This window comes from Coregonus clupeaformis, chromosome 21 (genome assembly GCF_020615455.1).
Source record: "Coregonus clupeaformis isolate EN_2021a chromosome 21, ASM2061545v1, whole genome shotgun sequence".
In the NCBI taxonomy this organism is placed as follows: Eukaryota; Metazoa; Chordata; class Actinopteri; order Salmoniformes; family Salmonidae; genus Coregonus; species Coregonus clupeaformis.
The window spans coordinates 28,625,739-28,769,917 of record NC_059212.1 but is presented as its reverse complement, the minus strand read 5'-3'; the positions used below and the strand labels follow the sequence as shown (position 1 = coordinate 28,769,917).

The 144,179-nt window shown below is 43.0% G+C and overlaps 6 protein-coding genes across 13 annotated transcripts; 3 read left to right on the top strand and 3 right to left on the bottom strand.

Moving 5' to 3' along the window:
• Positions 1 to 8,322: 8,322 nt before the first annotated feature.
• On the top strand, positions 8,323 to 24,507 carry adhfe1 (alcohol dehydrogenase iron containing 1). Its single transcript, XM_041841995.2, has 14 exons — positions 8,323 to 8,446; positions 8,677 to 8,714; positions 17,722 to 17,765; positions 18,136 to 18,189; positions 18,443 to 18,597; positions 18,896 to 19,092; positions 19,473 to 19,550; positions 19,701 to 19,806; positions 20,124 to 20,276; positions 20,428 to 20,526; positions 20,667 to 20,745; positions 22,838 to 22,934; positions 23,158 to 23,315; positions 23,541 to 24,507. The coding sequence occupies exons 1-14, from the start codon at positions 8,394 to 8,396 to the stop codon at positions 23,622 to 23,624; spliced, it is 1,395 nt and encodes a 464-aa protein (XP_041697929.1). The 5' UTR covers positions 8,323 to 8,393; the 3' UTR covers positions 23,625 to 24,507.
• A 429-nt stretch (positions 24,508 to 24,936) lies between these two features.
• si:dkey-97a13.12 (jouberin) lies at positions 24,937 to 27,685 on the top strand. The gene is made up of 4 exons (XM_041841997.1): positions 24,937 to 25,535; positions 26,591 to 26,758; positions 27,077 to 27,168; positions 27,412 to 27,685. The coding sequence occupies exons 1-4, from the start codon at positions 25,455 to 25,457 to the stop codon at positions 27,629 to 27,631; spliced, it is 561 nt and encodes a 186-aa protein (XP_041697931.1). The 5' UTR covers positions 24,937 to 25,454; the 3' UTR covers positions 27,632 to 27,685.
• Positions 27,686 to 31,037: 3,352 nt separating this feature from the next.
• LOC121535186 (myb-related protein A) lies at positions 31,038 to 51,253 on the bottom strand. 3 transcript variants are annotated; one of them, XM_041841993.2, is made up of 15 exons: positions 51,173 to 51,253; positions 47,977 to 48,064; positions 47,808 to 47,889; positions 47,643 to 47,714; positions 47,440 to 47,532; positions 45,936 to 46,156; positions 45,406 to 45,589; positions 45,196 to 45,270; positions 42,965 to 43,186; positions 38,784 to 39,128; positions 34,408 to 34,547; positions 34,197 to 34,311; positions 33,898 to 34,017; positions 33,490 to 33,597; positions 31,038 to 33,322 (listed from the first exon to the last, which is right to left on the bottom strand). In XM_041841993.2, exons 2-15 carry the CDS (start codon positions 48,012 to 48,014, stop codon positions 33,038 to 33,040), a joined length of 2,100 nt encoding a protein of 699 aa, XP_041697927.2. In that variant the 5' UTR covers positions 48,015 to 48,064; positions 51,173 to 51,253; the 3' UTR covers positions 31,038 to 33,037. The 3 variants fall into 3 exon arrangements, with proteins under 3 accessions (XP_041697927.2, XP_041697926.2, XP_041697928.2); XM_041841992.2 differs by lacking the exon at positions 51,173 to 51,253 and adding an exon at positions 50,766 to 51,139; XM_041841994.2 differs by lacking the exon at positions 51,173 to 51,253 and adding an exon at positions 50,766 to 51,139 and having other exon boundaries at positions 39,039 to 39,128.
• A 3,893-nt stretch (positions 51,254 to 55,146) lies between these two features.
• On the bottom strand, positions 55,147 to 60,766 carry vcpip1 (valosin containing protein (p97)/p47 complex interacting protein 1). Its single transcript, XM_041841991.1, has 3 exons — positions 57,954 to 60,766; positions 56,768 to 56,854; positions 55,147 to 56,621 (listed from the first exon to the last, which is right to left on the bottom strand). The coding sequence occupies exons 1-3, from the start codon at positions 60,601 to 60,603 to the stop codon at positions 55,798 to 55,800; spliced, it is 3,561 nt and encodes a 1,186-aa protein (XP_041697925.1). The 5' UTR covers positions 60,604 to 60,766; the 3' UTR covers positions 55,147 to 55,797.
• A 6,132-nt stretch (positions 60,767 to 66,898) lies between these two features.
• Positions 66,899 to 90,721, top strand: LOC121535183 (centrosome and spindle pole-associated protein 1). 6 transcript variants are annotated; one of them, XM_041841987.2, is made up of 27 exons: positions 66,901 to 67,301; positions 68,110 to 68,216; positions 71,746 to 71,869; positions 72,015 to 72,118; positions 73,120 to 73,469; positions 73,548 to 73,706; positions 74,160 to 74,251; positions 74,352 to 74,448; positions 74,782 to 75,111; positions 75,751 to 75,869; positions 76,145 to 76,277; positions 76,904 to 77,015; positions 79,512 to 79,659; positions 81,182 to 81,319; positions 81,573 to 81,679; positions 81,887 to 82,036; positions 82,568 to 82,711; positions 86,362 to 86,478; positions 86,610 to 86,676; positions 86,777 to 86,903; positions 87,019 to 87,164; positions 87,672 to 87,812; positions 88,386 to 88,429; positions 88,534 to 88,594; positions 88,866 to 88,969; positions 89,227 to 89,377; positions 89,573 to 90,721. In XM_041841987.2, the coding sequence occupies exons 2-27, from the start codon at positions 68,139 to 68,141 to the stop codon at positions 89,791 to 89,793; spliced, it is 3,564 nt and encodes a 1,187-aa protein (XP_041697921.1). In that variant the 5' UTR covers positions 66,901 to 67,301; positions 68,110 to 68,138; the 3' UTR covers positions 89,794 to 90,721. The 6 variants fall into 6 exon arrangements, with proteins under 6 accessions (XP_041697924.1, XP_041697921.1, XP_041697919.1 ...); XM_041841985.2 differs by having other exon boundaries at positions 66,902 to 67,301; positions 76,901 to 77,015; XM_041841986.2 differs by having other exon boundaries at positions 66,903 to 67,301; positions 76,901 to 77,015; positions 89,576 to 90,721.
• A 100-nt stretch (positions 90,722 to 90,821) lies between these two features.
• Positions 90,822 to 129,934, bottom strand: LOC121535182 (brefeldin A-inhibited guanine nucleotide-exchange protein 1-like). Its single transcript, XM_045206291.1, has 38 exons — positions 129,655 to 129,934; positions 123,358 to 123,388; positions 122,058 to 122,214; positions 121,669 to 121,815; positions 119,299 to 119,478; positions 117,045 to 117,657; positions 107,053 to 107,169; positions 106,638 to 106,837; positions 106,227 to 106,360; positions 105,657 to 105,891; positions 105,373 to 105,472; positions 104,321 to 104,460; positions 104,127 to 104,235; positions 103,333 to 103,537; positions 103,024 to 103,135; positions 102,596 to 102,801; positions 102,388 to 102,472; positions 102,113 to 102,278; positions 101,786 to 101,937; positions 100,014 to 100,301; positions 99,599 to 99,749; positions 99,167 to 99,257; positions 98,954 to 98,994; positions 98,492 to 98,661; positions 98,192 to 98,343; positions 97,722 to 97,894; positions 97,358 to 97,518; positions 96,735 to 96,865; positions 96,295 to 96,424; positions 96,004 to 96,139; positions 95,761 to 95,899; positions 95,549 to 95,615; positions 95,196 to 95,355; positions 94,260 to 94,399; positions 93,466 to 93,634; positions 92,944 to 93,082; positions 92,520 to 92,637; positions 90,822 to 92,306 (listed from the first exon to the last, which is right to left on the bottom strand). The coding sequence occupies exons 1-38, from the start codon at positions 129,773 to 129,775 to the stop codon at positions 92,133 to 92,135; spliced, it is 5,940 nt and encodes a 1,979-aa protein (XP_045062226.1). The 5' UTR covers positions 129,776 to 129,934; the 3' UTR covers positions 90,822 to 92,132.
• Between the last annotated feature and the right edge of the window lie 14,245 nt (positions 129,935 to 144,179).

Genomic DNA, 144,179 nt, shown 5'->3' with positions numbered 1-144,179 from the left:
GCTCATTGACAGACCACTTAAGACAGTGACTGTGATCCTAATGTAATGCTTTTGGAGTTCTCCCCACACTAAGTGATTACTCACAGAGTCAACTGAGGAGGGAGACATAGTGATAGGATCACTGAGAGAAGCAGTAGATTAATACAGAGGACAAAGCAATGTAGGATTGGACCCTCACGTCACATCAGCACAAGACCCTTTTACTGGACAGGGGCCCTTCAGACCAGGAACCCTGGTTGACCCCACTGGCCAGGCTTGACCAGTAGGGCCATGATATGGCCCCAATCAGCCTGCTATCTTCATCCAGGGCTATATCACGTATTCTAAACAAACCAGAAAAGTCTAAGCTGGAATTATTTTTGCTCCAGTATACGAAAGGGTAATAAAGTCCAGATCCACATACTTTCTCTTGACCACAGAAAGTGGCAAGCCTTTTTCTAAGATAATTCAACAAAGGACCAAGATGTCATCTAAAAAACCTTTCCCAACAGCACAGCAAACATGAAGGACTCATAAAACGTTGGGGTTAGTGTAAAGTATGTTGTGTGATATTATTTAGTTTTTCCTATCTTTTTAGAAGGTATAATATGCTTATTTCAAGTAACCATGCAATGTGTAACCTAACCAAGGCCTGTTTGGTGTCTACGGACTGCAAACTTCATTTCATTCACTATTGGACTGTTTCTGTGAGTGCATGGTACATGAAGAAAATGCTATGGACACTTAAATCCATTATTTCTCCAATTGGCATGAACATGCCAACCCTAGGAGAGGTCAGGGGAGGCTTGGATGACTCTCTCCCCCTTTTCGCGCTTGAACCAATCATCAGGGTCAGATGGTTTGGCGGGACAATTTGAACACTCAAATGGAGGGAATAAAAGAACTGAGGAATGTTTCACAACTCAGTTCCAATGAATGTTTTGGCTGTCATACGTGACTGTCGTGACGACTTCTGGATGAACCACCCAAGGACTTACTCTTGCAAAAAAAAATCTTCCATTGAAGCCGAGTTAAGGATTCCAGATCACCACCTCACATCCGACTGATCCCGTCTAGATCTCAGTCTAGGCGAATGCCTATTTTGGACCCTGTTCTGCCTTGCACAGCCCAGGACTACCCGGCATCTGAGTCTCCAACCTCCCAGGACTCTGTTCTCCGAGCTTGCGTGAAGCCGACTCACTATCAGATAGTATGGCCGCACTATTTATCTGACCGAAGACCCCCGTTCCATCTATTGAGCGTAACTATTCAGCTAATTGACTTTTCTCTCTCTTGCATTGGCATGATATGTAATGTGTAGCTCTTTAGGTTGACATTAAATATCTGCATAACTTTTACATTAGAACTTAGAAGTTGCTCCCTCCATTCACAATTCATAGACCATACACTTCCCGGACGACGCTGTATCACAACCGGCCGTGATTGGGAGTCCCATAGGGCAGCACACAATTGGCCCAGCGTCGTACGGGTTTGGCCGGTGTAGGCCGTCATTGTAAATAAGAATTTGTTCTTAACTGACTTGCCTAGTTAAATAAAAATAAAATAAAAAGTAAATATTCTTGATTGTGTAAATGTTTCTCTATCCAAATTGAGAATATCATCCTCTAATAATTTTCTGGTAAATATTGTATTGAATTCATAATTATCTCCTGTATCGATCATACGCCATTATCCTCATTCATCCTGTAACCAATATTATTATTAAACTTTTGTATTTGACCTATTGTTGTGTGCTTCTCTGATACAAGCTCTAGAAAACAGTATGAATTCATGAGTCTGATATTAGGTTAATCAGATATATATTCAGATAAATCAATTATTGCTATTGTTCTCATTTTAGTCTTATTGTGTTATTGTTAAGTTAACTCATGTCAGGTCTTCTTAAAATACAATTTTGTCCAGTAATGGACTGGTGCCCTGATTTATAACATATATTAATTTATAGTAATAACTTAACCAATATCCCCCACAGCAATGCCTCTTACTCTTGATTTACACAGCACACGAAGACAGCGGGCCAAAATACCGTTTTTAAAAATTGCTTTGGTACCATTTTCACAAGTATGTGGTACATTTTTATAACTCTTAGTACAAAACTCCAAACTGGTCACACTTGTAAGGCAGCCAGTCTTTCATTCAAAACCTGTCATTGTGCATTCATTTGGATTGTAAACATCTCTTACCACACAACCATTGATTCAAAATATATGTTTATTGTGAAATGTAATGAGAACATTGGTTTAATCACCAAAACACAACATAATGATATATTTTCAATTTAGACGTTTTAACTACCTGTTAATCTATAATTCCATAATATATATATATATATTTTTTAGATATAATTGCAACATAGCTGCACTGTCTGTAATCAAATGTAAATATTTAATGAAACAAATTAAATGAATGAAAATAAAACAACGTTTAGCACGTATTCATTTGCATCAAGCCTGTTGTCACGTTCGTTCATCGACGGCTCAGACCAAGGCGCAGCGTGATATGCGTACATGTTTATTTTAACTTAATAAACAACACGACAAAACAACAAACTAAACGAAACGTGAAGTCCAAGGTAGAACACAAAACATACCTTACACGGAACAAGATCCCACAACCCACTAGTGCCAATAGGCTACCTAAGTATGGTCCCCAATCAGAGACAACGAGCGACTGCTGCCTCTGATTGGGAACCACACCAGCCAACATAGATATAGACAATCTAGATCTAAACCTAGAAAATACAACATAGAACCTACCACACAGAAAATACACACCCTGACTCAACAAATACCAGTCCCCAGAGTCAGGGCGTGACAGTACCCCCCCCAAAGGTGCGGACTCCGACCGCACAACATAAACATAACAGGGTAGGGGCCGGGTGGGCATTCCGCCTCGGAGGCGGATCCGGGTCAGGGCGTGACGACCACTTACTCTCCGCCTCCCTGTTGCGCCCCTGGTCTGGTCTGGACCTCAGCGCGCTGCTTCCCCTCTCCTTCCTCCCACGAAGTACCAAGCCCTGTCTGGACCCTGGTGTGGGAGACCCCGAACCTGGAGAGGGGCTGACGTCTGGGTCTGGACTGGAGCCGCTGACCGGAGCTGGACCGGGCACCAGTGGAGCGGACTGCTCTGGCTCTGAACTGGAGCCGCTGACCGGATCTGGACTGGACCCCGGTGGAGTGGACTGCTCTGGCTCCGGAGTGGAGCAGCTGACCGGAGCTGGATCAGGCACCGGTGGAGCGGACTGTTCTGGCTCCTGAGTGGAGCCGCTGACCGGAGCTGGACTGGACCCCGGTGTAGCGGATTGCTCTGGCTCCGGAGTGGAGCAGCTGACCGGAGCTGAACTGGGCACCGGTGGAGCGGACTTCTCTGGCTCCGGAGTGGAGCAGTTAACCGCACTGAGAGTTCGACGAGGCCGTCCAGAATATATATATATATATTTTTTAGATATAATTGCAACATAGCTGCACTGTCTGTAATCAAATGTAAATATTTAATGAAACAAATTAAATGAATGAAAATAAAACAACGTTTAGCACGTATTCATTTGCATCAAGCCTGTTGTCACGTTCGTTCATCGACGGGTCAGACCAAGGCGCAGCGTGATATGCGTACATGTTTATTTTAACTTAATAAACAACACGACAAAACAACAAACTAAACGAAACGTGAAGTCCAAGGTAGAACACAAAACATACCTTACACGGAACAAGATCCTGACCCCGGTGAAGCGGATTGCTCTGGCTCCGGAGTGGAGCAGCTGACCGGAGCTGAACTGGGCACCGGTGGAGCGGACTGCTCTGGCTCCGGAGTGGAGCAGCTGACCGGAGCTGAACTGGGCACCGGTGGAGCGGACTGCTCTGGCTCCGGAGTGGAGCAGCTGACCGGTGCCGGACCAGGCACCGGTGGAACAGGCACGGGCCGTGCCGGACTGGACACACGCACCACTGGCTTGGTGCGAGGAGCAGGAACAGGCCGGGCCGGGCTGGCGACGCGCACCACTGGCTTGGTGCGAGGGACAGGAACAGGCCGGGCCGGGCTGGCAACGCGCACCACTGGCTTGGTGCGAGTGACAGGAACAGGCCGGACCGGGCTGGCGACGCGCACCACTGGCTTGGTGCGAGGGGCAGGAACAGGCCGGGCCGGGCTGGCGACGCGCACCACTGGCTTGGTGCGAGGGGCAGGAACAGGCCGGGCCGGGCTGGCGACGCGCACCACTGGCTTGGTGCGAGGGGCAGGAACAGGCCGGGCCGGGCTGGCGACGCGCACCACTGGCTTGGTGCGAGGGGCAGGAACAGGCCGGACCGGGCTGGCGAGGCGCACCACTGGCTTGGTGCGAGGGGCAGGAACAGGCCGGGCCGGGCTGGCGACGCGCACCACTGGCTTGGTGCGAGGGACAGGAACAGGCCGGTCCGGGCTGGCGACGCGCACCACTGGCTTGGTGCGAGGAACAGGAACAGGCCGGGCTGGCGACGCGCACCACTGGCTTGGTGCGAGGGACAGGAACAGGCCGGACCGGGCTGGCGACGCGCACCACTGGCTTGGTGCGAGGGACAGGAACAGGCCGGACCGGGCTGGCGACACGCACCACTTGCTTGGTGCGAGGAGCGGGACTGGGTTATTTTAATAACCCCCCCTCCTTCTGCTGCTCTCACCGTGCCTCTACACTTTACTTCTCCCTTTTAGCCTCCTGTAGCCTTGTCATCCACCCCGTGTGCCCCCCCCAAAAAAATTATTGGGGTTGCCACTATTTTACCACATACATAGTGCACTTATTACCACAAATAAGTGCACTATGTAGGGAATAGGGTGCCATTTCAGATGCACAACTGTATGGTGTTTATGCCCCTGAAGCAACCAACACATTTCATCACAATAGGTAAGAGATCTGACTATTTATATAATACAAGTATTTTATATCACTGAGACCAACAAGAATAATATCAATTTGACCACACCGAGTCACTTTGATTTTACCACAGCCGTGTTGACAGAAGTGTTTCCGCAACGTGCCCTCTCTCCATCCCCTCTCCCTCTCTCCATCCCCCTCTCATCCTCTCTCTCCATCCCCTCTCTGCATCATTCTCTCTCCATCCCTCTCTCTCCATCCCCTCTGCATCATTCTCTCTCCATCCCCTCTCCATCCTCTCTCCATCCCCTCTCCCTCTCTCACGATCCTCTCTCCATCATTCTCTCTCCATCCCCTCTCTCCATCCCTCTCTCCATCCCCTCTTCCTTCTTGCTCCTTTCTCCAGGTTACAACGGGTCAGAAACAATGTGTCAGTAAGAGTGGCAAACCTGACAGCCCATTCCCAATACTAAGACTCCACTTATGTGACATCCGTGTTTCAGCGAATGCGTCCCAAATGGCATCCTATTCCCTATTTGGTGCACTATTTTTGACCAGGGCCTGGAAGTAAACTACATAAGGAATAGGGCACCATTTGGGTCGCACGCTCAATGATTCATGAATCACAATGGCCAGCTCTCATCCAAGGTGCCACCAGTCACAAAGTGTTACAATGTCAGTGTTTGTGGCAGAATACATTTTCTGTGACAGTTTGACCTTTTGCGGAGCTATCGACTCTCTCCTTCCTCTTGTTGCTCATCCAGAGAGAGAACTCATGCTCTGGAGGAACTGTCAGGCCATGCATCCAAATGCATCTTATTATTACTTATTCATTACTATCATGTACACTTACTTGCATCAATTCAAATAAACGTAATATTTGCACTACTATTTGAAGAATCTCAAATATAAAATATATTTTGATTTGTTTAACACTTTTTTGGTTACTACATGATTCCATATGTGTTATTTCATAGATTTGATGGCTTCACTATTATTCTACAGTGTAGAAAATAGTAAAAATAAAGAAAAACCCTTGAATGAGTAGGTGTTCTAAAACTTTTGACTGGTAGTGTATGTTGATGTAAAAAGACTAAATAGGGAAATTGCATGAAGCTGTGCACTTCATGGAAACGCCATACCATATTCTCATATAATTTGTGATATTAGTATTGCAGATGCATGATGTGGCATGTCTATCCAATTAACATTGTTTCTGGTGATCAGTCTCATGTCACAAGCCCTCCACTGACCCATAATGAACCATTGTAATTAGATCCATGAGAGTGTGATGGAGAAAGCAAGATGTGTGTATCCCATAGTGATGATCTTCATGTAGTATGGATATCATGTACGTTATGTCATTTTCATTAACTGTGTTATGAAATTAAGTTAAATGCTGTAATGATGAATTAAAGGGCCTCACACACTATGACCCTTTATCTGAGAATAGGGCCAAGTATTTCAAGAGGGATGGGGAACAATTGCTCTGAAGTGAACTACAGTATATTTATTCTATGAAAATTACGTATGAAAAGATCTACTGGTATTCCACATTCAAATGTTGTTAGGTGAATACAATTATTTATTAAAAAAAACGAAACAATTCATGATAAGCTAAATTAACTATAAATGTTATGCCATTGTGATGCCAATACCTGAACCAAACACTCTCAAATCCACATCACAGAATACAATTCTAAAAATACACTTCTGAATACAACTCGGTTGGAACAATTTCAAATTGAATGTACTCATTGGCTGATCTGTCATATTGGGAATGACAGTGCTGCTGCTAGGTGCTTAAATGGGGGAGCCCTTTCCAGCTGCAGCGTGTTGGGACTGTCATTCAATAATTTACATTTTAGTCATTTAGCAGACGCTCTTATCCAGAGCAACTTACTTACAATAATATTGTGACTGTGTGTCCCAAATGGCTCCCTATTCCCTACATAGTGCACTAGTTTTGGTCAAAGGTAGTGAACTAAATAGGGAATAGGGTGCCATTTGGGACAGCCACTTGTATCACAGTCTCAGAGAAATGGTGTTGGCTGCACCACGCTGACCCTGAAAGGGCACAGACACATTTATATTTTTAGAGCAGGCTGAGGACATGGAGTTTCTTTCACAGCCTGGCTAGTCTGTCCCCTCTGATAGCCATCATCACGGCTCAACACGGATCTCCTCATGCCCTGGTTAAGAGCTAACATGTAGTGTAGCGGTGCGAGTGAACACAGTACAGGTACTAAATCACTGTGAGTCACTTGGTGGAAGAAACCCATCCAGCTGAATGAAACGATCAGTGTCGGAGGTATGGAGAATAGAGGTGCCTTTACAGGATGTAAACCTAAGTCTGCTTCAAGCAATTTATCCATATGAACTGAGTGACTTTCCACTTATCAAACATTCAGTTACAGTAGCCAACATACCTTATTCCTTATCAGTCTCTTCCTTTAGATTGTCTGGTATCAGCACTGTGTATAACCATTAATAATGGCTCTGGGCTGGCTAGTACCTTGCAGGTTGTACAGTATATGTGGAAGATTACAGTCACAGGGTTAAGGGGACCACATAATTAGAATTAGTACCATAGAAATATAATTTAATAAAACATCTTTCTATTTTAATGATGGGGACACTGGAAGTAGTCCCGTGTAGCTCAGTTGGTAGAGCATGGCGTTTGCAATGCCAGGGTTGTGGGTTCGATTCCCACGGGGGGCCAGTATGAAAATGTATGCACTCACTAAAAAACTGTAAGTCGCTTTGGATAAGAGCATCTGCTAAATGACTAAACTGTAAATACATTAATAGAAAGTAGATATGAATGAAAAGTGAGAGATTTAATGATGACCCACATCTATGGTGGGCTTCAGGTTTTTTTCTGGGCATTTTCACTCTCTAGTGACAACCACAACAGTGGCAGCCTATGCAGTAAGGCAACTTTGGGGTTGACAGTCAGTTAGGCTGCGTGTTGCTTGTTGCTTGAGGCCAACTGTCTAAAGTGCTCTTCCTCACAGCACTTGATGTAGGCTACATAATCACATGCCTGACTGTCAATCACTAGCAGTAAAGGGCAGAGATGTTATTATTGATTGGTATTCATCCAGGCATGTTATAGCTTAGGCCTATGATGTGCAGTGAATCAATCTAAATCCCCCAGGAGATAGGTTGTGATTTCAGCTGATAGTCACCCTCCTTTTCCTATGAGTTGAACTTGATATTGAACATTAATATTTTGGCTGCCCTAAATTATATTTTCAATAGTAGGACTAGGCCATCTTTGTTAACTGAAATCTACTGCCTGTTACAGTAAATGGAAATTGTGTTTTCCTCATCATGACGTGAGTGGTAGAGCCTTGGGTAACCTCATAGTTTAATAAAGTTTTTAATTTTTTTTGACAAAAATAAAGGTCTGACCCCTGTCCTATATATTTTCACATTCGGTGCAGTAAGGGGCGCTCATGTATCAGTTCAAACTCCAGACTTCGACCCCCTCGTGTTGAACTCAACCTAAAAGACGAAGGAAGAAGTACAACTATTGGACAACATGGCAGGACGCGACAGGATTGTGCATTTGCTCAGGCAACTTGAAAAAGCAGCGTAAGTTGATTCCTAATCGCAAAAATGCACAAATACAAGATTGTTAAATGCACTTGAGGTAGTGGTTACATAAGGTAGTTATCTAATTTAGCTAGGCCCCTACCTAACTTGTTATGCAGTAGCCAGATGACAGCGCAAACATCGACGTCAACCCAACCTCGTTGCACTCGCAGGTTTGCGTCAATTGATTACACTGCTTATGAAAATGCTGTTTTCCCCCCCATTTACAGGTGCAGATGCCCTGCCCATTCTCATACATTCCATCAAGGTAGTAGTTGGATCAAATAACCTATTTATTATAACACACAGCTTTATTGTTAATTTGTTAATTGTAACACCTAACACAGGTTCATGTGCAAAGGCTCTATTCTGCCTCTCATTCAAGTTTAATATGCACCTTGTGATTTAGCGCCACCCGGGACTGTTTTATTGAGCTGCATCTAGCTTGCACTTATTCTATGGTACTTTCTTATGTGGCGTAATAAACAGGTAACAGGGCCCATAATTGCGAACATTATAAAACAGTTTCTCCGTGTCAAAATACGCATCAGCCAATTAAATCGTTCATATACTTGCACGTGAAAGAACGCTACATTGTACCTGGTCCCGTCAGATAACGTAGCACACGTTAGCCCTATGCTAACCTCACCAGATGACAGTGATTATTTCCTGGAACAAAATTCCGCATAGCCAATTATAAATGTTCACATAGATGGACATGAACAAACACTTTTCCATAAGAGCGACCATAACAAAGTCAAGCACTCTCATTATCATTCTACAGATGGCAGTATTGTAGTAAGTGTTAGTTATTTTAAATACGTTTATCGCGAGTCCGGACTCGAAAACATGTTGTCGAGGATCCACACCAGAGGAAAGTTTGTCGTTCTACAGTAGGCCTAGACGCATCCTACATCACGCTGTAGGCCTATTAATAAGGTGGTAACACAGACCATTCAGTGCTTTCAGGGTGTGTTCATTGTCATAGTGACAACTGGGAATCATACTTCAATGTACACTACCGTTCAAAAGTTTGGGGTCACTTAGAAATGTCCTTGTTTTCGAAATGTATTTGTCCTCTTGCTAAGTTGTGCACCGGGGTCTCCCACTCTTCTTTCTATTCTGGTTAGAGCCAGTTTGCGCTGTTCTGTGAAGGGAGTAGTACACAGCGTTGTACGAGATCTTCAGTTTCTTGGCAACTTCTCGCATGGAATAGCCTTCATTTCTCAGCACAAGAATAGACTGACGAGTTTCAGAAGAAAGTTATTTGTTTCTGGCCATTTTGATTCTGTAATCGAACCCACAATTGCTGATGCTCCAGATACTCAACTAGTCTCAATAAGTTTTATTGCTTCTTTAATCAGCACTACAGTTTTCAGCTGTGCTAACATAATTGCAAAAGGGTTTTCTAATGATCATTTAGCCTTTTCAAATGATAAACTTGGATTAGCAAACACAACGTGCCATTGGAACACAGGACTGATGGTTGCTGATAATGGGCCTCTGTATGCCTATGTAGATATTCCATTAAAAATCAGCAGTTTCCAGCTACAATAGCCATTTACAACATTAACAATGTCTACACTGTATTTCTGATCAATTTGATGTTATTTTAATGGACAAAAACATAGCTTTTCTTTTGAAAACAAGAACATTTCTAAGTGACCCCAAACTTTTGAACGGTAGTGTACATATACTGAACAAAAATATAAACGCAACAATTTCAAAGATTTTACTAAGTTATATAAGGAAATCAGTCAATTTAAATAAATAAATTAGGCCCTAATCTATGGATTTCACATGATTGGGAATACAGATTTGAATCTGTTGGTCACAAATACCTTTAAAAAAAAAAAAGTAGGGGTGTGGATCAGAAAACTAATCAGTATCTGGTGTGACCACTATTTGCCTCATGCAGCATGACACATCTCCTTTGCATAGAGTTGATCAGGCTATTGATTGTGGCCTGTGGAATGTTGTCCCACTCCTCTTCAATGGCTGTGTGAAGTTGCTGGATATTGTCTGGAACTGGAACACGCTGTCGTACACGTCCATCCATGCTCAATGGGTGACATGTCTGGTGAGTATGCAGGCCATGGAAGAACTGGGACATGTTCAGCTTCCAGGAATTGGGTACAGATCCTTGCAACATGGGGCTATGCATTATCATGCTGAAACATGAGGTGATGGCGGCGGATGAATGGCACGACAATGGGCCTCAGGATCTTATCACGGTATCTCTGTGCATCCAAATTGCCATAGATAAAATGCAATTGTGTTCGTTGTCCGTCGCTTATGCCTGCCCATACCATAACCCCAACGCCACCATGGGGCACTCTGTTCACAACGTTGACATCAGCAAACTGCTCGCACACACGACGCCATACATGTGGTCTGCGGTTGTCAGGCCGGTTGGACCTACTGCCAAATCTCTAAAACGACGGAGGCGGCTTATGGTAGACAAATGAACATTACATTTTCTGGCAACAGCTCTGGTGCACATTCCTGCAGTCAGCATGCCAATTGCACGCTCCCTCAAAACTTGAGACATCAACATTTCTGGGATCTTTTATTTCTGCTCTTGAAACATGGGACCAACACTTTACATGTTGCATTTATATTTTCGTTCAGTGTACAATGAAAAATAATAAACTCGTATTTAAATGTAGCAATTCAACAGCAAACACCTTTTAGCCTGCGCATCTTTTACAGCAATGTTCGCAAGTAGGGCCGCAAATGTTTTATTCAATCAAGCACATTTCTCAATACATTCTGATGCATTCATGATGATCTGCTGCCATCCTTTTGTTATGCCTGCATAAGCATTGGTTTTTCACTCCGTTTTATCTATTAAAACAAGAGTTTTATGGAAAGGCTATCCTTAACTGATTCAGTTCTTTATTTGGAGTTTGGCTGTCTGTCTAATTTTGGTTTCGAAACACCTCAAGGAGGACAGTACAGTGAAAAAACAGTGACCATCGGCACGACTTTTTCGGCGGTAGACATCAGTACAGTGCAGCTGTAACATGGACATTCAACAAGGACAAGATGACGTAGCATCCCAGGTCAGTTCCAGAACAGGATCTTCAAGCCGCTGCAGCAACTAGAGCCTGCGCCAGGGCAGAGGAAGCACACGCCGTGCATCATTCGCTGGCGAGAGGCTGAGACACATTACATCTTCATAGACAGGCAGCCGCAGCACTGGTTCAGGCTGAGATCTGGGAGGCAGCAGTAGAACTAGAGGATGAGGTGTTCCACAAAAATATATATATCTATTTTTTATTTATTTATTTAGACATCCTCTAACACAAAATGACATTGCTGAACGCAAAGGTGAATACATCATTAAGCAAGCTAAGCTACATACCAGACATCCTTCCTCGCCGGGACTTGTACCAGCATACGGCGACCACCTCATCTTGATGACACCCTAGTCACATGTCAGACTTCAGGCTACGGCAACCTATTCAGTTTCACTGAAGAGCAGCACAACTTGAAGCAAACTGGGAAATATGCAGCATGCTTCAAGCCTCATTCATCACTCCCCAACAAGACAGGACCCACTGGGCACAGACATCAGTTCAACGTCTAGTTTTGATTGAAATTTAGTTGAGTTGTCAACTAATGTGAAATCAACAAAACATTTTACAATTTCATTGGATTAAGGTTAAAAGTTGGGTGAATAAAGACTAAATTCCCTTATGTTGATGACTTTTTGCAAATCCCATCAGTTTTCCACGTTGATTCAAAGTCATCACATTTTTGTTGTTGAAATGACGTGGAAACAACGTTGATTCATCCAGTTTTTGCCCAGTGGGGAGCCCCCGCTACAAAAGCCCCACACACTTAAAGAGAACAAAGCCAGTCATAGTACCCCCTACCTCAGCCCTACACCCTGCAACACTACACAGCTGTGCGGAACCAGTCCGAGGCCAACATGATAGACTTTGCTAAGTACCTAGCATGTTGTGAGCTAGTGAACACAGGACTCACACAATTCGACAACCAGTCGAAGAGGTTCAGGGCATGGCAGTCATCATTCAACAACGCTATCAAGGGCCTGGACCTCACTTCTAGTAAGGAGCTGTATCTGCTAACAAAGTGACTGGGCAAGGAGTCCTCGGAACACGCAAAGAGGGTGAGCTCAGTGCACATCAACGACCCAAGCGCAGCATTGGACAGACTAAAACAGTGTTACTCTACACCCAAAATCATCGAAAGAGGTTATACCGCTTCTCCAGAATCTCCAGCAGAGATTATCTCAAGCTAAGCGAGCTCAGAGATCTCCTGATGGAAGGTCAGTCTGCAAATGAAGATGGACACTTACCTGGCCTAATTTACAGTGGGGAAAAAAAGTATTTAGTCAGCCACCAATTGTGCAAGTTCTCCCACTTAAAAAGATGAGAGAGGCCTGTAATTTTCATCATAGGTACACGTGAACTATGACAGACAAATTGAGGAAAAAAAAATCCAGAAAATCACACTGTAGGATTTTTAATTAATTAATTTGCTAATTATGTTGGAAAATAAGTATTTGGTCACCTACAAACAAGCAGGATTTCTGGCTCTCACAGACCTGTAACTTATTCTTTAAGAGGCTCCTCTGGCCTCCACTCATTACCTGTATTAATGGCACCTGTTTGAACTTGTTATCAGTATAAAAGACACCTGTCCACTACCTCAAACAGTCACACTCCAAACTCCACTATGGCCAAGACCAAAGAGCTGTCAAAGGACACCAGAAACAAAATTGTAGACCTGCACCAGGCTGGGAAGACTGAATCTGCAATAGGTAAGCAGCTTGGTTTGAAGAAATCAACTGTGGGAGCAATTATTAGAAAATGGAAGACATACAAGACCACTGATAATCTCCCTCGATCTGGGGCTCCACGCAAGATCTCACCCCGTGGGGTCAAAATGATCACAAGAACGGTGAGCAAAAATCCCAGAACCACACGGGGGGGACCTAGTGAATGACCTGCAGAGAGCTGGGACCAAAGTAACAAAGCCTACCATCAGAAACACACTACGCCGCCAGGGACTCAAATCCTGCAGTGCCAGACGTGTCCCCCTGCTTAAGCCAGTACATGTCCAGGCCCGTCTGAAGTTTGCTAGAGTGCATTTGGATGATCCAGAAGAGGATTGGGAGAATGTCATATGGTCAGATGAAACCAAAATATAACTTTTTGGTAAAAACTCAACTCGTAGTCTTTGGAGGACAAAGAATGCTGAGTTGCATCCAAAGAACACCATACCTACTGTGAAGCATGGGGGTGGAAACATCATGCTTTGGGGCTGTTTTTCTGCAAAGGGACCAGGACGACTGATCCATGTAAAGGAAAGAATGAATGAGGCCATGTATCGTGAGATTTTGAGTGAAAACCTCCTTCCATCAGCAAGGACATTGAAGATGAAACGTGGCTGGGTCTTTCAGCATGACAATGATCCCAAACACACCGCCCAGGCAACGAAGGAGTGGCTTCGTAAGAAGCATTTCAAGGTCCTGGAATGGCCTAGCCAGTCTCCAGATCTCAACCCCATAGAAAATCTTTGGAGGGAGTTGAAAGTCTGTGTTGCCCAGCGACAGCCCCAGAACATCCCTGCTCTAGACGAGATCTGCATGGAGGAATGGGCCAAAATACCAACAACAGTGTGTGAAAACCTTGTGAAGACTTACAGAAAACGTTTGACCTGTGTCATTGCCAACAAAGGGTATATAACAAAGTATTGAGAAACTTTTGTTATTGACCAAATACTTATTTTCCACCATAATTTGCAAATAAATTCATTAAAAATCCTACAATGTGATTTTCTGGATTTTTTTTCCTCATTTTGACTGTCATAGTTGACGTGTACCTATGATGAAAATTACAGGCCTCTCTCATCTTTTTAAGTGGGAGAACTTGCACAATTGGTGGCTGACTAAATACTTTTTTCCCCCACTGTACCTGGACCACCGCTTGTGGCATCAGTTCTATTGTGGAGAAACTGCCACAGGGCCTCCAATAAAAAATCAAAGACGAACACAACAAGTGCTTTCCCTCATTCTCCTTCTTCACAAAGTTAATCTGCGATGAAGCAAGAACCAGAAAGGACCTGAGCTTCGCTCTCCCCAGCAGTAGCAGTGGCCCTGCGAGAAGTGAGAGTCCTGCCATTAGAAACATAATCACAAGAACCTCCATATCTGTACATAAAGCAGATGTGGACCTAGCTGCTGACTCCAGCAGAAACCCCCACAACAAAAGAAGACAGCCCAGGTAAAAGCTGCCCCATCCACAATCTACTTCATCCGCTCAGTACATATAGAAGACTGTACCATAGCAGTGAAATGTAATGAGTGTGGAAGCGACAGCCACAACACAGCTATGCAACCAGGTCCTTCCGCCTGGACCTCAACGGCCTCCATCCCTGCGTCTGAAAACGGCGGGAGGAGGAAAAAAACCAGACCACTGCACCAGCAGTCAGTTCCCAATGCACTGAGGTATGAGACAAGGGTCCAACAGCGCGATCATGCTCCAAAATATGTCTGGTGAGAGTATACTCCCAGGGGCAGTGTGAAATCGCGGTCAAGATGTATGCCATACTCGACGAACAGAGCAATCGGTCACTGGCAAAGTCAGACTTCTTTGTTCTCTTCAGCATCCAGGATAGCCCATTGCCCTGTGCGGTAGTCCTGGAAACAGCAGGGAGAAAAGCTGATGGCTTTCAGATCGAAGCAGTAAACGGAGGGGTAAGCCCTTCCTCCATTCATGGAGTGCAACAACATTCTCAATAACAGATCTAACATACAGTACCTACACCCAAGGTAGCCCTTCACCAAGCCCACCTCAAGCCGTTGGCAGCCCACATCCCAGAGCTGGATCCAAGTGCCAAAATCCTTCTGTCAGAGTACACAAGGTGTACAACTGATGACCGAAGTCAGCCTGCAGGCGCCCGGCCCGCCACAAGGAATCGCTAGAGCGTGATGAGCCAAGTAAAGCCCCCCCGGCCAAACCCTCCCCTAACCCGGACGACGCTGGGCCAATTGTGCGCCGCCCTATGGGACTCCCGGGTTGTGACACAGCTTGGGATCGAACCCGGGTCTGTAGTGCGCCACTCGGGAGGCCCGTGGCACTGGGCACTTACAGTGAGGGGAAAAAGGTATTTGATTTTGTACGTTTGCCCACTGACAAAGAAATGATCAGTCTATCATTTTAATGGTAGGTTTATTTGAACAGTGAGAGACAGAATAACAACCAAAAAATCCAGAAAAACGCATGTCAAAAATGTTATAAATTGATTTGCATTTTAATGAGGGAAATAAGTATTTGACCCCTCTGCAAAACATGATTTAGTACTTGGTGGCAAAACCCTTGTTGGCAATCACAGAGGTCAGACGTTTCTTGTAGTTGGCCACCAGGTTTGCACACATCTCAGGAGGGATTTTGTCCCACTCCTCTTTGCAGATCTTCTCCAAGTCATTAAGGTTTCGAGGCTGATGTTTGGCAACTTTCGAACCTTCAGCTCCCTCCACAGATTTTTTATGGGATTAAGGTCTGGAGACTGGCTAGGCCACTCCAGGACCTTAATGTGCTTCTTCTTGAGCCACTCCTTTGTTGCCTTGGCCGTGTGTTTTGGGTCATTGTCATGCTGGAATACCCATCCACGACCCATTTTCAATGCCCTGGCTGAGGGAAGGAGGTTCTCACCCAAGATTTGACGGTACATGGCCCCGTCCATCATCCCTTTGATGCGGTGAAGTTGTCCTGTCCCCTTAGCAGAAAAACACCCCCAAAGCATAATGTTTCCACCTCCATGTTTGACGGTGGGGATGGTGTTCTTGGGGTCATAGGCAGCATTCTTTCTCCTCCAAACACAGCGAGTTGAGTCGATGCCAAAGAGCTCCATTTTGGTCTCATCTGACCACAACACTTTCACCCAGTTCTCCTCTGAATCATTCAGATGTTCATTGGCAAACTTCAGACGGGCATGTATATGTGCTTTCTTGAGCAGGAGGACCTTGCAGGTGCTGCAGGATTTCAGTCCTTCACAGCGTAGTGTGTTACCAATTGTTTTGTTGGTGACTATGGTCCTGCTGCCTTGAGATCATTGACAAGATCCTCCCGTGTAGTTCTGGGCTGATTCCTCACCGTTCTCATGATCATTGCAACTCCACGAGGTGAGATCTTGCATGGAGCCCCAGGCCGAGGGAGATTAACAGTTATTTTGTGTTTCTTCCATTTGCGAATAATCGCACCAACTGTTGTCACCTTCTCACCAAGCTGCTTGGCGATGGTCTTGTAGCCCATTCCAGCCTTGTGTAGGTCTACAATCTTGTCCCTGACATCCTTGGAGAGCTCTTTGGTCTTGGCCATGGTGGAGAGTTTGGAATCTGATTGATTGCTTTTGTGGACAGGTGTCTTTTATACAGGTAACAAGCTGAGATTAAGAGCACTCCCTTTAAGAGTGTGCTCCTAATCTCAGCTCGTTACCTGTATAAAAGACACCTGGGAGCCAGAAATCTTTCTGATTGAGAGGGGGTCAAATACTTATTTCCCTCATTAAAATGCAAATCAATTTATAACATTTTTGACATGTGTTTTTCTGGATTTTTTGGTTGTTATTCTGTCTCTCACTGTTCAAATAAACCTACCATTAAAATTATAGACTGATCATTTCTTTGTCAGTGGGCAAACGTACAAAATCAGCAGGGGATCAAATACTTTTTTCCCTCACTGTATGCCTTCCACCTGAGACATGTGTCAGCGGTCTTACTCCTTTTAGCTAAAAAGGACTGAAAGTTTGGTAACCATTGAGTTTACGTTAAAAGTTCGTAGTGGCATTTTACAGATGCCAGGCGGCACCCAGTGGCCATTTTATTTAGCTGCATCTAGCTTGCACTTATTCGATGGTGTTTTCTTATGTGGTGTAATAAACAGGAAGTGTTTTATTCAATTAAACACATTCCTCAATAGTCTGTTGCACTCATGATGATCTGCTGCCATCCTTTTGTTATGCCTGCGTAAGCATTGCTCTTTACTCCGGTTTATCTATTAAAACCGGAGGTTTATGGAAAGCCTGTCCCTGACTCTGGTTCAGTTCTTGAATGGAGTTTGGCTATCTGTTTTGGTTAGAAACACCTCAAGGAGGACAGTACACTCTCACTTGAATAGAAAGGGGTGTTTTTATAAATGTGTACATGTGTACCACTAATTAGGGTCCATAGAAACATGGACCAAAACTGTGGTTCCTACCCTGTCACAACATGTTTTAAAGTTGTAATGTTTGTGCTCTAGCTTCAGGACATGACTGTGGAAGAAAAACTGATTATGCATTTGAGGTAACCATATTTTCACTCATCTGACTTTGACATGGCCCACAGAAGCTTTGCAAAATGCTTAAATAAGCCATACTAATAGGCAGACATGAGTTATTAATTAAACTAAAACCAACCATATAATCCAATTACTGTCATGAGGCTCAGCATAAAACCCCATTTTTAAAAAGCTTTAAAAGTAGTCTTTAGGCTAAAGTAAGTCGCTCTGGATAAGAGCGTCTGCTAAATGACTAAAATGTAAAATGTAAGTACTGCAGAAAAATATCTAAGATATCTATTTCTCTATTTGATTAATGAAAAGTAGTCAACAGTATTCTTCCTTAGGATGTTGGCCAACGTTAACCATATTTTTCATGTTATTATTTGGTTTCAGATGGCCAGCTCAAACATTAGATATGGAGAGGGTGTCACACGGGAAATTGGTATGGTAAATAAGTCTCTGCTATTTTTCTGTTCATGACAAGATATGAAACCACTTATGTGTACATAATTGTTCTTCCTAAATGGTAAGGGTTTGTGTTCTATTGTGTTCACAAGAAAAAAGGTCCAATAATGGAAGAGACATGAACAGGCCTAAAATGGAAATGTATATGATACTTTGAACATTAATCACATAAGATTTTGTCTAAGATATGAATAACACTATCTCTCCTATTTTGTGATTTTCTTTTAAATTGCAGGATCTTCAGAACATGGGAGCCCGTAACGTGTGTCTTATGACAGACAATAATCTGTCTCAGCTCTCTCCTGTCAAGGCCGTGTTGGAGTCCCTGGTTCAGAACGGGGTTAACTACAAAGTTTATGACAATGTTCGGGTGGAGCCAACAGACTCCAGGTAACCCTTGTGCATTCCAATTGGCACCCTAGCTATTCCCTATATAGTGCACTACTTTTGAACAGAGCAGGGTCCATAGGGCTCTGGTCACAAGTAATGCACTACCGTATATAGGGACTAGAGTGTCATTTGGGACACACCCCCTATGCTTTTTCTCAATGACTTCTAATGGAATTTTCATCATCACATTTGATATTGATTATAGTTTTTCCTTATTTGAAGTAAATGTATGGATTATCAGAAGCACTACGTTTTTAGAAGCGGAATACAAAAGTCATTTTCACTCTTTACTATACAGCTTCAAGGAGGCCATTGCTTTTGCGAAGAAAGAAACGTTTGACATTTACGTTGCTGTGGGTGGAGGCTCAGTGATTGACACCTGTAAAGCTGCCAACTTGTATGCCTGCCATCCCGAGGCTGATTTCCTAGACTTTGTCAACGCGCCTATAGGGAAGGGAAAGCCTATTACTGGAGCTCTCAAGCCCCTGATCGCAGGTACTATGAAAGAGTTGTATCTCTGTCTTTCATCACACGACAAGCCCCAGTCACGATTACACATTGAAGGTAATAGGTTTACGAACTAAATGACCCTGGTACACTGGACCATTTAGAATTTGTTGTATGTACACTGTACATAAGTGCATGTTTCTTTGACCATTACAGATTAGATAGAGGTTATTACAGATGATTTAATACTTTTTTGTGGATGGTTGTGCATACCGGATCTTGTTAGACTGTACCTCAAATCCTCTCTGGGAGGAAATTAATATGCCATACACTTTTAGAACAATTAAATGGATGAGCAGATATGCAGTTTTCCTAATATAGGCTAAACTTGTACATGTTAGTCACATGGCTCCTATTTTTCTCTTAAGTTCCCACAACAGCAGGAACTGGCAGTGAGACAACAGGTGTTGCCATCTTCGACTTCGAAAAACTGAAAGCAAAAACAGGTAAAAACACTTTGTCAGTGCACAGCTATCTCTCTCCTTAGTTGCATTGCTGGCCTCACATTCAAATGATCATTCAATGCAAACTGTATGTTTCAATGTTTCATTCAATGACTCAGTATGACTTGCTTGTCTCCTGGTTAATCTGTTCAGGCATCGCCAGCCGAGCCATTAAGCCGACTCTTGGAATAGTGGATCCTCTCCACACTCTGCATATGCCCGAGAGGGTGGCTGCCAACAGCGGTTTTGATGTGCTATGGTATGTAAATATACTGTGTGTGTATATATATATATAAATTGATCACATTCAATATAAGGCTACATTCACATCTTTTATCAACCTTATAAGCCAAAGATCTCATTCATCAACATGCTTCTCTCTACCTACATGTTGCAGAGGCCTTTGACTTATACCTTTGTAAGACCTTTTGCCCACTCGGTGCTTTCTCCACATCTTCAAATTTCCCTTTGCCCTTATAACGTCAAGGTGGTGCCAGATAGAAGTGATTGATTAAAAGAATAGGAGTTGGATTAAGCTCTTTTCTATATCTGTTCTCTTTGTGTGTCCCTATGCAGCCATGCCCTGGAGTCCTACACGGCTCTTCCCTACAACATGCGCAGCCCCTGCCCTCCCAACCCCATCAACCGGCCGGCCTACCAGGGCAGTAACCCCATTAGTGATGTCTGGTCCAGACATGCTCTGAATGTAGTGGCCAAGTACATGAAACGGTAAACGCCTTCCTGATGAGGCTTCCACTAGCTATTCCGCAGTTTTATCCCCAAACAATCACTACCGGCTATTGTGAATATTATTATCAGTGGTTTCTTATTATTAGTGCTGATAGAAGGGGTCATTAACAGTTGACTTTCTCCCTCTAAGGGCGGTGAACGATGCTGAGGATGTAAAGGCCAGGTCCAGCATGCATCTTGCCAGTGTGTTTGCCGGGATCGGGTTTGGAAATGCTGGGGTCCACTTATGGTAAAGCAAACATATGGTTCATTATGCATTTATCATGATTGAAACTGCACGCATCCCCTTCCTTATATGAATAGTTACAGTGTGTCCTGTGATTTGATGATTAATGTGACTGATAAGACCCTTTTTGTTAATTTTTTTAGCCACGGGATGTCTTATCCTATTGCTGGAAATGTGAAGACTTACATGGCTAAGGGCTACAATGTGGATCACCCTGTCGTGGTAAAGCTATTCTGGTCCTTTTCTTCATTTTAGAACCAATAAAAAGCAATCTTATTATTGAAACATTTCTGTTAAATTTGAACTTTATATAATTGAAAATTCTTTATATTTAGTTCCAAATATCTATGTTATCTATGACCACAGTTTTGACACTGATATAATGTGTTTTCATTGGTTTTCTGCTCCATGTTTGTGATATACACGGAGTATATAAACCATTAAGAACACCTCCTCTTTCCATGACAGACTGACCAGGTGAATCCAGGTGAAAGCTATGATCTCTTATTGATGTCACTTCAATCAGTGTAGATGAAGGGGTTAAAGAAGGATTTTTAAACCTTGAGACAATTGAGACATGGATTGTGTATGTGTGCCATTCAGATGGTGAATGGGCCAGACAAAATATTTAAGGGCCTTTGAATGGGGTATGGTAGTAGGTGCCAGGTGCACCGGTGTGTATCAAGAATGGTCCACCACCCAAAGGACATCCAGCCAACTTGGGAAGCATTGTGGGAAGCATTGGAGTCAACATGGGCCAGCATCCCTGTTGAACGCTTTTGACACCTTGCAGAGTCCATGCCCCGACGAATTGAGGCTGTTCTGAGGGCAAAAGGGGGGGAGGGTGCAACTCAATATTAGAAAGGTGTTCCTAATGTTTTGTATACTCCGTGTTTATATACAGGTAACTGCCAAAATAAAGGAAACACCAACATAACGGAAACACCAACATTAAATGTCTTAATAGGGCGTTAGGCCGCCTTGGCATAGATTCTACAAGTGTCTGGAACTATTGGAGGGATGCGACACCATTCTTCCATGAGAAATTCCATAATTTGGTATCTTGTTGATGGTGGTGAAAAAACGCTGTCTCGGGCGCCTCTCCAGAATCTCCCATAAATGTTCAATTGGGTTGAGATCTGATGACTGAGACACGCACAACCTTTAAACCCCCTATGCTCCTTTGAAACCCCTCTTTCAAAGTCACTGAGACCTCTTCTTCTAGCCATGGGAGCCAAAAATAATGGGCAACTGGGCATTTGTATGCATGACTCTAAGCATGATGGCATGTTAATAGTTTAATTAACTCAGGAACCAAACCTGTGTGGAAGCACCTGCTTTCAATATATACTGATCAAAACATTTTACGCAACATGTTAAGTGTTGGTCCCATGTTTCATGAGCTGAAATAAAAGATCCCAGAAATCTTCCATACGCACAAAAAGTTTATTTCTCTCAAGTTTTGTGCACAAATTTGTTTACATTCCTGTCAGTGAGCATTTCTCTTTTGCCAAGATAATCCATCCACCTGACAGGTGTGGCATATCAAGATGATTAAACAGCATGATCATTACACAGGTGCACCTTGTGCTGGGGACAATAAAAGGCTACTCTAAAATGTACAGTTTTGTCACACAACACAATGCCACAGATGTCTCAAGTTTTGAGGGAGCGTGCAATTGGCATGCTGACTGCAGGAATGTCCACTAGAGCTGTTGCCAGAGAATTACATGTTCATTTCTCTACCATAAGCCGCCTCCCAACATCGTTTTAGAGAATTTGGAAGTACGTCCAACCGGCCTCACAATCGCAGACCACGTGTAACCACGCCAGCCCAGGACCTCCACATCTGGCTTCTTAACCTGCGGGATCGTATGAGACCACCCACCCGGACATCTGATGAAACTGAGGAGTATTTCTGTCTGTAATAAAGCCCTTTTGTGGGGAGAAACCCATTCTGATTGGCTGGGCCTTACTCCCCAGTGGGTGGGCCAGTCTCCCAAGTGGGTGGGCCTATGCCCTCCCAGGCCCACCCATGGCTGCGCCCCTGCCCAGTCAAGTGAAATCCATAGATTAGGGCCTAATTAATTTATTTGATTGGACTGATTTCCTTATATGAACTGTAACTCAGTAAAATAGTTGTTGTTTATATTTTTGTTCAGTATACTTAGTATCCCTCATTTACTCAAGTGTTTCCTTTATTTTGGTAGTTACCTGTATATAACAAATATATTGTTTCAGAAATATGTATCTCCATTCACAGTTTAACTATCAAGCATTAATAGTTCCCATGTGTTGCTCTTCTGTCCTATAGCCTCATGGTCTATCCGTGGTTCTGACCTCTCCTGCTGTTTTTGCCTTCACTGCCAGTATGTGTCCAGAGCGCCACCTGGAGGCAGCAGAGATACTTGGTAACTGCAACTCATCTCAACAACACCCCCAACAGTGTTGTCACTAAATACTAACAAAAATGTCCTTTTACTTTGTCTCAAAGGGTACTCTATTCCATATACAGTGCACTGGTCAAATATAGTGCATAATAGGTGTAGTAAGAAGTGTCATGCACGCATGGCACTATTGTTTCCTTACTGATTTTGTGATGTCAAGCTCACACCCCTCCATGTCTCTCCTCAGGGGCTGACGTGATTAACACCAAGAGGGCGGACGCTGGGCTCCTCCTGGCCGACACCCTGAGACAGTTCCTCTATGACCTGAAGGTAGAGGACGGTCTGAGTGCTGTCGGCTACACCAAGGATGACATACCTGACCTAGTGAGAGGAACAATACCTCAGGTAACTACACATTAGAAATGGTTCACATTAGCTGTGCAAAACACATTCTTTCACGCCCTGATGAAGGCTATTGAGCCCAAATGTTGGTAATAAACCCACAAGCAAGGAGAGTTGAGTGTGCTAGTGTTACTTTCTTATTCATAATGCATTACATGTACTTTGTCTCTTTTTCTGAATGGAATTTCCTGTGTCTGCCCCTGATCGTGTCACTATGGTCTCTTGCAGGAAAGGGTGACAAAGCTGTCTCCTAGGGAACACACAGAGGAAGATTTGAGTCATTTGTTTGAGGCCTCCCTGAAGCTGTACTAAGACTGGCTCTCTTGTTTGTCATCACCCACTCTCCTACTGTACCTGTGTGAGATGATGAGAGCCCAAAGGATTCTGTGCTTATCTCTCACTGGTTCTCAAATGGCACCCTATTCAGCACACTACTTTTGACCAGTACCCATAGGGCTCTGGTCAAACGTTGTGCACTATATAGGGAATAGGGTGCCATTTGAGACGTAGCCTCCCACTGGTTTGCCATCCCATCCTTATTTTATTGATAGATACAATTAAATGATAAGGTTCCTTATTTGATTATACAGTATATTACCCCTATTTCAAATGTGAGTTTTGATTCGTATTTACTACAATATAGTACACAGTTGCTGTCATGTTCCCCACCCATTCATTTGAGAATAGATTGTACTGGTCTGGACTGGACTATATTGTTTTGGCAGTGTTGCGTCATTCTTAAAGTGTACTATTTTTAATCTAGTTTCCAGATTACTCAGGTTAACTGTTATGTAAAGTGTGCCCTAATGCTTAGAAAATCTCTGATCTGGCTGCTTTTAAGTGGGTTAACCCAGGAGAGCACACTAGGAGAGATGTTAAAGTCCATTGAGAGAAAGAGAGCCAAGTTAAGGTATCAATATGATACAGAATATCATTGCATCCCAAATGGCACCCTATTCACTTTTGGTCAAAACTGGTGCACTATATAGGGAATAGGGTGCCATTATTAATTATAGATACTGTATATTGACATGGCAATAGATTTACGCTCCATCCTCATTACTGTTAGGTCCTGATGTAAAGCAGGATATAACTGGATGTCAAAATAAATACATTTTAGGTTACAAGTATAGGAAGAATAATTGATATTTTCTAAACGTACATGACTCTGATCCCTTAAAATCACTAAATCATTTTAGTTTCTGTTTTCTTTGCCGCCTCTCACAGCATGTCTTGGCAATGTTTATTTTTTCACTCCTGTTCATATATGCATATATCACATTTAATTTTTCTGAATAAGAAAATAAGAATTTCAATAGATTAAGTATTGCAATTAATTAATAGTAATTTAAATACTGTAAACTTTAATTAAAACCACATTTTATTATGTGGGCTACAAATGAATGAGTATACAGAAAAAATCTGCAGTACATTATACTTGTGTTTTTACATGGCAACGATTTAAAATGTTAATGGTGGATCAATCATACTTTTTGTTGAGCTCAGTTTTGTTTTGCGTCATCGTATTCGTTTGAATAAAAATAACAGATTGCAGATGAAAATAGATTAAAAGGTGTCAGCGAGTTCGAAGAAACACTGTTGTATGCGACTTGCGTGTGTGTGTGATGGAGGGCAAGGGTATGTGTTACTGTGTTTCTGTGCAGTGGGATTAGTGACACTGGTGTTATTTAAAGCGGAGAGCTATAGTGTGGGGCTGCCAGACAGTGTCTCAGACACAGCAGGAGAGGATGCAGAAGATATACATGCAGAGTGATGGGCACTTTGAGGTGTTCACCACTGTCTTCCCCCCACAAGGTGAGTACCACCTGCAATCCTCTCTGGGGCTGTAGGTATGAAGTTTCTCAGTGTAGGAGTGCTAATTTAGGATCAGTTTTGCCTTGAATCACAATGAATAAGAATGCATGAACAGGAAGTAACTTATCCTAGAGTACTCTGAGACTCTTGATCCATTACGGACCCAGTTCTATTATGGGCTAGTCTCATGTTGTCATACTGTCTTGGTCTTTATTGAGGTTATTATTGTGCATAGAGATTAATTTATTTGCCTTTTCAGGTTATTTTCATTAACTGGTTTTCGGGAGCCTATCATAGTTTTGCTGTCATCTTGCCTAACAGCTCTTTATGACTTCATATCTAAATTTCAACCCTTTTTTATCAGCTTGTAGAGCAAGAACAAGATACAGGCCTAGGGAAGCAGTGAAGGTATGTTAATGATTTCTCATTATTGATAGAGCTACATGTATAGTAAGTCACAACCAGAACATCACAGATGTGAACGATCCAGTGTCAGGGTGATGTTCTGCAGAGGATCAAGATGTGTTGTCATTTAGACTAGAGGAATGGAGCAACAAAATGAATGCATGATAAGATGAACACAGTGAAAACTATACAGTATATAGTAGAGCTACAAGGTGTACTTATAATTTTGCAAGATTAGTCAGATGTGATTGGTTGAAAAAACAGGTAAGGGTGGGCTGTCTCAGCAGAAAGTGACATAAGGGAATGACTTGAGGGAAGCAGTGTTGCCCCGTATTGTGTGGTTTAGCCTACTCCTCCAGGCAGGCCTTGACCCCCTCTCTGTTTTCCACATCACAGCTAAGGACCATCTATATATAGCTCTCTACAGGTTATTTAAAGGAGATCAACTCCAGACAGCCTTGGACTGTTGACAGACATGAGGAACAGGAGACCGAGATAGACTCTTATCCCTCTCTTTGGCTAGTGTTCAGTAACTCATTATTATCTAACTTCTGTGCTCATAAACTGTACGGTAACTACTGTTTACATAGAGCAACAAATACACTGTCCACGGTAGTGTCCAAGTCTCTCTCCTGGCAAAAGTTACATGTCACTGATGTCAGTGTAAGAAGGACATACAGTACTTGTAATTTAAGACAAGATAATCCTCTTATCTGGTCTTCTGTGGGGACATTTTGAATGAAAGAGCAGCGGCTGGGTTTGGCCTCTGTGACCTGTTGGTTCAGCAAGATAGACAATTCATGAATTAAATATATTAATTCATTAATTAAATCTCAAGAATAGGCTATATAGCATGATTTAATATTCTGAGTGCACAGAGTTTAACTTCAGTTGTCTCAGGTAAAGGGAGAGAGCATGCTCAGTTCTTATCGTCTTGCGTAAACAAATGAAAGAGGTTCTGGAAGTTGGAACCAAACATAGATCAACTTTTCCTTGAGTTGTACATTGTCCTTTGTCTCTTATTGACTTACAGTGGTAACTTACTTCTTCTCCTTCAGGTGGTAGCAGCAGTCAACTACAGGCCTCATTGGCCAGATGAGCTTCAACTATGTCAGGGTGACGTCATCCAAGTTCTCTTCAGAGATGAGCCGTCGTGGTGGTTCGGGCGTCTACAGAACGGGGCAGAGGGGTACTTCCCAACCGCATGTGTGACCAGACTGAACCAGGTAAGGTTTTCCCCTGCCTGCTGAAAAGCAAGATAAAAAAAAATAAAAAATAGGAATGTAGAAAGTTTTTTTCTATTTTTGTATGCTAACAACTTTTCATTTTAAGGTTCCTCATCCAGATATTGCACTAAAAATAGATTTCAAGCATGTTTTCACAGTGTAGAACTTACCGTGTAGATATATAATATAGCTTCCTGGCAATGAACTCAACAGAAATAAACCCTCCCAACTAATTGTTGGACAAAAACTTGATGATGTATTCATGGATGTTGACCAGGAGGTCTAATTTTGGCAAGTGAGTTTGGTTTGTGTTTACAGAGTGATGATCATGAGCCAGTGAATGCCAATCCAAGCTCGTTACGGAGTTCATCCAAGGATGCAGCTCCTGATGCCCCCTGTGGCTGCACAAGGTAAGAACATCTGTGATCCAATCCCACCTCCTCCCCACCCAACAAAACCACAGAGGCAATTGACATCAGTTGATTGTAGTTGTCCTCAGTATAGTAATTTGTTTAACAGTTTTAAATAAAAAACTAGAATATTTTTAGTTGTTCCCACCTTATGCAGTTTTCCCCTCCCATAGGACTTCTATAAATTGGGTCAGAGAATCAACAAGAAGCCCTCTGTGTTTGTTTCCCTCTTTATGTATGCAGCAGTCGTAGTACTCCAAAGCTCCCCAGGCATGAGAAAGAGAGCCTCTTACGGGCTTTGGGACACAAGGCCTCCTCAAAGTCAGGCTCAGCCCACAGCTCCCCCAGCCTGCTGCACCGTGTGCTGTCCAAGGGCCACCGGAGGAGGAGTGACGCCCAGGGACTGGGAGATGTAAATTGCTCCGTCAATGGCTCCATCAATGTAGCATTCGAACCTGACTGATTGTTTATCTCTTAGAATTGTATCATGTACAGTACCAGTCAAAAGTTTGGACACTTACTCATTGAAGGGTTTTCCATTATTTTTTCTATATTGTAGAATAATATTGAAGACATCAAAACTATGAAATAACACATATGGAATCATGTAGTAACCAAAAAAGTGTTAAAACAAATTCTTCAAAGTAGGCACCCTTTGCCTTGATGACAGCTTTGCACACTCTTGGCATTCTCTCAACCAGCTTCACCTGGAATGCTTTACCAACAGTCTTGAAGGAGTTCCCACATATGCTGAGCACTTGTTGGCTGCTTTTCCTTCAATCTGCGGTCCAACTCATCCCAAACCATCTCAATTGGGTTGAGGTCGGGGGATTGTGGAGGCCAGGTTATCTGATGCAGCTCTCCATCACTCTCCTTCTTGGTCAAATAGCCCTTACACAGCCTGGAGGTGTGTTGGGTCATTGTCCTGTTTCATCATAGTGCTTGATGGTTTTTGCACTTGCACTTGAAGAAACTTTCAAAGTTATTGAAATTGTGCAGATTGACTGACCTTCATGTCTTAAAGTAATGATGGACTGTAGTTCCTCTTTGCTTATTTGAGCTGTTCTTGCCATAATATGGACTTGGTCTTTTACCAAATAGGGCTATCTTCTGTATACCAACCCTACCTTGTCACAACACAACTGATTGGCTCAAACGCATTAAGAAGGAAAGAAATTCCACAAATTAACTTTTAACAAGGCACACCTGTTAAGTGAAATGCATTCCAGGTGACTACCTCATGAAGCTGGTTGAGAGAATGCCAAGAGTGTGCAAAGCTGTCATCAAGGCAAAGGGTTGCTACTTTGAAGAATCTCAAATATATTTTGATTTGTTTAACACTTTTTTGGTTACTACTTGATTCCATGCAGTTGAAGTCGGAAGTTTACATAAGTTTACACATTTCTTGTTAACAAACTATAGTTTTGGCAAGTCGGTTAGGACATCTACTTTGTGCATGACACAAGTAATCTTTCCAACAATTGTTTACAGACAGATTATTTCACTTATAATTCACTGTATCACAATTCCAGTGGGTCAGAAGTTTACATACACTTAGTTGACTGTGCCTTTTAAACAGCTTGGAAAATTCCAGAAAATGATGTCATGGCTTTAGAAGCTTCTGATAGGCTAATTGACATCATTTGAGTCAATTGGAGGTGTACCTGTGGATGTATTTCAAGGCCTACCTTCAAACTCAGTGCCTCTTTGCTTGACATCATGGGAAAATCAAAAGAAGGGTTTGGCCGGCAGGGATGTGGGTTCGTTTCCCACGGGGGGCCAGTATGAAAAAAAAACATGTATGCATTCACTAACTGTAAGTCGCTCTGGATAAGAGCGTCTGCTAAATGACTAAAATGTAAAAAAATGTAAATGTAAATCAGCCAAGACCTCAGAAAAATAATTGTAGACCTCCACAAGTCTGGTTCATCCTTGGGAGCAATTTCCAAATGCCTGAAGGTACCACGTTCATCTGTACAAACAATAGTACGCAAGTATAAACACCATGGGACCACGCAGCCGTCATACCGCTCAGGAAGGAGATGCGTTCTATCTCCTAGAGATGAACGTACTTTGGTGCGAAAAGTGCAAATCAATCCCAGAACAGCAAAGGACCTTGTGAAGATGCTGGAGGAAACAGGTACAAAAGTATCTATATCCACAGTAAAACGAGTCCTATATCGACATAACCTGAAAGGCCGCTCAGCAAGGAAGAAGCCACTGCTCCAAAACCACCATAAAAAAATCTGACTACGGTTTGCAACTGCACATGGGGACAAAGATCTTACTTTTTGGAGAAATGTCCTCTGGTCTGATGAAACAAAAATAGAACTGTTTGGCCATAATGACCATCGTTATGTTTGGAGGAAAACACATTTTACATTACATTTTAGTCATTTAGCAGACGCTCTTATCCAGAGCGACTTACAGGAGCAATTAGGGTTAAGTGCTTTGCTCAAGGGCACAGACAGATTTTTCACCTAGTCGGCTCGGGGATTAGAACCAGCGACCATTCGGTTACTGGCACAACGCTCTTAACCACTAAGCTACCTGCCGCTAAACACCATCCCAACCGTGAAGCACGGGGGTGGCAGCATCATGCTGTGGGGGTGCTTTGCTGCAGGAGGGACTGGTGCACTTCACAAAATAGATGGCATCATGAGGAAAATTATGTGGATATATTGAAGCAACATCTCAAGACATCAGTCAGGAAGTTAAAGCTTGGTCGCAAATGGGTCTTCCAAATGGACAATGACCCCAAGCATACTTCCGGAATTCTGGCAAAATGGCTTAAGGACAACAAAGTCAAGGTATTGGAGTGGCCATCACAAAGCCCTGACCTCAATCCTATAGAACATTTGTGGGTAGAACTGAAAAAGCATGTACGAGCAAGGAGGCCTACAAACCTGACTCAGTTACACCAGCTCTGTCAGGAGGAATGGGCTAAAATTCACCCAACTTATTGTGGGAAGCTTGTGGAAGGCTACCCGAAACATTTGACCCAAGTTAAACAATTTAAAGGCAATGCTACCAAATACTAATTGAGTGTATGTAAACTTCTGACCCACTGGGAATGTGATGAAAGAAATAAAAGCTGAAGTAAATCATTCTCAACAATTATTCTGACATTTCACATTCTTAAAATAAAGTGGTGATCCTAACTGACCTAAAACAGGGAATTGTTACTAGGATTAAATGTCAGGAATTGTGAAAAACTGAGTTTAAATGTATTTGGCTAAGGTGTATGTAAACTTCCAACTTCAACTGTATGTGTTATTTCATAGTTGTGATGTCTTCACTATTCTTCTACAATGTAGAAAATAGTACAAATGGAAAAACCCTGGAATGAGTAGGTGTGTCCAAACTTTTGACTGGTACTGTTTGTGCAGGCCTTTATTCTGTGGTAGTTTCCATGGCTGTTAAGTTAATCAAAACACAAACTACACAGTTCACAAAACTGTAGCTATTATAGCTGTCATATTTTGGGGTAATAGTGAAAGATCTATCATAAGCATGTGACATGTTGCACTACTTGTTCTGGAGTATGTTGTTTATCCTCTATTTACCATTGAGATTAATGGAGTACAGCAAAGGTACATGTTCTGTCCGTCTTCTTTACTGTTTATATCCAACCGTGATCCCTTATTTTTAGCTGTTTTTACCCCATTGTTATTTGCACTGTTGCTTCACTTTAATTTGTACATATTGTATATATTATATTTTTATAAAATACATTGTAATGTTACATCATTGTTTGCCTTCTTCATAGTATGAATGACATTGAAGATTGAGCATCCTGCCCACCCAGTCTTCAGGCACTCAAAAGCAAAACACACTCCTCTAGTGGGAACTTACTGCAACACAAGATAATAGTTTTAGCATTTTATTATTACCAAACTGAGGTACATGTGCATGAGTTGGCAGTGACTCTATACATAGGTGACATAAACAATGTGTCATAAAAACTGAAAAACAAATTTATATTTTATAAAAGACCACAGTGCTGCATGTACCTTTTCCCCTCCAAACCTATAATTAGGAACAGGTTTAAAAATAAACTATATTACAGGTAAACAAAATGTTAAACCATATTACAATAAATCTTTACACAAAGATGCAGTACACTTGAAATGAACTTTGATTGGAATATCCTTCAGTTGCCCTAGTACTCCTACCAACTGAAACCTATTTGCCAAAAAATGTCACTCCCTATATTTAGCTGGATGTATTACCTATAGCTTGCACGGGTTGATAAAATACTTCTTAATGTAGGGTAAAACTATTAACACACTAAGATTCAGAATCAAATACTGTAGATCAACACTTGACCTTCTTAAAAATGCCTTACGGAACTTGCTAAATAGTGTTTTATGATTTCAAATTAAAATCCATGTTTAAAACTTTGCTAAGAAAGGAATCAGTTTACATACCTATCCATTTTACAATTTTAGCTACCGGTAAGTAAAATCATTCTACACTGCATCAGTGTACCTTTCATAAACATAAAACAAACTCTTTTGACACCCATAGAGCAAGTACTTTAACTTATGTACACATCAAGTATGTTTATCCCAGGCAGTATTTTTCCAATGGCTTCTGACCCTCAGAAGTGCATGACCTGCTTTGTCTCAGTAGCAGCAAAATATGCACACAGTACCATGCCACAATACCCAACTCCTCCATCACCATTACTTCTGGTTAATAATAACAGTTAACAGTACATTAACTCATAACAAAATGTGTATGCTACATCCAAAGGAATACACACATTTTGAAAACAATAAGTGCAATTTGCATCTGCATAGACATCTGAGGTGGAAGGCTATCAACGGTGTTTGTAATAATATGGGACAAAATGTGAACATGGGGCAGGATGTGTTTTTGCAATGCTTTCATCTCCAGGGAGAGATATTAGATACACAAGCTATTGTCCAATTCAAAATAATTAGAAAATGTTTACAGTCTGTGCAAAGAAGTAACAGTACATTTCAATATAAGTTTTGAAAAGTACATTCAGTATCCAACATGATTCACTGATGAAGTGTTAAAAATTCAGATCAGGTGGGGTTTTGTTTAACAGTAACACAGCATTAACACCTTCAGATGTCCAACTTAAATATGATTTTTGATGAGAAAAGCTTCAAAGGCTTCTGCACAATAAATTTAAAAGGTACCCATTCCAATTTCTCTGCACCTTCAATGCAGAAAACATTCATTAAATGCCTCCACCTTTCTCTTGCTACAGTATGCATCACATAGAGATACCACTTTTTTATAGTGCAAAATCAACAGAATTATGGTCTTTAAGACTTCAATTTATGAATTTCTCTTCATATTCACCTTTTAAATAATAAGTGCTAACGGAGCACATTCAAAATAAGGTTATTAAATACAAAATAACTTACATTAATTGCTACCAGTATGGTTAATCGGCTACATGTGGTTGTCATTTTCCTATCAACCTCTAATTGAAAACAGACAAATAAAGAAATACAAGTGGTTGTTTTGTGGGAATCTTGGACAAAAAATAAAAGTAGGTAATATGATGTTTCCTACCTATAGTAAGATTGTCTAGTATTAGCATACCTCTGTGTAAAAACTATCTTAGTGACTGTTAGCTAGTCTGACCCAGATCTGTTTGTGCTCTCTTGCCAACTCCCATCGTCAGTGTCAAGCCAGACAGCACAAACAGAAGGACCAGGCTAACTGTTAGCTACTAAAGCTGCACTACTAAAGCAGCCCAATTCTGATCTTTTGCCCAATTACTGGCAAAAGATCTGATCTGATTGGTCAAAAGACCAATTAGTGGCAAACAAAATCAGAATTGGGCTGAATGTCTAAAAACAGCCTAAGTAGTATTGAGATCCTGTCAGAGTACCAAGGTTCTGGAGGTAAAGCCAGGTGTCTGGGAGCTGAGGAACTGTCTGGCCTGCTCAGCTACGATCATCTGATCATCAGTCTTCCCAAATACCACAGCATCCCACTCACAGTTGTCGTCTCTCCTCGGGGCGATGGTGAGGGTGTGGTGGGGCAGGTAACAGCATGGCTCCTCTCTCCCTGGTACTACTACAGGGGATGGCGAGTACACCAGCTCCTCACAGCCCAGCATGGATGACCTCAGGGGCGCGCTGATCAGCAGGCTCTCCCCATGGATCTGAGACAGAGTTTTAAAGTACTGTCTCATTCTTCAATCCTCTCTTAATTGTCCTTCACTCTCACCGTGGTTTGCCACCCTCATCTACAATAGTCTGTATGAGTCTCATTTTCAGTGTTTCTGATGGTAACTTTAATAGTGATTTCTCACTGATCCTCTCCTCTCACCTGTACATTGTTGAAGTGTTCTTGGGAATAGAGTTGAGCACTGTGGCAGTCCTTACTCCAGGGTTCCACAGCCAGGGATTTCCTAACACTCCTGGACGATGGATCAACCTGGGTTACAAAACATGGAATGGATAGGACTGTAAAAAAACAAAATGTTTATTTCCATCTATGTTTAATACTAATATATTTATTGGACGGCACTTTGAAGTCAATATATCTCATGTTCTTGTCTATTTATTCTCGATTTACTCTTTAGTGCTCATTTGTTGTTTGTTGAATGTGTCTTAAGCACCGCTATAGCCCTGACATAATTGCCCTAAGGGGACAAATAAAGTTGTTTGAATGGAATTGAATTACTTCATAATTACTGTGTACAAATCTCTATGGATGAATACGAGCTTCGGATACCTCATGTTTCCAGGAGGAGCAGAAGTCAGCCTGAGTTTCTCCATGAATTAACATATCAACCTTGTTCTCCTCTCTCAGCACCTCTTCCTCCAGGTAGGCCAGGGACTGGGGCTGCTGCATCTAACAGAACCCACACACACACATAGAAACATGAGCAAGGGCACACACATACATGGACGCGCGCGCACGCAGTCACACACACATCACTCAGGAAGAGTTACATCCCCTCACACGACAAATACAATACACACAATACAGACATTACTTATAAACATGTTATTCCTGTGTTATAAATATACCATCATTTTCAGCTGGGCCTGCATCTTCTCTTGGGTGGCCGTGACAGTCTTGAAGGGTGTTGGAGTTAGTGGCATGGGAAACATGATGGCTTTACGAATCTTGGGGGTCCTGAACCTTGTAACACAGTCAGACAGTACATGCATGTGAGAAACCCTCTATGGGTGGAGGAGTGAAATATTAACACAGAACTGTTCTAGAAAACTCACTTACCCAGCATTCTCCTTCTGATACTTAGTTGTTAACTCCTTCTGGAGGGGGGTGGTGTTGGCACGTTTGTGACCGCACACTGGGGTGGACGTCAGAGCTGGGTTGTCTAGAGTCAAATCCTCAACTCCAGACACGTTGAAAAACTACAGAGAAATACAGAAGTTCAGGGTAGTGTTTGTACCATATATTTATATAATATATCACAAATGTACTCTACTGCAGGGGTCGGCAACAGGAGGCCCGCGGGCCAAAACCGGCGCGCAAGTGACTTTCTTGGACCCGCCTAGGTTTTTAGCCCAACGTTTTTAGGGGATTTTAGTTTTTGGTAAAATAAAATAAAATCTCCAGGAATTCTGCTAAAAATGAGTTTCATTTAGGAAATCTGTTCACCAATTATAGACATATGCAATTGTGTCTCAATGTACCGTATTTTCCGCACTATAAGGCGCACCGGAATATAAGCCGCAGCAGCTAAATTGAATGATGTGTACATATATAAGCCGCACTGGACTATAAGCCGCAGGTGTTTTAATGTTTAATACCTAGGAGGTCTTCTAGTGGCCGTTAGCTGTAAAAATCCATAGATTAGCCACACCGTTATATAAGCCGCAGGGTCGAAAAATGGGGAAAAAGGCGCGGCTTATAGTCTGAAAATTACGGTAATCAAGATATGAAATTATTGTCATTTTCAAATACAATCTCTTTTTGGGCTTAGTTGTGGTCAATTTGCAGAGAATAAATTATTATAATTATATGACAATCAAATCAAATTATATTTGTCACATGCACCGAATACAACAGGTGTAGACCTTACCGTGAAATGCTTACTTACAAGCCCTTAACCAACAATGCAGTTTTAAGAGAAATGAGAGTTAAGAAAATATTTACAAAATAAAAAGTAACAATAAAATAACAATAACGAGGCTATATACAGGGGGTACCGGTAACGAGTCAATGTGCGAGGGTACAGGTTAGTCAAGGTAATTGAGGTAATATACAGTGGGGAAAAAAAGTATTTAGTCAGCCACCAATTGTGCAAGTTCTCCCACTTAAAAAGATGAGATAGGCCTGTAATTTTCATCATAGGTACACGTCAACTATGACAGACAAATTGAGAAAAATAAATCCAGAAAATCACATTGTAGGATTTTTAATGAATTTATTGCAAATTATGGTGGAAAATAAGTATTTGGTCACCTACAAACAAGCAAGATTTCTGGCTCTCACAGACCTGTAACTTCTTCTTTAAGAGGCTCCTCTGTCCTCCACTCGTTACCTGTATTAATGGCACCTGTTTGAACTTGTTATCAGTATAAAAGACACCTGTCCACAACCTCAAACAGTCACACTCCAAACTCCACTATGGCCAAGACCAAAGAGCTGTCAAAGGACACCAGAAACAAAATTGTAGACCTGCACCAGGCTGGGAAGACTGAATCTGCAATAGGTAAGCAGCTTGGTTTGAAGAAATCAACTTTGGGAGCAATTATTAGGAAATGGAAGACATACAAGACCACTGATAATCTCCCTCAATCTGGGGCTCCACGCAAGATCTCACCCCGTGGGGTCAAAATGATCACAAGAACGGTGAGCAAAAATCCCAGAACCACACAGGGGGACCTAGTGAATGACCTGCAGAGAGCTGGGACCAAAGTAACAAAGCCTACCATCAGTAACACACTACGCCGCCAGGGACTCAAATCCTGCAGTGCAAGACGTGTCCCCCTGCTTAAGCCAGTACATGTCCAGGCCTGTCTGAAGTTTGCTAGAGTGCATTTGGATGATCCAGAAGAGGATTGGGAGAATGTCATATGGTCAGATGAAACCAAAATATAACTTTTTGGTAAAAACTCAACTCGTCGTGTTTGGAGGACAAAGAATGCTGAGTTGCATCCAAAGAACACCATACCTACTGTGAAGCATGGGGGTGGAAACATCATGCTTTGGGGCTGTTTTTCTGCAAAGGGACCAGGACAACTGATCCGTGTAAAGGAAAGAATGAATGGGGCCATGTATCGTGAGATTTTGAGTGAAAACCTCCTTCCATCAGCAAGGGCATTGAAGATGAAACGTGGCTGGGTCTTTCAGCATGACAATGATCCCAAACACACCGCCCGGGCAACGAAGGAGTGGCTTCGTAAGAAGCATTTCAAGGTCCTGGAGTGGCCTAGCCAGTCTCCAGATCTCAACCCCATAGAAAATCTTTGGAGGGAGTTGAAAGTCCGTGTTGCCCAGCGACAGCCCCAAAACATCACTGCTCTAGAGGAGATCTGCATGGAGGAATGGGCCAAAATACCAGCAACAGTGTGTGAAAACCTTGTGAAGATTTACAGAAAACGTTTGACCTGTGTCATTGCCAACAAAGGGTATATAACAAAGTATTGAGAAACTTTTGTTATTGACCAAATACTTATTTTCCACCATAATTTGCAAATAAATTCATAAAAAATCCTACAATGTGATTTTCTGGATATTTTTTCTCATTTTGTCTGTCATAGTTGACGTGTACCTATGATGACAATTACAGGCCTCTCTCATCTTTTTAAGTGGGAGAACTTGCACACTTGGTGGCTGACTAAATACTTTTTTTCCCCACTGTATACATGTAGGTAGGGGTGAAGTGAATGCATAGATAATAAACAGCGAGTAGCAGCAGCAATTATATATATATTTTTAATGCAAATTGTCCGGGTAGCCATTTGATTAGCTGTTCTGCAGTCTTATGGCTTGGGGGTAGAAGCTGTTAAGAAGCCTTTTGGACATAGATTTGGCGCTCCGGATGGCTGGAGTCTTTGGCAATTTTTAGGGCCTTCCTCTTGACACCGCCTGGTATAGAAGTCCTGGATGGCATGAAGCTTGGCCCCAGTGATGTACTGGGCCGTACACACTACCCTCTGTAGCGCCTTGCGGTCAGAGGCCGAGCAGTTGCCATACCAGGCGGTGATGCAACCAGTCAGGATGCTCTCGATGGTGCAGCTGTTTAACTTTTTGAGGATCTGAGGACCCATGCCAAATCTTTTCAGTCTCCTGAGGGGGAACAGGCATTGTCGTGCCCTCTTCATGACTGTCTTGGTGTGTTTGGACCATGATAGTTTGTTGGTGATGTGGACACCAAGGAACTTGAAGCTTTCAACCTGCTCCACTACAGCACCGTCGATGAGAATGGGGACGTGCTTGGCCCTCCTTTTCTTGTAGTCCATGATCATTAACATTAACATTTTAGTCATTTAGCAGACGCTCTTATCCAGAGCGACTTACAGTTAGTGAATGCATACATGTTATTATTATTATTATTTTTTTTAAATTCATACTGGCCACCCGTGGGAAACGAACCCACATCCCTGCCGGCCAAACCCTCCCCTACCTTGGACGACGCTGGACCAATTGTGTGCCGCCCATGGGTCTCCCGGTCGCGGCCGGCTGCGACAGAGCCTGGACTCGAACCAGGATCTCTAGTGGCACAGCTAGCACTGCGATGCAGTGCCTTAGACCATTGCGCAACTCGGGAGTCATCTCCTTTGTCTTGATCACATTGAGGGAGCGGTTGTTGTCCTGGCACCCCACTGCCAGGTCTCTGACCTCCTCCCTATATGCTGTCTCATCGTTGTCGTTGATCAGGCCTACCACCGTTGTGTTGACGGCAAACTTAATGATGGTGTTGGAGTCGTGCTTGGCCACGCAGTCGTGGGTGAACAGGGAGTACAGCAGGGGACTAAGCACTCACTCCTGAAGGGCCCCTGTGTTGAGGATCAGTGTGGCAGATGTGTTGTTGCCTACCCTTACCACCTGGGGGCGGCCCATCAGGAAGTCCAGGATCCAGTTGCAGAGGGAGGTGTTTAGTCCCAGGGTCCTTAGTGCGCTCAGAGCTCCTCACTAAGCTATGGTGTTGAACACTGAGCTGTAGTCAATTAACAGCATTCTCACTTAGGTGTTCATTTTGTCCAGGTGGGAAAGGGCAGTGTGGAGTGCAATAGAGATTGTGTCATCTGTGGATCTGTTGGGGCGGTATGCGAATTGGAGTGGGTCTAGGGTTTCTGGGATGATGGTGTTGATGTGAGCCATGACCAGCCTTTCAAAGCACTTCATGGCTACAGACGTGAGTTCTACGGGTCGATAGTCATGGCTCAAGGCAGGTTACCTTGGTGTTCTTGGGCACAGGGATTATGGTGGTCTGCTTGAAACATGTTGGTATTACAGACTCAGTCAGGGACAGGTTGATAACGTCAGTGAAGACACTTTCCAGTTGGTCAGCGCACACGTCCTTGTAATCCGTCTGCCCTGTGGCCTTGTGAATGTTGATCTGTTTAGATCATAGATCAGTGGTTTGCATAATTACTTGATGGTATTATATTATACATTACCTAAACAGGACATCCTACCTGGGAGGGAGAGAATGGCAGTGCTTTGACATGAGTGATGCTAGGTGAGGAGGTGCTGTTATCCAAAAAGGAGGCGCTGTGACACTGACTAGCAGGGTACTGCTCCCCACTCTCCCTCCTCTTCAGGATGGAGGTAGGTGTGCTCAGCTTGGTCACGTTGGGTGAAGAGGCAGGCATCAGTTCAGTGTATTTCTCACTCAGGTCCATTATGACTGAGTCCTCAAAATGGTAGCTAGCTCCTTCTGGCATCCCCACCTGAGAGACAGACAATGTCACTTCCTGTTTCAGGGGCGAAGTCATTTCCTTCAGGCTGAAACTGGTCACCTCGCTCCAAGCCACTGGGTCCTACAGGGTCAAATAAGAATGAATGGTTTGACATAAACGTGATTATAACACAATGACTATACTTAATTGTATTTGGATTGTTAACCAGAATTACACAACCTAACAGTTATCTGCATGTTCAATAACCTTAATCTATGAACACACTTCACAGGATGAAAAAACTGAGCCAGTGCTTCGTTTGAAAATAAACATGAGAGACAGGAGGAAAAAGAGCAGAAATAACACCACAGAATTAAATAGACAACTTGTTGTAGTATTATATTGTATCTATGTGTCATACTGAGTCAGACCCAACAGGGAGACAGGAGGAGCACTACCACATAAATAGAATGCTAATAATTTTCATTTGACAAAACAAAATGACAAAAAAAAGAAACACATTTTCCACCATAATTCCTCTTGGATCACTAAGATCAGGATCTGTATTTATCGATTTCATAATGATTGTTATGTTTATTGATCAGATATTATGCATTTTACCACAATTTCAACAACTACCAATCCAAAAATTCTCATTACAGCAAGAGTTTTCGAAGTCCAAAAAAAGTTAAACAAATATATTTCTAATATTTTTTGTACATTGCTCATCTAATTAAAAGGCCTGACACTGAAAACAAATATATTTAAAATGTAATTATTAAAATGTATTTTGTCATTTTTCCGCAACACATAACCTTTTCTTAATCTAGTTTCTTTTGTCATAGCTACTTGGCATGTTTAGGTATTTATAATGACATATTAGATAGAGAACAAAAGGCACACTATCAGATTAAGCCAAAATTACTCAAGTACACATTTTATTTTTCCTAATATTTTATAAATATTGGTGCATTACAGTAATGATAAACAGGTTTCAGAGATGAGAATGCATGTTTCGGTAATGAGTGTTTCATAGTTTGCCATTGAAAAACTGTACCGGGCACTATTAGAGATTCAGTAACCCAATACATCATCAAACTGTGTCATTTGTCAACCCCAAATGACTTGCATAAAACTAAAATCACTGATAACGCAATTGACTAAAGACCCGTTATTTTAGCATAAGTACACTGAACAAAAATATAAACGCAACATGTAAAGTGTTAGTCCCATGTTTCATGAGCTGAACTAAAATATTCCAGAAATGTTCCATACGCACAAAAAGCATATTTCTCTCAAATTTTGTGCAAAAATGTGTTTAAATCCCTGTTAGTGAGCAATTCTCCTTCGCCAAGATAATTCATCCACCTGACAGGTGTGGCATATCAAGAAGCTAATTAAACAGCACGATCATTACACATGTGCACCTTGTGCTGGAGACAATAAAAGGCCACTCTAAAATGTGCAGTTTTGTCACACAACACAATGCCACAGATTGGCCTGCAATTGGCATGCTGACTGCAGGAATGTCCACCAGAGCTGTTGCCAGAGAATTTAATTTTAATTTCTTTACCATAAGCCAACGTCGTTTTAGAGAATTTTGCAGCACTTTCAATGGCCTGACAACCGCAGACCACGTGCACCCACGCCAGCCCAGGACCTCCACACCCAGCTTTTTCACCTGCGGGATCATCTGAGACTAGCCACCTGGACAGCTGATGAAACTGTGGGTTTGCACAACCGTCTCAGGGAAGCTCATCTGCGTGCTCGTCGTCCTCACCAGGGTCTTGACCTGACTGCAGTTCGCGTCGTAACCGACTTCAATGGGCAAATGCTCACCCTTGATGGCCACTGGCACGCTGGAGAAGTGTACTCTTCACATATGAATCCCGGTTTTAACTGTACCGGGCAGATGGCAGACAGCGTGTATGGCATCTTGTGTGGCATCTTGTGGTTTGCTGATGTTAACGTTGTGAACAGAGTGCCCCATGGTGGCGGTGGGGTTATGGTATGGGCAGGTATAAGCTACGGACAACGAACACAATTGCATTTTATCGATGGCAAAATGAATGCACAGAGATACCGTGGCGAGATCCTGAAGCCCATTGTCATGCCATTAATTCGCTGCCATCACCTCATGTTTCAGCATGATAACGCACGGCCCCATGTCGCAAGGGTCTGTACACAATTCCTGGAAGCTGAAAATGTCCCAGTTCTTCCATGGCCTGCATACTCACCAGACATGTCACCTATTGAGCATGTTTGGGATGCTCTGGATCGACGTGTATGACAGCGTGTTCCAGTTCCCGCCGATATCCAGCAACTTTGCACAGCCATTAAAGAGTGGGACAACATTCCACAGGCCACAATTAACAGCCTGATCAACTCTATGCAAAGGAGATGTTTCGCACTGCATGAGGCAAATGGTGGTCACACCAGACACCACATGACTGGTTTTCTGATCCACACCCCTACCTTTTTTATTTAAGGCATCTGTTACCAACAGATGCATATCTGTATTCCCAGTCATGTGAAATCCATAGACCAGGGCCTAATGAATTTATTTCAATTGACTGATTTCCTTATATGAAGTGTAAATCTTTGAAATTATTGCATGTTGTGTTTATATTTTTGTTCAGTGTATAAGTACTGTAATTACATGCATGTATTTTCAAAAGTCAGAAGTGGACTTAAGCATAAATAAGGGACTTTCTCCAAGGTGTTTACAGGTAACATTGGTGTTTTAGGACATGGATATGTGTGGTTCTAAGGTATTTTAGATTGATTTCTAAATTGAATGGGATCCTATGAGCAAATATGATATGCCTATAAAGTATCTAAATATGTGGGATATGGCCTAAAAACTGTCTTGGGATATCAAACAACAGTATACGTAAGTGCTAAAACAGGTACACATGTCAAAATGGGGGATATCCTCCTTTAAATGGAAGATTGCTCTTTGCTGAAACACAAACTCCAGATTGTGGCTTTAAGTTAAATAAATGGGGTTTATACACCGATATTTCTTGACAAACCCTACTTAATCAAATAACTGATGTTTTACAAAAAATCTATACAATAGGTGTAAGGAGTGGTCTTAGTAAATAATTAAAGTTACCAGCACAGCACACCCATTACATACATTAGAATTAGCTTATTATCATTGCCGAAATTAAGGATTTCATTACCGAAAAGGACCTTAAAATGATACAGTAATGAAAAATGTGTGTTTCGGTATTGAGAGGCCCTTAGCTCAATCTGCAAGTAATAGGAGACAGCTATTATGAATCAGCAAACAATTGACCACATCACTAAAGCCCAATCATGCCTCCATGTTGGTAAGGTAATAGTTCTCTAAGTTATTCTCAATTTGAGCTTTTTAGTCATTTCGGTAATGAGAAGGTCAATTGTCATAAAGGGGTTGTTTGAGAATAAGATCCTCATTCTGAAGGCATATAAGTGAAGACATTAAATGAACTTGTGCTCATCTAAGGACTGCTCCTCTAGATAATGTATCATGGGTGAATAAAACTTTATTTAAAAAATGATTGGAGTTTTTACAGCAACTTGAAAAATTGCTATGGTAATGAGAAACATGTCCAGACACTGTGTTTTTACGTAATAAACATTATAGCTTAACGTAAACTTCACCTAGTATACAATTTTTCTGATTTATGGACAAACTACAGCAACATATTTGGTTTTTTATTCAAATAAATTGGAGTTTTCTAAAGTAAAATTGTATAAAATGCCCCGACAATTTAATACGGACGCATTTCAGTATTAAGAATTTGGCCTGAAAATGTATAAAATTCAGGCGAAAATGTAAAATGTATTTAAAATGAGACACTGTGCCATAAACTATGCAACATAGTCTTCAGAATGATAGTTGATTGTTGCAGATGCATCATGGTTTTTCTAACTCATTTTGCTACTTCCATGGTTAAAACTGCTTTCATGAGAATCACCCAACTGACCGAGTCAATGAGCTCCAGAGTCTCTGCGAACTCGGGGATGGTTTGTAGGGAGGAGAGGACAGCGCTTGCCTCCACGGCCAGGAACCTGCTGGGAGACATAGGAGTGTAGACAGCCGAGCCATGGCCCTCCATACTCTGGTCCCCCAAGCTGCTCAGGGTCGTGTTGGTCAGACCGTCGTCTGTCAGGCTGCTGGACCAGCTGGAGTAGTGACCTTCCGTGTTCTGTTGAGCGGGAGGGGTCAAAGAAAGGTTAGCTCTGGTCCAGTGCGTTACATGTGGATTGCTAAAGGCATCAGCATACTTCAGCTCGGCTGGTGCCAAGCCGAATTCGTCTAGTCGAACCGAACGAGTGTGCTCGCATACTCTCTTAAAAGACCTTCGCTTGAAAAAACGAGAAGAAAGCAGCAATAGTACTGTTTGTCTATTTTGAGACACCGTAGCTCAAAATAGTCCAAATTAATATAAGATAACTCAAGAAATCTGTCATTCATTTTAATGTTTTTGCCGAGATCTTAGTCGAGCAATTTTACATCTAACTAAGATAGACTTTGTCTCCGAACTTCGGCTTGCCTCTAGAAAAAATATGTGTGCCCGTACGGCCGAAAAACCCTCACCAAAGTCCAAAACTAACAAAAACTTTGTCATAATATATGCCCAAACTCTTCCAAACTGTTTCGGCTGGGAAGCAAGCGGAGACCTTAATGCTGACGGCATAGCGTAAGCAAGCCGTACAAAACACCCTGGACCAGAGCTATGGAAAGGTCAGAACCAATGATGAGTAGGACCAGGAATTTTCCTGACCACGAGATCTGGCCAGAAAAAACTCTGGGCCCTAACCATGAGGTGTACAGTACCAGTCAAAAGGCGGTCCTCATGAGAGCCAGTTTCATCATAGCGCTTGATGGTTTTTGCAACTGCACTTGAAGAAACTTTCAAAGTTCTTGAAATGTTCCGTATTGACTGACCTTCATGTCTTAAAGTAATGATGGACTGTCATTTCTCTTTGCTTATTTGAGCTGTTCTTGCCATAATATGGACTTGGTCTTCTACCAAATAGGGCTATCTTCTGTATACCCCCCTACCTTGTCACAACACAACTGATTAGTTCAAACGCATTCAGAAGGAAAGAAAGTCCACAAACTTTTAAGAAGGCACACCTGTTAATTGAAATGCATTCCAGGTGACTACCTCATGAAGCTGGTTGAGAGAATGCCAAGAGTGTGCAAAGCTGTCATCAAGGCAAAGGGTGGCTATATGAAGAATCTCAAATATAAAATATATTTTGATTTGTTTAACACTTTTTTGGTTACTATATGATTCCATATGTGTTATTTCATAGTTTTGATGTCTTCACTATTATTCTACAATGTAAAAAATAGTAAAAATAAAGAACAACCCTTGAATGAGTAGGTGTGTCCAAACTTGTAACTGGTAGTGTACATTTACCAATGTAAATGTAATGAGACTAAGGGTGGACATCAGCAGGAGCCTCACTTTCATGCCGAAACTTAAACATGAACTGTGCATTTTTTCATTCATCTATCTAAAGAGTCCTGACAGATGTTGTGAACAGCTAGCCTGAGTATCAGTGCGTTTCTGCTCTTGCCAACTCCTCATACAACTTTCATGCCAATTGTCATGTTTGGCTTGACACCGGGGGTGTGGCTAGCTAACCTGGGGTGAGTGGCTAACTAACCGGGGGTGAGTGGCTAGCTAACCATGGGTGAGTGGCTAGCTAACCGGGGGTGAGTGGCTAGCTAACCGGGGGTGAGTGGCTAGCTAACTGGGGGTGAACGGCTAGCTAACCAGGGGTGAACGGCTAGCTAACCAGGGGTGAGTGGAGTGAGATGGGGTGAGTGGAGTGAGATGGGAAGCCGGTGGGGAGGGTGGTAGGGATGGGTTCTAGAGCATACTACACTACTGACTACACATACGTGTTCCTTCTTACACATGAAGCTTCTCGTCTCCCAACTTCGCTCTCGGCTGCCATAAGGAGCAGCTCGAGTTCCTTAATTCTCTGCTCTTTGTTGGGGGAGCCATCAGTGAACGACTGCTGGGGTACACGCAGCCCAGGAGAGATTGGAAAAACAGCTGATTTACAAGTCTTATTCCACTCTTATCTTACATTTAATGCTGAATTACAGAGGAGGAACTACTATACATTGGAGGGAAGGAGTTCACTTGCAACATGGTTGAGCTAAGCTGAGTGAGTGCAGAGAGGGGATACTCACCGGGACAAAGAAAGAGGTTTCAGGAACACTGTCCATGTACTGGCCATCCAACAAGCCAAGGGAATATCCTGAAATCTACCAAAACACACATTCACAACACAAACAACAGTGTAATAAAATGAACAAACAGTTTGGGACTGATTTCAATGGTGATTTTCAGTCGATTTCTTCAGCCTAGTTTATTGTGCTGATTGGTAAATCTGTGCACACCTTTGTAGGGATAGTCATGAAATAGTGATTCTGTCTCCGCCAGGACGAGCAGGAGGACTTGGTCCTTTTCTTGATGGAAGCCTTGGTCTTGTAGACCCGAGTCGGGACGTCCTGCAGGTAGCCCTCATGCTCCACCTTCCTAAGCATGGTGGAGTTCCAGTGATTCTTTATAGAGTTGTCTGTCCTATGGGGGATTCAGACCAAATAAATGGAATTAGAACAATATTATGTTCTATATTGTCAACACTATATTTTTTGTTATTTGTTATATATCCCTGTGATTCAGACAAACAAAATATATTTGATCAATCTCATGAGATTTCTACATATAAGTCTGATGCCATTAGAAACAGAGATGGCGCCCAAAATAGCACCCTATTCCCTACATTGTGCACTACTTTTGACCAGATTCCTATGGGCTCTGGTCAAAAGGAATGCACTATCTAGAGAATAGGGTGCCATTTGGGACACACACAGAGTGTTATAGCCTGTTATAACAGTGTTATGACTTGTTATAAAAGTGTTACTACCTGCCAGGCAGCAGCTTGGCTATCTCAGCCCAGCGGTTCCCGATACGTTTGTGAGCAGCGTATATGATCCGATCCTCCTCCTGAGTCCAGCACGACTTCTTCACCTCAGGGTTAAGGTGGTTGTGCCAGCGCTCCCGGCACTGCTTGCCGATACGCCCGTGCAGATGCTTGGCAATGATGGACCAGCGCTTGGGGCCATATCTGTGGACCAACTCGATGACCTGTGCACAGATACATTGACCCACAGCAAGGTTAAGAATTTAGCATGTGATACATATACACTACATGGCCAAAAGTATGTGGACACCCCTTCAAATGAGTGGATTTGGCTATTTCATCCATACCCGTTGCTGACAGGTGTATAAAATCGAGCACACCGCCATGCAATCTCCATAGACAAACATTGGCAGTAGAATGGCCTTACTGAAGAGCTCAGTGACTTTCAATGTGGCACCGTCATAGGATGCCACCTTTCCAACAAGTCAGTTCGTAAAATTTCTGCCCTGCTAGAGCTGCCCCGGTCAACTGTAAGTGCTGTTATTGTGAAGTGGAAATGTCTAGGAGCAACAACGGCTGAGCCGCGAAGTGGTAGGCCACACAAGCTCACAGAACGGGACCGCCGAGTGCTGATGCGCGTAAAAATCATCTATCCTCGGTTGCAACACTCACTACCGAGTTCCAAACTGCCTCTGGAAGAAACTTCAGCACAATAACTGTTCGTCTGGAGCTTCATGAAATGGGTTATCATGGCCGAGCAGCCACACACAAGCCTAAGATCACCATGCGCAATGTCAAGCGTCAGCTGGAGCAGTGGAAACGCGTTCTCTGTAGTGATAAATCACGCTTCACCATCTGGCAGTTCGACGGACAAATCTGGGTTTGGCGGATGCCAGGAGAACGCTACCTGCCCCAATGCATAGCGCCAACTGTAAAGTTTGGTGGAGGAGGAATAATGGTCTGGAGCTATTTTTCATGGTTCGGGCTAGGCCCCTTAGTTCCAGTGAAGGGAAATATTAACGCTACAGCATACAATGACATTCTAATTCTGTGCTTCCAACATTGTGGCAACAGTTTGGGGAAGGCCCTTTCCTGTTTCAGCATGACAATGCCCCCGTGCACAAAGCAAGGTCCATACAGAAATGGTTTGTCGAGATCGATGTGGAAGAACTTGACTGGCCTGCACAGAGCCCTGACCTCAACCCCATCGAACACCTTTGAGATGAATTGGAACGCCAACTGCAAGCCAGGCCTAATTGCCCAACATCAGTGCCCGACCTCACTAATGCTCGTGGCTGAATGGAAGCAAGTTCCCGCAGCAATGTTCCAACATCTAGCGGAAAGCCTTCCCAGAAGAGTGGCGGCTGTTATAGCAGCAAAGGGGGGACCACCTCCATATTAATGCTCATGATAATTTGGAATGAGATGTTCGACGAGCAGGTGTCCACATACTTTTGGTCATGTAGTGAACTTGGTAGACAGAAAACTGAATAGAAACTGTCTTTACCCTCTCATCCTCCTCCTTGGTCCATGGCCCTTTCACCAGCTCTGGGTTGAGCACCTTCTGCCATCGGTGCTGACACTGAGACTCAGACCTTTTCTGTCAGAGTGGAGAAATGCAAAGAAAAGAGGAAGACATCAGTCCAATATACAGGTACGCAAGGGACAAAAACGTCAGAGTTGGGCATATTTTGTGTGGGTGACACTTACCTTGAAATTATCTGCAATCACATTCCAATCATCTGCTCCGTGTTCATCCACAAGCCTCTTCAGCCTCTCATCCTTGTGATCAAGAGGGAGAAACAGATTAAATATTATTTTCTCGGGAGTTAACTCTGCTACCACAGAAGACAACTCACTCAAGGCATGACTTACCTCTTCCCTCGACCACTTGACTTTCTGCAAAGACTTCTTGGGACATTTCACCTCAATGCAGTCATGGTCATCCCCAACATCACTGAGAAAGGAAAGACCAATAAGATTCATATACAAGAGAGGAGAGGAGAATAATGTTTCCAGGCAACAGACATCCCCTCAAACTTACCAAAGGTATCGACTTCTTCTGCTGCCACTGCTAGCCATACTGTCTCCTGTTCAAATTGTTTTCGTTATGCAGCAACCTTATTGACAAACTATGGAGAAAGCATACAAGAAGCATCAGATGTTGATTAAATGTAGTTTGCTGAAATAATAGATCAGATAAAATAGCTATGAAGGGCTTGCAGACTATTACGGATTACAAAGGTGGACCCAGCCGTGAGTTGCCCAGTGACGCAGGCCTCCCAGACTAGCTAAATGCCTTCTATGCTGGATTCGAGGGAAACAACACTGAGTCATGCATGAGAGCCCCTGCTGTTCTGGACGACTGTGTGATCTCGCTCTCCGTGGCTGATGTGAGTAAGACTTTTAAACAGGTTAACACACGCAAGACCGCTGGGCCAGACGGAATACCAGGGCGCGTTCTCAGAGCATGCATTTTCAACCTCTCCTTGTCCCAGTCTGTAATCCCAACATGTTTCAAGCTGACCACCATTGTTCCTGTTCCCAAAAAATCTAAGGTAACCTGCCTAAATGACTATCATCTGTAAATGACTCACATCTGTAATCATGTGTGCTTTTGAAAGGCTGGTCATGGCACATATCAACACCATCATCCCAGATACCAGGGACCCACTCCAATTTGCATACCGTCCCAACAGATCAACAGACGACACAATCTCAATTGCACTTCACACTGCTCTCTCCCACCGGGATAAGAGGAATACCTTTGTGAGAATGCTGTTCATTGACTACTGCTCAGTGTCAACACCGTAATCCCTTCCAAGCTCATCACCAAGCTTAAGACCCTGGGACTGAATACCTCCCTCTGCAACTGGATCCTGGACTTCCTGACGGGCCGCCCCCAGGTGTTGAGGGTAGGCAACAACACCTCCGCAACGCTGACCCTCAACACGGAGGCCCCCCTGGGGTGTGCGCTTAGCCCCTCCTGTACTACCTGTTTACCCACGCACGACTCTGTGAAATATGACCACTTAGGGGACGCACAGCCCGCGCAGAGGGTGGGAGAGCTCAGCTCAATGCATGATACTTGTACGGCTCTGGTTAACTTGAATAAAAATGGACTTACGTTTTTAAAAAACAGTTATTTTCTTTAGTATTTCTTAGACAAGAATATACAACATGGTACCAGGAGTGACAGAACACGCCTTTGACTCATCCATCATCAAGTTTTGGTCGAAAATCCTTACCGGCGCCAAGAGGCTTCACGTCAACTAGCTAACATTAACTCCTTGTCAAGGCATGAATCATGCATGCTCCAGTACTGAGGTTCTATGATGAAAAGCGCAAAACCAAAATCTCAGCAGATGCCTCTAAAGCAGGTTTAGGTGCAGTGTTGTTACAGCAGTATGGCACTAGATGGCGCCCAGTCGCATATGCCTCCAGGGCTCTGACAAGTTCTGAGTGTAACTAAACTCAGATTGAGAAAGAGGCATTGGCATTGTCATATGCATGTGAGAAATTCCATGTGTTTATCTATGGTAAAACAGTGTGGGCTGAAACAGATCATAAACCTTTGGTTACTATTGCAAAGAAGGGTCTAACATACACACCACCAAGGGAACAGAGACCATTTCTAAAACTTCAGGAATATGACTTGCAACTCGAGTACAGACCAGGGAAAGAATTGATAGTGGCAGACACATTGTCCACAGCTTTTGACAGCTCAGAACCAAACCAGATATACGAGCAGAACGAGACCATACATGTAAACCTTATCGGAATGAGTTGCCCAGTCTCATAGATGAAATGTGGACAGTTATTTCACATGCTACTGCAGAAGATGAGTGTTTGCAAAAGGGTATTCAAGCCATAATATGCAGGTGGTCTGTACAAGCTATACCATACCCTTATGGTCAATACAGGGATGAGCTATCTGTACTTGATGGCATTCTGTTTAAGGGTTCAAGAATTATGATACCAAGTGTGTTACAGAAAAACATGTTGATCAAAATACGATGGCCATCTAGGGATGGAAAAGTCAAAACGACATGCAAAAGCAGTGTTATTCTGGCCCAAGATTCATGCTGACATAGAGCAGACAGTCAGAGCCTGTGAAACATGCCAGAAATATAGATCAAAACAGAGCAAAGAGCCAATGTGGGTTGAGGTAAAAAGAGGTATTGAGACCATGGGGCAAAGTAGGAATAGATCTCTTTTCTCTTGAGGGCAAGAACTATGCTCTACTGATGGACTATTACTCTCATTACCCAGAGATGGCTTTGCTGAAGGACGCTCCTGCTAGTCAGGTGATAAACTCACATTAAGTCATTCTTTGCTAGTCATGGGGTCACAGAGGTAGTCTGTACGGACAACGCCTCACAGTTCAGCTTTCAGTGATTTTGCTAAACTGTACGGGTTCAAGCATGTCACATCCAACCCACTGTACCCACAGTCTAATGCGTTAGTTGAGAACGGTGTCAAAACAGTAAAACAACTGCTTAAGAAAGCTCTCGACTCAAAGACAGAGCCGTATCTAGCCTTGTTAAACTACAGGGCTACTCCACTAAAACATGGTCTGTCTCCTGCAGAGCTGTTGTTACATTTTAGTCATTTAGCAGACGCTCTTATCCAGAGCGACTTACAGTTAGTGAGTGTATACATTTTTCATACTGGCCCCCCGTGGGAACTCTTGTTCAACAAGAAACTCAAAACTAGGTTGCTAGTACTCCTAGAAACAGAGAAGGATGACAAGGTCATCCCTGCTTACATATGTATACCTACCTCAATCACTCCAGTACCCCTGCACATTGTAATAATGGTACTGGCACTGACCTGGATATAACTGCATTATCGTGTTTCTCTTCTTTTTTTTGTGTGTGTATTTCACGCGTGTTCTTCTTCTTATCTATATTATTAGATACCTTTATTCCTGCATTGTTGTAAAAGAGCTCGCAAGTTAAGCATTTCACTGTACTGTTTTACACCTGCTGTATCCTGTGCATGCGACAATAAAACGTTTAAACTTGAAACTAGCTAGCTAGCAAGAAGCTAATTAGCCAACTAATATGTCTGGCTAGCTAAAACTAGCTATACTTTGTTACTGTTAGCTGAGCCAGCTAGCTAAAATAACAATTTACAAAACATCCAATGTTTGTAATTCATGTGGTTGAGTTTATGACTGATGATCAAAAACTATTATATATTCTGTTTCCAGCTCATGTCTTCATCTTGCTACTCACATCCCATCTCCTTTTGATTTATTTAAATTCTCCGTGGTGACCGTCTCTTTGGGGGATTCTTGTTCAGAAATGTGTCTATCCCGCCGAATCTCGCGCCCACCCCCTTCCAGAGAGGTGCATCGCACGCGGACTCTCTCCTCATTGGTCAGAATCGCAAAGTATCTGTCAAATCAGCCCTGTGAAATATATCAAATTAATTTTCAGGCAGTCAGGTTATTTTAAAAGCCGACAACAACACCTGTATCATTAACAGAGCTTTTGTTGGACAAGTCATTCATGAAAATCTTACAATTACATTTTAACAGCTGAAAGCTGTATGCGGATGGAATGTTTTTGATATTTTAAAGTAATGCAATTCTACTGCCTGGTGGACAGATAACAGAGAACCTTGCACGTATTATTGCCTGCCATTAGTCTAATTGAAAGTCTGTCACATTCTTGTCTGTGAGCCACAAGGCAGTGACCCCTCCCTGGTGAAATAAAGATAGGCCTGCCAAGCAAGTTACAGACAATGGATGGCACATACACATTCAATGCGTGAACGAGGCTCAATGGATGATGGGATCAAGCATAGGCTACTGAACAACTTGAGTTTCTGTACAGATCAAAGTATACTACAATATAAAGTATTATAATACAAGTACAGCAGTCACAAAGAAACAAACTTTAAGATTATGGGATCAAGCATAGGCCATTGATCAAAAGTAAAAAAAAATATATATAAAGTGAATTCAAAGGCAAGTAGTTAAGGCAGTATTAGTGACCACAATACAAAATTGTGAAGCAATTACTTTATTGTTGGGTTGAAAAGTCATCACACATGCACACAGCAATGTTGTAGCTGTGGTATCTTCAATATTTTATTAGCAAACAAGAAAAAAAGTTAACAAAAATGTTTACTGAACAATTTGAGTTTCTGTACAGATCAAAGTATACTATAATATATACTATTATAATACAACTGGCTTACAATACATGTAATTAGTACAGCAGTCTCAAAAAACAAACGTCAAGTTTGTCAAATCAGTGTTGTCTGAGTTAGGCGAGTTTAATAATTCCTTTTTATTTTTCCTTGGACTGACAATATCTAAATTTGCGTTTAGCTAGTATATGCTCTATTCTAACAGTCTCTCTTTTTCTAAAAGTGCTGAGTTTTACATTTTGTTCACTCAAAAGAAAAGCCATGGAGCTGTAAAAAAATATTACCTGCAATTAATGTTTTTGTTTTTTTAGACAGGTACAAATATAACTGCTTTTTGCCATAATAAGAAACCTTGTCCAGAAGTCAGGTCAAGACTCAGTAAGACTCAATGATTTAAGGCCATAAACCGATAATGGCAGCATCCAAAGTTACCATGTCATTCTAGAACAACAAGGTGATCTGGAATACTCCAAAATCTGGGTCGGTAACAAAAGTGTAAACTCAATGTGGCCATAATATCTCTAAATTTGTGAGACCTCTGCCTTCTGAGGCGAGGGCCTATCAACACCCTAACCCACTTTTTGGTTGAAATTCCAACAAACAAACCAAGAGTTACGTTTTATATATAATGTCTGGAGAGGAATTTAATGCCACAAAACTGATCTGAATGCAACATGTTACTACACAGTTTGCCTATACGTTTACATTCAACTGCATTCGATGAACAACCAATTGGAAATATACTTCACACACCACTGTGAGATGTAGTTCTGTGTTTATGAGATACCAAATATACCTTCTCCATGACACTTCTTTCAAGGATTTCTCAAGGGAGACATCACGTTGTCATACTCAGCAACCAGGCATACATGTTCACAGCACTTTAATATATCCCATTGACCCAGTTCTTTTTTGAGTGATTAAAACTATGGATGTTGTGTTGAAATTCTAGAGCTGAATAGCAATAAAGCAACTAGACATAACATTCTTAGTAATACCAGCTGATTGTTGGTTCCAAAGAATTAGAATGAATCATTCAATTTTTATGGTTGAATGATCCCAAGTTTATCACAACTAATGGGAAGAGCACTAAAGGGAGCATATATAGGGCTCAACACACCCCTGCACAACAACACGCCTTATTTCCACCTCTTGAATTCAAGTGCAAACGTAAATGTATTATTTCGATTGAATAATAAAATGCCAGCATTGTTCACAAAACAACTAAAACTGCAGGCAGTTCGTGGAAAAAGAATTATCAGCTATTCTTGAATTGATTTATCATTCCTGATAATCTATAAACCTGAACTATGTACACACACACACACACATATACATGTATGGTAAAGGAAAATTCATAAATCAAGTCTTACTTTAGAAATATGTTTCGAAAAAATACCCTGCACTGCATTCAATCTTTCACTAAAGTCAAAAAAGTGATTGAGGAAATGGAATAAACAGTACTCACAGGTGTGTGTAGTATGTTATGCCGGTCCTTCCAATGGAATACAGCACCACATCAAGTAGTTCAGCACTTGCACAGCACACTTAACTTGGCCCACTCATTTGGGTTTCGTGAGAAATATGAAAAGTAGCATAAATAACTTCAAACATTAGCAAGTAGCATGAACCTTGAACCCAAAATAATCAACAGGAATCTTCCCCAATCAGTCCACACCGGCAAAATAGATTCACCAATTAACTTAGTTATTTTCAGAACAGTGCTTCCCTTGAAATGGCATTAATCTCAATTACATTTTTTAACAAAATCTTTAAACTCTTATACAATTTTCCCAAAACAAATCCAAACTAAAAAAGCTTTTTCACAAGGTTTTCCGACAACAAATGTTGATGCATATGTTACTTATCATAAGGGCATGTGACTCCTTCCTTCAGGAATTAAGACAGCAAACCTTCACATGGGGAGCAAAGTTCAATAAAATAAAACTAATTTGGAATATTTCACTGTTGTTTAAAGCAAATATGTTGGTATAGCAAATATGTTGGTAAAGCAGAAAATGTGATGGTACAGTAGGTTTTCATGTTTGAGGGCTAGTGCCTTTACAATGTGCACTATGCTGAAGCGGATGTTTGTGGACATTACAATGCTGGTGTGGGATGGGATCTTAACTCAAGCTCTTCTACTCCCTGTCTTAATGGCCCAGTGCAGTCAAAAACGTGATTTTCCTCTGCTTTATATACATTCCCACACTATGAGGTTGGAATAATACTGTGAAATACTGTGAATAACTCTCTACCAATAACAGATAGTTTTCCATTTCCCCCTCCCAACTCAGACAGTCCTAGCAAAAATCTTGCTTGAGAAATTGCTCTTTCCTAAGAAGCTATTTTTGTTTTTTGTTGACCATTTTAATTGAAAACAATCACAGTAGCTAGGTTTCCATCCAATTGGCGACAGATTTTCATGCAAATATTCTAAAATCTGCATAAAGAAAATATGCGCATTTTCCCACCAGTGGTGTTTCCACCAAACTGACTTGTTGCGGATAAAAATCAGTGTGTGACGACGTAGTCCACACAAAATGTACTTTTTTGCCTACGTTTTCATGTACCGAATACAAATCTAATGTTCAATGTGTTTCCATCGCATTTTCAACAGATAGTGTTTTGTCACAAACGGTTGCTTTAAATAGCAAATGTGCCTCCTCTGGTCTTGGTACGTGCGCTCTAGCCAACAGCTTACAAATACAGTGCAGGTAGGCTGTGCATGTAGCTTAGTCTACATCAGGGGTAAGCAACCCTGATCCATGTTTTTGATTTAACCAACCTGGAAGACCAGGTGTGTTGAATTTAGGCAATCACTGAACCGATCAATTAGCTCAGTTGGGCAGGCATGGTGCCTAGTTGGAACCAAATCCTGCAGTACATGCGGCACTCCAGGAACAGGGATGCCCACCCCTGGTCTACATGATGTGAATATTATGAATAAGAGCGAGAACATTTTTATTTGTCAAACGGCAGTCAAGCATCGATCATCATGTCACCAGAATAAGACCCTCAACATTTATTGGAAAGGAGGATCAAGCTCATACAATGCACTTTCACCACCCTATGAAGTGCATCATCATTTATTTAATCTGTAGCCTAATAAACTGCATAATTTCCCGAGTCGTCGTGGGAGGAGTCGAGGACCACACACCATGTCATTGTTTCCACTGCCATTTCTCGCATTAATTAATTTTACCGACATAAAAAGATCCCACTATGTCGAATGAACAAATTATCTGTGGCATTTATACAATTGTACCAAAACGTCCTATTTCCATCACAGCTATCGTAATTTTTGTATATTTTTATATACAGTATTACTTTACTCAAATAAAAACTGTGGATGGAAACATGGTTAGTACGGTACTTAATTGTTAACTAGACATGATTTGATATTGAGATAAAAACGGCTGCATTGGACCTTTAAGATTTGGAGGACATGTACAGGAATGCATTTCACACACAAGAACCAGCATTGCTCCTTGGATCTTGGTGCATGTTTCTGTATAATAGCATTAGACTGTCACCAAAGGCAGAAACGGTCAACCTCTTTGTCAATCATGCAGTAAAGACAACAAAACACAATGAATACCAAAGCTTGGATACAACCTGAAGCATTCCCACACTAATGTCAACCAGATAGAGGGGTGACTGATCATGATTGAGAAAAGTATAGGACCAGGCCCTTTTGCCATCAGGAATGATCCATTGGCTCCAGGGCATTGGTATGCTCTGCATCCTGGCTATCCATTTCCTCCAGCTCCTCTGACTCTGCATATTTTCCATCAGGCATGTTCCCTGCCTCCACTGGTGTGCCATGAGCACCAGCAGTAGATACGTCCATTGAAGAGGCCTCCTTGTCGCCTGCCCCTGGGGCAGATTGGGAAGCACTCATCTTAGCCCCACTTGTCCTCTCTGCAGGGCCCCCAGTGTCTGCCCCTGCATTGCTCTGCTCTCTCAGGTGCCTGTCCATGGAGGCTTGGATGGATGAGACCATCTCCTGTAGTTTTTTCCTCTGCTCTTCGATCATACTAGGGTCCAGGTGTCGGCTGTCTTTCATGGTGACAAAACCGGGAGCCATGCGCACCAGCTTCTTGGTCGCGTCCTCTGAGATGTCAGAGAGGTCGGGTCCCTTGGAGGCGCTGGCGCTCAGGTCCACCCCGCTGCTGTGCTGCCTGGTGATGGGCTTGTGTTCAGGGGGAGAGCCGCCTGGGGCGCTGCCCAGGGAGTGGCCCTTACCCTGGAAGGCGTTGACACTCTGGAGCTGCTCCTTCTTGCGCACCACACCTCCACTCCCGAGCCTCAGCATGCTGTGAGAGGGGCTTCCCTCGCGACTCCTGGAGGCAGCCTCAGAGTGGAGCTGCACCAGGGCCTCCTTGACGAGGTCCTCCACGTCAGGGCCCACAGGGAAATGTCCAGCTGCATCCACACACAGCTCCAGACGCTCCTCTGCTGCGTTGTAAACAAACGTCTTTCCAGTCAGGTGTGGGAGGGTGCAGTGCTTGCCATCCATCAGGCCTGCAGACGAGACAAGAGCCATTATAGGTGGTCATAAACACAGATCAGTACATATCACATGCAAAGTCTAATATACCGTAGCTGTCATTTAAGTTACACAAATTGCTAAGAGCATAAAGCCTATAACAGAAAACATGAATACATACCCATATCTTTCTTCACAATGTTGTAGAAAACTCCACCTTGGTGGAATAAGTGAGGCAGTTTTTTGGCATATGACCAGACATCTTCTCCTGAATAGGAATAAAACATACTGCAATTAGCATTTGAAACATGAAAATAAATTAATACACAAAAATTCCTCAGAGAAATGTGTGCCTTTGATCAAAATTCTAATTATGTAGTAAAAATAGTAGGGCTGGGAATTGCCGATACGATATGTACTACGATTCTATATGTATTGCGATTTGATACTGTGGTTTTACTGTGATTCGACAAGAGACAGACATGAGAAAATGAGTTTTGATCAGTCATGGAAATAAAGAGCTGAAAACAAATTGGCTCCCTATTTAAAAAGAAGATGGAGAACAAGCTATGAAGGAAAAATACTGGAGTTTAGGTGCAGATACAGCCAACTAGCGCAAAAATAATATTGCTATATTGTAAAAACTATACGATATATCGTCAAAAATAATATCCCGATATGTAACTGTATCGATTCCCCCACCATCGCTAAAAAAAAATTGGTAGGGCGAGGTGGATATCAAATCTACCCTGTTCTCTCTTCCTGAGACTGCTGCTGCACGCATTTCAATGAATACCAAATGCCATGTTGCTGATGTAGGCTATACAAAAAGCACTTGGAGTAGATTATAATTATTTCAAGTGGAAAAAAGTCATTATCCCCAAAGATTGGGCCTTGATCTATCCCTGGCAAGCCCACCCAGTCACTCAACACCTGTAGTAGGCTACTTTGTCATTCATCCTGCTTCTTGTAACTAATCCAAGAACAGCATGCCCTTATGCTGTGTAAAGCTACTGTCTGGGACGCCTATATACTAGCCTGTCACTCTCACACCTATCACATTCAGTTGCTGGCCTTATATTTACTGAAGGGATGTTCTAAGGCACGACGCTTCTAAGACTTGATAACTAATATGCCTGGAACTATAGGCCTAGTCTAAAAGGAGAATCATCAAACAAGTTCTCCCTCTACAGCCAGTCATTTTAGACTTTTTGTAATGACATCACAGCTGTGTTCTGCTTAACTCCTATGTCACTTATGTGTTGCTAGATTGTCTGTCTTTTGTAGCAGTAAATAATTATAGAATGTAAAGATAAAGATAGCCTAACTAACTATTGACTTAAACTAAAACCTTTCCCCTTTCTTACCCATTAAGGTTGCTAGGAGACAGAGGGAGGACATCTCAAGGTCAATATTGTCCTGCAGCTCTCTGCTAGTATTCATTCTGCTGGAAGTCACTGGATCATCACTCTTCACAGAGAGGAGGGAATGCAGGGATGAATAGGAACTGGAAGCGCTTGGGGCGGATGCCTTGCGGTCCTCTGGACCTCTCAGGATCTCCACAGTCACCCTGTCCCCGTGTTGGAGGGCCACAGGCTCATTCTCCTCTCCATCCTTGGGAGGGAAAAGTTCTTTGGGAGGGAACCCATGTCGGATACATTGCTGGGCTGGAGGCACGGTGAACTCATTAGCAATGCTCCTCTGGAGATCGGAGAAGGTGGTCTGAGCCTGTAGAGTGAGCATGGCCTGCCGCCCATCGCTAGTGGTTACACGGATCTTCTTCTCCTTACTGGCAGTGGGGGAGGAGGAGGATTTGGTGGGCGTGGCTGGGGCGGAGGAGGAAGAAGGTTCCTGAGCAGCACTTGGGGAGGGTGGCCTGCCCTGTCCCTTCTGCTTCAGTCGATCTGTCCTCCTCTTCTGGGTCACTAGGGCCTGCTCGCTGATGCTTTGCTGAAGGCTCCGCTCTGCCTTACTCATCGTAAGCTCCTCTTTGTGAATGGTCTTTGATTTCTGCCCAGTTAGTATGATCTTAGTCGGTGGCTGTGTGTCAACAGCCTGTTGGGTTTCCACTACGTCTGTGACCCTGTGAGCATGCGCCCCGTCAATGGAGACTGGGTTATACTCGTCTGGGTTCTTTTTGGCAGTGTGATGTAAGATGGTGTTCACCACTTTCTGCACCAGGAGCTCACTCCCAAACTCCCCAGGGAAATGCTTGGTGACCAGTTTCATGGCAACATCATACACGTTGCTGTTCAGGTCCACATTCATCTCATACTGGAACCAGTACACAGTCTCCCGCACGACTCGCCCACCCCACTCCAGAGTGATGGGGAAAGCCTCTGGCAGATTGTCGTACTCCTTTCCCTCCCAGTAGTGCTTAAAGCCACAGCCACATTTGCCCCCCTGGGAGCGGGTGTTGGTTCTGTCTCCATCCAGATACACCACAGAGCCGTTGCCATGGATGTGGCGCACTGAGGTGCCATGGCACCAGTTGCAGGTGTTCAAAGAGCTCAGCTTGTAGTCAGGAATGAGGATGTCCCTCTCAGGGTCGTAACAGCAGACTACGTTGTTCAGCGGGAAGCTGTAGTTCTTGTCAGGTCTGAGCTGCCCGTGGGTGGATTTAGCCAAGTTGTAGAGCTTACCACCTGGAGCCAGCCACTCAGGTAGAACATGAAGCTCAGAGAGTGCATTGCAGATCAGACAGCGATGTAGCCGGTTTTCCATGACTGATTTCCTGGCAGCCTCCGTCACCTCTTCGGGTTGGACACCGATCACACCGGTCCGTCTGTAAACGTACTGATGCACGTCTGCCACAAGGGAGGGGTGGATGCCATGCTTCTCCATGAAGATTTCCTCCATGGCATTGACCAGTCTCATCAGATACTTGTCTTGTAAGCTCCTGTCTCCCCCAATGACACAGCTCCCGTCTTGTTCCAGCTTTATGTACTTCTTGATGAGCTCCTGTGGCACTCCCCAGGCCTTGGGGAGTAGCCTTGGTGGCAGCTTGGGGAGGAGAGTGTTCTTTATCCCGACGAGAGGGATGTAGTGGTTACGCCCTGAGCTACTCCAGGCAATGCATATAGGCTTGTTGAACTTCCCATCTTTTCCTTTGCACTGCTCTTCCGGCACGAGCCCTGGGAGAAAAGTTGCAGAGTAATCCCCGGAGCTCCTCATTCCACTCAGTGAATCTAACAAGATTATGGGGCGGTGCAGCACATTGGCCAAGCCGAATATGTGAATGTTTCGAAGTCCCAGTGGCACACCCTCCGGTGGGATAAACAGAGGGTCACATTCGTTGATGATGTCCTCCCATTCGGCTGCATCAATAAAATCCTGAAAGAGTGCCTTGTAACGATCCAGGTTTTGTTTGAAATGTTGTTTCAAATTCTCTCTCAACGCATGCCAGAACAGTTCTCTGCCTACCAGGGCCCTGGACACAGCATGAACAAGGCAATGTCCATCTCCATCCACATGAACAGGAATTAGGCATTCTTTGTTGCTGTTCGCTTTCTTCATCTCCTCCAAAGTGTCATGAAGGTATATCAGGCTCCCGGATCTGTCCTTGCCATAGCCAACTGTAGATACATGCTCCTGTTCAATTAGAAACGCCCTGTCTCCTAGAAGTGAACAGTCGAACATTTCTCCTTGATTCATTTCCCGCAGCAGTTTCGCTTTTCCCGTCTGCTTATCCATTCCATACCTTGTGAGAATAGGAGAGAGGAGCTTGCAATGGTAGTTGGAAAGCCCCATCACTTTCACCAGCTCGGTTCCCTTCTTCGGGGCCCCAGTGACACCAAGTAAGGCATTTCTTAACAAATTGTGAAGCACAACGTCTGGATCAGTTACTTCTTCCACATTTAAAAGATTATTCTGTTCGTGGCGTTGGCCACACTCAGTGCATTCAATGCTAATCGAGCCGTAAGCAGGGAAGAATAGCCTCGCCTGGCATTTTGGGTCTGGGCAGGTACCGGACAAAATACGCTTGTCCTTTTTCTTGGAGCCTTGTAGCAACGACATTCTGGCGAATAAAACTATACTATGTATTGATCCTACAAAACCATTATGGTTTAACCACCAAATAACTGGCTAGCAATCCCGCTTTGGGTCAAGTACTTAGCTAGCTATTTGTCAGAATAACAACCGATAACAACACGGAAGCGATTGTTTTTTCTCTCCATGAACGAACGACCACCGTGTCATCAGCAACACTAACAGGTACTTCCGGGTCATGGAATTTTGGTAATTTTCCAAATAAAAGTCCCCTACATTTTTTAAATCTTTTTTTTTTCATTTAGCAGACGCTTTTATCCAGAGCGACTTACAGTTAGTGAGTGCATATATTTTTATTTTCATACTGGCCCCCCGTGGGAATCGAACCCCCACAACCCTGACGTTGCAAGCGCCATGCTCTACCAACTGAGCTACAAATCATAGTAGAACAGTTTAATTTGTTCTAAACATCAACAATGATTCATATTTGTTCATAATTAAGTGGAATTTGCATTACATTTGGGTTTTAAAACATGTCCCAAGGTCAAATAAATGTCCCCAATACAATGTGGTCCTCTGTAGCTCAGCTGGTAGAGCACGGACGGCGCTTGTAACGCCAAGGTAGTGGGTTCGATCCCCGGGACCACCCATACTCAAAAAATGTATGCACGCATGACTGTAAGTTGCTTTGGATAAAAGTGTCTGCTAAATGGCTTATTATTATTATTAATACACTGTATATGAAATACATATTGGCTTATAGAGAGAAAAGTATTCTGGGTGCAGAAGTAAAAGTGGGGTTGGGATTACTCACTAGGGTCTGTTGAATCTATATATGGTGTTATTTCATGGGGACTGAGGTCTACAGTATATGCCCAGCAACACTTTCTACTCCACCCACTCCAGTCTACACACTAGAGTCCCTAGAATACAAAATAGCCAATCGCCTCTTCAAGCCTCTTTCTTCAAGTAAACAGATGAGGCCCAGAACAGCAAGGCTTGGTAACATTTGATTGGATTTTAACAGCCCCTTCTCTGAGGCTATGAGGTCGATGAACTCATTTTGAGTCTAAATCATACTTCTACACTTTTGGACTGTCTCTTTAATTCTCTGCTGACTTTTCATTCATCTAGTAAACTCATAACTCACATCGCTTTCTCTCACCTTTTATACGGTAATTATTATATCTGGCCCTGAGGAGCATTCTTCAGAGACGAGGCCTACCCCAAAATGTTCAATAAAATGCCATATTGTATTCTGTCTCTGTTGTCATTCAGTTAAGCCTGTACTCGACTGAACTAATGATGATGAGCAGGCTGCAGACTTCACACATTTAAATCAGCCCAAGGCCAGCCTTACGTGCCAAAACATGCATCAGGTCAAGCGTTTTGGCTAGACAAATACCATTTATTTTTTGAAGCAGTATCCTAGTAAGATCATGCTGCTATAGGTAAGTATCACCCCAATTATGCCTATAGACTATCAATGGTTATCACAGAGGTAAACAGCACTTTTCTTCAACCCACCCTGGTCGCAATCAATCAAAAGGTTTGCATCTTGGACTTGTGGGTTCAGGTTTTTGTGATTGTGTGACATATAATTGCCTCATAAAATAGCTATGTGCTTACAAGGAAAAGGTCGATTCTAGTGAGTAGACTTGACCCTGGTTTTCTGGACAAACAATCAATCGTTTTGCCTGTACGGTGTTATATTCGTACCATAGTGTCCATTGGCTCCATTTTAAGCTGTTTGACCACAGTAAAAGTCCAGCAACACTTCCTGACCTTGTTCAAACGCACCTGATTTGTATTCTAGGGACTCTAGTGAGTAGACTGGAGCCTGGTTTTATCGACACAATTGATCGTTTTGCCTGTACGGATGACTCAACACTATACACGTCAGCTACTACAGCAACTGAAATACAGTGGGGGAAAAAAGTATTTAGTCAGCCACCAATTGTGCAAGTTCTCCCACTTAAAAAGATGAGAGAGGCCTGTAATGTTCATCATAGGTACACGTCAACTATGACAGACAAATTGAGAAGAAAAAAATCCAGAAAATCACATTGTAGGATTTTTTATGAATTTATTTGCAAATTATGGTGGAAAATAAGTATTTGGTCACCTACAAACAAGCAAGATTTCTGGCTCTCACAGACCTGTAACTTCTTCTTTAAGAGGCTCCTCTGTCCTCCACTCGTTACCTGTATTAATGGCACCTGTTTGAACTTGTTATCAGTATAAAAGACACCTGTCCACAACCTCAAACAGTCACACTCCAAACTCCACTATGGCCAAGACCAAAGAGCTGTCAAAGGACACCAGAAACAAAATTGTAGACCTGCACCAGGCTGGGAAGACTGAATCTGCAATAGGTAAGCAGCTTGGTTTGAAGAAATCAACTGTGGGAGCAATTATTAGGAAATGGAAGACATACAAGACCACTGATAATCTCCCTCGATCTGGGGCTCCACGCAAGATCTCACCCCGTGGGGTCAAAATGATCACAAGAACGGTGAGCAAAAATCCCAGAACCACACGGGGGGGACCTAGTGAATGACCTGCAGAGAGCTGGGACCAAAGTAACAAAGCCTACCATCAGTAACACACTACGCCGGCAGGGACTCAAATCCTGCAGTGCCAGACGTGTCCCCCTGCTTAAGCCAGTACATGTCCAGGCCCGTCTGAAGTTTGCTAGAGTGCATTTGGATGATCCAGAAGAGGATTGGGAGAATGTCATATGGTCAGATGAAACCAAAATATAACTTTTTGGTAAAAACTCAACTTGTCGTGTTTGGAGGACAAAGAATGCTGAGTTGCATCCAAAGAACACCATACCTACTGTGAAGCATGGGGGTGGAAACATCATGCTTTGGGGCTGTTTTTCTGCAAAGGGACCAGGACGACTGATCCGTGTAAAGGAAAGAATGAATGGGGCCATGTATCGTGAGATTTTGAGTGAAAACCTCCTTCCATCAGCAAGGGCATTGAAGATGAAACGTGGCTGGGTCTTTCAGCATGACAATGATCCCAAACACACCGCCCGGGCAACGAAGGAGTGGCTTCGTAAGAAGCATTTCAAGGTCCTGGAGTGGCCTAGCCAGTCTCCAGATCTCAACCCCATAGAAAATCTTTGGAGGGAGTTGAAAGTCTGTGTTGCCCAGCGACAACCCCAAAACATCACTGCTCTAGAGGAGATCTGCATGGAGGAATGGGCCAAAATACCAGCAACAGTGTGTGAAAACCTTGTGAAGACTTACAGAAAACGTTTGACCTGTGTCATTGCCAACAAAGGGTATATAACAAAGTATTGAGAAAATTACAGGCCTCTCTCATCTTTTTAAGTGGGAGAACTTGCACAATTGGTGGCTGACTAAATACCTTTTCCCCCCACTGTAACTGCAACACTTAACAAAGAGTTGCAGTTAGTTTCGGAATGGGTGGCAAGGAATAAGTTAGTCCTGAATATTTCCAAAACTAAAAGCATTGTAAACCATTCACTAAACCCTAAACCTCAACTACATCTATTAATGAATAATGTGGAAATTGAACAAATCGAGGTGACTAAACTGCTTGGAGTAACTCTGGATTGTAGACTGTCATGGTCAAAGCATATTGATACAACAGTAGCTAAGATGGGGAGAAGTATGTCCATAATTAAGCGCTGCTCTGCCTTCTTAACAACACTATCAACAAGGCAGGTCCTACAGGCCCTAGTTTTGTCGCACATAGACTACTGTTCAGTATTGTGGTCAAGTGCCACAAAAAGGGACTTGGGAAAATTGCAGTTGGCTCAGAACAGGTAGCACTGATGGCCCTTAAGAGTACACGGAGAGCTAACATTGATGACATGCATGTCAGTCTCTCCTGACTCAGAGTGGAAGAGAGATTGACTTCATCACTGCTTGTTTTTGTGAGAGGTGTCGACGAGCTGAATGTACCAAGCTGTCTGTTTGGAATACTGGCACACAGCTCGGACACCCATGCATACCCCACAAGACATGCCACCAGATGTCTCTTCACAGTCCCCAAGTCCAGAACGGACTATGGGAGGCGCACAGTACTACATAGAGCCATGACTACATGGAACTCTATTCCACATCAGGTAACTGATGCAAGCAGTATAATCAGATTTAAAAAAACAGGTAAAAATACACCTTGTGGAACAGCGGGGACTGTGAAGAGACACACACATAGGTACATACACACATACATTTAGACACTCACTCTACACACACGTACACATGGATGTTGTATTGTAAATATGTGATAGTGGAGTAGTGGCCTGAGGGAACACACTAAATGTATTGGGTAAAGTGTTATGAAATATAATGTCATGTAATATTTTAAATTGTATAACTGCCTTAATGTTGCAGGACCCCAGGAAGAGTAGGCAGCAGCTAATGGGGATCCTTAATAAATACAAATACAAATACAGTGTTATATTTGTTCCGTAGTGTCCAGTGGCTCCATTTTAAGCTGTTTGACCACAGTAAAAGTCCAGCAACACTTGATATGACCTTGCTTTTTGTTGAAACTCACCTTGTTTGTATAATAGGGACTCTAGTGAGTGTGCTGGACCCTGGTTTTATGGACACACAATCCATTGTTTTTCCTGTACAGTGCAATTTATTTGTGCATTACAACAAAAAATACAGTAAGACTGTTCTTAAACATTACATTTCAAAATTGCATCCTTGAACAATAGTAACAGTAAATTAACAAGAATCATACAATCAAAATAATGAGTTCTTTTTTTAGCTTGTCATTGTATATATTTATTTTTTACCAGTAGGCTATTACTATGTCCTTTACATTCATTTACTTAAGTTCAAACCTTTTCTCAATGTGCTCCACCTTATACTATTCTTTATCTTATATAAAGTAGTAAAACTCTTTAGCTTAGATTTTTCGCCACATGTAGTTATAATTTTTTCCACATAATTTTAACATTATGCACCTTGCAAAACTGCAAAAAAATATAGATTTTGTTTCACACACAGCGTTTTACGGCAGACTTTTAATTTGAAGGTATAATCCGAAAAACGGAAGTCTCAATGCTGCTCCCGTAACGCTGTTGAACGTCTGTTGCAAAACGTAGTTTGCCATGGATTGTGGTACATGTAGTTTTCTAAACTGTGCGTTGGTGTGCTAGTTGAGTTATCATTTTTATATTAGTCCAAACCATTACACATATAATAATTTAACGAATACTAAGCAAGATTAATTATCTTATTATGTCAAGTAACTATGCCTGTTACAATCATATTTTATAAATGAGTTGTTTATTTGGCTTCAAATTGACTACAAGTACCATGATGCGTTTTGGTTTTGCGTAAATCAAACGGAAGTTTTGGACAACTACTGTACTGCCTAATTTATTTAATTATGAATTTACCTGAATATTTTTTACATTTATACACTTTTAGAACAGAGTATGTGCAATACAAGTGTGTGCTAACGAATCTCTACTGTTACTGTGTCAAAGGATTAATGGTACATGCATGAGGAGACAGCAGCATATGAGAAGCCATTATATGTTGCCAACATTATCTAGTAGTAGGCACTTGCTAGCTACATTGTAAGTCTTCCCACATTCGAGAAACATTTTGTTGTAACCAATGTCAATTACTATATTTTATTTGGCCTTACTGCTATTAGCCCATACAAACGCATTGAATAACAGATTCACTACATGGAACAACAGATAGTTCCAAAAAAAATATCTAAAGGAAGTTTGTTCTGAAGTGTCTGTCCTATATCTTAGAGATATAAGATCAGGAAACATGTTTTTTTGTTGTTGCATGTATTTAACCCCTTATTTTTGGCACTAAACAGTCTCCTTATATACTTCCATAAATGTTTTCAACTGGTACTGGGGACATTCAGACGAACCTTTTGAGACCTGTGCGCGTCCTAGAGCAAAACAACCGACATGTACATGTTCGTGAGCGTCACCTTTGCACTGATGTCTGTATTAGTGTGTAGCCCAAACTGTTCGGACGTTACAGACAGAAGTTGGCAGATCAGCTGTACCTACTTCAGAGGAGTCCCAAGAAGCTTGTGGGGGTTGTAGAGCAAAACGGAGAACACCATTGTGTTCGTGAGAGTCTCATCTTTCCATAATAGTTAGTAGGCCGAACCGTTCGGGCGCTACATACGATTTTTGGGATGTCTCATGGTCTGACAAACACCGCTCTTGCTGTGTCACTTATCACGGCATATGCGAAAATGCAACATAGGCTGATGTGGTGGATTGAGACGCATCCAATGCGCGGACATCGATCTATTAGTGTATTATAAGGTTGTAACATTGATTGAATGTTGATTTCTCTCGCTAGATGGCGCAGAAGAGCAAGTGAATACTTGTTTTACATGTCTCTTGCAGTGCTGCTGGTTAGTAGAGGCTGACAAGATACAGTCATTGCTCTGAAAATATTGGAGAATATTTAGGACTATCAGTTCTCTATGAAAGAACCAGTACTGGTGAAAAATAAAGACAGCAAAGTGCACACACCTGCACTTGGGAGGAAGCTGACAGATATACACAATTTATCTTTAAGAAGGGTGGTGGTGGGTGGGCGCGAGGTAATTTACGGGGCTAACGTGTTACTGTAGCTAGCTGGCTGTTGCCACTTAGTTTGCAGCTGTTGCCTTGTAGCTTGAGCTAGCTAGCTGAGTAGCAAAGGTTAGCAAGCCCACTAGTTATCTTGGTTGCACAAATGGTGAGTACTGTTTATGCCATTTTAATATAGAAAACCAACTAAGCAACAGGCTTCCATCTATGCTTGACTTGCATGCATTTGTCTTTGATTTGTTTTAGCTAGCTAACGTTAGCTGGCTACCCCAGGTTAACGTTAACTAGAGACAACAGGTAGTTAGCTAACCGGACTTGGGAGGAAGCTAACTAACGTTAGCTAATTGAGCTTATACAGATTCTAGCATGCTAACCAACTCGTTTAAAAGTATTTACGTAACGTGCTTGTTAGCTAGGTATGGCCTAAATGCTAGCTAGGGAACGTTAGATGGCTAAGATTGTTTTTGTGTAGAGTGCGTGGTTGCTTGACAACCGAAATTAAAGAGACAGCGAGCCATTTCTGGCGAGCTAGTTAACGACGTTAGCTAGCTAGCTAGCTATCATACTTTGCCAGTAATATGATTAGATGATATTACAACAGCATGACTAGTTACCGTTGAGTGAAATATGTCCCAAGTTAAACTGTCTGTAGTTAACGTTAGACTTGTTGGGCTGTTTTGTCGAGTCCAAAATGCTGCTACTAGATAGCTACCTAGCCAGCCAGCTGACTTTAGCTAAATGTTTACAATTCAAGACATTGCTTGCTAACGTCAACAACATCACTATATAACCATTTCACTGACATTGACGTTACTATTTACTACCTAGGTAACGTTATACTCTCACCCAGTTATCATAAATGACTACATTGTAAGTGTTATACTGTGTGCAAGTTGCAAGTACATTTGAGCTGTATTATTATAAATTGTTTCATTGTGTCACTGTCACTTTCACAGTCAGCCTGTATTATAAATGGAGATGGATAATGAACTTAAGAAATTCATCCAGCAGCAGAAGGCCAGAGTGGCAGAGGATACAGAATCCACTTTACCTGGAAATAAGGGTGTGTTTCAATGTTCCTTTTTACTGTGGTGATAGAATGCTGAAAATGTTGGACTTGGGTCATTCCATGTCATTTCAGCAAGCCGTGACACTCACCATCTCAGATTGTTCTGAAATCGTTTTTGTAGTTATAAACAGATAAGATGTGCATTCTGGAAGCATTATTTTGTTTAAATATAATTTGAATGCTAAAAAATTAAGATAATAATTACACTCAAACTGGCCATTTTAATTTATAGGATTCATATAATGTTCAGTAATTACCTTGCATCCAATTTGGACCAAACTTTTTTCTAACAATGAGTAAGACATGAGGAATCCAAATAAATGGTAAAAAGCCATCCACTGACCCCCACGCCAATCCCACCCCAACAACGAGTATATAGTATCTGTTCTCTATGTTTGACAAGTAGTATGGAGCTACGGCTTGGAGTATATGTTACTTCATCCTATCTAATGTATTCTCAGTGAATTTGATGATGTCCCCCCGTTCATAGAAATTATTAATTTAAGTCGTTGGGTGTTATGGTTTCATTGGTTTTTAGCCAAGTACATTTCTATGGCAACGAATCCTTCAAGACTAACCAAAGTGAAAACAGGTTTTTAGAAATGTTAACAAAAAAAATTTAAATTAAAAAACAGATACCTTATTTAGAGAAATATTCAGACCCTTTGCTATGAGACTCGAAATTGAGCTCAGGTGCATCCTGTTTCCATTGATCATCCTTGACATTTTTCTACAACTTGATTGGAGTCCACCTGTGGTAAATTCAATTGATTGGACATGATTTGGAAAGGCACACATCTGTCTATTTAAGGTCCCACAGTTGATAGTGTATGTCAGGGCAAAAACCAAGCCATGAGGTCGAAGGAATTGACCATAGAGCTCCGAGACAGGATTGTGTCGAGGCAAAATAAGTTTGGAACCACAAAGACTCTTCCTAGAGCGGCCGCCCGGCCAAACTGAGCATTCGGGGGAGAAGAGCCTTGGTCAGGGAGGTGATCAAGAACCCGATGGTCACTCTGACAGAGCTCCAGAGTTCCTCTGTGGAGATGGGAGAACCTTCCAGAAGGACAACCATCTCTGCAGCACTCCACCAATCAGGCCTTTATGGTAGTGGCCAGACGGAAGCCACTCCTCAGTAAAAGGCACATGACAGCCTGCTTGAAGTTTGCTAAAAGGCACCTAAAGGACTCTCAGACCATGAGAAACAAGATTCTCTGGTCTGATGAAACCAAGATTGAACTCTTTGGCCTGAATGCCAAGCGTCACGTCTGGGAGAAACCTGGCACCATACCTACGGTGAAGCATGGTGGTGGCAGCATCATGCTGTGGGGATGTTTTTCAGCGGCAGGGACTGGGAGACTAATCAGGATCGAGGGAAAGATGAACGGAAACCTCCTCCAGAGTGCTCAGGACCTCAGACTGAGGCGAAGGTTCACCTTCAAACAGTACAATGACCCTAAGCACACAGCCAAGACAGCGCAGGAGTGGCTTCGGGACAAGTCTCTGAATGTCCTTGAGTGGCCCAGCCAGAGCCCGGACTTAAACCCGATCAAACATCTCTGGAGAGACCTGTAAATAGCTGTGCAGTGACACTCCCCATCCAACCTGACAGAGCTTGAGAGGATCTGCAGAGAAGAATGGGAGAAATTCCCCAAATACATGTGTGCCAAGCTTGTAGCGTCATACGAGGGTCTAAACGCTGCCAAAGGTTCTCCAACAAAGTACAGAGTAAAGGGTCTGAATACATATGTAAATGTCAAATTTCAGGTTTTATTTTTATAAATGTGCAAACATTTATAAACCAGTTTTTCTTTGTCATTATGGGGTATTGTGTGTAGATTGATGAGGGGAAAAACGATTTTAATCAATTTTAGAATAAGGCTGTAATGAAACAATGTGGAAAAAGTCAAGGGGTCTGAATACCTTCCGAATGCACTGTAGGAATCATTGACTTGCATTGGATTTGTGGCACAAACGCTAAAAAGTTAGCATTTGAAACAGTGGCCAGGTAAACAAAACCAACGCATGTGTTGCTGTCATACTAGAGGGGTATCCTACGAAGCAAGCTAGATCTACTCATGGTTTTCTAAAGCTAACCAGCTTCAGTTAGCTTCACATTCCAGATCAGGCTTCATCCGTACTACGACGATGGATATTGCTCGTCTGTCTGCCGCTAACTCTAGCAGGCTTGTAACTGCGCACGCATGTCGGACATGGCTAGTGAAACGCCAAACTCTTCATTGAGACAATGCTGAAACACAAATCCACGGTACCACATTTACATTTGTGCCGAAATCAAAATGAAAGAAAATATATTTTGCAAGTTCAGCAGGCTATTGTCCTCTGTAGCTCAGCTGGTAGAGCACGGCGCTTGTAACGCTAAGGTAGTGGGTTCGATCCCCGGGACCACAAAAATGTATGCACGCACGACTGTAAGTCGCTTTGGATAAAAGCGTCTGCTAAATGGCATATTAATTATTATTAATTAATTAATTAAATAGGCTTTTTGAAGTGCTGCCTTTATTTTATTAACATTAATGCAGACTTTGGTGTGCTTATCAATGCACAACCACAAGCACATTTTCCCCCACTCCTATCAATAAAATACTTTTAAGGTATACAAAAGGATTAGTGTGTGAAGTGTAAAATGCGTTCTGTCATTGCTAAATGTGTAATGTGATATATTTTAACGCTACAATTTTGTTACACACAAGACCATTTTGATTAAAATATTTTAATCGTCTTCTTCCTCAAATGAAGGGGATGATGACGTTATCTTTGCAGGAGGGAGGGAATCTGATTGAATTGGTCCTCAGCTCGTGGCTGTCATTTCATTCAGGGTAAGTGGAGTTAGCCTCCCCCGGAGCAGGTTAGTTCTGAAGGATTTGTTGCCACAGAAATGTACCTTGCTAAAAGGTGAGCCACTTTCATATGACCGGTTATACCGAGTTGAGCTCAGAGTTACCTCGCTTACTGCTCAAACTTGTTTCGGAGGATAGCCCTCTGGTCCATAGACTGCTTACAGGGTAAGAAAACCAACATGTAAATTGGGTGAACTATCCCTTTAACGAAGGGGGATTCATCAAAAAATAATCACATAGCAGGAACAGCACCAGGATGTAGGATGGGACATAAACCCAACAACTTCAATAACGAATTTCTCTGAACAGGGGAGACATTTTTTTGGGACCATTTCTTTGGATTCCTCATGTCTAACTCATTGCCAGAAAAAAGCGGGGTCCAAATCAGATGTTAGGGGCTATATTTACTCAACGTTATATGAATCCTATAAATTAACATGGCCAATTTGGGTGCAATCAATTAGGTTAATTTAGCAGAGATGAAATATAATTTAAACAAAGTAATGTTGCAGGAATGCTAAACTTATATTTTTCTGTCAACAGAAACGATTTCAGAACAATCTGAGATGGTGGGTGTCGAAGTCCTCTTTCTTGTGCTTTTTGAGATGGAATGACCCACTTGGACATGGGTGAAATGCATGCTACTTTGTGTTTGTCGACAGCTGAGCAAATTATTGCAATTTTCTGACCTGTGGCTGGATCAACAAACAAAAGATCACAAGACCTATGACCACACACTCAAGGAAAATATCCCTCCATTTACGTCGTCCACAGCACAAGGGAAAGGTACAGTATACACAGCGTGTACAAAACATTAAGAAGACACCCCCCCCCCCCCTTAATTGAACCCAATTTGTAAGCACTTTGTGGTAGATCTAGATCCTGACCATTGGGAAGTATTTTATTTCATGTATACCGCCCTGTTTTTCAGAGAATAATTGTTGTCTAAGTTTACCTTTGGGTGAAGACTATGAGAGGAAGAAACAGAAGTTACATCAAGAGCTCCGTCTGGACTACAGACACTTCATGGCTCAGGTAATATTATTACCAATGCCAAAAGGTGTTATGTAGTTGTTACTTACAAATTTGTGTGTGCAATAAACAAGAACGTGCAGAGTCAGTGCAGTTTTCTACCAAATATATTTTTTAAAACAATGGTCTCTGCTTTGGGTTGATTTGACCAATTTGGCCCTTAATTATAGAAAAAAAATGTCAGTGCTGCTGAACCAGGCCCACTCCTCCCCCTTGTTGAGAGGAGAGCTGCTAAGGTAACCTAGGACATTCTATGTGTAGCCTATTTTATACCAAGCTCCGTCAACTGAGGCCGCTTAGAGTTCATTCCAACTAGCCAAATCAGACAGCCAACTTCTTATTCATCTTATATACACTGAGTATACCAAACATTAAGAATACCTGCTATTTCCATGACATAGACTGGCCAGGTGAATCCAGGTGAAAGCTATGATCCCTTATTGATGTCACTTGTTAAATCCATTCCAATTAGTGTAGATGAAGGGGAGGAGACAGGTTAAAGAAGGATTTTTAAGCCTTGAGACCACTGAGACATGGATTGTGTATGAGTGCCATTCAGAGGGTGAATAGGCAAAATAAAATATTTAAGTGCCTTTGAACAGAGTATGGTAGTAGGTGCCAGGTGAACCGGTTTGGGTCTAGAACTGCAACGCTGCTTTGTTTTTCATGCTCAACAGTTTCCCATGTGTATCAAGAATGGTCCACTACCCAATGGACATACAGCCAACTTGACACAACTGTGGGAAGCATTGGAGTCAACATGGGCCAGCATCCCTGTAGAACGCTTTCGACAACTTGTAGAGTCCATGCCCCATGGGGGGAGGGGGGCTGCGCAACTCAATATAATGTTTGGTATACTGAGTGTATATTATTACAAAAGGGCTGGTAAAACATGTCTCAGTAAATGAAGAGAATTTGCTCAATGTTTCTTCTGTAAAAAAGTTAAAAGGGTGCTTGGAACCAAAAGGTGATCATCTTAAACCTTTTCCCCCTCATACATTCAGGACCAGATTGCCTTTCTCAGAGCTCCTCCAGACCTCCCTGATGTTTACAACAGCCCCAGACCCCTGGTGCACCCTAAGAGGGCCCCCTCTAGGAGAGACGCAGCCACACTGACAGAAGGCAAGAGGGGGCTGCACAGGGGAGGAAGCTTCCTGGTGGAGGGCCTGTGGCCTGAGGATGAGCTGCTCCTTCCTAGAGAGAGGGCCAGGCTGGTGAGAGTGGACTATGACTCTGAGGAGGACCTCACAGAGGAAGATCTGGATCTTATGGAGAGGAGGAGGCGCAGACAGACGGGGTCTGAGAGAGGAGAAGAGAGGAGGCGGCTAAGAAGACACTACAAAACAGACTTCAGGTATTTTTAAAACACTCCCTTTGCGATACAAAGCATGATGTTTGAAAACGTATTGTTAATCATACTCTTTTTGCGCAGGGACATATCAAGGCTCAGGGACAGGAGAGTTGAGCTGCCTGACGACTACACAGAGACGAGTCATTATGCAGACAGGAAGGAGACTAACGGGTCTGTTGTTCCTGATGAGGATTATTTAGAGGCACGCCAGGGGACATCATCTCCAACCCCCAAACCCAAGTACGTCAAACTATTAGTATTGAATAACAATACCTATAATTTTGATACCACAATCCTTTAGAAATGTATGTTAACACCAATTTGTTGTAGATTTTTAACGCAGTGCATTTTCTGTATGTAAAGTACATTTGTGTGAACTGACAAAATATCTAGTCTAATCTGGATTAAAGTTTTAATTTTCCATTGTCAGGGACATTGGATGGAAAAGTACAAATGAAATAGGGCTGATGTCATACTGTAATCTGTTGTGCCTGGATCATGGCTTGTTCAAGCTTCTTTAGAGATTTAGAATCCTCTCGTAAAATAAAATCATATGAAATCCCCAAACCAGCCTAAAATCAGACCCAAAAAACAGACAAACTTTCACAAAAACATTGAAGAATACTGAGCGATAAGTGTCTATCTGTAAAGTGTAAGTGTACTGTGAGTGCTGATTGACATCCTATCTGCCAGGCTGCAGGTACCAGCAGGGATGGGACCCAGTGGAAGATCCATATCCTCTACCAAGAAGGACGAGCCTGAATTTGCTACCGGACTAATGATTGGTAAGACCAATTCTGTTCAGATTTTTCTTAACTAAGGTTAACTACATTAGTTTATTTGTTGATATTTCTCAAAAAATGTGGTATGACATGAATCTGACAGGGGCTGAAGATGCAGATGCTGCCTTGCAGAGAAGGAAGGAGATATACAGGCAGGAGCTGCAGGAGCAGATAGCTGAACAGCAGAGGAATAAGAAAAGGTGGTTGTTCATGTCTGTTTGATCCTGCTGTATGTGAAGAAGAAACCCTTACATTATCCATCTTAGTGAGATGAGCTATAGGGTCTACATAGACTCATTTTAGCAGCATTGTAGTCTGAGGTAGATTTGTTTATAAGGCTGCGTTTACACAGGCACCCCAATTCTGATCTTTTGCCAGTAATTGGTCTTTTGACCAATTAGATCAGATGTTTTGCCTAATAATTGGGCAAAAGATCAGAATTGGGCTGCCTGTGTAAGTGCAGCCTAAGATATTACTGCTGCTTACTAGTTTGAAGAACCTCATGAACAGTCTTATGTCCTTTGTCTTATTAGGGAGAAGGATTTGGAGCTCAGAGTTGCTGTGACAGGGGCGACTGACCCGGAGAAACAGGCAGATCGGATCAAACCGTTTGGAGCAGTGAATGGTGGCGACCATGCCAGAAAGAGAAAAGACAGCTGGTACCCACCAGGCCAAGGTGTGGACATACCAGGGGATGAGTTGAATAGGAGACCCAGTGAGGAGAACCGAGAGAGGCTTCCCCCTGAGCAGCCCCGCGTGGCCTTCCAGTCGCCCCTGCTGGAGTACAGCCACGCCCTGGGCCTCAGCAGTGGAGGCATCTCCCCTTACAGCCAGGCCATTCACAGGAGCATGGACACCCCCAGGTAGCTAAGAAGCAGTAATCCTCGTCTGTGTCCCAAATGGCACCCAGGCTCTGGTCCTCGAGTGGCGCATCGGTCTAAGGCACTGCATCGCAGTGCTAGAGGCGTCACTACAGACCCGGGTTCGATCCCAGGCTGTGTCACAGCCGGCCGTGACCAGGAGACCCATGAGGCGGCGCACAATTGGCCCAGCGTTGTCCAGGTTAGGGGAGGGTTTGTCCGGCCGGGATGTCCTTGTCTCTTCGTGCTCTAGCGACTCCTTGTGGCGGGCCGGGCGCCTGCAAGCTAACTTCGGTCTTCAGTTGGACGGTGTTTCCTCTGACACATTGGTGCGGCTGGCTTCTGGGTTAAGCGGACAGTGTGTTAACAAGCAGTGCGGCTTGGCAGGGTCGTGTTTCGGAGGACGCATGGCTCTCGACCTTCGCCTCTACCGAGTCCGTACGGGAGTTGCAGCGATGGGACAAGACTAACTACCAATTGGGGAGAAAAAGGGCTAAAAGTACAAAATTAAAATAAAGTGGTGAATTATATAGAAAATAGGGTGCCATTTGGGATACACACCTGATCTATTCAATCTGATTAATACACTAGATTGTTTGACAAAATTAAACATTGCTGTATGATTTTGAATTTCTGTTTCAGGATTCCAGGTTTCCTTCCTCATCCACCATCCACATTGGCAGATGCACAAAGAACTCCCTATGATGAGGCCCATCTCTACTATGGCGCAAGGAATCCACTGGACCCTAACCGGGCCAACTGTAAGCACTACCAGTCTGAATTGAATAGTCTAGCTACATTAGTAGATTCAAAGGGTTAAATACTAGTAAAAAAAGAGATTGATTGGAGTGAAAGCGTATGTTCTATGATCTAGCGTAATTCGTGTTTTGTGGTATTATATAATGTGCATTAGGCTACATATTTCATGTGTGTTAGCTAGGAAATGAGCCCATGTCATGTTGCTATACATTTAGAAAGAGGTGTACATTGGTTTGACTGAAAGTATGTTCATTAGTGTTTGGTGGTTCTATGTTAGATGGTCAGATCCCGCTGACAGGAGGGGGTCACCCTGTGTCCTACCTGAGCCTTCCTCCTGCAGGGCCTCATCCCAGCCAGATGGGTCAACACAGCCAGCACAGTGGGAGCAGCCATCCAGAGCCCCCTCCACAGTAAGTACCCTACTAGTCATCTGATCCTGTCTCTTCCCTTCAAAACCCACTCTTCAGTAAGTAAGCCTTGTCCGAGCCAAAGTGGCCCATAGGGTAGGAGCCTATCTCCTGTTTCTGTAGCATGAGGCAGCTTGATGTACAATTACCCCCTGGACAGGACGCTAGTCTCTTCAGGTGGTGAGTAGTATTCTCTATTCACCAGTAGAGTGTACCTCCTCTAAAGCTACCCTATCTGTGCCCTGTGTTGGACTTCTGAGAAGGTCATGCTCACTGGCCATCTGGACAGACAGGACTGTTGTTCCCTCCCTGCTGAGTGACTGCTGCAGCCTGCACTGGTCTGCTCTGGACACCTCTGATTTCTCCCTCGTCCCTCACATCTGCCCTCTTTCTCTCTCCCAATAACTGTCCTCTCTCTCACTCTCCCTTTTCCACTGGCAATCTAAACGTCTTTCTCAGTGATAGATGGAAATGCATCAATGTGACAAACCACATCAATTGTGTATCTCCTATTTGCCATACCTTTTTGCATAGTATTGATAATTTCAAATTGTTACAGAGATGCCTTTCATAGTAGTGAACACAAAGGAATACATGAGTGAATTCATATTTAATCTCTCTTTCAGCAGACCTGCCAGTGACGCTGCTACCATGGGTTCAGGGATTGGAGTATTTCCCGCTGAGCAGATCAAGCCATCTAAAGAGAGTGTGATAAGTTACAAGGAGGCACTGAGACAACAGGTACATTTTGAATGTGATGGTGGAAGGCAGCAGTGTCTTTCTCCGCTATGCTTGCATGCATTTCGTCACAGTGTGCTATTTCTGCAGGGAGACACCAGGAAAGGGAGGGGTCAGCTTTTTTGCCAGGTAACATACAGTGAGGGAAAAAAGTATTTGATCCCCTGCTGATTTTGTACGTTTGCCCACTGACAAAGAAATGATCAGTCTATAATTTTAATGGTAGGTTTATTTGAACAGTGAGACAGAATAACAACAAAAAAATCCAGAAAAACGCATGTCAAAAATGTTATAAATTGATTTGCATTTTAATGAGGGAAATAAGTATTTGACCCCCTCTCAATCAGAAAGATTTCTGGCTCCCAGGTGTCTTTTATACAGGTAACGAGCTGAGATTAGGAGCACACTCTTAAAGGGAGTGCTCCTAATCTCAGTTTGTTACCTGTATAAAAGACACCTGTCCACAGATGCAATCAATCAAATCAGATTCCAAACTCTCCACCATGGCCAAGACCAAAGAGCTCTCCAAGGATGTCAGGGACAAGATTGTAGACCTACACAAGGCTGGAATGGGCTACAAGACCATCGCCAAGCAGCTTGGTGAGAAGGTGACAACAGTTGGTGTGATTATTCGCAAATGGAAGAAACACAAAAGAACTGTCAATATCCCTCGGCCTGGGGCTCCATGCAAGATCTCACCTCCTGGAGTTGCAATGATCATGAGAACGGTGAGGAATCAGCCCAGAACTACACGGGAGGATCTTGTCAATGATCTCAAGGCAGCTGGGACCATAGTCAACAAGAAAACAATTGGTAACACACTACGCCGTGAAGGACTGAAATCCTGCAGCGCCCGCAAGGTCCCCCTGCTCAAGAAAGCACATATACAGGCCCATCTGAAGTTTGCCAATGAACATCTGAATGATTCAGAGGAGAACTGGGTGAAAGTGGTGGTCAGATGAGACCAAAATCGAGCTCTTTGGCATCAACTCAACTCGCCGTGTTTGGAGGAGGAGGAAGGCTGCCTATGACCCCAAGAACACCATCCACACTGTCAAACATGGAGGTGGAAACATTATGCTTTGGGGGTGTTTTTCTGCTAAGGGGACAGGACAACTTCACCGCATCAAAGGGACGATGGACGGGGCCATGTACCGTCAAATCTTGGGTGAGAACCTCCTTCCCTCAGCCAGGGCATTGAAAATGGGTCGTGGATGGGTATTCCAGCATGACAATGACCCAAAACACACGGCCAAGGCAACAAAGGAGTGGCTCAAGAAGAAGCACATTAAGGTCCTGGAGTGGCCTAGCCAGTCTCCAGACCTTAATCCCATAGAAAATCTGTGGAGGGAGCTGAAGGTTCGAGTTGCCAAACATCAACCTCGAAACCTTAATGGAGTAGATCTGCAAAGAGGAGTGGAACATAATCCCTCCTGAGATGTCTGCAAACCTGGTGGCCAACTACAAGAAACGTCTGACCTCTGATTGCCAACAATGGTTTTGCCACCAAGTACTAAGTCATGTTTTGCAGAGGGATCAAATACTTATTTCCCTCATTAAAATGCAAATCAATTGATAACATTTTTGACATGTGTTTTTCTGGATTTTTGTTGTTATTCTGTCTCTCACTGTTCAAATAAACCTACCATTAAAATGATAGACTGATCATGTCTTTGTCAGTGGGCAAACGTACAAAATCAGCAGGGGATCAAATACTTTTTCCCCTCACTGTATAGGTAACTGCCATAATAATTGAAGTAAATGAGGGATACAAAGTATATTTAAAGCAGGTGCTTCTACACAGGTGTGGTTCCGGGGTATTAAGCAATTAACATCCCATCATGCTTAGGGTCTTGTATAAAAATGCTGGTCAGGCCATTATTTTAGCTACCATGGCTATGCCCCATAGCATGACAATTCCCCCATCCACAGGCCTTGAGTGGTCACTGAATGGTTTGATGAGCATGAAAACCATGTAAACCATATGCCATGGCCGTCTCAGTCACCAGATCTCAACCCAATTGAACACTTATGGGAGATTCCTGAGACAGCGTTTTCCACCACCATCAACAAAACACCAAATGATGGAATTTCTCATGGAAGAATGGAGTCGCATCCTTCCAATAGAGTTCCAGACACTTGTAGAATCTATGCCAAGGCACGTTGAAACTGTTCTGGCGGCTCGTGGTTGCCCAACGCCTTATTAAGACACTTTATGTTGGTGTTTCGTTTATTTTGGCAGTTACCTGTAGAATCAGATTTTTTTTTAAATTGTTTTTCGGAACCCATTCCCTCAGACATTCTCACAGCAATATACCAATAGGTATGCCTATCAATATACCATTTCACTCTTCTCTATTGTCCTCTTCGCGTGACCATTGAAGACAAAAGCACATCTGGGTTGTACAGAATCTAATAACTTTATTTTTCCTGTGAGGGAACTTCATTTTTAGATAATTGGTATTCTAATGAAAGTGTTCCATCCAAACCTGACTTCAGATCCAGGATAGACAGGAGCGGCGGAGGTTGGACAGGGAGGAGAGGGATCGCTACGAGGCCAAGCTGGAGGCTGACATGAAGAACCACGAGCCCTGGGGGAGAGGAGGAGGAGGAGCACCTCTCAGAGACAGCAGGGGCAACCTCATCAGTATGTTCCCTCTGCTACTTCCCTCCCTCCACACTATGGTCCACATATTCTCTTTGTTTTCTCACCTTTCAGTAGGTATATACTACCAGTCAAAAGTTTACTCATTCAAGGGTTTTTCTTTATTCTTACTATTTTTTGCATTGTAGAATAATAATGAAGACATCAAAACTATGAAAAAACACATGGAATCATGTAGTAACCAAAAAAGTGTTAAACAAATCAAAATATATTTTAAATTTGAGATTCTTCAAAGTAGCCACCCTTTACCTTGATGACAGCTTTGCACACTCTTGGCATTCTCTCAACCAGCTTCATGAGGTAGTCACCTGGAATGCATTTCAATTAACAGGTGTGCCTTCTTAAAAGTTAATTTGTAGAATTTATTTATTTCTTAATGTGTTTGAGCCAATCAGTTGTGTTGTGACAAGGTAGGGGGAGTATACAGAAGATAGCCCTATTTGGTAAAAGACCAAATCCATATTATGGTAAGAACCGCTCAAATAAGCAAAGAGAAATGACAGTCCATTACTTTAAGACATGAAGGTCAGTCAATACGGAACATTTCAAGAACTTTGAAAGTTTCTTCAAGTGCAGTCGCAAAAACCATCAAGCGCTATGAAACTGGCTCTCATGAGGCATGCCACACGAATGGAAGACCCAGAGTTACCTCTGCTGCAGAGGATAAGTTCATTAGAGTTACCAGCCTCAGAAATTGCAGCCCAAATAAATGCTTCAGAGTTCAAGTCACATACACATCTAAACATCAACTGTTCAGAGGGGACTGTGTGAGTCAGGCCTTCATGGTCGAATTGCTGCAAAGAAGCCACTACTAAAGAACACCAATAAGAAGAAGAGACCTGCTTGGGCCAAGAAACACGAGCAATGGACATTAGACCGGTGGAAATGTGTCCTTTAGTCTGGAGTCCAAATTTGAGATTTTTGGTTTCAACCACCGTGTCTTTGTTAGACGCGGTGTGGGTGAACGGATGATCTCTGCATGTGTAGTTCCCACCGTAAAGCATGGAGGAGGAGGTGTTATGTTGTGGAGGTGCTTTGCTGGTGACACTGTCTGTGATTTATTTAGAATTCAAGGCATACTTAACCAGCATGGCTACCACAGCATTCTGCAGCGATGCGCCATCCCATCTGGTTTGGGCTTAGTGGGACTATCATTTGTTTTTGAACTGGACAATGACCCAGGTAAAGCTGGTTGAGAGAATGCCAAGAGTGTGCAAAGCTGTCATCAAGGCAAAGGGTGGCTATATATTTTGATTTGTTTTTAACACTTTTTTGGTTACTACATGATTCCATATGTGTTATTTCATAGTTTTGATGTCTTCACTATTATTCTACAATGTAGAAAATAGTAAAACAATTCAGAAAAACCCTTGAATGAGTAGGTGTGTCCAAACTTTTGACTTGTACTGTACGTTTGGAGACTGAGCGCAGAGGAAAGAATGTGTAATGTTTTAGAACCTTTGTAAAGATTATTACTTATGGTAATCGTGTGAATTGTCACTAGCCGATCTGCACCAGATGCACAAGCATAATGAGGAGGCCTACATCAACCCTGAGACATGGCAGAAGATGGCGACAGCCACCATGACAGTACTCCGAGAGGAGGACACTACTAGACCTCCCTCCACCCACAGAGTCTCAGGTAGATACAGGGGCTTTCACATTGATGTGATTCTCTATCAGGAGTCTATATAAGGCATATGCAACAGGACAGAGGAAAGATGCGCCCCAAATGGCACCTTATTCTGTACATAGTTCACTACTTCTGACCAGAGCCCTATGGGCCATTTAGGACACAACCCAAAGTGGTAGTGGCACTCTCGCCAACCTGTCCAACACACTGTGTCAGGCTCAGCTAACATGTTATTTTGTCTGGTATGTTTCTCTGTCAACAGGTTTTGTTCAGGCTCCTTTGTTTGCCAGAGGCAGTGTTTTTGGTAACCGGCCCACACCACAGCAAGTCCACGAACAGGACAAGCACAAGGCTTACCTCAAACAACAGGTACTGGATGTACCCCTCGGTACTGTGTGGCTAAAATAGTATTTTCACATTATCAGCTGAAATGAACCTTCCCCTAAATCACGTAAAAAAGCTTATTGTAGAGCTTAAATCAAATGTTGTTCTGATGCACATTGATGGTTTGGTGATATGTGATTGGATACACATACACACTCAGTGATGACCCTGGTTGTCTGTCCTGCTGCCTAGATTGAAGAGAAGCGGAGGAAGGAGGCGGAGGAGCGAGAGAGCCAGAGGCTGGAGGAGGAGAAGGAGGAGAAGAGGCTGGCTGAGCAGAGGGAACGCATCCAGAGAGAGTATGAAGAAGAACAGGACAGGAAGAAACGCAAGGAGATGGAGGTCAGTATTAACTGGACCAGGGCTTGGATTCAGTAAGGGGGCTTTAGCATTAGATTACACTGCAATACTCTATCTACTATACTACTGCAATACTCTATGGAACACTAGTCACTTTAATAATATTTACATATCTTGCATTACTCATCTCATATGTATATACTGTATTCTATACTATTCTACTGTATCTTATTCCATTCCACTCTGTCATTTGCTCGTCCATATGTATATATTCTTAATTCCATTCCTTACTTAGATTTGTGTGTATTGGGTATATGTTGTGAAATTGTTAGATATTTCTTGTTAGATATTACTGCACTGTCGGAGCTAGAAGCACAAGCATTTCGCTACACCCACAATAACATCTGCTAAACAGGTGTACGTGACCAATAACATTTGATTTGATGCTAATATGAGTGTAACATTACTATCAGCTGAATGCTATCGTATGACATGAGTCATTCAGTTCAGTAAATGTTTATTGTAACACACACACACATTTCAGGGGACTGAACAAGGTTTTTCTCCCTCCAGCAAAAAGCAAAGAATGAGCAGCTGAGCCGTCTGGCTGAGGAGCGAAAGAAAGAGGCAGAGAGAAAGAAGAAAGAGGTAGAGGAGAAGGAGAACTCTGCCCTGAGGAAGCAGTATGAGAAGGAGAGACAGGCTCGTCTAGAGGAGGTGAGCTGACTGGAAAACGCTCAGTTTGACCCTCTGAACATCGAGGGGCGGGTGGTTTACTGTACACACATTAAGCCTATTCCTGGACTAGAAAGCATGCTCAATGGAACATTTCCATTTAAAGCACTCCACTTAATCTGTGTCTGGGAAACTGAGTTCAAATCAAATGTTATTTGTCAAATACACGTGTTTAGCAGATGTTATTGTGGGTGTAGCGAAATGCTTGTGCTTCTAGCTCCAACAGTGCAGTAATATCTAACAAGTAATATCTAACAATTTCACAACATATACCCAATAAACACAAATCTAAGTAAGGAATGGAATTTAAGAATATATACATATGGACAAGCAATGACAGAGGGGCATGGACTAAGATACAGTAGAATATTATAGAATAGAATGCAGTATATACATATGAGATGAGTAGTGCAAGATATGTAAACATTATTAAAGTGACTAGTGTTCCATTTCTTAGTGGCCAGTGATTTCAATAGGCAGCAGCAGCCTCAAATGTGCTAGTGATGGCAATTTAACAGTCTGATGGCCTTGAGATAGAAGCTGTTTTTCATTCTCTCGGTCCCAGCTTTGATGCACCTGTACTGACCTCGCCTTCTGGATGATAGCGGGGTGAGGGTGGTTGATGTCCTTGATGATCTTTTTGGTCTTCCTGTGACATCGGGTCCTGTAGGTGTCCTGGAGGGCGGGTAATTTGCCCCCGGTAATGCGTTCGGCAGACCGCACCACCCTCTGGAGAGCCCTGCGGTTGCAGGCGGTGCAGTTGCCGTATCAGGCGGTGATACAGCCTGACAGGATGCTGTCAATTATGCATCTGTAAAAGTTTGTGATGATTTTAGGTGCCAAGCCAAATTTCTTCAGCCTCCTGAAGTTGAAGAGGCTCTGTTGCGCGTTCTTCACCACACTGTCTGCGTGGGTGGACCATTTCAGTTTGTCAGTGATGTGTACGCCAAGGAACTTGAAGCTTTCCACCTTCTGCACTGCAGTCCCGTCGACGTGGATAGGGGGGGTGCACCCTCTGCTGTTTCCTGAAGTCCACGATCATCTCCTTTGTTTTGTTGACGTCGAGAGGTTATTTTCCTGGCACCACACTCCCAGAGCCCTCACCTCCTCCCTGTAGGCTGTCTCGTCATTGTTTGTAATCAAGCCTACTACTGTTGTCGTCTGCAAACGTGCTTGGCCACGCAGTCATGTTTGAACAGGGAGTACAGGAGGGGGCTGAGCACGCACCCTTGTGGGGCCCCAGTGTTGAGGATCAGCGAAGTGGAGGTGTTGTGTCCTACCTTCACCACCTGGGGGGCGGCCCGTCAGGAAGTCCAGGACCCAGTTGCACAGGGCGGGGGTCAGACCCAGGGCCTCAAGCTTAATGATGAGCTTGGAGAGGGTACTATGGTGTTGAATGCTGAGCTATAGTCAATGAACAGCATTCTTACATAGGTATTCCTCTTGTCCAGATGGGATAGGGCAGTGTGATGGCGATTGCATCGTATGTGGATCTATTGGGACGGTAAGCAAATTGAAGTGGGTCTAGGGTGACAAGTAAGGTAGAGGTAATATGATCCTTGACTAGTCTCTCAAAGCACTTCATGATGAAAGAGGTGATTGCTACAGGGCGATAGTCATTTAGTTCAGTTACCTTTGCTTTCTTGGGTACAGGAACAATGGTGGCCATCTTGAAGCATGTAGGGACAGCAGACTGGGATAGGGAGAGATTGAATATGTCCGTAAACACACCAGCCAGCTGGTCTGTGCATGCTCTGAGGATGCGGCTAGGGATGCCTTGCGGGGCTTAACATGCTTAAATGTCTTACTCACATCGGCCATGGAGAAGGAGAGCCCACAGTCCTTGGTAGTGGGCCGCGTCAGTGGCACTGTGTTATCTTCAAAGCGGGCAAAGAAGGTGTTTAGCTTGTCTGGAAGCGAGACGTTGATGTCGGCGACATAGCTGGATTTCCTTTTGTAGTCTGACTGTAGACCCTGCCACATACGTCTGGTGTCTGAGCTGTTGAATTGCGACTCCACTTTGTCTCTCTACTGATGTTTTGCCAGTTTAATTGCCTTGCGGAGTGAATAGCTACACTGTTTGTATTCTGCCATATTCCCAGTCACCTTGCCATGGTTAAATGCGGTGGTTCTTGTTTTCAGTTTTGCTGGTGAGTTACCGCCGCTCTGATATCCAATAGTTTTTCCCGGCTGTATGTAATGATACAAAACACTTTCTGAGCTAATAATGTAAAAAATTATATATACAGTGAGGGGAAAAAAGTATTTGACCCCCTCTCAATCAGAAAGATTTCTGGCTCCCAGGTGTCTTTTATACAGGTAACAAACTGAGATTAGGAGCACTCTCTGAGATTAGGAACACTCCCTTTAAGAGTGTGCTCCTAATCTCAGCTTGTTGCCTGTATAAAAGACACCTGTCCACAGAAGCAATCAATCAATCAGATTCCAAACTCTCCACCATGGCAAAGAGCTCTCCAAGGATGTCAGGGACAAGATTGTAGACCTACAATCTGGAATGGGCTTCAAGACCATCGCCAAGCAGCTTGGTGAGAAGGTGACAACAGTTGGTGCGATTATTCGCAAATGGAAGAAACACAAAAGAACTGTCAATCTCCCTCGGCCTGGGGCTCCATGCAAGATCTCACCTTGTGGAGTTGCAATGATCATGAGAACGGTGAGGAATCAGCCCAGAACTACACGGGAGGATCTTGTCAATGATCTCAAGGCAGCTGGGACCATAGTCACCAAGAAAACAATTGGTAACACACTACGCCGTGAAGGACTGAAATCCTGCAGCGCTCGCAAGGTCTCCCTGCTCAAGAAAGCACATATACATGCCCGTCTGAAGTTTGCCAATGAACATCTGAATGATTCAGAGGAGAACTGGATGAAAGTGTTGTGGTCAGATGAGACCAAAATGGAGCTCTTTGGCATCAACTCAACTCGCCGTGTTTGGAGGAGGAGGAATGCTGCCTATGACCCCAAGAACACCATCCCCACCGTCAAACATGGAGGTGGAAACAATATGCTTTGGGGGTGTTTTTCTGCTAACTTCACCGCATCAAAGGGACGATGGACGGGGCCATGTACCGTCAAATCTTGGGTGAGAACCTCCTTCCCTCAGCCAGGGCATTGAAAATGCGTCGTGGATGGGTATTCCAGCATGACAATGACCCAAAACACACGGCCAAAGCAACAAAGGAGTGGCTCAAGAAGAAGCACATTAAGGTCCTGGAGTGGCCTAGCCAGTCTCCAGACCTTAATCCCATAGGAAATCTGTGGAGGGAGCCACCAAGTACTAAGTCATGTTTTGCAGAGGGGTCAAATACTTATTTCCCTAATTAAAATGCAAATCAATTGATAACATTTTTGACATGTGTTTTTCTGGATTTTTTGGTGGTTATTCTGTCTCTCACTGTTCAAATAAACCTACCATTAAAATTATAGACTGATAATTTATTTGTCAGTGGGCAAACGTACAAAATCAGCAGGGGATCAAATACTTTTTCCCTCACTGTATTAAAAATAAATAAAATACCGCAAAGTTTCCTAAGAGCTAGTCGCGAGGCCGCCATCTTCGTCGGCGCCAGGATGGGTTTGAGAGTGATGACATTGTGGTTGTCTGTCTGAAGGTACCAAGGGAGCCGTCTCCCCCTATCCCCACCCTCCAGAAGAGGTATCAGGCTCCCCAGTACACCCCCAGACCTCCGTCCATGGACAGCCGTCGCTCTACTGCCGTCCCCCTGTCTGTGAGTGACTTCCAGAGCCCACAGCATGTCCTCTTCCACACTACCATGGAGGGAAATAGTTTTGACTGTGAGGAGATATTAGTGGAGAAGAATGACTGGGTCTGGTGTTCCTCCCTCTCTTCCCCCTGTAGGAGCGTTCTCTATCAGGGCTCCAGTCCCCTCCAGTCCCAGCCCGCAGGAACCAGCTGAGAGCTGCCGGTAACACTGACTCTCACAATAATACAATGCATAATAGTTTTAAAAAACGATTTTCTCTCAACTTCTGTGATACTGATGTCTGTCTGTCTGTGCGTGCCAGAGGACCAGCGGGGTGTGATCAGTGAACTGTCAGTTCTGCGCAGACGGCTGCGGAGCGAGCAGAAACGTCTGGAGGTCCAGCTGTTGCAGTCAGAGTGGGAGGAGCTGGACTCACCTATGAGTGACAGGTAAGGCTGGTGAGGTGATGCCCTCCACTGTTGGTCTCATGGCTTCAGCAAGCCAAGGGTCCAGGCTGTGTTAGTTGTAGTGTCCTGTCTCCTGGCTGACCGATACTGTGTCCAGACACAGGGACCGGGAGCGGCCCCAAGTGGATGTGTTTGACATGGCCAGACTGCGGCTGCAGGCCCCCGTCAGGAGACCCTCCTCCAGGAACGCAGAGCCCAACTACCTGCATAGAATCCATGACTCGCTACAGCTTCGATACAGAGGTGAAGGAATACAGCGATTGTTTGATGAATACTGGGCCGGTTGCAAATGGCACCCTATTCCCTATGTAGGGTCTCATCAAAGGAAGTGCACTATATAGGGAATAGGGTTCCATTGGCACGTAACTCAGGGCACTGATTGTTATACATGAAGTCTAACAGCACAGTGTTCATTAAACAAATGCAGCAACTGGGGCTGTGTAGACACCCTATGCTACTTTCCTTTTCAGTGCACTACTCTTTACCAGGGTGATCAGTGTTGTCCCGAGTGGCGCAGTGGTCTAAGGCACTGCATCTCAGTGCTTGAGGCGTCACTTCACTGGTTCGATTCCAGGCTGTGCCACAACCGGCCGTGATTGGGAGTCCCATAGGGCGGCGCACAATTGGCCCAGCGTCGTCCGGGTTTGGCCGGTGTAGGCCGTCATTGTAAATAAGACTTGCCTAGTTAAATAAAGGTGAAATATAAAATAAATGGAGTATTGAATGGAGAAGTCATTGTTTGTGCTGCAGACGTTGATTCCAGAGAGGAGGAAGGCCATGGTTACTGTGAGCCCCCTAGGGACCGAGCTGGACAGAGGGTGGACATCCAGAGACAGGCTGATTACAGGGTACAGCAGCGCAGGATCCACAGCCTGAGGAAACCTGTTGACGGTCAGCAGCGTCACCACCAAACACGCACTGCATACTCAATATCAACCTCTACTCACTGCCTACAGACTCAATATCAACCTCTACTCACTGCCTACAGACTCAGTATCAACCTCTACTCACTGCCTACAGACTCAGTTTCAACCTCTACTCACTGCCTACAGACTCAGTATCAACCTCTATTCACTGCCTACAGACTCAGTATCAACCTCTACTCACTGCCTACAGACTCAGTATCAACCTCTATTCACTGCCTACAGACTCAGTATCAACCTCTATTCACTGCCTACAGACTCAGTATCAACCTCTATTCACTGCCTACAGACTCAGTATCAACCTCTATTCACTGCCTACAGACTCAGTATCAACCTCTACTCACTGCCTACAGACTCAGTATCAACCTCTATTCACTGCCTACAGACTCAGTATCAACCTCTACTCACTGCCTACAGACTCAGTATCAACCTCAGTGCCTAAACACTCACTATTAAATACTCATTGATCACCTCACTGATCACAGCTTTATCAACTAACTCGTTAAGGGGCTTGAAAATAATTTGTCTTTGCATTTTTTAGATTGTTTTGACCTGTCACCACCCCAGCAACAAAACCATTATTTGGTGAGTTAATTTAGCTAGTGCACTGAACTACGTACAGTGGTTTATTTGCTGTACAGTACAGCTTGTCTGTTTGTGTCACTAAGCCTGTCCACTGTTCTCCACAGAGGAATGCAGTGGGGGATCCTATGAGAGGTTCCCTGTTGGAGTCTGACAGTGCATTCATTGGTAAGCCCCTTGTGGTTCACTACTAGCTATGTGTAGTAAGGGAAGGAGTGCGTTGGGAATAACACATAGGGTGCATCCCAAATGGCGCTCTATTTCCCAAATAGTGCACTACTTTTGACCAGAGCCCTATAGGCGGCCTATGGGCTCTGGTCAAAAGTAGTACACTATATAGGGAATATGGTGCCATTTGGGATGCACCCCAGGTTTTGTAAGGGAAAGAGTGCCTTGTGAATCACACCAATAACTCTATTTATCGGTGGTTTGTCTCCAGATCCCATGGGTGAAGCCTTCCCAGTGGCCTCCACACCTGAGCAGAAGCCCCAGCTCTCAGCCAGGGAAAAGAGGAGGCTGGCCAAGAGGGCAGACCTGCACAATGTAAGGTCCTCTCTGTCTGACGGTGTCAAATAGTTCACAGTTCAGTCTCTGATATCTGGGACCGTATTCTCCAAGTGTCTCAGAGTATCGGATCAGGTCCCCCCTGTCCATTTAATCTTATCATGATCTAAAAGGCAAAACTGATCCTAAATCAGCACTCTGAGACACTTTATCCATATATGAAGAGGTCAGTGGCAGCTCTCCATTGAAAATGCTATATTCCTCTACAATCATATCTTGTGCTCTGGCTTGTTTAGGAGAGGGTGAGCTCCAGAGAGCCTGTTGGCCAGCCAGAGAACTACTCCCACCAGTCAGAGGCCAGTCTCAACACTGAGCAGCATGACAGAGGGCGTAACCACCATAAGACCAAGAGGCTGCTGGCTATGAGCCACAACGGCCTCGGAACAGGTGGGTGAAGACCTTGGCCCTGGAACCATGTTGATGGCAATGATTACAGAGATAAAACTGTGGAGGCTGTCATAGTGTCCCAATGTGCCGGAATAGAACCATCTCTACCTGGAAGATCTCTATTAATAATTATTAGGAGGATGATGGATGGGTTGTAGATTGGTGGTATCTCTTCATGGTTGCTCTCTCGTCCAGCAGACCTGTCTGGAGATGAAGATGCCTCTCCGCAGGTTTCCCCTCGCGCCCCAGAACCCTGGGGCTCTGTGGATACGGTTGCCATGGAGCCGTGGATGAGACCAGGCACCTCAGAGACTCTGAAGCGCTTAATGACCGGTCAGACTCCCCGCAGGGAAAGGCTGACCAGCAGAGAGGCTGCTGTCCAGGACTGGGAAGGTCCCTCTACCTATCATGGCTAACCCCCCCCCCCTTAGAAAGGGTCATTCTAAGCACTTTGGTGTTCCCGTACACACTTGGGTTGTACAACTTATGTTCAACGCAATTGATATAACAGCTGTGTTAGACCTGACAGTTTTTCTGCACAAAAATAATAACACAAGCATTGTGGAGACTACACCACCATTGTACGGTGTAAACATTTTTGTGCAGACAAACTGTTGTATGACAAAATATATATATATTTTTGTATTGCAACTTGTCAAATGCGTTGTACAACCAAGTGTGTAGGGGGCCTACGTTTGTACACTGCCGTCACTTGGCTTGATGCAACTACATCAGTGGTCATGCTGGCAGAATCTGCATGAAGATCTCTACAGAGAAGGATCATCTGCTTTAGCTTCTAGATTGATGTCGACTAACTTAGCCCTTTGCTTTTGCAGTGCTTGACTTGTGTATCATGGTCTACCTCTGAAAATGCCTCTTGTTAATTTGCAATGCAGAATTAAGCTTCTTGTGAAAAACGCATAGATTGTACTTTCATGGATGGACCTGTAATGAAAAATATGCAGATTATTCTGAGAATGGTAGGCACAGGGGAGGACAACTCCATTCCTAGAAGGACAGAGTGTGCAGGCATTTGCTCCAGTCAAGCACTATTGAAGTTGATTAGTTAAATCAGGTGTGTCTGAGCTGCGCTGGGACAAAAGCCTGCCGGTTGCCATCCTCTGTAAGGCTTATTGGAAAGAGTGATCTAGGGTTGCCTTAGCCTGTAGACAGATGTCCTGAACTGATCCCAAGACTATCTATTCATGATTTAAATTCATTGTATAATAATGGCACTACATTTAATGTAAATTGTGTTAAAATATTTTCATATGTACTGTGTGAATATGTTTGGCCTAGATGTGACCTCATTTTCAACCTAATTAAATTATTTTAGATAAGGAAGTTGTTTTGTACATTGTCTTTCAGTTCACCTGATAGCTGTTTAATTTGCATTCTGCAGCATATTTTGGGACATGCGGCCAAGTCATGGCAAGTAGCCTAAATATTCAGTGAGAAATCACCTATAAATAAGCCAAAAAATCCTGCAGGAAAATAGGGTCTAACACAACAGCATAGTGATGTAACTGAAAATCATCTGTCAATAAAGTTACTTCTATTGCATATCAATGCAAAGAGTTAAACCTTTGACTAATGAGTGTTCCAGGTGGTAATCAAGTGTACAGAGTTGTACAGCATTGATCTGACATAAAAAAAAAAAAAATGTACACCTCGTTTCCCAATGTAACTGACACTCCAAAAGACACTTTAACCCAAACATTATCCTCAAAGTACAGCTTCATCAAAGAACGTGCATCTTGATTTCACAGGAGGCTCATAAATGGCCGGAACGGCATCAAACACCTGTAAACCATGCGTTTAATTTGATACCATTCCATGATTCTGCTCCAGTCATTACCACGAGCCCGTTCTCCCCAATTAAGGTGCCACTAACCTCCTATGCTTTATTTCCATAACATCAACTCATTTGCAAATTCAAATTGTTTTAATTTAAATAAAATACTACAGTATATACATAAAATGGAATAATGTTTACTCATTTTCATACTCCAAAAGACAAACTAGAGCCATGGTAAGGATAAATTGAAGTGAGAAAATGCCAGTATGCTTAAGAAATTACAAGAGTGCTGTTAGATTTAAAAAGAAAACAAACGACAGGTTTTAGTATCTTACGATACTAAAAAGCTACTTTTGATTTGTCTAGTTGTATTTGAGGGCTGATGCTTTTGATACTTAGTGGTTGCGCAAAATAAAATCACTGCTAACGTTACTCGTCCTTTTCATTAACCATTTCATACCTCAGTTTCATAAAAGAATGCCAAGCGATACCAAAAAGCGCACATCACACCCTCCATAATGTTAGTCAGCCCTCTGGTCAGACGGGGAGAAATGACCAGAATAATTGCATTGTTATATTTTATCATTAGTATGATATTTCTATGCTGTACCAGGAAGCCATACTGCAGCCATTCTTTCAGTGCTTTTGTGGGCCCCACTCACTACACTATTGTCAATAGTTAATCTCAGGAGCATCACTGTGTGCAGCATGGAGGAGCTTCCAGTACCTTTCTGCGGGCCCCGTCACTGTCCGCTTTATGAATCCCTTGTGGCACTCAGAGGGGCAGAGTTCAGAGAGGGTTAAACATATTCGTCTGTGTTCCAAATGGCACCCTATCCCTGTATAGTGCACTATATAGGGAATAGGGTGCCATTTGGGATGCAATCTTTCCCTTTCCCACCCCAGAGAGGGACTGTCTGAGGAGCCTGTGTTGGTCCTGGTCCACTAGTGATGTCGTCACTGGCTCCCAGCAGGCCCTAGCTCCACTCTGGGACTGGGCAGCAGTGAGATGTCGAAGGCGTTGCCGATGCGGAGGAAGAACTTACGCAGCACGGCCCGGAGTTCTGGGATCAGGTCAAACTGCATGATCTCACAGAGGAGTGGGTAGTACCTGGATGCATGGGCCTTGAACTGGATAAAGGAGGGAATCCGATTAGCTCATTCTCCACAGACATGGGAAGGGAAAATTACAACTAAGCCTCTGTCTCAATTCATCTTTACATGTTTCCTTGCATCCTATCTCCTCACCTTCTCCCCTTGGACCTTCTTCTCCAATGCGTTTTGAGAACGAGGCGAGGAATGGAGGAAAGATTAATTGAGAACTCTACTTTGTGATCGACTCACCCTGTCATCGCTAATCTTCACCACCTTGGTGAGGAAGAGGAGGAGGAGATTGGTCCAGGCTTCCCGGTGGCTCTCTGATGTCAGAGTAAGGAAGTAGGCCAGGGCCTCACTACACACACTGCAATAGGCAGAGACATTACAGAAGAGTGAGTGAGTGTGGCACTTTTTCCAGACTCCGAGCAGCAGAATATTAGCCTAGTGGAACCCAGCCTGTTCTCGGGATAACTCACATTCTGTTTCACTTTAAATGAAACGTGAGTGCAGCAGTCAGTCTGATTGACCAGGCTAGCAAAATACAGGTTCTTGCCTCAATGTCTGTACTACCGGTATTCACTCCTGTCCACAATGAGGGACTAAATGGTGCTGAACAAGCAAACTGTTTAACACAAATCAATAGCACAATTTCCTCTAGCTAAGTTCTTACTTGAGCAGTTGTCTCTGCACCTCTTCCCGGGCTGCCTTGCGGCTGTCGTCTGTGTACATGCGGAACAGGATGCGGAGGCCACAGGCCAGACTGTTAGTCTCCTGCTTCAACAGGTTTGGTTTGGACTTCCCCTTGAAACCTGAGAAACATACATACATACATACGTTGTGAGACAACTGTTGTTGTATGTTAGTCTGTCATAAAGCCATTCGAATGCCACTGTTTACTAATTCCACAACATCAGACATCATAAGACAAGAATTACATGTAGAATCCCATATAGAGTAGTAATTTATAGGATCTCTGCGTCATAAGAGGTCATGATTATAGCTTGGGACGGCAGGTAGCCTAGCGGTTAAGTGCGTTGGAATTGAAAAATCTGTCGATGTGCCCTTGAGCAAGGCACTTAACCCTAAATTGCTCCTGTAAGTCACTCTGGATAAGAATGCTGCTAAATCACTCAAATGGAAATGGGATGATCATTTAAAGGTATAGGGGGTTCTGAGTCACCCAGTCACCCACCTGCCTTCCACAGGACAGTCCTCTGCTCGTTGTTGGAGTTGAAGGCCTTGGCGAAGCGGTGGGACTCTTGCAGACAGTCCAGCAGTTTGAAGAGCTGATACGAGGTCAGATAGCGGTACATTCCCTGGTCCTGTGCCTCCAACAGGACGTCTGCATCTACTGTGTCTCTCTGGAGAGGTTGACAACAACACAATGCTCAGTTATAACCAAACGTTAGAAAGCCAAACTGATTGTTTTATTTATTTATTTTACCCGGTAAGTTAACTGAGAACACATTCTCATTTACTGCAACGACCCAGGGAATAGTTACAGGGGAGAGGAGGCGGGGATGAATGATCCATTTGGAAGCTGGGGATGATTAGGTGGCCATGATGGTATGAGGGCCAGATTGGGAATTTAGCCAGGACACCGGGGTTAACACCCCTACTCTTACGATAAGTGCCATGGATCTTTAGTGACCACAGAGAGTCAGGACACCCGTTTAACGTCCCACCCGAAAGATGTCACCCTACACTGGGTAATGTCCCCAATCACTACCCTGGGGCATTGGGATATTTATTTATTTTTGACCAGAGGAAAGAGTGCCTCCTACTGGCCCTCCAACACCCCTTCCAGCAGCATCTGGTCTCCCATCCAGGGACCGACGTGGACCAAGGATTCACAACCTTTTTTTAGTTGTAATAACATTGACAGCCCCTCTCAAAATATTATTTGTCATAAGATACATTTTTCCCTTACTGGCTTTCCCTTCAGTTATTGAAACAGGCTGACTTCAGTACAAACTCCATGGTTACCTGTGCAGCAGCCAGGTTCTCTGCATCCTCCTTCCTGCTGCTGGCGGGGTAGAATACCATGTTGTCTATGGTCTGGATCAGCTCCAACTGCACAACACACTTAATGAGCAGTACTGAGAATAACCTCTGCTCCTGCACCTCTGCAACACATTGACAGACACAGGACAGGCAGTGTGAGGGACGGGGGGAGAAACAGGGAGAGGGAAAGAGGAATAGGAGGTGGGAGAAGAGACAGAGAGAGACTGGGACAGGGACAGGGACAGGGACAGAGACAGAGACAGGGAGAGAGACAGGGACAGACACAGGGAGAGAGACAGGGACAGGGACAGAGACAGGGAGAGAGACAGGGACAGAGACAGGGACAGAGACAGAGACAGGGACAGAGACAGGGAGAGAGACAGGGACAGAGACAGGGAGAGAGACAGGGACAGGGACAGAGACAGGGAGAGAGACAGGGAGAGAGACAGGGAGAGAGACAGGGAGAGAGACAGGGAGAGAGACAGGGACAGAGACAGGGAGAGAGACAGAGACAGGGAGAGAGACATGGACAGAGACAGGGAGAGAGACAGGGAGAGAGACAGGGACAGACACAGGGAGAGAGACAGGGAGAGAGACAGGGACATGGACAGAGACAGGGAGAGAGACAGGGACATGGACAGAGACAGGGAGAGAGACATGGACAGAGACAGGGAGAGAGACAGGGACAGACACAGGGAGAGAGACAGGGACAGACACAGGGAGAGAGACAGGGACAGACACAGGGAGAGAGACAGGGACAGACACAGGGAGAGAGACAGAGACAGGGAGAGAGACAGGGGCAGGAAGAGAGACAGGGGCAGGGGGAGAGACAAAGGCATTGGCGAGACAAAATCCGGGGAGTGCTGTCTAGGAGCCAGGGATTATGGACTTGCCCCGTAAACCTCCAAACAAACTCACTGGCTGGGGTCCTAGCTCTGGGTCCGTCCTCATATGTGCCTGAGGAGCCGCTGTACGTTCTCTGCCTTTGGTTCTCCGGGGAGATCCTGTCCACACTGCACTCTGACTGCTGGTCCTCTGTACGACTCTGAATGTCCACTGACTTCTGGGATATGGAGTCCTGACAACACCAGAGAGGGACTTGTATGTAGATTCGACATACCTTATCATACATAATCACAACTCAGCATGATGATCCCATTTCTATGAGAGTGTTAAGAAGTAGTGTACTGGGAGGTCAGTTTAAAGTCTCAAACATAAACCAAATAGATGGTAAAAGGGGAATGGCGAACACAGATGAGCAGTAAACCTACCAGGTTTGAGGGGTCGTACTGTTGCATCAGCTCCCCCTCTGTCCCTGCTGGTCTCCACGTCAACAACCTAAGGAGAGGATGCCCAATACAGAACAGAGTCAATCTACTGTTGTTATCAACTGTAGATGGTTCAAGTTCATAGAACATAAAAACATTCAATATGAAATCCCTATTGTAGTAAAACACTTCCTCTGATAGCAAAAGGGTCTCACACATGAGGGATGGTTGTTTTGAAGATGTCCAGCATACAGTTGCAGGTTTTGTCCCATGTCTCTGGGTTGAACTTCTCCCCGTTCAGAATGACCACGTTTTCCAGACAGTTGGTACCTGAGCGCGCCAGCTGCTCGTTGTCTGAGGAGAGACAGAGGAGGTCATAGAGAGAGAGGGAAGAGAGAGAGGTCTAAAACTCTGAGGTGTTTTAGATGAGACACGGACAACCAGCTCTCTCCTCTCACCTTGTTGTACACACCAGTACAGTTGAGACAGGATATGGTCCAGGAGAATATCACTGAGAAACTCAAAGTACTGAGTGAAGACATCACAGATGGCGTAAAGTGCATGGTTACAGGTGGTGGTCATCCATTCAGCTTTCTGGGTTTAAAGAGGAAAATGAAGCTCATTAGTGTACAGCAGTTGGCACCTTATTCCCTATGTAGTGCACTACTTTTGACCAGGACCCATAGGGCTCAACATGCTATGTATTTTCTGGCAATGACACAAAGTTCCTATCAACTTGAGCTTCTTACCTCAGTTTGCTGCTCTGGCAGTTTCATGTTGTCAAAGATCCTAAAGATGATCCTGAACAGATCCTGCCACCAGTGTTTCTCATAGGTGTGACCGTAGGTCTTCATAATCTCAAACATCACAGTCAAGCCCCTAGAGCAATGGCAAGGAAACAGGAATTATTTATTAGTAGAGGGTTCACACTCAAAAAATACATTTTCTAAGTTATTTTATATAATGATCACACCACTAGTGGAACTCAATCAGTAAATGGCCAAACACGGACTAGGGACACTGGTATTTAATAAAATGTATTTCAGAAAGCCTTTTTACATCAGCACTTGACACAAAGTGCTTTACACATACCGCCCTAAAGCCCAAAGAGCATTGCAGAAGTAGAAGCACAGTGGCTAGGAAGAACTTCCCTACAAGTTTGTCCCAGGTAGGATGAGAGGGGCTTTACCTGGTCCTGATGTCCAGTTTACACCTGTTGATGATGCAGGACAGCTCAAACAGGATGGGAAACCACCCCCTCACCCACACCCGGTCCTCCGGGGCTACGTTCATGTCATCACTGGTGTAGTCCTTGAAGGCCTGGCAAGAGAGGGAGGCGAGGGTTTTACACATGGGTTAGACAGTCTTATGGCCATGCAGAGAGTTTAATACATTATTTAGAACTTCTGCCCTAGTATTTCACATTTACATTTTACATTTTAGTCATTTAGCAGACGCTCTTATCCAGAGCGACTTACAGTTAGTGAGTACATACATATTCATATTTATTTTTCATACTGGCCCCCCGCGGGAATCGAACCCACAACCCTGGCGTTGCAAACACCATGCTCTACCAACATCCCTGCCGGCCATTCCCTCCCCTACCCTGGACGACGCTGGGCCAATTGTGCGCCGCCCCATGGGTCTCCCGGTCACGGCCGTCTACGACAGAGCCTGGATTCGAACCAGGATCTCTAGTGGCACAGCTAGCACTGCGATGCAGTGCCTTAGACCACTGCGCCACTCGGGAGGTTACATCCTAGTATTATCTCTGAATAGGCTACTTCAACTCCTTTGCTATATAGTGCTCACCTGTGGCCTCTCAGACACATATTTGGCACAGTGGCGTATGAGGCGGATGGACTCCATACTGGTGTCTGGGAAGGAGGCGTTACAGGCAAACTCAGACAGACACTTCACAGCATCCTGGAAGGAATCAATGGTGGCCGGGAAGTGCTTCTCAAATACATTCGCTGAGAACACAATTTAAAAGAAATGACAAAATATACTTAAAAATATATCTATAAAAAGGACAATGTAATAAATAAGTGTTCGAGGTTTCTGTTTTTTAGTTTCTCTTTGTACTACCATCCTCTATTATTCTTCATGTTTACAGCGGTAAGTCATGTCATTGACCAAGGACTATCTAGTGTTAGTCAGATAACCCAACACTTACTGACGATGTAGCCGGTGGTCTGGAAGGCCAGCTCCACGATGCTCTCGTCCTGGTCCGAGGCAGCCAGGTGGAACACTGAGAAGATGTTCTTCCACCCCGACCGGATGTTCCCAGCCTGGGAGTTTACCATCTGAGCTATACACCTCACCACCATGTCTCGAATGGTAGGAGACCTGTGGGCATTACAGTTTGAATAATTATTGAATCATTGTATCCTTTCAAGGTTTGAATCATTTTCCAGGTTTGAATCGTTGAATCATTTCCCAGGTTTGAATCATTTAATCATTTTGAGGTTTGAATTGTTTTCAAGGTTTGATTCACTGAATCATTTCAAGGTTTGAATAGCTGAATCGTTTCAAGGTTTGAATCGTTTTAGGCAACAAAGGATGCAATGGCGGCATTTCTTACCAGCATTGGGATTTCATTTCATGCATTATTCAGTGCAGGTTATAAAATAAAACAAAGCTGACCTGTTCTTTTTCATTATATGTTCGAAAGGCCTCAAGAAATCCTTCTGGAATCGGAAGTTGGCGAGCTCTCCTTTTTCTAAGAATTTCATAGACAGCTGCCTCAGGGAATCCACAGAAAATATAGCCACATCCTCATTGGAGTTACATCCAACCTGTACAGATACAAACACAATCTCTCAACATATACTTAAACATCAACACAAAAACAGCAGGTGAACAGCACTATACATTCTTGCCAATTATGGATTTTTTCCCCCCAAACAAATGTTTTTATCACAAAAATAATAAATAAACCAGTACCTTGTTAAAATGGTCCCCGATGACTTCCCAAATTCTGGACCACTGAAGCCTGATGCGGCCCATGTTGTAGTAGGAGATCTCCACAATCTTCTGAAGGCTAAACATGCGTGGGTGTGTTGGTGAGGCTAGCTCGTCCATTGATACAGCACACAACCACCGGACAAAATCAACTGCATAGAGTGAACAAATTCATTTAAATCTGTTATTATTCATATTCAGGCATTACATTCAGTTTCACTAGATAATTTGGAGGGTGCTTATATTTGTCCTGTTACACACAAGTGTGTAAAGCAAATATGTTTCTTGCATATCCCATCTCCCCACAGGGTGTGGGGTCATGGCCAGGGTCACCATTGTCCAGCACCCCTGGAGCAATTGGGGTTAAGTGCCTTGCTCAAGGGTACAGAAAAAGAATAAAACAATGTTCATGTACAGTTATGATCAAATGTAACTGATACCAACCTATTGCATTGCCATCCAGTCTGGTAGATCCAGTAAATATTCTGAAAAAACATAAAAATATGACATTTATTCCATCTGCAATAGTGAGTGCTTTTATGGTCTTATGGGGAGGGGAGACATTATACAAAATAAAGGTTTATTGACTAATAAAACTGGAGAGAGGAAACAACATATTGAATGAATTCCATCAGAAGGCCCATTCTATCAGCCTACCTGTCAACAGCAACCACTACACTCTGGGAGCTTGTCTCTCCAATGGACTCCTGAATACTAGCTATCTGTTTACGGTCCACATTACCTCCAGCTGCAAGACAAACAACGTGTAATGAGAAATAGGTTTCAAGCAAACCCGTTAGCCAAACAATGACACATAACACTACATTATATGTTAAGAAAATATCAAACCATGAACCATGATATGACATTACCACTAAGATAAACATTGAGAAACATTGAGATACATGTCCAACAAAACTAGCCATTGTAACAATAGCCTAAAGGGTATCTATTCCAACAGCCTGGGTGCATCCCAAAAAGCACCCTAGTATTCCCTATATTGACCAAAGTCCTATGGGGTTAGGGTGGAATAGGGAAAAGGGTGCCATTTGGAATGCAGACTATCAATGGAAAGGAGAGAGGACTGACCCAGTCCCAGGTACTCTGAGCTGTCTGAGGCCTGCTCTCTCAGGCTGGCCAGGAGGCCCCCTTTGGCCGGGACCGTCCCTGAGATGTAGCGGGCCTTCACCCCCGTCCCGATCAGCTGGGCCAGCTCCAACTGACTGATACACTTCAAGATCTGTGGAGGCCAGGAGAAAACAGAGGAGAACCTTTCAGATGGGATTTTAATGGAGGGTTACTATACTAACCATCCTTTATTTAGCTATTGAGTCAAGTTATCTCTTTTAAGATACTGGTTAGTAAAAACATTTACAGGGAGACAGAACAATGCAGACCTAAGTCATTGAGGACATTCTCTTTCATAATAACGTCCTGGTTGGTCAAAAATATTGAAATACACTGACTGTACTATGTAAGACGATAATATGTAAGAGGTGCTAACCTCATGCCAGGAGTTGCCCAGGTAGTTTCCGTCAGTGTGGGCGACGGTGATGAGGGTCTTAATGGTGTCAATGTTCTTTTGTTTCATCTCAGAGATACCAGAGCTGGCTGTGAGCAGGGTAAAGCGTGCCAGGGCCTGCACGTATGCATCACGTTCCAGTTGGATGGTGAAGATGCAGGCTATCCTGATGGCACAGCGGATCCCCTCCAAACACAGAGAGGCCACCTCAGTGTCATCACAGTCCTGAAGACCCACACTGAACGCTGCTAAGAACGGGGTCCATGCCAACTGGGGAAAACACACACAAGGTCAGTACAAAAATAAGGATTTATTTGGATTTCCAGACCAAGGATGTTGGTGCAAGAAATATAAAAAGATTACACATTTTTACACTCAAATTTAGTTATGTGTAATACCATCTTAGAATTGGTATTCTGCATTTGGTTCCAGCATCAACTACAATCCCATCTGATACTGAAGGGAATGCATTACTACTGTGAGTAATGGTGACGTAACAGTGGTGGGATTGTCGTACCTTGGTCTGGACAATGGTCTGACCATATAAATAGAATGAGTTTCATTCGAAATCTTATCCTAACGGTCATTTATTCTAATTATATGGGTCTGACGTGGTCTAGGCGGGTTACCTTTAACATGGGTCTGACCGTAGAATATAATGAGTTGCATTCTAATTATATTCGTCTGACGTAGTCTAGGTGACTTACCTTGAACATAGGTTTTACCATAAAAATAAAAGGAGTGGTATTTTTTGTAATTATATATTTTTTAAGTATTATTCTAATTCTATGGGTCTGACGTGGTGTAGGTGGGTTACCTTGAACATGGGTCTGATGTGGTCTAGGTGGGTCACCTTGAACATGGGTCTAACGTGGTCTAGGTGGGTTACCTTGAACATGGGTCTGATGTGGTCTAGGTGGGTCACCTTGAACATGGGTCTGACGTGGTCTAGGTGTGTTACCTTGAACATGGGTCTGATGTGGTCTAGGTGGGATACCTTGAACATGGGTCTGACGTGGTCTAGGTGGGTTACCTTGAACATGGGTCTGATGTGGTCTAGGTGGGTCACCTTGAACATGGGTCTGACGTGGTCTAGGTGTGTTACCTTGAACATGGGTCGGATGTGGTCTAGGTGGGTTACCTTGAACATGGGTCTGACGTGGTCTAGGTGGGTATACCTTGAACATGGGTCTAACGTGGTCTAGGTGGGTTACCTTGAACATGGGTCTGATGTGGTCTAGGTGGGTCACCTTGAACATGGGTCTGACGTGGTCTAGGTGGGTCACCTTGAACATGGGTCTGACGTGGTCTAGGTGTGTTACCTTGAACATGGGTCTGATGTGGTCTAGGTGGGTCACCTTGAACATGGGTCTGACGTGGTCTAGGTGTGTTACCTTGAACATGGGTCTGATGTGGTCTAGGTTGGTTACCTTGAACATGGGTCTGACGTGGTCTAGGTGTGTTACCTTGAACATGGGTCTGACGTGGTCTAGGTGTGTTACCTTGAACATGGGTCTGACGTGGTCTAGGTGGGTAACCTTGAACATGGGTCTGATGTGGTCTAGGTGGGTTACCTTGAACATGGGTCTGATGTGGTCTAGGTGGGTTACCTTGAACATGGGTCTGATGTGGTCTAGGTGGGTTACCTTGAACATGGGTCTGACGTGGTCTAGGTGTGTTACCTTGAACATGGGTCTGATGTGGTCTAGGTGGGTTACCTTGAACATGGGTCTGACGTGGTCTAGGTGGGTTACCTTGAACATGGGTCTGACGTGGTCTAGGTGGGTGGCGCTGGTGAAGGGAGCCTGGACATGGCTGACAGCCTCCATCAGGGCCTTGGCTGTCTTAGCCATCTGCTCCATCTCTACATTATACAGCAGACGCCTTTGCTTCTCATTGGCCACACCTTGGGACAAAACAGACAGACACTTAGTGAGCATGCTCTCACACACAAACACACACCTACTGTACACAGTGTCAACACCTAACCACACAAGACAATATGTTGATGCCATCACTGTGCCTCAGAGGACAGACTAGCTTTTAGTCCATATAGTGTGCTTGTTTCATTCTTGACTTGCTTTGTTTGCTGGATTTGAGGGTGATTTTCTTTGTTTCATTCATGGCTATTTTCTTCCCTGCGATTTCATCGTAAATGGCTGACAGGTACTCCTCAGGTAAATCTTTGCTGTCGTTGATTCCTCGGTTCATCTTGATGTATTGCTCTTTAGTCATTTTATTCTTCACCTGGGAGGGGGGGGAAAAAGTCCCAAAGAATTTAGGTCACAGAAAAATGACCTCTCTTAATCAATAAGCACTCATAAAAAGGTAAATAAGCCGTGTCTGAGTGACTTACTTGTGGACTGTGAAGGTCTGTTGTCAGCATAATGATTGAATAAGCCAGGACGTAGGCCGTATCTGCACTAGCAAACTCAGTTTGCCTGAAGGATTAGAAAAAGCCCAATGTCATAACATCTAATATGCAATAACATAACTACCAACATCATCCATTAACCCATACCGTGGAGTCTGTCTACTGACATGGAAACCAGAGAGAGACTCACCCTTGGTTACATTCTAAATATCTGGCCGCAAATTTCTCCATGAGTCGATCGATCTTCTGGGCCTCTCCAGGCAGACGGAAGCCCTCCAGGAACAGACGCAGAGCCGAGACAAAGTCCTTGCCTTGGAAATCCATCTGGTCTACGTAGGCGTACATCACCTCTTTATTAATGCGCTCGTTATCCCCGATGAACTCACCCACCTGAGTCTGAAAAGCAAAGTCCATACAGAGGCACTTCAATATACACAAACAATGAAAATACAGTGTATATTCAATATATTTGTGGACAACAAAAGTGAGAACAACAAAAGTTTAATATTTAACACAGAAAAATATCTTAAGGCTTAATCCGTGTCTGGTAAACTGCTCCCTCAAGGATACCAGGCAGTGAATCCCATTGCATGTTATGTAGTTTCAGCAGGTCCTTACAGAATCTAGCCTCTCCTCCTGATGCAGAAACTGAGCTAGGTCCTCCGGCGTGGTACCCAGCATGCCTTGCTCCTGTAGATACTGGATGCCCCTCTTTGGCTTCTTGTTGAACCTGCACAGGAAGAGAGAGGGGGGGAAATTTCACATCTGTATGACACAGGCACGTTTGAGAGTATAAATTCTGCTCGTCACTTATCATCGGCTGAGCAGATTGACTGATCTACAAATCATAATGATTAGTTATTAAGGATGCAAGGTGATTTATAGATCAGACCCTGTGAAATTACTTCCAGTCTCCCACACACTTACAGGTCGATGCCTTGCTCGATGATCTCTTTCTGCTGCTTGAGGACCTCGAACTGCTCTGCGTTGTCAGTTCCTGATATGAGGGTGCTGTAGGAGCCGATGCCTGAGGAGGTGGTGGAGTCCAGGGAGTTGAGGCTGCCGTAGCGGTTGATACTCTCTGGGGGCTTGGTGCTCTCACTGGGCTCCTGCTCTACTGGCTTTTCCTGACCTACAGAGGCGAGGGGTGGCACGTAGGGACATCCCATAATATCAATAATTACCCTTCCCTTTATAAAACACTGTCAGAGGTCTCAGGGGCTCCCTACTAGGTCTCCTGCTGTAAGCCTGAACACCACTAGTGTTCACAGCAGGTTAACAAACACAGGACCACACAACAAACTGAAGGGTAGCTACAGCCTAACTCTAACGCAGGGGGATTTCTGCTAAAACTGATAGTCAAGATCAACCTCAGGCTCTAACTAACTGAAACCATGGGTTTCTAAGTCTAGGAATACATTTGATGATTTACCTGCTCTCCCTTAGAACAACAAAGAAAGAGAGGAAAGCAGATCCAGATCAGTGATGGAACATGTCATGATAAACACAAATATAATTGAGTGTGAGCTGAAGAGAGATCTCAGATGTGTAGTTAGAGATATGGGTGGAAGCAAGGCCGTCGCGTCTCAGTGGGTTTGTGTGTAATGAAAGAAGTCCCAAGTCTACTGCAGTGGTTCTGGTTATGAATGAGGGTGACTTGTTCTCAGGGGAAACGTAGTGGCTCTTATTCAACAGTAGGTAGTATGTAAGTGGGATTTTACCTAGACTGGTCTGAGAGTTGGGGTTCACATACTGATCATTGCTCCATTCCACCATACACTTGAGGAGGGACACTAGACACTCCAGACCCTTTTTCCTCAAACTCAGCTCCTACAACAAATAAACACATTTAAATGGTCACACAACAGGAAAGGAGATGTATGGAAGATGAATGTCCATTGGAAGCATCTTTTACCTGAGCAGGTGTGGTGCCAAGCTCATGCCCCACTCTGCCCTGTGCTATCTTAGATAGGTAATTGACCAGCCTCTCAAATATATTAGCAGCATTCAGGTCACAGTCGTAGTTGACATAGATATCCACCACACTCTGGGCGTCTGTGAGGAGAGAGAAGACAGAGGTGAGTGTCTGTCTGTCAAAGCCTCAGTAGTGTGAGGTGGTATCATACCTGGAGGAGACAGAACACCAAAGAGAAAGGAATACTTCCGTTACCTCGCTATCCAACCAAGGTACATGAACAGAGAAGCAAACTGAGGTGAAGAGGTGATTCAGCAACTTTTGGAGGACAATGCAACTTGATAAAAACATTTTTTTATTTGTAAGACCAACGTGTTTCAACCCTTAGCCTTCATCAGGGTTTTACAGATAGACAAATCCTATGTAGTGAGAAGTTCAGTAGACAGACACTAACCTGCACAGTAGACAGACACTAACCTGCACAGTAGACAGACACTAACCTGCACAGTAGACAGACACTAACCTGCACAGTAGACAGACACTAACCTGCACAGTAGACAGACACTAACCTGCACAGTAGACAGACACTAACCTGCACAGTAGACAGACACTAACCTGCACAGTACACAGACACTAACCTGCACAGTAGACAGACACTAACCTGCACAGTAGACAGACACTAACCTGCACAGTAGACAGACACTAACCTGCACAGTAGACAGACACTAACCTGCACAGTAGACAGACACTAACCTGCACAGTAGACAGACACTAACCTGCACAGTAGACAGACACTAACCTGCACAGTAGACAGACACTAACCTGCACAGTAGACAGACACTAACCTGCACAGTACACAGACACTAACCTGCACAGTAGACAGACACTAACCTGCACAGTAGACAGACACTAACCTGCACAGTAGACAGACACTAACCTGCACAGTACACAGACACTAACCTGCACAGTAGACAGACACTAACCTGCACAGTAGACAGACACTAACCTGCACAGTACACAGACACTAACCTGCACAGTAGACAGACACTAACCTGCACAGATCCTGGTGAGACTCTGGATCACCATCCATTTATGATCATAGGAGCTGGTGGACGTCTCCAGGATGTAGAGGAAGATCTCCTTGAAAAACACCTGAGGGAAAAGTTTTTAAAAAACTCCTTACACTCAGTGATAAAACTCCACCAAATCCTGTATAAATAATAAAGAGTTTATTACACAGTATTTACAAAGGCATTCAAACAAAACGCACTAATGAAACTAAATCTTGTTGTGTTATTATTCATTCAAAATGAAGAGAGCCAAACAGTTACAGTACCTCGATTTGCATCTTGAGGTGGGTCTTGAAGTGGGACAGGAGGGTGAGGAAGATGGAGAGCGAGAGCTCGAAGACCTCGGGGACCGAGGAGACTCCGTTCTTGGACAGCGCCACACACAGGTACTGCTTGATGGCGTTGATGAACATCTCGTTGGTCTTGAAGATGGGCCCCGCGTTCTGCAGGATGGACAGCAGCAGTTGGAGGGACAGCACCTTGGAGCGCAGCTCGTGAGATCTACAGAGACAAAGTTTACTTGACGCATCCAAATGCCTTATTATGCATTTTAAGACTTGTCATGAGCATATATTACATCTTTATAATGTCATACAATCATCTTATATTGATCTGGACTAACAGACAGTGAGACAGTTGACAATGTTATGCACAGACTTAACATATTATAAGCCTTAGCCATAATAAAGGTTCAATACATGCTTATAACAACTTATAAAGCATTATACCCACGCCCTTTAAGAAAAGGGTTACCAAGAGGTTCAATCACACAGTCAATTCCTATGGCCACTATTCGTACAGTAACTAAGTGTGACAGAGTATCAAGGATAATTTACTTAGGATCAGGGGGTCCATCAGACAGTGGCTTCATAGAGAGTTTGCAGAGGGAGCGAAACACTAAGAAGGCGTCCTTCTGGAGGATATGGGAGAACTTAGCAAGAGGGGAGGAACCACTCGTAGCTCCAGATTCCTAGAAAAGGAAATGCACACACTTATCTTATATTAGCACGCCATATCAGATGTTTTCTTATACACATATGTACATGAATACTCCAAATCAGATGCCACTCAAATACTTCGATTTATCAACTAATCTGTTAATACTCGATAGACAGTATCTGAATCCTTATTATATATTTAGTGCACTACTTTTGACCAGGGCCCATAGGGCAATGGCCATAGCCTATATAGGGAAGAAGGTGCCATTTGGGAAGCTGTCTATGTAGGGGAGCAGTGTGGGTGGGCACCTGAGTGTCGTTGGACGAGACAGAGAGCCTGTCGTCCGTCAGTGAGGGGGTGAAGCCAGTAGATATGGGCGTGCCAGGGATACCGTTGGCATGGACGTTCTCTGTGTCGCTGCCCAGCCCCTCCTCCTCCTCCTCCACCACCACCGGGACTGGCGTATCATCTGCACACTCTGTAGCGCTGCACACACTCTCCCTACATTCTACACACACACAGGGACATCAGCTAAAACAGAGTATAGGATCGTCTCAGAAAACATAACAGTGGGGCTAAAAATGAATTAGAACATAAGATCATTTCTATTTCATTCTAGTGCAATGTGAACAACCTTCAAGGCACTACAGTGAGTCCAATGTTCTACAGACAAGACAAGACATACTATATAGGAGTATAAAAGGTAAGAAAATGGTGTGTTACCTCCAATAACTGTATTGACAACTTCCTGCAGCATGGTCTGGACCATCTCTTGAGCTTGCTCCTCATAGTTGACTGGTTCTTCCTCTACAACCCCTTCAGCATCTTGCTGGAACAAACCTAGAGAGATTTAAATACATTTTAGTCATTTAGCAGACGCTCTTATCCAGAGCGACTTACAGTTAGTGAGTGCATACATTTTCATACTATGTGCATACATAAATACAATTTACCATGCTTTCCTATGGTGACATTGAAGTCAGAATTACACAGAGGGAGCTGCTATGAAATTAACCAATGCACATAACTCCTTTGTGAAACCTTCCATTTAATGTATCCCTCCACTATGTGTACAAAACATATTAAACTGCAAAGGTCTCGGAGGACCATTTCATTATGAATCCCAATAAAGGACCTCTGCCTTGTAGAGTTTAACTGCCTCTGGTCAGGCCAAGGAGTCTAGAATGGACGCCATATTCAGACATTAGTAGTAGCCTTGGCTTGTCTCCTGTTTCTGTAGCGTGAGGCGGCTTGATGTACATCAACGGACAGAACGCTAGTCTATCGCACGGCCTTACCCCCAATCCATCTCCTTAATGTTGAGTGCCAAGAAAGAGATACATCGGGGTCCCATTTTTACAGTCTTTGTTATGACTCGGCCGAGGATTGAACACCCAACCTTGCAATCTCAGGGTGGCCACTCTAACCACAAGGCCACTGAGTTGGTCATAAACATAAACTCAGCAAAAAAAGAAACGTCCTCTCACTGTCAACTGCGTTTATTTTCAGCAAACTTAACATGTGTAAATATTTGTATGATCATAACAAGATTCAACAACTGAGACATAAACTGAACAAGTTCCACAGACATGTGACTAACATAAATTGAATAATGTGTCCCTGAACAAAGGGGGGGTCAAAATCAAAAGTAACAGTCAGTATCTGGTGTGGCCACCAGCTTCCTTAAGTACTGCAGTCCATCTCCTCTTCATGGACTGCACCAGATTTGCCAGTTCTTGCTGTGAGATGTTACCCCACTCTTCCACCAAGGCACCTGCAAGTTCCCGGACATTTCTGGGGGGAATGGCCCTAGCCCTCACCCTCCGATCCAACAGGTCCCAGACGTGCTCAAGATCCGGGCTCTTCGCTGGCCATGGCAGAACACTGACATTCCTGTCTTGCAGGAGGTCACGCACAGAAAGAGCAGTATGGCTGGTGGCATTGTCATGCTGGAGGATCATGTCAGGATGAGCCTGCAGGAAGGGTACCACATGAGGGAGGAGGATGTCTTCCCTGTAACGCACAGCGTTGAGATTGCCTGCAATGACAACAAGCTCAGTCCGATGATGCTGTGACACACCACCCCAGACCATGACAGACCCTCCACCTCGATCCCGCTCCAGAGTACAGGCCTCGGTGTAACGCACATTCCTTCGACGACAAACGCGAATCCGACCATCACCCCTAGTGAGAGAAAACGGCAATTGGTCAGTGAAGAGCACTTTTTGCCAGTCCTGTCTGGTCCAGTGACGGTGGGTTTGTGCCCATTGGCCTACAAGCCCTCAGTCCAGCCTCTCTCAGCCTATTGCGGACAGTCTGAGCACTGATGGAGGGATTGTGCGTTCCTGGTGTAACTCGGGCAGTTGTTGTTGCCATCCTGTACCTGTCCCGCAGGTGTGATGTTCGGATGTACCGATCCTGTGCAGGTGTTGTTACACGTGGTCTGCCACTGCGAGGACAATCAGCTGTCCGTCCTGTCTCCCTGTAGCTCTGTCTTAGGCGTCTCACAGTACGGACATTGCAATTTATTGCCCTGGCCACATCTGCAGTCCTCATGCCTCCTTGCAGCATGCCTAAGGCACGTTCACGCAGATGAGCTGGGACCCTGGGCATCTTTCTTTTGGTGTTTCTCAGAGGCAGATGAAAGGCCTCTTTAGTGTCCTAAGTTTTCAAAACTGTGACCTTAATTGCCTACCGTCTGTAAGCTGTTAGTGTCTTAACGACCGTTCCACAGGTGCATGTTCATTAATTGTTTATGGTTCATTGAACAAGCATGGGAAACAATGAAGATCTGTGAAGTTATTTGGATTTTTACAAATTATCTTAGAAAGACAGGATCCTGAAAAAGGCTGTTTCTTTTTTTGCTGAGTTTATATACATACATACACACACATACAGTCAAAAGTTTGGACACACCTACTCATTCCAGGGTTTTTCTTTATTTTTACTATATTCTACATTGTAGAATAATAGTGAAGACATCAAAACTATGAAATAACACATATGGAATCATGTAGTAACAAAATAAGTGTTAAACAAATCAAAATATATTGTAAATATGAGATTCTTCAAAGTAGCCATCCTTTGCCTTGATGACAAATTTGCACACTCTTGGCATTCTCTCAACCAGATTCATGAGGTAGTCACCTGGAATGCATTTCAATTAACAGGTGTGCCTACTTAAAATTTCATTTGTGGAATTTATTTCCTTCTTAATGCGTTTGAGCCAATCAGTTGTGTTGTGACAAGGTAGGGGTGGTATACAGAAGATAGCCCTATTTGGTAAAAGACCAAGTCCATATTATGGCAAGAACAGCTCAAATAAGCAAATAAATACGACAGTCCATCATTACTTTAAGACATGAAGGTCAGTCAATACGGAACATTACAAGAACTTTGAAAGTTTCTTCAAGTGCAGTCGTAAAAACCATCAACGCTATTATGAAACTGGCTCTCATGAGGACCACACACAGGAAAGGAAGACCCAGAGTTACCATTAGAGTTAACTACACCTCAGATTGCAGCCTAAACGCTTCACAGAGTTCAAGTAACAGACAAATCAACTATTCAGAAGAGACAGCGTGAATCAGGCCTTCATGGTCGAATTGCTACAAAGAAACCACTACTAAAGGACACCAATAATAAGAAGAGACTTGCTTGGGCCAAAGAAACACGAGCAATGGACATTAGACCGGTGGAAATCTGTCCTTTGGTCTGAGGAGTCCAAATGTGAGATTTTTGGTTCCAACCGCCGTGTCTTTGTGAGACGCAGAGTAGGTGAACGGATGATCTCTGCATGTGTGGTTCCCACCGTGAAGCATGGAGGAGGAGGTGTGATGGTGTGGGGGTGCTTTGCTGGTGACACTGTCAGTGGTGATTTATTTAGAATTCAAGGCACACTTAACCAGCATGGCTACCACAGCATTCTGCAGCGATACACCATCCCATCTGGTTTGCGCTTAGTGGGAATATCATTTGTTTTTCAACAGGACAATGACCCAAAACACACCTCCAGGCTGTGTAAGGGCTATTTGACCAAGAAGGAGAGTGCTGGATTGCTGCATCCGATAACCTGACCTCCACAATCACCTGACCTCAACCCAATTGAGATGGTCTGGGATGAGTTGGACCGCAGAGTGAAGGAAAAGCAGCCAACAAGTGCTCAGCATATGTGGGAACTCCTTCAAGACCGCTGGAAAAGCATTCCTCATGAAGCTGGTTGAGAGAATGCCAAGAGTGTGCAAAGCTGTCATCAAGGCAAAGGGTGGCTACTTTGAAAAATCTCAAATGATTCCATATGTGTTAATTTCATAGTTTTTATGTCTTCACTATTATTCTACAATGTAGATAATAGGAAAAATAGAAAAACCCTGGAATGAGTAGGTGTGTCCAAACTTTTGACTGGTACTATATATATATATATATATATATATATACAGTGGGGGAAAAAAGTATTTAGTCAGCCACCAATTGTGCAAGTTCTCCCACTTAAAAAGATAAGAGAGGCCTGTAATTTTCATCATAGGAACACATCAACTATGACAGACAAATTGAAGAAAAAAAATCCAGAAAATCACATTGTAGGATTTTTAATGAATTTATTTGCAAATTATGGTGGAAAATAAGTATTTGGTCACCTACAAACAAGCAAGATTTCTGGCTCTCACAGACCTGTAACTTCTTCTTTAAGAGGCTCCTCTGTCCTCCACTCGTTACCTGTATTAATGGCACCTGTTTGAACTTGTTATCAGTAAAAAGACACCTGTCCACAACCTCAAACAGTCACACTCCAAACTCCACTATGGCCAAGACCAAAGAGCTGTCAAAGGACACCAGAAACAAAATTGTAGACCTGCACCAGGCTGGGAAGACTGAATCTGCAATAGGTAAGCAGCTTGGTTTGAAGAAATCAACTGTGGGAGCAATTATTAGGAAATGGAAGACATACAAGACCACTGATAATCTCCCTCGATCTGGGGCTCCACGCAAGATCTCACCCCGTGGGGTCAAAGTGATCACAAGAACGGTGAGCAAAAATCCCAGAACCACACGGGGGGACCTAGTGAATGACCTGCAGAGAGCTGGGACCAAAGTAACAAAGCCTACCATCAGTAACACACTACGCCGCCAGGGACTCAAATCCTGGAGTGCCAGACGTGTCCCCCTGCTTAAGCCAGTACATGTCCAGGCCCGTCTGATGTTTGCTAGAGTGCATTTGGATGATCCAGAAGAGGATTGGGAGAATGTCATATGGTCAGATGAAACCAAAATATAACTTTTGGTAAAAACCCAACTTCGTCGTGTTTGGAGGACAAAGAATGCTGAGTTGCATCCAAAGAACACCATACCTACTGTGAAGCATGGGGGTGGAAACATCATGCTTTGGGGCTGTTTATCTGCAAAGGGACCAGGACGACTGATCCGTGTAAAGGAAAGAATGAATGGGGCCATGTATCGTGAGATTTTGAGTGAAAACCTCCTTCCATCAGCAAGGGCATTGAAGATGAAACGTGGCTGGGTCTTTCAGCATGACAATGATCCCAAACACACCGCCCGGGCAACGAAGGAGTGGCTTCGTAGCAAGCATTTCAAGTTCCTGGAGTGGCCTAGCCAGTCTCCAGATCTCAACCCCATAGAAAATCTTTGGAGGGAGTTGAAAGTCTGTGTTGCCCAGCGACAGCCCCAAAACATCACTGCTCTAGAGGAGATCTGCATGGAGGAATGGGCCAAAATACCAGCAACAGTGTGTGAAAACCTTGTGAAGACTTACAGAAAACGTTTGACCTGTGTCATTGCCAACAAAGGGTATACAGTGGGGGAAAAAAGTATTTAGTCAGCCACCAATTGTGCAAGTTCTCCCACTTAAAAAGATAAGAGAGGCCTGTAATTTTCATCATAGGAACACGTCAACTATGACAGACAAAATGAGAAAAAAAATCCAGAAAATTATATTGTAGGATTTTTAATGAATTTATTTGCAAATTATGGTGGAAAATAAGTATTTGGTCAATAACAAAAGTTTCTCAATACTTTGTTATATACCCTTTGTTGGCAATGACACAGGTCAAACGTTTTCTGTAAGTCTTCACAAGGTTTTCACACACTGTTGCTGGTATTTTGGCCCATTCCTCCATGCAGATCTCCTCTAGAGCAGTGATGTTTTGGGGCTGTCGCTGGGCAACATGGACTTTCAACTCCCTCCAAAGATTTTCTATGGGGTTGAGATCTGGAGACTGGCTAGGCCACTGCAGCACCTTGAAATGCTTCTTACGAAGCCACTCCTTCGTTGCCGGCGGTGTGTTTGGGATCATTGTCATGCTGAAAGACCCAGCCACGTTTAATCTTCAATGTCCTTGCTGATGGAAGGAGGTTTTCACTCAAAATCTCACGATACATGGCCCCATTCATTCTTTCCTTTACACGGATCAGTCGTCCTGGTCCCTTTGCAGAAAAACAGCCCCAAAGCATGATGTTTCCACCCCCATGCTTCACAGTAGGTATGGTGTTCTTTGGATGCAACTCAGCATTCATTGTCCTCCAAACACGACGAGTTGAGTGTTTACCAAAAAAGTTATATTTTGGTTTAATCTGACCATATGACATTCTCCCAATCCTCTTCTGGATCATCCAAATGCACTCTAGCAAACTTCAGACGGGCCTGGACATGTACTGGCTTAAGCAGGGGGACATGTCCGCACTGCAGGATTTGAGTCCCTGGTGGCGTAGTGTGTTACTGATGGTAGGCTTTGTTACTTTGGTCCCAGCTCTCTGCAGGTCATTCACTAGGTCCCCCGTGTGGTTCTGGGATTTTTACTCACCGTTCTTGTGATCATTTTGACCCCACGGGGTGAGATCTTGCGTGGAGCCCCAGATCGAGGGAGATTATCAGTGGTCTTGTATGTCTTCCATTTCCTAATAATTGCTCCCACAGTTGATTTCTTCAAACCAAGCTGCTTACCTATTGCAGATTCAGTCTTCCCAGCCTGGTGCAGGTCTACAATTTTGTTTCTGGTGTCCTTTGACAGCTCTTTGGTCTTGGCCATAGTGGAGTTTGGAGTGTGACTGTTTGAGGTTGTGGACAGGTGTCTTTTATACTGATAACAAGTTCAAACAGGTGCCATTAATACAGGTAACGAGTGGAGGACAGAGGAGCCTCTTAAAGAAGAAGTTACAGGTCTGTGAGAGCCAGAAATCTTGCTTGTTTTTAGGTGACCAAATACTTATTTTCCACCATAATTTGCAAATAAATTCATAAAAAATCCTACAATGTGATTTTCTGGAAAAAAAAATCTCAATTTGTCTGTCATAGTTTACGTGTACCTATGATGAAAATTACAGGCCTCTCTCATATTTTTAAGTGGGAGAACTTGCACAATTGGTGGCTGACTAAATACTTTTTTTCCCCACTGTATAATACTTATTTTCCACCATAATTTGCAAATAAATTCATTAAAAATCCTACAATGTGATTCTCAGGAAAGAAAAATCTCATTTTGTCTGTCATAGTTGACGTGTACCTATGATGAAAATTACAGGCCTCTCTCTCATCTTTTTACAGTTTTTTTACAATCACTTTGGCACTAATTTCAGAACCTTGATGTCATTTTTCAAAACTCTAGACACAAAACTCAAAACGGTCATCACTTGTAACACAGGTTGTCCAATGTTCAAAACATTGCATTATGCATTAATATCTTTAAAGAAATCTTGCACTTGCACAATCATTGGTTCAAAAAACAAATGTATTGTGAAATACCAATGAAACGTTAATTTAGATCACCCACACACAAGCAACCGATAGTTTCACTGTGTCATTGTTCGTACAATCATTAAATATTGTAGTACAAAATAGGTGACATGTTTCATTATGGTACTACATGTAAATACATCCCTGTAAAAGTACTGCTGTAGTAGAGAGAATACTACAGACACAGTGGAATCATTGAACAAAATCTGAAATATGTTGATGAAAAACGATACAGTACTGTAAAACATCAAATGCAGTGTTCCTCAACTTGCTTGCTTGTCCTGTAAAAAGCAAAACATAGGAGTGATTACTGTACTTCTACATTTTCATCAACTCTGTCTTGTGGATTTGGCCACAGGTTCTCATCTACATCACAATGGATGTTTTCATTAGCCAAACATCTTGGAAAAAACCTTCGGGCATGGCGAATCCAGGCCTGACACTGGTCTGCCGTGATGTCATTGCATGTGTCATCCATGGCCTGGAGAAAAGTGACTTGTTCATGAGGGCGCCTATCATAAACCTTCCATCTCCATGTGGAGAAAAATTCCTCAATCGGGTTAAGGAAAGGAGAGTATGGGGGTAAATACAGGTTGGTAAATTGTGCATGGGCCTGAAACCATGCTTGCTCGGATTTCATTGGACACTCTTTGCTGTTGCTGCCGCTGTCTTGGTCCGTGGCCTTGTCCTCTACCACGTTCCCCCACACCTCTCAAACGAGGCCCACGACCACCTCTCAGAAGGGGTGCTTGTCCCCTGCCATTCCTTTGACCAACACGTCTTCCTCGTCTTCCTCCCACCACTGCATGACCTCTATTGTGACCTGGATCACCTGCCGGCTCCATGTTACAGTACGTATCGCTATGTTGTTGCAAGTGGATCCCAATCAATTCTTTATATACTCGTTCCATAATGTGAACTCAATCATCAGTAACAAGTTGGCAGAATTGGACAAGCAATTACAAGGGCCTTCATCCATACAGTGCAGTACTGTCAATACTGTAAATAGTCTGAAAAGATGGTACATGGGACCATAGAAACGGTGTCTGATAAAGAATGATGATGAAATATTACATCCATAGATAATGTAGTCTAATTGGTTCATGCTCCACGCTAATTGGTGACAATGAATCTCGTTATCTTGAAACTTTCATGATCTAAACATGGAATATTGTTTGTCTGTTTCCATACAACTATGCATTAAGAGTAATGCAACAGTTACTTATCATTTTGAGCAGTTGTATCAATTGATAGTTGGATAATTGTAATGAAATGAATAGACACTCATCTGAAATGTAATGTGTGAATTGCCTTTTGAAATAGTAGTACTTTGATGTTAAGTTGTGTCATATTGAACAGGTGATTTTTGTTAAATGAACAAATGATCTTAGTTTTATGTGTATTGTATCCAAGCAATTGAAAAAAGTGTTAGAGTTTTGAAAAATGTGCATTTTGATAATTGGTTGTGAGTTTTGTGTCTAGAGTTTTGAAAAATGACGTCAAGGTTCTGAAATTAGTGCCAAAGTGATTGTAAAAAACTGTAGGTGGGAGAACTTGCACAATTGGTGGCTGACTAAATACTTTTTTTCCCCACTGTATATATATATATATATACACACACACAAATACACATACATACACACTGAGTGTACAATACATTATGAACACATTCCTAATATCGAGTTGCACCCCCCCTTTTGCCCTCAGAACAACCTCAATTTGTCAGGGCATGGACTCTACAAGGTGCCGAAAGCGTTCCACAGGGATGCTGGTCTATTGTAATGATGTCATGTCATAGTATCATGTGGACCAGGTTAGAGTTAGTAGATAAGTGGTTGGGTGACACAAAGTCTGCATTCCTTATGTCAAAGGAGATTACTGATGTTTACGATAGCATGATTGATGGACAGGATATACTGACTATGGGTAAAGGGTAATAACATCAAAGAAAGGGAGTGCCTATGGAGGTTTACCAGATGTATGTTAAGGAAATGGTAACCGAGGGTGTATAAGGGAGAGTGGATCTTTGTTTGAGTCAGTTCGAAATAGCAAGAGGCAAAGCTCTGTCCTTGTTGTATCGAACCCGGTACCGACTAATAAAACATTTGCATTAACTTTCTACAAAGTGTCTAAGTATATTCTTACATCCTTGATTACTTGATATCCGAGAAACTCATCATAACACCCATGTTGACGCCAATGCTTCCCACAGTTGTGCCAAGTTGGCTGGATGTCCTTTGGGTGGTGGACCATTCTTGATACACACGGGAAACTGATGAGCGTGAAAAACCCAGTAGCGTTGGAGTTGACACAAACCGGTGCGCCTGGCACCTACTACCATACCCCGTTCAAAGGCACTTAAATCTTTCGTCTTGCCCATTCACCCTCTGAATGGCACACATACAAAATCCATGTTTCAATTGTCTCAAGGCTTAAAAATCCTTCTTTACCCCGTCTCCTCCCCTTCATCTACACTGATTGAAGTGGCATCAATAAGGGATTATAGCTTTCACCTGGATTCACCTGGTCAGTCTATGTCATGGAAAGGGCATGTTTTGTAGACTCAGTGTATATTTATACATTGCCTATTCTTAATTTAGTGCACTACTTCTGACTAGGGCCCATATGGCTCTGGTCAAAAGTAGTGCACTATAAAGGGAATAGGGTGCCATTTGGGACGTAGCCCTTGACTTCTGATGGAAGTTTTATTACCTCCTTCCCTCCATTTAAGAGCTCTATTAACATGGCAGACCTCTCTCTCTCAGCAGAGAATAGGAATACTAATTCACACACATGGATTTTACAGACACTGCTTGCCTAATCAAATGCAGTGACTCAGTGAAATATGGAACAATGACTTCCAGAGAGACATACAGAAGAGGACTTTGACTATGAGTGAGAGTGAGTGAGTGAGTGTGTGTGTGAGTGAATGAGTAAGAGAGAAAGAGCGAGAGCGAGAGAGACTTACCCTGTGCAGCAGCTGCAGTAGCCTGGTCCGCCTCAGTCTGCTCATTTTCAGCACTGCAGAACACAGAGCCGTTTTCTGGATCCGGGTCCTCGTGGGCGTTCTGATCAGGCACCTGGGTGGTCTCCTCCTGAGGTGGGGGTGAGGCGGTGTGCTGCTCCTGTTTAGGGGAGGCAGAGGGCTGAGGTGGGGCGGTGTGCTGCTCCTGTTTAGGGGAGGCAGAGGGCTGAGGTGGGGCGGTGTGCTGCTCCTGTTTAGGGGAGGCAGAGGGCTGAGGTGGGGCAGTGTGCTGCTCCTGTTTAGGGGAGGCAGAGGGCTGAGGTGGGGCGGTGTGCTGCTCCTGTTTAGGGGAGGCAGAGGGCTGAGGTGGGGCGGTGTGCTGCTCCTGGCTCTGTTGGGGGGAGGCAGGAGGTTTCTGGTCGGGGGAGGCAGGGGACTCAAAGTGGGGGGAGGCGGGGGCCTGTTGGTGGGGTGAAGCAGGGAGCACTTGGCGGGGCGAGGCGGGGGGGCCTTGGTGCTGGTGGGGGGATGAAGGAGGCTCCTGTTGGCTGTTTGGTGACTGCTGCAGATGCTGCTGTCTCAGACGCTCCTTCTCTATCTGTCTTGCCTCCTGGAGCTGGATGCAGAGACACGGACACAGACGGAAACACAGACAGAGACAAACACAGACACACATTTCATCATAATGCCTACTTCCTAGCCCTAGATTGTACAAAACATAACCATAGGCCAAACAATTTTGGACCATGCACTGTCAAGCCAAGCACAAATACAATCACAGCACTGGGCATCATTAGAAGTTTGTCATGGTCTCAGGTATTTTGTCTTCTGCATACAGGTCAATATAAGGAAACCAATCACCATGCTGGTAGCACAGATTTCTTTTCTGAATCCAGTTCATTCAACTCATAAATGAGTATGGTTACATGCACACAATAATGCGATTATTGTGGACAGTCAGATTAATATAATAATTTGATTGAAACATTTACATACTTTGCAAGAAGAACGATTTCCCTAATAATCCGGTTTACAAAGACATCTGAAATCAGGCTACCTGATGGCACTCTGATAAATGCAGAAAATCGGCAATCAAAATAAACCTTCTACCACAGTGATCATTTTATTTTTGGGAAGCATATTTGATTCTGAGTTCGGACATAATATTTTGAATGTGAAAACTACTTTTAAGATGCATACATTCAGTTGTTCCGAACTCACTTCACTCACGCTAAAGAGGGAGGCTTGCTCGGCTGGTGCCAGCACATCCGCAGATCAAATACTGTGCACTGCTGGAACACCGATTAAGGTGCTTACATGTCTGAATAATTTGAAATATTGCAAGAAAACCAGGTGTTGTAATCGGCGTACGCTTACTTTGATTGACCTTACGACGATTAAGATAAACAGAGTAAGGTGTTTACATGACTATTGCATAATCTGCCTGCCGCCATAACCAGTTTCATATCAAATTATTCATGCGCATGTAAACGTACTCAATGATAAACACTGTTGCCTTCTTTATTTTTGACTGACATTGTGACATTATGTTTAAATGATGATACCCATCTGTTGAACTCAACTGGCTGCTGACGTCACAGCTCATAAGGTCATAAGGTCAAGGCATTCAGTGCAACAATATATATACTGTTGGTTCCTTGGTCGGGTCGGCAGCCAGCAGATAGTTAGGCCTGCACGTTTTTACTTCAAAGAAAATCCCACTCGGCAAAGATAGCAGAGCAACGTGTCATGCCAAGATGCACACACACCCCAGAGGAGAGTTCATATCATCAGCCACTTCAACACCAAGCAGCGTAACACAACGCACTTCCCTGCTGCAAGCTTTACCTGACGCACTCGTTTTCTAGACGACCCAGACCAATTAATCCTGTGATTTGAATGCTAGATATCATTGGAGAGTTAAAATAAACTTTAAAAAATGAAATTATTGTGTTCCAGCTTCTTTTCCATCGATGCCAAAATCACAGAAATAGAATTACTAGAATGGGGAAAAAAGGCCTTCAGACTACTGACATTTTACTGGAACACTAATGGGTAGACTTAACATGGCCACCGGTCCACCCATCATGGCACATTGACTTGAATGGGGATTCTCGTTCTAGCAATTCTTTGTGACGAGAGAGAGAGAGAGAGAGAGAGAGAGAGAGAGAGAGAGAGAGAGAGAGAGAGAGAGAGAGAGAGAGAGAGAGAGAGAGAGGCGAGAGAGAGAGAGCGAGAGAGAGAGGTGTGCGCTTACTGCTTGGTTCTCCATTCGTGCAAAGATAACGTTGAGCATCTGTGTGAGGGTGGCCTTGGCCGTGGTCTGGTTGATGAGGTTCTTGCTGGCCAGATAGATGTTGTAGCAGGTCCTGACCGCCTGCAGCACCGTTCCCTCGTGGATCTCGATGTGCTGAGAGGTCACCGCTGTCAGCAGAGCCTGCAGAGGGACAGCATCCATAGAACTAGAATGCTTTATTTCTATGGGTACACTTAAAATGGCTGCCAGTAGACCCATTCTGGCATCATTGACTTGAATGGAGACACCCATTTAACTTATTCTATTTCTATGGCACTGACCTAACAGTCACTACTGCTCACAGTAAACAAGACAGGTTTTTTTTCATGACTGAACACAAAGCATTATAAAATTATGAGAAACCCTGCAGAACTTAGTCCAATTTCATCAAATGTTCAATCATTTATATAATTAACAAATCAATTATGGGTGCCTCCTGTCCCTGTAAATCATGATTTTGATGCCATTGCTTAGAGGGCAGTAATATTGAACATTCAAAACCAACAACTGAGGAGTATGTCCACTACATACACTACCAGTCAAAAGTTTGGACACACCTACTCATTCAAGGGTTTTTCTTTATTTTTTACATTGTAGAATAATAGTGAAGACATCAAAACTATTAAATAACACATATGGAATCATGTAGTAACCAAAAAAGTGTTAAACAAATCAACATATATTTTATATTTGAGATTATTCAAATACCCACCATTTGCCTTGATGACAGCTTTGCACACTCTTGGCATTCTCTCAACCAGCTTCATGAGGTAGTCACCTGGAATGCATTTCAATTAACAGGTGTGCCTTCTTAAAAGTTCATTTGTGGAATTTATTTCCTTCTTAATGCGTTTGAGCCAATCAGTTGTGTTGTGACAAGGTAGGGGTGGTATACAGAAGATAGCCCTATTTGGTAAAAGACCAAGTCCATATTATGGCAAGAACAGCTCAAATAAGCAAAGAGAAACGACAGTCCATCATTACATTAAGACATGAAGGTCAGTCAATACAGAACATTTCAAGAACTTTAAAAAGTTTCTTCAAGTGCAGTCGCAAAAACCATCAAGCGCTATGATGAAACTGGCTCTCATGAGGACCGCCACAGGAATGGAAGACCCAGAGTTACCTCTGCTGCAGAGGATAAATTAATTAGAGTTACCAGCCTCAGAAATTGCAGCCCAAATAAATTATTCACAGAGTTCAAGTCACAGACATCTCAACATCAACTGTTCAGAGGGGACTGCGTGAATCAGGCCTTCATGGTCGAATTTCTGCAAAGAAACCACTACTAAAGGACATCAATAAGAAGAAGAGACCTGCTTGGGCCAAGAAACACGAGCAATGGACATTAGACCGGTGGAAACGTGTCCTTTGGTCTGGAGTCCAAATTTGAGATTTTTGGTTCCAACCGCCGTGTCTTTGTGAGACGCGGTGTGGGTGAACGGATGATCTCTGCATGTGTAGTTCCCATCGTAAAGTATGGAGGAGGAGGTGTTATGGTGTGGGGGTGCTTTGCTGGTGACACTGTCTGTGATTTATTTAGAATTCAAGGCACACTTAACCAGGGTGGCTACCACAGCATTCTGCAGCGATACACCATCCCATCTGGTTTGGGCTTAGTGGAACTATCATTTGTTTTTAACAGGACAATGACCCAACACACCTCCAGGCTATGTAAGGGCTATTTTATCAAGAAGGAGAGTGATGGAGTGCTGCATCAGATGACCTGGCCTCTGCAATCCCCTGACCTCAACCCAATTGAGATGGTTTGGGATGAGTCGGATGGCAGAGTGAAGGAAAAGAAGTCAACAAGTGCTCAGCATATGTGGGAACTCCTTCAAGACTGTTGGAAAAGCATTCCAGGTTCAGCTGGTTGAGAGAATGCCAAGAGTGTGCAAAGCTGTCCTCAAGGCAAAGGATGGCTATTTGAAAAATCTCAAATATATTTTGATTTGTTTAAGACTTTTTTGGTTACTACATGATTCCATATGTGTTATTTCATAGTTTTTATGTTTTCACTATTATTTTACAGTGTAGAAAATAGTAAAAATAAAGAAAAACCCTTGAATGAGTAGGTGTGTCCAAACATTTGACTGGTACTGTATGTGTCAACTGTTAGATCAACTAGTTTGGCACAACCCTGAGAGGAAGGGCCTGAACACACCATTGATTAGTGTTATCTGCTCAGTGGTTAGACGACAGACAGACACAGGCCAACAGGGCCAGTCATGCCAGACACAGGATTAACACTGGGGAGGAGTGAAGAGGAGAGGCAGGCTGGGGCTGGTCTGTCTGTTACAGAGAGGAGAGGAGAGCTCATAGACCACACACCTTTATAATCTGCAGCTGAACACCTTCGTCTGTCTGAGGGCCTTGAAAGCAGCCACATATGGTCTCGATGATTCTATCGATTAACCTCTTTCCAGGTGTAGTGTTGTCTGGAGCGTTTCCAGTGAGGTGGCCATAAGCAATGAGTTTCTGGAGAAAGAAAAGTGAGGATAAACCTTACCTTAACTGTGTATGATACAATAATCCAGATAAATACTGTAGACATTTAATAACTTCCATTTGCATAAGATAAGACATATGTTTACTGAATCTGTGTGTGTGTGTGTGTGTAATGTGTGTAATGTGTGTGTGTGTGTGTGTGTGTGTGTGTGTGTGTGTGTGTGTGTGTGTGTGTGTGTGTGTGTGTGTGTGTAGTGTAACCTGCTACTGACCTGTAAACAATCTAGAGATGTGATGACGATGCGAGGACATTTGGACTGGCAGGCTAACTCAAACGGCAGGAAGTACTTGTCTGCTTCTACGACGGTATCCTTAGACTTGACCGGTGGTAGAGCACTGGAATAAGCATTGTTGTCTCCAGGAGGGGGACTAAAGGGGGAATACAGAGTGACAACTAAATGGTTAAAACATTAGGCCAAACAAACGTCTGAAGAATTCAACCATCTAATATGAAACGTTTGTTCCTCGTGAGCAATGGCCAACTGCCCCCAATAGGCCTCCATGCTACAGTCATATTGATGCTCCTAAGGTCCACTGTAAACATTAGCATTGCTGTGATTCATTCAGGTAGGCAGCTGGAAGTAGAGTTGCGTGCAGACTGCAGAGAAGGTTAGCGAGATCGGGAGGAGGTCAGGAGAGGAGTACCAGTGTCGGCTTGGTGGACACTGTCAGAAACACACTTGGTGCATTCCGATTCTCTACCTTTCTCCAGAAGTGTGCACTTGAACACTGCCTCCAATGGAACAATGGTGGAAACTCCCTACAGCCAATGCTTATATCAATCCAATGCTTTCAAATCCATGAGGGGGCGTGTGCAAGTGCACACTTCAGGAGAAGGGTAGAGAATCAGGATGTAGCCATTGTCAGTTAGCTGGGGGATGCTGACCATCAGTACTGAGTCACTCTTCTTTATCACACTTCTCGTCTCGGCTCCATCCTCCCTCTCATTTCCTCAAACTTTAACAAGGCTGGCTATGAAGCAGATAAGCTGAGTCATGTTTTGTAATAAACTTTATTTGTATATTATCTCAGACTCGAGAGGCGTTCATCTCCCCAACGCACATTTGTTTTTGTCAATAAATCAAAAAGTGTCTTGTTTTTAACATTGAGTGAGGAGTGATTAAAGCTTCATAGACTGCTGTGCTATAGTGTGTGTGTCTCAAATGGCAGCCTTTTCCCTATATAGTGCACTATATAGGGGATAAAAAGCTATTTTGGAATCACTTGGGAGTGTGCCTGGTCAGTGTTTCAGCATGGGGTCTGGGGTGGTGACTAGGACTTGTGAGAGTTCAGGTGTGAAAGAAATGAAACCGCCACACAGAAGGCAGCGGGAGATGTGTGGGTCACCGAGCTGCATTGAGCTTCAGTTCACTGGCCCATCTGGCTATTAACCAATCACAACAAAGGGATTGGGGGAGAAAACAATAAAAAAACGAGACACATCAAAACAAAACTTGACATTATTTACTACAGATGACATTTCACACACACTATATCTCAAAATAAACCTACCTCAGTTTCTCTGTTTCTTCTTTAATTTCCTCTGTAAACAGAAAGAGAGAAACAATGAACCAAAGAGCCATGATATTGGCCCTGCATGACCTGTATGATGCTGCTATTACTACATGAACAATTATCAAGGTCAATACATCAACAGCCAATGTAATACCCCAGTAGTAGAGAGCTTCATTACATGAAGGCATGGGCACTTTGTCAAATTAGCCCATGTCCTCCACGACTATAAATTCCTGCCCTTGACCTTCATAGAAGATTAGGAGATTTGAACACTCCATACAGATAATGAAGTAGGCTGGCAATCAGGGTTTTGTCTGTATAGAGAAGCATTTGGAGGGTCGCCTAAGTGTTTTTTCGGGCCGCCTAAGTCCAAACAGTAGAAAAGAGAAGGAAAAAAGTGTTTTTTTGTAAATCATTTTCAGGATGGTAAATCATTTTCAGTGTAAACTTAAATGACTAAAAACAGATATAAAGTATGTAGAAAAGATCATAGACCTATTTTTTTTTATAAGATAATCTTGGGGAAATAACAAATCACCAAAATAAATACTAGACAGTCAGGGAGCATCTAAAATTACAAATATTATGCATTCAGGAGTATTTTTGGCATGGCATGGGGCCCCTATTGATTTTGTTATAATGTTTGAGTCCCTCAGATAGCATAAGAACAAGGCATAAGGCATGACAAAATGTGTAGAATTTTAAACTGTAAAATGTTCTCTCCGCCCCATGAAAAAAATTGTAGAATTGCAGGAAATTAGCTTTAAAACAGCTACATTTTGTCTCTGTGGTTAAGGGCCTCTAAAATGTCCTGTCGCAGACAGCGGCATTGGCCACTGACACTGTCACGCCAATCACCTAAGCCCCATTTTGATCCAGCTAAAAAAAACTCCCATTACAATTACAGTTGAGATGCTCCGAGTCTTTGAACAGGAGAAAAAAAGATCCAATACTGTAATATAATATTACATATCTCTGCATAGGAGCTACTGTCCATTTCATGAGTCCTTCATGAGTCATGATGAGATCATCACCAATGGCCTCATGTCAGTGACATCATCACTCCTGGCCTCCACCAACCAGCCAATCTATAACCACAAACCAACTCCCTACATAGTTCAATACTTTGGACCATGGCAGATACAGAGATACCCTCCACTCCTCCTCCATCATTTACATTACAAAGTAAAGGGAGGCACCGACAGCTAAATAGCGTACCAGACTCAATCAATACAGAATGAAAATTAACTAAATAACTAGCCTAGTGTACGGTGGAATGCAGAAGACACAAATGCACCCCCATGACATGTCAACCCCAAAGGCAATCAGTAAACAATCTGAGAAAACATCTGCACCATATTCTACCCCCAAAACCAAGTAAAGAGGCAGCAGGTCATCCAGGCATTTAATGCGGCTAATGAAACATCCAGTATCTGTCCGCGACTCCACGGTCGAGCAGCCAATCTACAGCCAGTGAAGATGAGGTTGGGGGTCATGGTCATCATCTACTAGGTTTAATCTTGGATGGCAGCCATCTTGTAATGTTATTATCATGATCTTACACTGCAGATGATGGGGGTTATGGGTGCTCATATGGAGGGTGGTGGTGTACAAAGACCCTCTGTTTTAGTTCAATAAACCACTTCTCAATTGTTTGGAAAATACTTAACTGCATCCCAAATGGCACTCTATTCCCTATATAGTGACCTACTTTTGACCAGAGCCCTATGGGGTGCTATTTGGGATGAATGCTAAAAGTTAAGAGTGAACTGTTTAAAATATCACTATGGACAACACATTCTCCTTGACCATCTACCTAAATGTTCACTTGAATCTACAGGCTGATCACAACAAAGCTAAGGTAAAATATATTTCATTATAACATAGATACAGTGCTCCCCTATTATTTAGTCTCTGCCAACTAGGAGAGGGAGAGACACAGTTCAAACACTAATAAGCGGACTACATCCGCTCTCAGTTCATCAACGTTGTATCAGCATGCTTTAGATGTCTAGAGATGAGATGACAGCCTCTACTGAAAACAAAGATCATCATAGCTCCACTGTTTGTACTGTATCACCTGGAGAGGGGGAGTGAAACGAACTTCAGTGTGCTTCTAACAGTATAGCTTCCTCCACTGTCCCCGTCCCCATACCTGCCTCGAACCAGTGAGAACACAATCCAGTCTACGTCCCAAATGGCACCCTATTCCATAATGCACTACTTTTGACCAGAGCCCTATGGGCCCTAGTCAAAACTAGTTCCCTACATAGGGAATAGGGTGCCATGTGGGATGCAAACAAAGAACAGACTTCAGACGTGTTACCCCTCTCATTAACACTGCAGGTGAACAATAATTAATTAATCAGTGGTGCCACAGCAAATAATACATTATTTATTGAATGGGTTTCTAGTCTTGAGAAGGAAATTAAAAATAAAATTTTCCCGAATTATCAAGACTGGAAACGTGTGCTTTGGACATCTGCCTTCAGCAGGGCAAAGATTAATATTTCACTTTTGATCTACAGTATACTTAGGAGGGTATAAGCAATGCATGATAGGCAGTGTGTAAGTCTATGTGTGTCATATGGGTCATTCCATGTCATTTCAGCAAGCCATGGCACCCACCATCTCAGATTGTTCTGAAATGGTTTCTGCAGTTAGAAACAGATAAGATAAGTATTCCGGCGACCAAAATATTTATATATAATTTGATCTCTAGAAGATTAACTAATTGATTGCACCTAAATTGGCCATTTTAATTTAAAGGACTGATATTATATTAAATATAAATAGTACCCAACATCCGGTTTGCCAAAAGCCACCCACTAGCTTTTCCCCCCTGTTCAGAGAAACTAGTCATTGATGTTGTTAGGTTTATGTCCCATAATACATCCTGATATTACCAGGTCTTACCACTAGATGGTGTTGTTGCTGCTATTAAGTGAAAAAAGTGTGAACAATGTTAAAGGGATAGTTGACCCATATGACACAAATACATATTGGTTTCCTTACCCTGTAAGCAGTCTATGGATGGCAAGGTTGTTGTTTTTTTGCTTTGCGCACACACTTGTCTGTGGTTCACACCTGTCTGTTGTGAGCTAATGAGTCCTGCAAAAGGGGCAGGTGCTGCCCCAGACGGGAAGTAAAGGAAGTGTGTGCGCGCAAAGCTAGAACAAAACATTGGCATAATTAAATAATTAATCAGAGGTCTAATATTGGGCTAGCGAAAATACCCTACTATTATGTCAGTAACTGTTATGGTTGCATCCCAAATGGCACCCTATTCCATTTTACATTTACATTTTAGTCATTTAGCAGACGCTCTTATCCAGAGCGACTTACAGTTAGTGAATACATCTTTTTTTTTATACAGGCCCCCCGTGGGAATCGAACCCACAACCCTGGCGTTGCAAACGCCATGCTCTATCAACTGAGCTACATCCCTGCCGGCCATTCCCTCCCCTACCCTGGACGACGCTGGGCCAATTGTGCGCCGCCCATGAGTCTCCCGGTCGCGGCCGGCTGCGACAGAGCCTGGATTCGAACCAGGATCTCTAGTGGCACAGTTAGCACTGCGATGCAGTGCCTTAGACCACTGCGCCACTCATTCCCTTTATAGTGCACTACTTTTGACCAGGGCTGTGACGATTATGGAATTCTGAGTAACTATTAATTGTAATGGCCATGGTTATTGTCATAATTATTTTTGATGGAAAATGTTTTGAGCTCATAATATATCATAATGCATCTTTGAAAATTAGCTATGACACACCTAATGAATACAATACAGCTTTGGTGACACCCCGGAAATAAAGCTTCTCCTCCCGACCATGCTGTTCTGCTCCTAAAATGATGACTAACTTTATCTTATTCATGTAAAAAAGTAAAACTGCTATTGGGTAAACTACTGTATACAGTGGGGGAAAAAAGTATTTAGTCAGCCACCAATTGTGCAAGTTCTCCCACTTAAAAAGATGAGAGAGGCCTATAATTTTCATCATAGGTACACGTCAACTATGAGAGAAAAAAAATCCAGAAAATCACATTGTAGGATTTTTAATGAATTTATTTGCAAATTATGGTGGAAAATAAGTATTTGGTCAATAACAAAAGTTTCTCAATACTTTGTTATATACCCTTTGTTGGCAATGACACAGGTCAAACGTTTTCTGTAAGTCTTCACAAGGTTTTCACACACTGTTGCTGGTATTTTGGCCCATTCCTCCATGCAGATCTCCTCTAGAGCAGTGATGTTTTGGGGCTGTCGCTGGGCAACACGGACTTTCAACTCCCTCCAAAGATTTTCTATGGGGTTGAGATCTGGAGACTGGCTAGGCCACTCCAGGACCTTGAAATGCTTCTTACGAAGCCACTCCTTCGTTGCCCGGGCGGTGTGTTTGGGATCATTGTCATGCTGAAAGACCCAGCCACGTTTCATCTTCAATGCCCTTGCTGATGGAAGGAGGTTTTCACTCAAAATCTCACGATACATGGCCCCATTCATTCTTTCCTTTACACGGATCAGTCGTCCTGGTCCCTTTGCAGAAAAACAGCCCCAAAGCATGATGTTTCCACCCCCATGCTTCACAGTAGGTATGGTGTTCTTTGGATGCAACTCAGCATTCTTTGTCCTCCAAACACGACAAGTTGAGTTTTTACCAAAAAGTTCTATTTTGGTTTCATCTGACCATATGACATTCTCCCAATCCTCTTCTGGATCATCCAAATGCACTCTAGCAAACTTCAGACGGGCCTGGACATGTACTGGCTTAAGCAGGGGGGACACGTCTGGCACTGCAGGATTTGAGTCCCTGGCGGCGTAGTGTGTTACTGATGGTAGGCTTTGTTACTTTGGTCCCAGCTCTCTGCAGGTCATTCACTAGGTCCCCCCCCGTGTGGTTCTGGGATTTTTGCTCACCGTTCTTGTGATCATTTTGACCCCACGGGGGTGAGATCTTGCGTGGAGCCCCAGATCGAGGGAGATTATCAGTGGTCTTGTATGTCTTCCATTTCCTAATAATTGCTCCCACAGTTGATTTCTTCAAACCAAGCTGCTTACCTATTGCAGATTCAGTCTTCCCAGCCTGGTGCAGGTCTACAATTTTGTTTCTGGTGTCCTTTGACAGCTCTTTGGTCTTGGCCATAGTGGAGTTTGGAGTGTGACTGTTTGAGGTTGTGGACAGGTGTCTTTTATACTGATAACAAGTTCAAACAGGTGCCATTAATACAGGTAACGAGTGGAGGACAGAGGAGCCTCTTAAAGAAGAAGTTACAGGTCTGTGAGAGCCAGAAATCTTGCTTGTTTGTAGGTGACCAAATACTTATTTTCCACCATAATTTGCTAATAAATTCATAAAAAAATCCTACAATGTGATTTTCTGGATTTTTTTCTTCTCAATTTGTCTGTCATAGTTGACGTGTACCTATGATGAGAATTACAGGCCTCTCATCTTTTTAAGTGGGAGAACTTGCACAATTGGTGGCTGACTAAATACTTTTTTCCCCCACTGTATCTACTTGAAAATAAAGTTGAAAGTTGAATTCTCTCCTAAAATGAATGCGTTAAGATGATTATTTTCCTTAGTTCACGGTTATTGTCGGTTACACGATAATACGATTATTGTGCCAGCCCTACTTTTGTCCAGGGCCCATAGGCCTCTGGTTACAAGTAGTGTATTTTATTAGGAATAGGGTGCCATTTGACATCCCCTGTCTAGTTTTGTTCATCAAATTCAAATGGTAATCCTGAATGAAAATAATGCAATAGCTTATATTTTTTTGTACCATGTTTAATCTCCTTAGAGAATTCAATCAATTGCAATCAATACCATATTTGCATTTGTGTGATCTGCCCATGTAAACAATGAATCTGCCAATGTAAACAGTAAACATTGACAACATTATTAACACCGGCTTTGGAAGGCACAGGGGATACGGTTGGGGTCACAATGTGGTATGAGTATACCACCCCTCTCATTCTGCGCCCTCTCCTAGGCTACAACGCAGATGACAACAAGCATCATAACAAACTACATATCTGGTAGTGATCTTGCTTGATTTCTGTTAAGCTAGTTTACGGCTCAGTATTTGAATCGAATCTCGATTCTGCAGCGCAGCAATGCTTGTTTAGAACGCATTCCATATTGATGCTACAATGTATGCACTTCATGTTTCGAACCGGGGAGTTCGTGGCATGCACGAGCCGATGTGGGTGCAGTAGCACGATGTGTAGCCAATGACAAATGATGATGACATCCCAAACTAACACATTGTTGTCACAATTAAACTCACCTAGTGACACTTCACAGGCTTTGCGCAACTGGGAATGGTGAGCTTTTTTCACCTCCTTATCGGCTAAAATCTTCTCCAGTGCTCGGGTTAAAAACATGTTTTTCGTTTGACTCTCATACATGATGTGATGGAACCGTAGTCAAAGCTGCTGTGCCATGGACAGAAAGGTGTTCTTGTAGTCTTCGTTTTTTTAGCAGAGTCTAATATAGGAGTACTAAGAAGAAACCAAAATATGATTTATTCCAGAAAGGAAACCCCACTCATTTATATTAGCAAACTGTCAGCGCCATGTTGAAAGGAAGCAACGTCATTCCGTCACTTACGTCCGCGACTCCGCAATGAGAATATTGTTACTGCAGGGTGGGGGGACAGAGCAACAACTTTTGCACCACTGTGGACCACCACTGTCCAGTTTGATCAATGTTCCAGCATTGTTTCACTGTATTATGCCCCCCACATAATTAACCGTCTATCAAATAAAAGGTAACTCCCATGAAATATGATAGTTCACCCAAATAAATTGTTTTACATATTGGTTTCCTTACCCTGTAAACAGTATATAGTTAAGACCGAGGTAAAGACAGTTTCAGGTTTCAATAGCTTTCAAACCACTTGAGCCACAGACTCCAAATAAGTGTCATGATGTTGGAAAAATTGCTCACAACATTGCACAGGTCTTATTTTCACGATTTGGACATTAATTCGCTTTCCACAGCTAATAAACAGGTGGAAATGCGAGCAGCATTCCATATTCCTAGTTGAATTAGTAAGGGAGCGTAAACAAAGTACAAACATTTTTACATTCAAATTTCAATCGCTCCTTGGTCATGTGACCTACTGACCTCAACCAAGGATCAGAATGTCCACTGACTACCGTTCTATATTGCACAAGCTTTTGTTTGTCCCTTTTCATCTCACACGATTTTACATACATTTTTCAAAATTTTAAATTTCAATAGCTCCTTGGTCATGTGACCTACTGACCTCAAACAAGGTTCAGAATGTCAATTGACTACCCTTCTATATTGCACACCCTTTAGTTTGTCCATTTTCATCTTACACGATTGTACATGAATTTTCGATGGTCCCTAGACTCCTTTCTAACAGTCCTCAAGCTTCAATACGATGGCCAAAGACTGTGTAACTGTTGAAATTCCGAGTTAATGTTATAATTTTTTGTAAGTCTTATGGTCGGGCATAAAATGTTGTCTCCAGTTTCTTGCTTTCTCACGTCCTGCTGAGTGGACGATATGATGCCTTTTCAGTGTAGTTCTATTCAGGTGTCATTATGTTATAAGCACCAGGCCACCCCCCTCCCGTTTCATAACACCCTCTCACCTTCTACCATTTGTCTACACTCCAAGAACCATGAGCGCCCTCTAGCTGTAGACGCCCCCAGATCCATGACAACTGAGATTCCCATATCCATAGCCTTCTTCCCAGAGACACCCTCATGTCTATTAATCTGACAGGAAGGATGGGTAAAGACTCACATGTGGCAGCACAATACAAATTGAATATCGGGACCAGTTTGTCTGAGACCCCTACAGAGATAATATGTACTGTATTGTAACAATACCTGCAGGATCGCTTTGTTCTGTATGCAAAAGTAATGACAAGCCCTGTGTTTCTTTGATGCTGACTATAAAGATTGCCACGTTTTCTTACCAGATCAGAGATACTTCGGTAGAGGGTATATGCTCTGCCAATTTGTCTGTCCATTTAGGAATGTTGTGTGTATTTGTGCAACAAAATCCAGAACTCAACCTGAAGCTTTTCTCCAAAACACCTTTCTTTCTTCTCTATCAACCATAGGCCCTTATGTTTGGTTCAACATGTCTCATATTCTTCACCAGTGGTATATTTATTTCAAATGTGTGCTCATGTAAGCAGGCCACTAGTATTTCAAAGACCATTAGTTATTTTAATGGAGGACAACCTGCAGATTTCTTACATCCAATTTCTTGAATAAACCTGTAAACCTTCACATCTGAGTATTTGCATTAATCTTATTTTGTCATAAATGATTAATTATTCTATATTAAAACATTTTTATAAAAGTTAGAACTACACAACTATCAATGACATAGCAGGCCCATCTTCACCTGTAACTACATTCAACTTTTACAAGGTAATAATAAGAAATACACTAATAAATGCTTTTCAAATGCTTACATATCTTAGGAGCGAATTATTTTGTCTTTGAAGAATTAGAATTCCTAAAGTGTTTTATGAGTAATTTAGAATGTCTATATGACTCTGCTTTTTCCCTTGGGAAAACTGTCGTGGTTAAGGACAACGTGGTCTTTGATAAGATGACAGAGATGCACATTTGCCCAGGCCAGTAAGCAAATGGTCAGCTGGAGACAGCAAGTCTGTTTGCCACCAGAGAGATAACAGTTGCTATTGCTGAATGATACAGGCACCGTCATGTAAACAATCTGGCAATGTTTATAGTCAACGAACAAAGCAACACAGGTTCTTCTATTATGAATATTCTTTAACAATATGCTTGAACCAGATGCTTTTACCCAGTCGGACTGGAGACTGTGCTTTTCCATGTTAATGTAAACAACTATCTGTCAAATGGCCCACAGAAACTATATAGTCTGAAGCTTCAATGTAGCTTGTAGGTCTAAAAGCGTTTTTGTCCTTACTATGTTGAAATATCAAAGACTAAGCTTTTTGTGTGACACTGGTAAGTCATTTCATGTCGAAAAGCCTTGTTTTCCCTGGTACATAAACGTATACTACTAACTAGTTCTGTTTAATTTGACTTTGCAACATAAAAATCTTGTTGGCAGCGATAAAAACACTTTCACAGCTGTATGAATGTGAATAAAGAAATACTACAGCTCAGTGCAATGGTAAATGTTAAGTCAGCTGTGGGATATGGACAGTAGAGGCGGATGCTGTTGTAGTGACAGTAGAGTCATCACTATTTTGATGAGGGTCACAGCACTGGAGAATTACCTGGTTCTGGTCCAGATGTACCGGACTCATTTGCCTGAGGGTGGCCTCTAAAATAGTGAATAAACTGTACAGTTGGCCTATGACATCAGCTCATCTACTGTTTAATATATGACTGTGGGCCATAACTACTTGAGGCTGATAAGGGCTGCCCAAACGGGGCCAATCGTGTTGGGTCACACATCTGGCAATGAGCGAAATCCATTGGTCCCAGTGCATTGCTTATATACAGACAAACATGTATAAACATGTATAAACATAAAACGCTCCTACTTTTCTCCTTCTAACAAGTAACCCTGATCCATATGACCATCCTTCTCATATTAGATTATGACAATGTCATTTCTAGAACTGCAGGGAAGGGTGCTCCGGAGGGCCTTGATGCTCTGTATATCTGACAACTTTGCCATAAACACTCTGCAACTTATGTTTGCTTGTACACTGCTCATCCTTATGCACTCCATGCAATACTTGCTGTTGTTTGTAATAGTTATTGTCATGTTTTTGTCCACATTTGTTTGGAAATACGTGTAACTGTCCTTTGTAGTTGGCGCATACAGCTGCATGGTACTGTGACATTAGTTGTCATGTTGTCCACTAAGCTGGTTGTGTTTAGTATAAAGCATACTTTTAGAAGTTTGTTTAATATTTGCATTGGTCACCCAGCTCTTTGCCTCAAGAGTCCAGTTTGCCTTTCAAAGCCCTGGGACTTATTAAAAAAGGCCACAGAAGCTCAGAATCAGATCTGTGGAAAAAAGGTGGAGGGAGAGAGGCAGTTTTGCAGGCCTTCATTTCACATGGGTGTTCAAAAAAAGAAGTGGAAGTTAACAAATGGTCCAGCCTCGCAATAACTATCTTTCACATGGACACTGAAAAGATCCGCAAATGGCTGTATGTGGTATGTGTGACGAGTACTGAGGATACGAAGAGGCAGGACGCAGACATCAACAATGTAAAGGTTTACTTAACACTGAGCAAGAGAACAACAAAGAGCGAGTACACGACAAGACACTAACAATCACACACAACACAACACTGAACAGTCCAGGGCTATATAGGGGTGGTGATGAGATGATGAGGTGCAGGTGCGCTGGAGGTGATTAGGGTACATTGGGTTTCCATTCCGGTGTTGCCGAGGTGGTGCGCTCAGACCGGTGGCTCAGTAGACAGGCGAATCAGAGCGCCGGAGGGGAGCAACGGGAGGAGACGTGACAGTATGGAGCAAGGACAGGAGAGGTGTTCGAACAGAGGTGCTTAAAGGAAGGCGCACATGTAGGCCTCATAAAAAACAATGTTTCATGAACAAGCATACAATTCTCTGTATGCTCATCGTTACTGGACCTCTCCTATGTTTTGGAGAATTTTCATATGCTCTTTTTAATTACAGTAATAGGCAGTGATTTGTCAGTCAGAGTGAGCTTGATAACGTGAAAGAATCATTTTCATAGCATCACTTTCATATACATTAAGACAAATCCTGCTACTGTGAGTATTAGCACGCAGTTTATCATTGACTTGATATTTGAGTGTATTCACAACAAGCCACCTGCAGACAGCTTACAAAATGCAGCAGTGCATTTGAGGGTTACTTTTTCTGATGAAAATAGTTATTTGATGCATGGCCTACTATTTCTAACTGGAAAAATAAATTCCAACATCTTTTGTGTAACACCAAAATGTATAACATTCACACCACAACTACACGTTGATACTACAGATTGTTTCCTGTACAGTGATCAACTTACATTTTGATAGCTTTTTGTATTTCTGAGTGACGTAAAGGTATCAACATAGTGATTAATTAACTTTTAATGTCATTACAGAAAACATACAACAACAACAAAATGATTGAGTTAACAACACTTTAGAAACAGAGCATATCATGAAACTAGCTAATATAGATGACAATTGAAAGGGAAATATTGATGATGGACAGAAATTATACTACATCTGGATACATGCAGCACCTCCAAGTCGAGCCGTTTGGCGTTCACTTGTACACAGAAGAGGGTTTAAAGATCCTAGTTGAACATCTGAGAAAGCGCAGTCCAGTGACTCTTCATCTTGATGCCACTGGTGGGGTTGTGTCTAAGAGTTCTGTACTATGCTCTGGTTCTGCCCGGAATGGGCAAGGATAAACCATCCCTCCCCGTATCCGAAATGCTTAGTGTTCAGCACTCCATCCCAACAATAACCTTTTGGTTAATGGAGACAGTACGCAAACTCACAAATGATAAGCTGCAAGGTGAAACAGGAGGCTGATTTCAGCTGGGCGCAGATTGGAAGTGTATTGCTCTCATTTAACAAAGAGAGCATCACTTCTTATCTAAACAGAGCCCACGGCATAGTTTCCTTGGAGGAAAAAGAAGATTGCGAAGACTTCACAGTGTTCCATCTGTGCTCTGCCCACATCCTTAAGGCTGTCGCCCAGGGATTTGGGAAGAAAACAAATGACAATGGGCTCAAAGAATATGCAACCATTTGCTTTGCGTTGTTGCTCAACAGCACCTCTTTCTTCGAGGCACTCGATGTCTTTAGACACGTGTGTGCTTTTCAAATCACAACATAAAAGTCATCTTGTGGATGAATCACAAAAGCATTTAGATGAGAGTATTATGAAGTCAGAGAAGGTAAAAGTGGAGGACGTGATGAGAGATGACAGTTATGAAGAAAGTGCAATGTCAGCAAAAAACTAAACAATATGTGGACAATCTCCATTCACACGTGAATTCATGTCAGTTCTTAAAAATATGTTTTTCTGCCCTGGGATAATCAATGTTCTAATGGACACTTACATGGCCATTTTCTCCCTATGGAGTGGGATGCTGCTGGGTGATCTTACAAGATATTGTAATGTGACCAACACAACATTGCAATCAGTGAAATCACGGGACACCAACTGCTATGTGGAACAGTGGTTCTGGATCCTGAAGCATTCCATTTTGCAAAAGAAGAAATTCCTCCGTCCAGCTGGATTCATTTTGAACACACATGCCACCCTCCAAGGATGGTATAGGGAGCACATAATAAAAGATGATCTGCCAGAATCACTGTTCACTAAATCCCCCTACCGCATGAAGTCGTTGGACCAGGAAGAGGAGCAGTGGGCCAAGAGACAAAGAAAAGACTCACCTGACAAGTCCAGGTCAAAGTATTTCCAGCCTCCCAGACAATTACCTGAGCCAAAGAAGAAGGGTAAAAAGAAACCAGCAGAGAAGGCACACCACAAGAAAGATGAAAGCAGGGATGAGGCAACATCACTCCAAGACAACGAGGCTGCAGGCCAGGTATGTTTTTTTCCCCAAATGTTAAAGGATTGTGATAGATTGTTTTCAGTTCATGTTTAAGTGGACAATAACTCTTCTAAATGTGTTTCATTTGCGTATTGCAGGTCACAGCTCTGTGGCGAAGAAAGAATTGTGAGGTGGTGGTTGCTGTTGTGAGGTCTACAGACAAAAAGTCCTCTTTCCTTCTCCATCATTCAGAGTTTAAAACTCTGCAACCCCACAAATGGCTTGTGGGTGAGGTAATAAATACTGGTCATAACATGACAATAAGCATTTTTTCAATCAGGATGAACATAGAAGTACATTAGATGTGCACCTAACCAAGTCTAAGGACATGTAATATCATTATGTAGTTAACTGGAATTGGAGTTGAATGTTTCTGATAACATACACTTAAATATTTATGGCCCTTATTCTATCACTTTAAAGTAAATGGTGAAGATGTGTCATCACGTAAACACAGTATTGTCAGCAATAACATACTTTTTTGACTACATAACACCTTATGTATGATACTTAATCTCCCTAACAAGGCATATATGTGACAATGACCCATGTATTGTTGCATGTAGTCAGAATATATTCTAAAAATTAAAACAAAGGCTAATGTAATTACGTTTGTTTTAAATATCGATAAACAATCCTTCTAACTAACCAATATTCTCTGCAATGTCTATATATTTTAGTTTATGCTTAATTATTTGTATAATGTTCTTCACATTCAAAGCATTTGTGGTTTTACCTTCTCTCCTTACACAGACAATCGAATGGTACTTTCAAGCAACCACAAAAAGCTGCGGTGACTGGACAAAGATTTACATCCTAAATCATTACTCAGCCCAAGTCATTCTAAATGGAGAAAGAAGTTTAGTGCGCAAGCATAGTCTGCCCAAGGTACTAATCAAATCTGTTAGTGGAGTTTTAAAGGATTAACTATTGATACATTTTGTTTGGCTTAGTGGCAAGCATGTAAAATTATTTATTTCAGGTGAACTTCAGTAACTACAATGCTGTCATGAGTTTCTTGAATGTGGACCAGAACCACTGGAAGTTCATTGTGAGTAAAATCCTTTTTCCAAAATTGAGTTAGGTACATTTTTGGTAAGAGGTATTAGGGTTGTGATATGTGTGATTTAATTGTAAAATAATTTAAGGGATCAATACATTTCTATATTGCTTCCCCGGTCTCTGCATGAACCATCAGGCCAAGTGTTTTTGGTTGACCCTGCTGGACAGAAAGAGAAGGAGGAATCAGAACATGCTGCATTCAAATTCAGGTGTTAGTTATTCCATTGTACTGGATCTAATACATATTAGCATTTTACATACATTCATAAGTGTAATAATTTTATGACATACTGTAAAAAACTATCTTGGCTGCTGGCTCTGTCACTTTCAGACATGCGCAGAGCTGACTGAAAGGGGGAGGGTAGCTCTTGACTTGAACCACAGGGGTTCTCTGTAAGGAGAGAGTAATCCAAAGGGCAGACACACTCCTTGACTTTCAATCGGCACCCTTGACCTGTCTGTATTCTCTCCTGATTGGTCTCCGTGGTGCTTGGCCAATGGGAACTCCGTTGCCGGCCCCATCATAACGTTTTTACACAGTCTGGCAGTCTGACTAAAGTGCCAGAGGTATGAGGAGAAACATCCTTCTTTGTGTTTATGGGAACAAATATTTCCTAACACTTTGGATCCTATTCAGTTAGAACACACAATGCGTCAATGCGGGAAAAAAAACATTGTTCACTAATTACTGTCCATGAGTGACCTCAACCTTGTGGGTCTGTGTGTGTTTGGGCCAATAAAGTGCCAACTCAATTCTACCACTGACTAGTCTCTCATGCCCCTATGAACGGGGACGCAATAGTTTCTAATCTAAACCAGCCCTTTTTTACTGGAGTACACTAACCCCTAATTGGGGCTCCTTTCTTGACACACAGTAGCAGTTTACCAGATAAGAAGTCAAGAAGATCAAAAAGTTGATTGTTGTAAGGGTTTATTAGGTCCTGTGCTGCCCCCATTGTCATATCCGTTCTGGATTCTGAGTGGTAAAAACTTAGCTGAAAAGTGCCTCTTTGTATGTGTATACTGTATGTGGGTATGTCCGTCCTACATTTAGTGTCGGTACATTGAATATTCATTAACTGCATGTATCATAAATTGCTATGGCAAATAGAAGTAATGTTCAACAACTGACATTTTCAGATCTTATTTTGACAAAACACATTTTAAATTGATGCTTACAATTAATGATCTATTGTCATAGACTTGGTGGGCACTGCCATCTGTGATCTTACTTTCTTTAAGCACGTTCTGATGAACGCTCTACATTTATTCACTGTGATAGGGTTGGATCCTATATACTACTTTTATTATTCTCCTGTAAATGGTTCAGTGCCTATAATTTAGGCTGTGTGTAGAATGGGGCATAAAGGAAATTACCTCTACTAGATTATGCTGATAAGGAAAACAGCATACAGTTTTGGCCTGTGTATTAATTTGCCTATATCTAATCAGAATTCCATTATGTTCACATAAAAAAGAGAATACTTCAAAATGAGAAGATCCTGCCGTGGAAAAGACGACTGGGTGGACATAAAGTGGAAAGGAGGGGAAATAACTCCCACCATGCAGCAGGACACCTTCAGCTGCGGGGTCTTTGTAATGCAGGTTTGATAGTTATATTTTCAATAATGAATGGTTAGCTGTTATGTGACAATTAGGTCAAAAACTCAATTTTATTTTCTGGTGTAGATGGCCAAGGAAGTTGCACAGAACTTCCCCAACATCCCCTCCCAAATGGATATAGAACCTTCACAAAAACCCATGGAGCAACTGTGAAAAGAAATGGCTGAGATGTAATGATATTTCATTCAAAGTAAATGTCAATTCTTTATTTTTATGTAGTTGTGTGGGACAAACATATGTTCAGTTCATGCCTATGATTTCAGAGTTCAGCAAAGCCAACAACTTCTTCATGTGTGCCACTGATAAAGAACCTGGATGTGGCCCAAAGACTGACTGGGTTAGTAACTTTAACATGTTTATAGTCTTTTAACAACAGTGACGGCATGTAAGACAATGTATGATATAACACAATGGATGGCTAATTCGTCATACTGCATTGATATTTGATATTATTTATAACGTGTTTACGCTTTGTTCTGTTTTAGATTGAATGTTTTGCATGCCAACGGTGGTTCCATGTGCTGTGCCTAGGGATGAATACAAAAGAGTTCAACAGAGTGAAGAACATAAACTGGAAGTGCTGTCTTTGTTGATTGAAAATGTATGCTATACCCATCCACATTGAAGAGGCTCTGAAATGTACATCAACCAGGGATAAAGAGAAAGTTAACAGTGTGAAATGTTTTGTACTTATTTGAAGTAAAGTGTCTGTTGACATGTTGGAAAAGATTAAAGGTCTACAATTTCTGTTTAATTTGTCAATATTCTATTTTAATTCACTGATTACAGTGGCTTGCGAAAGTATCCAACCCCTTGGCATTTTTCCTGTTTTGTTGCCTTAAAACCTGGAATTAAAATAGATTTTGGGTGGATTTGTATCATTTGATTTACAAAACATTCCTACCACTTTGAAGATGCAAAATATTTTTTCTTGTGAAACAAACAAGAAATAAGACAAAAAAACAGACAACTTGAGTGTGCATAACTATTCACCCCCCCAAAGTCAATACTTTGTAGAGCCACCTTTTGCAGCAATTACAGCTGCAAGTCTCTTGGGGTATGTCTCTATAAGCTTGGCACATCTTGCCACTGGGATTTTTGCCCATTCTTCAAGGCAAAACTGCTGGGTTTGCGCCAGACATAGCGTTTTCCTTGATGGCCAAAAAGCTCAATTTTAGTCTCATCTGACCAGAGTACCTTCTTCCATATGTTTGGGGAGTCTCCCACATGCCTTTTGGCGAACACCAAACGTGTTTGCTTATTCTTTTCTTTAAGCAATGGCTTTTTTCTGGCCACTCTTCCGTAAAGCCCAGCTCTGTGGAGTGTACGGCTTAAAGTGGTCCTATGGACAGATACTCCAATCTCCGCTGTGGAGCTTTGCAGCTCCTTCAGGGTTATATTTGGTATCTTTGTTGCCTCTCTGATTAATGCCCTCCTTGCCTGGTCCGTGAGCTTGGTGGGCGGCCCTCTCTTGGCATGTTTGTTGTGGTACCATACTCTTTCCATTTTTTAATAAGTGCTCCGTGGGATGTTCAAAGTTTCTGATATTTTTTTTATAACCCAATCCTGAATTTGTCCCTGACCTGTTTAGAGAGCTCCTTGGTCTTCATGGTGCCGCTTGCTTGGTGGTGCCCCTTGCTTAGTGGTGTCGCAGACTCTGGGGCCTTTCAGAACAGGTGTATATATACTGAGATCATGTGACAGATCATGTGACACTTAAATAAAGTCCACCTGTGTGCAATCTAACTAATTATGTGACTTCTGAAGGTAATTGGTTGCACCAGATCTTAAAATCAAAAGAAATCAGCCAAGACCTCATAAAAAATACTTGTAGACCTCCACAAGTCTGGTTCATCCTTGGGAGCAATTTCCAAACTCCTGAAGGTACCACATTCATCTGTACAAACAATAGTACGCAAGTATAAACACCATGGGACCACGCAGCCGTCATACCGCTCAGGAAGGAGACGCGTTCTGTCTCCTAGAGATGAATGTACTTTGGTGCGTAAAGTGCAAATCAATCCCAGAAGAACAGCAAAGGACCTTGTGAAGATGCTGGAGGAAACAGGTACAAAAGTATCTATATCCACAGTAAAACAAGTCCTATATCGATATTACCTGAAAGGCTGCTCGGCAAGGAAGGAGCCACTGCTCTAAAACCGCCATAAAAAAGCCAGACTACCGTTTGCAACTGCACATGGGGACAAAGATCGTACTTTTTGGAGAAATGTCCTCTGGTCTGATGAAACAAAAATAGAACTGTTTGGCCATAATGACCATCATTGTGTTTGGAGAAAAAAGGGGCTGTTGCAAGCCGAAGAACACCATCCAAACCGTGAAGCACGGGGGTGGCAGCATCATGCTGTGGGGGTGCTTTGCTGCAGGAGGGACTGGTGTACTTCACAAAATAGATGGCATCATGAGGAAGGAAAATTATGTGGATATATTGAAGCAACATCTCAAGACATCAGTCAGGAAGTTTAAGCTTGGTCGCAAATGGGTCTTCCAAATGGACAATGTGTCACGGATTCTGCCGAGGCTGCCCCTCCTCCTTGCTCGGGCAGGTTTCGTCGTTACCGGAGTACTAGCTGCTGCCGATCTATGTTATATGTTTCTATGTTCTACCTGTTGTGTCAGATTGTTTCACACCTGTTGCCCATCTTGTGATTACTCCGCCCCTATTTAACCCTGTGGCTCCCATTGTGTTCTGTGCGTGTTTGTTGTTTGTTCGCTGATGTCGTTGGTGAGCAGGTTTATTCCTCCCTGCGTGGAGGCTTCTTGTTTCTTTACGTGTATTAGTAAAGATACGTTTTTTCATTGAGTTCTGTGTTCTGCGCCTGACTTCAGTCTACCGCATATACTGACATCGTGACACAATGACCCCAAGCATACTTCCAAAGTTGTGGCAAAATGGCAACAAAGTCAAGGTATTGGAGTGGCCATCACAAAGCCTGACATCAATCCTATAGAACATTTGTGGGAAGAACTGAAAAAGAGTGTGCGAGCAAGGAGGCCTAAAAACCTGATTCAGTTACACCAGCTCTGACAGGAGGAATGGGCCAAAATTCACCCAACTTATTGTGGGAAGCTTGTGGAAGGCTACCCGAAACGTTTGACCCAAGTTGAATAATTTAAAGGCAATGCTACCAAATACTAATTGAGAGTATGTAAACTTCTGACCCACTGGGAATGTGATGAAAGAAATAAAAGCTGAAATAAATCATTCTCTCTACTAGTATTCTGACATTTCACATTCTTAAAATAAAGTGGTGATCCTAACTGACCTAAGACAGGGCATTTTTACTAGGATTAAATGTCAGGAATTGTAAAAAACTGAGTTTAAATGTATTTGGCTAAAGTGTATGCAAACTTCTGACTTCAACTGTATGTATTGACCAGCAAACCCACTGCAGCCTACCTTACTGGCCGTGCAGTTCACTCTCCATCCCTGCTTTGGACAATTAATAACATGACTCTCGTACTTTGCCCTTTTCCTTTATGGTTGATATTAACGATGAAAAGCGATATTCTCTTTCTCTCTCCTATTGTGTACCGCTGTTAAATATTGTGGCAAGATAAATACTTAAGGAAAGGGAAAATAAGTACTCAGAACTACCAATTATTATAGATAAACATTAAAGCAAATAGTAAACACAGCACTGGACTGAACCCCCTAATTGTCAAACTAATATTCTAATATGTACAACAATATAGACATACATAACTAGAGGAGCTACTGAAATTCAAAACGATGAAACATTTATGTAACACCGCATTAGATTACAGTACACAAACAAGTGTGTGCAATATATAAGGCTAGTCCACAGACATTCTGAAGTTTGTTTGAGGTCAGTAGGTCACATGACCAAGGAGCAATTTAAATTATAAAGTTTGAAAAATTCACGTAAAGTCGCATGAGATTAAAATGGACAAACAAAAGGGTGTGCAATATAGAAGGGTAGTCAGTGGACATTCTGAACCTTGCTGAGTCCAGTAGGTCACATGACCAGAGAGCTATTGAAATAAAAAACAATGAAAAATTAATGTAAAATCACCTGAGATGAAAATGGACGAACAAAAGGGTGTGCAATATATAAGGCTAGTGAGTGGATGTTCTGAAACTAGTTTGAGGGTTGTAGGTCACATGACCAAGGAGCTATTGAAATTTGAAAGTTTGAAAAATTCATGTAAAATCTTGTGAGATGCAAATGGACAAACAAAAGGGTGTGCAATGTGCAAGCCCACTGAGTGTACATTATGAACCTTGTTTGAGGTATGTGGGTCACATGACCAAGGCGCTATTGAATAAAAAAAAATAAAAAAAATAATTTAAAATAGGGCGAGATGTAAATCAGCAAAGAAAGTTTGTGCAATATGTGTCTCTGCCATCGGGTTAGCTAGAACCAGTTTTGAAAGTTTTAGGAGTAATGGTTAAAGACCTATTGAAATTTGATGTGTGACTATGTTGACGGTCCCTAACTGCTGTTGGTGGACGTAAGGAAAACTACAGGCGAATATCTGTCGAATATCCAACCTGAATCTGTCTTTACCTCGGTATAGACAAGGTATGACAACAATCAATGCTTTGGTTTTGTTTACCTGGCCACTGTTTCAAACGCTATATTTTTAGCGTGTGTGGCACAAATCCAATGCAAGACAAAGGTACCTATACTGAAAAAATATATAAACGCAACATCAAATCAAATGTTATTTGTCACATGCGCTGAATACAACAGGTGTAGACCTTACGGTGAAATGCTTACTTACAAGCCCTTAACCAACAATGCAGTTTTAAGAAAAATAACAGTTAAGAAAATGTTTACTAAATAAACAAACGTTTTAAAAAAGTAACACAATAAAATAACGAGGGGGGGTCGATGCAAATAGTCTGGGTAGCCATTTGATTAACTGTTCAGCAGTCTTATGGCTTGGGGGTAGAAGCTGTTAAGGAGCCTTTTGGACCTAGACTCCGGTACTGCTTGCCGTGCGGTAGCAGAGAGAACAGTCTATGACTTGAGTGGCTGGATTTTTAGGGCCTTCCTCCGACACCGCCTGGTATAGAGGTCATGGATGGCAGGAAGCTTGTCCCAGTGATGTACTGGGCCGTACGCACTCTCCTCTGTAGCGCCTTGTGGTTGGATGCCAGGCGGTGATGCAACCAGTCAGGATGCTCTCAATGGTGCAGCTGTATAACTTTTTGAGGATCTGAGGATCCATGCAAAATCTTTTCAGTCTCCTGAGGGGGAATAGGCTTTGTCGTGCCCTCTTCACGACTGTCTTGGTGTGTTTGGACCATGATAGTTTGTTGGTGATGTGGACACCAAGGAACTTGAAGCTCTCAACCTGCTCTACTACAGCCCCGTCGAGGTTAATGGGGGAGTGCTCGGCCCTCCTTTTCCTGTATTCCACAATCATCTCCTTTGTCTTCCTCACGTTGAGGGAGAGGTTGTTATCCTGGCACCACACAGTCAGGTCCATAGATTTCAATTGACTGATTTACTTATATGAACTGTAACTCAGTAAAATCTTGAATGTTGCATTTGTTGAATGTTGCATTTATATTTTTGTTCACTGTAG

Bases quoted from the DNA above. Each gene is read 5' to 3' on its own strand.
- adhfe1 (XM_041841995.2), top strand. From the start codon at position 8,394: ATGGCAGGACGCGACAGGATTGTGCATTTGCTCAGGCAACTTGAAAAA. The intron at 19,551-19,700 runs GTAAAAACACTT...TAATCTGTTCAG, and splicing joins AAAACTGAAAGCAAAAACAG to GCATCGCCAGCCGAGCCATT. The intron at 20,527-20,666 runs GTAAAGCAAACA...TAATTTTTTTAG, and splicing joins AATGCTGGGGTCCACTTATG to CCACGGGATGTCTTATCCTA.
- si:dkey-97a13.12 (XM_041841997.1), top strand. From the start codon at position 25,455: ATGACTTCATATCTAAATTTCAACCCTTTTTTATCAGCTTGTAGAGCA. The intron at 26,759-27,076 runs GTAAGGTTTTCC...TTGTGTTTACAG, and splicing joins GTGTGACCAGACTGAACCAG to AGTGATGATCATGAGCCAGT. The intron at 27,169-27,411 runs GTAAGAACATCT...TTATGTATGCAG, and splicing joins GCCCCCTGTGGCTGCACAAG to CAGTCGTAGTACTCCAAAGC.
- LOC121535186 (XM_041841993.2), bottom strand. From the start codon at position 48,014: ATGGCTAGCAGTGGCAGCAGAAGAAGTCGATACCTTTG. The intron at 43,187-45,195 runs GTGAGTATCCCC...CCCGCTCAACAG, and splicing joins AAACCTCTTTCTTTGTCCCG to AACACGGAAGGTCACTACTC. The intron at 33,598-33,897 runs GTATCCGAAGCT...TTTGTAACCCAG, and splicing joins GCTCCTCCTGGAAACATGAG to GTTGATCCATCGTCCAGGAG.
- vcpip1 (XM_041841991.1), bottom strand. From the start codon at position 60,603: ATGTCGTTGCTACAAGGCTCCAAGAAAAAGGACAAGCGTATTTTGTCC. The intron at 56,855-57,953 runs GTAAGAAAGGGG...ATTCCTATTCAG, and splicing joins TCTCCTAGCAACCTTAATGG to GAGAAGATGTCTGGTCATAT. The intron at 56,622-56,767 runs GTATGTATTCAT...TCTCGTCTGCAG, and splicing joins CATTGTGAAGAAAGATATGG to GCCTGATGGATGGCAAGCAC.
- LOC121535183 (XM_041841985.2), top strand. From the start codon at position 68,139: ATGAACTTAAGAAATTCATCCAGCAGCAGAAGGCCAGAGTGGCAGAGG. The intron at 86,479-86,609 runs GTGAGTGACTTC...TTCCCCCTGTAG, and splicing joins CTACTGCCGTCCCCCTGTCT to GAGCGTTCTCTATCAGGGCT. The intron at 87,165-87,671 runs GTGAAGGAATAC...TTTGTGCTGCAG, and splicing joins GCTACAGCTTCGATACAGAG to ACGTTGATTCCAGAGAGGAG.
- LOC121535182 (XM_045206291.1), bottom strand. From the start codon at position 129,775: ATGTATGAGAGTCAAACGAAAAACATGTTTTTAACCCGAGCACTGGAG. The intron at 100,302-101,785 runs GTAACCCACCTA...TGTTTTCCCCAG, and splicing joins ACGTCAGACCCATGTTCAAG to TTGGCATGGACCCCGTTCTT. The intron at 99,258-99,598 runs GTCAGTCCTCTC...TTTGTCTTGCAG, and splicing joins CTCAGAGTACCTGGGACTGG to CTGGAGGTAATGTGGACCGT.